This window comes from Salmo salar, chromosome 06, assembly GCF_965601325.2.
Source record: "Salmo salar chromosome 06, fSalSal1, whole genome shotgun sequence".
Classification (NCBI taxonomy): domain Eukaryota; kingdom Metazoa; phylum Chordata; class Actinopteri; order Salmoniformes; family Salmonidae; genus Salmo; species Salmo salar.
The window spans coordinates 50,275,562-50,412,065 of NC_138296.1; the positions used below are offsets into that span (position 1 = coordinate 50,275,562).

The 136,504-nt window shown below is 42.9% G+C and overlaps 8 protein-coding genes across 13 annotated transcripts; 2 read left to right on the top strand and 6 right to left on the bottom strand.

The window, feature by feature from the left end:
• Positions 1-1,838: 1,838 nt before the first annotated feature.
• On the bottom strand, positions 1,839-11,656 carry LOC106607522 (interleukin-2 receptor subunit beta). 4 transcript variants are annotated; one of them, XM_045720645.2, is made up of 11 exons: positions 11,434-11,652; positions 10,273-10,386; positions 9,887-9,968; positions 9,513-9,633; positions 9,324-9,396; positions 8,949-9,042; positions 8,500-8,633; positions 6,139-6,295; positions 5,773-5,875; positions 5,437-5,509; positions 1,839-2,989 (listed from the first exon to the last, which is right to left on the bottom strand). In XM_045720645.2, exons 2-11 carry the CDS (start codon positions 10,366-10,368, stop codon positions 2,291-2,293), a joined length of 1,632 nt encoding a protein of 543 aa, XP_045576601.1. In that variant the 5' UTR covers positions 10,369-10,386; positions 11,434-11,652; the 3' UTR covers positions 1,839-2,290. The 4 variants fall into 4 exon arrangements, with proteins under 4 accessions (XP_045576601.1, XP_045576602.1, XP_014060028.1 ...); XM_045720646.2 differs by having other exon boundaries at positions 9,887-9,972; XM_014204553.3 differs by lacking the exon at positions 10,273-10,386 and having other exon boundaries at positions 9,887-9,972; positions 11,434-11,656.
• Positions 11,657-17,573: 5,917 nt separating this feature from the next.
• Positions 17,574-23,968, bottom strand: LOC106607450 (SUMO-conjugating enzyme UBC9). Its single transcript, XM_014204410.3, has 7 exons — positions 23,661-23,968; positions 20,197-20,282; positions 20,017-20,100; positions 19,703-19,775; positions 18,851-18,960; positions 18,524-18,603; positions 17,574-18,326 (listed from the first exon to the last, which is right to left on the bottom strand). The coding sequence occupies exons 2-7, from the start codon at positions 20,260-20,262 to the stop codon at positions 18,263-18,265; spliced, it is 477 nt and encodes a 158-aa protein (XP_014059885.1). The 5' UTR covers positions 20,263-20,282; positions 23,661-23,968; the 3' UTR covers positions 17,574-18,262.
• An 8,198-nt stretch (positions 23,969-32,166) lies between these two features.
• LOC145879855 (uncharacterized) lies at positions 32,167-39,775 on the bottom strand. The gene has a single exon (XM_082976706.1). The coding sequence runs from the start codon at positions 39,740-39,742 to the stop codon at positions 35,843-35,845; it is 3,900 nt and encodes a 1,299-aa protein (XP_082832832.1). The 5' UTR covers positions 39,743-39,775; the 3' UTR covers positions 32,167-35,842.
• Positions 39,776-40,180: 405 nt separating this feature from the next.
• Positions 40,181-43,204, bottom strand: LOC106607449 (uncharacterized). Its single transcript, XM_014204409.3, has 3 exons — positions 43,028-43,204; positions 41,044-41,513; positions 40,181-40,884 (listed from the first exon to the last, which is right to left on the bottom strand). The coding sequence occupies exons 2-3, from the start codon at positions 41,488-41,490 to the stop codon at positions 40,456-40,458; spliced, it is 876 nt and encodes a 291-aa protein (XP_014059884.2). The 5' UTR covers positions 41,491-41,513; positions 43,028-43,204; the 3' UTR covers positions 40,181-40,455.
• Positions 43,205-45,913: 2,709 nt separating this feature from the next.
• LOC106607448 (mitochondrial dynamics protein MID51) lies at positions 45,914-61,843 on the top strand. Of its 2 annotated transcripts, none has more exons than XM_014204406.3 (6): positions 45,914-46,019; positions 49,825-50,127; positions 50,286-50,467; positions 50,683-50,863; positions 53,771-54,033; positions 54,233-61,843. In XM_014204406.3, exons 3-6 carry the CDS (start codon positions 50,321-50,323, stop codon positions 55,058-55,060), a joined length of 1,419 nt encoding a protein of 472 aa, XP_014059881.1. In that variant the 5' UTR covers positions 45,914-46,019; positions 49,825-50,127; positions 50,286-50,320; the 3' UTR covers positions 55,061-61,843. The 2 variants fall into 2 exon arrangements, with proteins under 2 accessions (XP_014059881.1, XP_082832833.1); XM_082976707.1 differs by having other exon boundaries at positions 50,316-50,467.
• Positions 61,318-67,637, bottom strand: LOC106607447 (cathepsin D). Its single transcript, XM_014204401.3, has 9 exons — positions 67,405-67,637; positions 66,843-67,011; positions 66,346-66,469; positions 64,535-64,653; positions 64,101-64,300; positions 63,217-63,339; positions 62,751-62,895; positions 62,432-62,530; positions 61,318-62,198 (listed from the first exon to the last, which is right to left on the bottom strand). The coding sequence occupies exons 1-9, from the start codon at positions 67,470-67,472 to the stop codon at positions 62,037-62,039; spliced, it is 1,209 nt and encodes a 402-aa protein (XP_014059876.1). The 5' UTR covers positions 67,473-67,637; the 3' UTR covers positions 61,318-62,036.
• Positions 67,638-85,224: 17,587 nt separating this feature from the next.
• On the top strand, positions 85,225-88,245 carry LOC106607446 (cyclic AMP-dependent transcription factor ATF-4). 2 transcript variants are annotated; one of them, XM_014204400.3, is made up of 3 exons: positions 85,225-85,405; positions 86,196-86,606; positions 86,920-88,245. In XM_014204400.3, the coding sequence occupies exons 2-3, from the start codon at positions 86,312-86,314 to the stop codon at positions 87,858-87,860; spliced, it is 1,236 nt and encodes a 411-aa protein (XP_014059875.1). In that variant the 5' UTR covers positions 85,225-85,405; positions 86,196-86,311; the 3' UTR covers positions 87,861-88,245. The 2 variants fall into 2 exon arrangements, with proteins under 2 accessions (XP_014059875.1, XP_045576603.1); XM_045720647.2 differs by having other exon boundaries at positions 86,923-88,245.
• Positions 88,246-105,720: 17,475 nt separating this feature from the next.
• Positions 105,721-118,983, bottom strand: LOC106607445 (GTPase IMAP family member 8). The gene is made up of 3 exons (XM_014204399.3): positions 117,409-118,983; positions 116,460-117,044; positions 105,721-109,281 (listed from the first exon to the last, which is right to left on the bottom strand). Exons 1-3 carry the CDS (start codon positions 118,205-118,207, stop codon positions 109,205-109,207), a joined length of 1,461 nt encoding a protein of 486 aa, XP_014059874.1. The 5' UTR covers positions 118,208-118,983; the 3' UTR covers positions 105,721-109,204.
• Positions 118,984-136,504: the final 17,521 nt, after the last annotated feature.

The following is a 136,504-nucleotide window of genomic DNA, read 5'->3' on the forward strand; positions in this document are numbered from 1 at the left end:
GGAGTTGCAGCGATGGGACCAGTCTGTTACTACCATTTGGATATCACGAAATTGGGGAGAAAAGGGGGGTACCCCCCAAAAATTAAAGCAGGTGAAAAGGGTAACTCGAATATCCAAATTGAACCTAGCTAATTTCCAATACATATGACATTGTTTGACTACAGAGACAGCAAAACAGTACTTCAATTCTATGATACTCCCCTTACTTAACATACTGCTGTTACATCCTCAGAAAGCATGAGCTGTTGAGTTCAGAAAATCTTGTGCAATAAACCGATGCATGTCTGGTATTCAAGATCCTAAATGGCCTGACCCCCACCCCCCTCCCCCCACTTAGCACTTTTGTCAAAGACAAAAGCCTTGGCAGCAGATCCACAAGGTTTGCCATGAGAAGTGACTGTATAATTCCCTTAATCAAGGAAAAACACCTTTATTCAAACTGCTTTCTCTGTGCAGCACCTATCTCACCTTCACAAAATACATAAAGACATGTCTAAAGGACAATCAGACTTGTGAACATCATTGTTAACATGGAAAGCGGCAGTACATTGCTATCTGTTGTTTCTTTATATTTTTTATTTAACCTTTATTTAACTAGGCAAGTCAGTTAAGAACAAATTCATATTTACAACGACAGCCTACAAAAATATATATTTTGTCTGTAGCTTGCTTGTTGCTTTTATATATTTTGTTCTGTTTCTTTTTGTGCTATTGCTCTGTCTGTCTGTCTGTGTGCTAAGTGTTGCTTGTCATATGTTGCTCTGCATGTTCTCACTGCTCTTTGTTTGTCTGTATTGTTATTATAGTTGTTTTTAATAACCTGCCCAGGTACTGCAAGTACTGAAAATTAGCCGGCTGGCTAAAACCGGCACTTTTACTGAAACGCTGATTAATGTGCATTGTCCCTGTAAAAATAATCTCAGTAAAGTAAAAGTCTGTATATAATGCCAGGCATGATGAGAAAGTATATGAGAAACATCACATTTTGTATGGCTTTTATTTGAAGTCCACCACACCATCTGGAATGAATGGGAAATAAAGTGGATCTTTGGAACACGATCCACATTTGTCCCTGGTTATCCCTATTGCCTCAAATAGAAGTGCTTCCATATGCTCCCTCCCTCTAATTTAGGCTAGTCTGTATCTTGGTTACGATTACAGTGTCGTCGAAACTTTCCTCCGGGCTCTGTTTCTAATCCACACAAATAAAGAGGACAGACACGCTCGACTTGGCCCTACATCCTCAGATTCCAGGGTGGACCCGTTCCAAGACAAATTCTACAGAAAAAAAGGTAGTAAGCCAAATTCACAGTGACCTTCTGCTTTCGAGATTCATGTGGGAGTCTTTAGTTAGACTTTCAGTAGTCTTGTATCTCTATTAATTGAATCACTTGATACCACCTCTTGTCTTATCATTTCTCTTTGAATACACTCATTCTTCTTAGCTATAGAGAAGTTGTAGCATAATACACGGGAGTATGAAAACTCTTTGTGAGCAGCTGAAAAGGTCAGGGAATCCCACTGTGGATTTACCAGCAGTGTGAACTCTTCGAAGATGTCATACCATATAGCAGACAAGAGTGTGCAAGGCGGGATTGAATGTGTCGCTGTCTATCAATGTGTCACTGTCTGTAATCTTTAACTTCTCTCGACCTGTGTGTACCTACGTTGTAAACTTTCATTCTTAGGCTAGGTTGTAACAACCTCATGATGGGTATAGGGAAAATTTGAGTATCATGTAGTAGCCTAAACTTATTGATGTTACATTGAACTGGGTGAATGCAGTTACTGCTAACATGACCCCATTTTCTCCAAAACACAATACATTAGAGGCAGGATACTTGTCCACATGATTAAGCATGTATTTAATGTACCAAAAATGCCTAACTCATTTTCGACCAAATTAGCTGTTACTGCCTTTTTGCTTTGTACCTAAGCCCACAAACATAGGAAGTTTAAGGCTGACCCACTTCTCTTCTGCCAGAGGTTTTATTCAGGTCTTCATACAAACAAGCTGTCAGTGAGCACATTTAAAGACAAAAACAACTAGCAGCACTAACTATCTGAGATAAAGTAACAACGCATTGGCAAACCAGCTGCCTCAATAGTAATACAAGTAATATACAAAATGTATATAAAATACAAATAAGCTACATGGTATTTTATCATGTAAAATACCATGCCAAAAAAATATTTTGTACCTGCATTATCTGAGCCTTGTGTCATAGTTTGCACGAAGAATAAGTTCAACAGCTTAACTAAAATGTAAATTGATTAAAAAATGGATTGTTCAAATAGACTTGTTGCTGTGGGTATTCTGCAGCTCATTAATGGTCAAATAGCCGCTACAACTGGGTTCCACTGTCATTGAGGAGGATCTGCCTAGAGCAGCCTCTACTGGCCAGGCATTGTAACTGCTGCTAGGCTCCATGGCAGAGTTAGACTCAGGATTATGAAGGGGGAGTTGAGGGAGACTCAGGGGATGGTGAGGGCCTGGAGGGATCCCAGCAGGCAGGGAGACTGGTAGGACAAGAGGGGGTGAATGATGGTCAACTGGAGCCACATCCCTTTCCTTCTTACCCTTTCCTTCCTCCTCCACCTGGGCCTTCCTCTCTATGCTCTCCATGCCGAACCCAGAGTCTGGGCTCTGGGGCTCCCTCTGCAGCTGACCGAGAAGTTCCAAGAGCTCATAGGAGGAGCATGTGGTGGTGGCGTAGAGAGAGCTGTGCTCCCCCTGGTAGGTGAAGTAGACGGGACAAGACTCGATGCGGAGGCCGCTGGGGTAGAAGTAGCCGATGTTGGAGAAGCAGGAGGACTGGCCGCGGTGTTGGGTGTTGGGGTCAGAGTGTAGGAGGAAGGCCGCGCTGGTGGAGCTGGTGGAGTCGGTGATGTCCCAGACTTCTGTTCCAGACACCTCCACAGGGGAGATGTCCTCGCCGAGCTGGGCGGTGATGAAGCACTTTGGAGCAAACAAGGGGCTCAGCCATTTCTGCATGGGGAGGGCCAGAGACACACATGTACAGTGTCAGTTATTGGTGAAATTTAAAGTTATGCTGACACTTAGGCAAAATGACAAAGATAAATATTTTACTGCATCTACACTGGCAAGTATCAAGTTTTGAAAGATACTGCAAGATCAGTGTGTGTCTGTGTGCTTGTTTGTAAGTCTAAAATGAGTGCATACGTGAGTTTATTGGTGTGTTAATGTGTAACGTGTGGTAGAGAGAGCGTGTCTATGTCTGCATCTAACTGTTACTGCAAGAAATTCAAACCAACAGAGAAACCACATCAAGGAGCCTATGCTCATGACTAATGTTTTCTTTGGGTTTTTACTGTGGCTGGGCACTTTCCTTTTACTGGCAACTAAAGAGACTGTTCCCAACTTGTAACGCCCTGACCATAGAGAGGGTTTTTTGTTCTCTATTTTTGGTTAGGCCAGGGTGTGACATGGGTGGGCGTTCTATGTTCCGTTTTCTATGTTGGTGTATTACTTTGTTTCGGCCGTGTATGGCTCTCAATCAGGAACAGCTGTAGATCGTTGTTGCTGATTGAGAGTCATACATAGGCAGCCTGTTTTTCCTTTGGGGTTTGTGGGTGAATGTTTTCTGTTTAGTTTTACAACCTGACAGAACTGTTGCTGGTTGTTTTTGGTTTATTTTGTAAGTGTTCATTTAGTCCATTAAAGTCTTTCAAGATGAACACATCCTCCGATGCACCTTGGTCTCATTTTGATGACGGCCGTTACAGATTCACCCACCATAAACGGACCAAGCAGCGTGAGAGGAAGGAGCAGAAGGTTCAGGATTCCTGGACGTGGGAGGAATTACTGGACGGAAAGGGACCATGGAGTCAAGCTGGGGAATATCGCCGCCCGAAAGAGGAGCTGGAGGCAGCGAAAGCTGAGAGGCGGTGGTATGAGGCAAGGGAGCGCAACAGGCACGAGAGGCAGCCCCAAAAAACTTTTGGGGGGGGCACACGGGAAGTGTGGCTGAGCCAGGATGGAATTCTGGGCCAACTTCCCGTGCTTACAGGAGGCAGCATAGTACTGGTCAGGCACCGTGTTATGCGGTAAAGCGCACAGTGTCCCCAGTACGCGTTGATAGCCCGGAGCGCTACATGCCAGCCCCCCGCAAGTGCCATGCGAGAGTGGGCATCGAGCCAGGACGGATTGTGCCAGCTCAGCGCGTCTGGTCTCCAGTGCGCCGTTTCGGTCCAGGCTATCCTGCGCCGGCTCTGCGCACTGTGTCTCCAGGGCGCTGGGAGGGCTCAGTTCGTCCTATGCCTGCGCTCCGCCCGTGCCGGGCTAGAGTGGCCATTCAGCCTGGAGTAGGGGTGTCAAGCCTACACACCAGAACTTCAGTGCTCCCCCACAGCCCGGTCTATCCTGTGCCTCCTCCTCGGACCAGGCCTCCAGTGGGTCTCCCCATCCTGGTCTATCCTGTGCCTCCTCGTCGGACCAGGCCTCCAGTGGGTCTCCCCATCCTGGTCTATCCTGTGCCTCCTCCTCGGACCAGGCCTCCAGTGGGTCTTCCCAGTCCGGAGCAGCCAGAGCCGCCCGCCAGTCCGGAGCCGCCAGAGCCGCCCGCCAGTCCGGAGCCACCGGAGTCGCCCGCCTGTCCGGAGCCGCCGGAGCCGCCCGCCTGTCCGGAGCCGCCGGAGTCGCCCGCCAGCCGGACGCAGCCGGAGTCGCCCGCCAGCCGGGCGCAGCCGGAGTCGCCACCTAAGTGGGCCAAGCCGATGGTGGAGCGGGGCCCACGTCCCGCACCAGAGCCACCGCCGTAAGGAAGGCCCACCCAGACCCTCCCCTTTAGAGTCAGGTTTTGCGGCCGGAGTCCGCACCTTTGGGGGGGGGGGTACTGTAACGCCCTGGCCAGAGAGGGTTTTTTGTTCTCTATTTTTGGTTAGGCCAGGGTGTGACATGGGTGGGCGTTCTATGTTCCGTTTTCTATGTTGGTGTATTACTTTGTTTCGGCCGTGTATGGCTCTCAATCAGGAACAGCTGTAGATCGTTGTGGCTGATTGAGAGTCATACAAAGGCAGCCTGTTTTTCCTTTGGGGTTTGTGGGTGAATGTTTTCTGTTTAGTTTTACAACCTGACAGAACTGTTGCTGGTCGTTTTTGGTTTATTTTGTAAGTGTTCATTTAGTCCATTAAAGTCTTTCAAGATGAACACATCCTCCGCTGCACCTTGGTCTCATTTTGACGACGGCAGTTACACAACTGTAAGTATCAAATGTAAGTAAGTAGTAAGTAAAGTTAAATAAGGATAGAAATGCGGACATTTCCACTCAACCAGGTTCAAGAATATTATATTAGGCTGTTCACTAGATTTTCATATCAAGAAAACATTCACGCTAGTGAATAAAGCCACATACACAGAATTTTATTGGTTCAACAGTTTAAGTTTAGCAGGAAGTTGGAGTATTTTCCAGGTACCTGAAAGTTTCCACCATGGACAGAGTTAAGTGGCTGGAAGTACTTGGCGGGGTCAGGCACATACTGGTGTTTCCTGTAGAGCACCAAAACAACATGGATTTTAATAAACCATCTTGGGTCTGTCCCAGAATTAACTTGACACTACATACCCAAACAGACCTAAGGTCCTGACAGCAAATTCTGCTTCATATTGGATTATGCAACCAATGATAAAAATCAAGCCCCGTCATCAACATGGCACAAGACCAAATTAACTCACTGAGACAAAGGTTGTGGGTCTCACTCCTGATCTGACCCAGCAATACGCATATAAATCCACCTTTACGCATAACTCACCTATTGTTAATATGTGTTTTGTAGAAGACTAGCAACATGACAACGATGAGAATGAAAAACACACCACTCAACACCAGCCACAAAGTCAGGTCCGGGGACTCCACTGAAACACAGAACGGAAGCACGGTTGGAATATATGTCTCGGAAATGCATCTGGATGCATTTAACACTGGTCGTTAACACAATTTTGTAGACAAGCAAATGAGTTTTATTCCTGTATGGGCCGCATGAACTTCACTATGCACCGACTGTCAGTTTCTCTGGATAGGATAGAGTCTTCTGCATGACCGAACATATAGTAGATGTAATGTTTAAGTTTGTGGCATGGCATGGCATCAAACGTAGCAAAGGTTGGTAAGACCTCACCCTCTGATGTCCAGGAGGCAGTGGGGCTCCACTCACTCCAGTGGCTAGAGGCGGGTTGGGTCGGCTTGACTCTCACCCTGATGTGATGAATCCCACTCTCCTCCACACCCAGCTCCATCCACGGTTCCTGCTTTGGTCTGGTCAAATTGTTGACCTCCTGACAGAGACAGACAGGTAGACAAAAATAAGCATAATCACTGCAAAGCTAGAAGACTGTCTCAAACTATTCAGGCTGAAATCCTGATTTGAGATGAGTGTGTGTAACTCAAATCGTACTACACAGGCTCTGACGCTCATCGGATGTGGCAGGGCTTGCAAACCATTACAGACTACAAAGGGAAGCACGGTCGAGAGCTGCCCAGTGACACGAGTCTACCAGACGAGCTAAACTACTTCTATGCTCGCTTCGAGGCAAATAACACTGAAACATGCATGAGAGCACCAGCTGTTCCGGAAGAATGTGTGATCACGCTCTCCGCAGCCGATGTGAGTAAGACCTTTAAACAGGTCAACATTCACAAGGCCGCAGGGCCAGACGGATTACCAGGACGTGTACTGCGAGCATGCGCTGACAAACTGGCAAGTGTCTTCACTGACATTTTCAACCTCTCCCTGTCTGAGTCTGTAATACCAACATGTTTTAAGTAGACCACCATAGTGCCTGTGTCCAAGAACACTGAGGTAACCTGTCTAAATGACTACCGACCGTAGCACTCATGTCTGTAGCCATGAAGTGCTTTGAAAGGCTGGTCATGGCTCACATCAACACCATCATCCCAGAAAACCTATACCCACATTAATTTGCATACCGCCCCAACAGATCCACAGAAGACGCAATCTCCATTGCACTCCACACTGCCCTTTCCCACCTGGACAAAAGGAACACCTATGTGAGAATGCTATTCATTGACTAAGGCTCAGTGTTCAACACCATAGTGCCCTCAAAGCTCATCAATAAGCTAAGGAACCTGGGACTAAACACCTCTCTCTGCAACTGGATCCTGGACTTCCTGACGGGCCGCCCCCAGGTGGTGAGGGTAGGTAAAAACACATCCACCACGCTGATCCTCAACACAGAGGCCCCTCAGGGGTGTGTGCTCAGTGCCCTCCTGTACTCCCTGTTCACTCATGACTGCACGGCCAGGCAGACCAAAACCATCATTAAATTTGCCGATGAAACAACAGTGGTAGGCCTGATCACCGACAACGACGAGACAGCCTATAGGGAGGAGGTCAGAGAAATGGCCGTGTGGTGCCAGGACAACAACCTCTCCCTCAACGTGATCAAGACAAAGGAGATCATTGTGGACTACAGGAAAAAGAGGACCGAGCATGCCCCCATTGTCATCGACAGGGCTGCAGTGGAGCAGGTTGAGAGCTTCAAGTTCCTTGGTGTCCATATCACCAATAAACGAACATGGTCCAAGCACACCAAGACAGTCGTGAAGAGGGCATGACAAAACCTATTCACCCTCAGGAGACTGAAAAGATTTGGCATGGGTCCTCAGATCCTCAAAAGGTTCTACAGCTGCACCATCGAGAGCATCCAGACTGGTTGCATCACTCCCTGCTATGGCAACTGCTCGGCCTCCGACCGCAAGACACTACAGAGGGTAGTGCGAACAGCCCAGTACATTACTGGGGCCTAGCTTCCTGCCATCCAGGACCTCTATACCAGGCGGTGTCAGAGGAAGGCCCTAACAATTGTCAAAGACTCCAGCCCCCCTAGTCATAGACTGTTCTCTCGGCTACTGCACAGCAAGCAGTACCGGAGTGCCAAGTCTAGGTCCAAGAGGCTTCTAAACAGCTTCTACCCCCAAGCCATAAGACTCCTGAACATCTAGTCAAATGGCTACCCAGACTACTTGCACCCCCCCCCCCCCCCTCTTTACACCACTGCTAGTCTCTGTTGTCATCAATGCATAGTCAGTTTAATAACTCTACCTACATGTACATACTACCTCATTTAACCGGTGCCCCGGCACATTGACTCTGCATCGGTGCCCCCTGTATATAGTCTCGCTGTTGTTATTTTACTGCTGCTCTTTAATTACTTGTTACTTTTATCTCTTATTCTTATCCGTATTTTTTTAAACTGCATTGTTGGTAAGTAAGCATTTCACTGTAAGGTCTACACCTGTTGTATTCGGCGCATGTGACTAATAACATTTGATTTTGATCATGCTTTGATGTCTACGGAAGTGAAGAATCAGCCAAAAATCACAGCTAAATACTCAGGCACCGGCATTATGCATGACTACCCACTAATCAGATTCACTATACCTCATTCAGCAGGAATACTGCATGTTCAGCCAATACCACACTTTCACACCCACCCACACAATGGTTTGTCTCACTCACCCCCCATAGCTGGTCTTCCCTCTTCACCTTCACCTGGAACTCGTATGCAAAGATCTTCTTAGACAGCGGACTACCAGCACTCCAGGTGGCATTAATCCCATTGATGACCGGGATACCAGGAGGATGCATCTTAACTGTGAGGAAACAGAGGGAGATGTCACAGTCATCTAATACCATGAAGTGGAAATATAGAGGAGGCGGTTTGGTGAACCAAGATCAGGTGATGAGTAACCTTGTCTGAGACCTGAAGACTTAATAATATTGTCATTTAGCAGATGCTTTCCAAAGCAATGTTTACATTGATAGTGGTACATACATTCAGTATTGAATATGGCCCATGCAAGAATCAAATTCTCAAATGAACCAGTGAAGAAGAACAGCTATTTAGTGAGAGGCTACTCTCGCAGGTACACTAGACAAAAGAGATCACTGAAAAAGTAGACACTCACTGTGCTTGATAGGTGTGTAATTTATGAGGTTTTTCGCCTCAGACCCATCACACTCCACCTTAATTCTGGGGAGGTTCTCGTTTGAACTGAAATACTGTAGAGAAACACAGTCAGAAAACAGATTGCATGTTTAATAAAGTAAGAACTCTTTGCATCTGTTCTACATTCATGGAGAATAATTCTAAGGATTCTAACTTTAATTCTCATTTTCACAAGTAGTTTTTATAAAATAAATTTCACATGATATATTTAGTTCACTTTTGAAAAATACAATAGGAATCAATATATATTGAAAACAATGAAAATGATATGTAAAATAACATATATATGGAGAATAACATACTGTATATAATTCTGATATCAGGAAAAACTTACATGGCCCTTAAAGACAAAACTGCAGCCTCCTAAAGAATGACCTTCCAAGGGTTTGAGATCGCAACTACTATGGCTATACAAAACAAAATAAATAAAATATTACACAAGGATGCATTTATACCTCAAAACACAATGCAGTCATTTTCTGTATTGCAGTAGTAATAAAGACAGACAAAAAATATTCCTTACAAAAAATTGTTTTCATAGTCTTCTCTTGTACCGAGGAGCTGGCAGGCCACATCTGGATCTATTCCCGAGCTGTTCCACACACAGGTGATGTTGTTGATGTAGTCATTCACACAAAACAGTCCTTGGAGGGAAAGACAGCAAAGACAAACCAAAAAGATTATTACTGTATAGTAACACTTATCATTTTAAAATCCACAAACTCACCAACCTCACAAATCTGACTTACATTTTATTTTAATATTTTTTCTTTTTTGGGGGGGGGGGGATAAATTCAATCAATAAATCGTGTTTCTCCACAAGGTGCAAGTACTGTTTGTTTTTCACAGATCTTATCTGAATGAGTAGGCTGAGAGTAACATGAAGTCACTAGTTACCTTGGTTGTTGTGAGTGAAGCCTGGTGGGACAGAGAGCAGGAACAGCAGGTGAAGCATGGACCACATCATTACCACCCCTGTCTAACTGGAAAACAAAAGATGACATAGATGAAGAAAAGAAGATGAAGAAACTATCACTTACAGAGTCTTGGCCATTACCACCACTGTTTAAATGTAAAACAAAGATGATGAAAACTTAAGATGAAGAGGCTGTTATAACAAAGCACTGGAACACCAGAAACATTTAGACAGTAAAACTCCTGAGTAACAGTTGCATAGAACAGCAGCAGACACGATACTGATAAGGGACATCCTGAATTGATTATATACGACATGAAAATCTTTCCGTCACAAGCCCAATACCATTATTACCCACTGTCATCACCTTTGACTGCAGTACATGAAGAGTTTTGGTAGGCACTTTGTCACGGTTGTCGTAGGAAGGAGCGGACCAAAGTGCAGGATGTGTGTCGTTCCACATTTTATTTTCACTGTGAAACTATGCAATACATACACAATAAACTGAACGAACAAAAACAACAAACTGTGACGCAGAGTAGAAACATACACTAACTCAAAACCAAGGTGGGAAAAACATCTACTTAAGTATGATCTCCAATTAGAGACATCGATGACCAGCTGCCTCTAATTGGAGATCATCCCAAACAAAACCCAACATAGAAATACAAGACTAGAACATGACAACATAGATAAACTAAACTAGAAAACCCCCCGTCACGCCCTGACCTACACTACCATAGAAAATAACAGCTTTCTATGGTCAGGACGTGACACACTTAAAGGCAGCAGCAGAAACTCCTCTAGAATCGATATCGATAAAGAATACACATTCATCCAGAGACTGCTGAATACTGCATGACTTAATGTTGAACTCTCAATGAGAACCTTTTGTACCCTTGTCTCCCCTTAATAGGCAGATGTTCAAGTTCGTTTGCACCAATAGACAGCTAAAAAACTAGACAGTCTAAACACTATCCTCTTGAGTGCTTGTTGGACAGATTCACCAGGTTGGCCTAAATGTAAAAAACATACATACATACATACATACATACATACATACATACATACATACATACATACATACATACATACATACATACATACATACATACATACATACATACATACATACAGTATGATGAATTGTCACATACACCGGATAGGTGCAGTGAAATGTGTTGTTTTACAGAGTCAGCCATAGTAATACTAAGCAAATTAGGGTTAAGTGTTTGCACAATGGCACGTCAACAGATTTTGTACCTTGTTGGCTCGGGTATTCAAACCAGCAACCTTCGTTGTGGCTCAACCCTAACTGCTAGGCTACCTGCCGTCCTAAGGGTTAGTTTTAAATGACTACATTCGATGATGCAGCTGACACCTAGATGATAACAAGAACAATACAGGGATACATACTCAATGATAACTTGGCTTTTTTTATATAAAATGTAAATCTAAGTTGAATCTTACAGAAAGTAAGTGCTAATGCACATGTAAACAAATAGGTATTCAACCTCTTCAGACTTACCCTCTTAGTCAGGGTCGACGTGTCAGCACAGTCCTCATTCTGTTCTCCTACTTTCTTTGCTCTGTTTTGACTATTTGACTTGTGTAGATGCTTTCTCCTCTCTGTCTCCTTAGCCTCAGGTAGGTTTCTTTCTGTCTGTCTCTCCCTTTGTGACTGTCTCTCTCTCTCTGCCTCTAGCGCTCTCTCAATCTGACTTTCTGTCTATCATTCTCTCCTGCTCCTTAACGCTATCGCTCTCTTTCTCTCTCTCTCCCTCCCTCCCTCCCTCTCGATTGAAGTGCCCAATGACATTTCATGGTGACACACGTAACCACAACCTCTCGCTAAGGCTGACATTTGCCTGTGTCTTGCAGGAAGCCACACAAAACACTGATGATTAAAAAAAGTATAATTACCATTCTCTACAACAGTGTTTATCAACCTTGGTCCTGGGGACCCAAAGGGTTGCCCATTTTTGTTTTTGCCCTAGCAGTCACACACCTGATTCAAATTAAAGGCGTGATGATGAGTTGATTAGTTAAATTAAGTACAATAGTGCTTGGTCCAAAACAAGGATGTGGTAGCCCTTCCTAGTACCAGGATTGAGAAACACTTATCTACAACACATACAATACAAGCAAAGCCATTAGGCCCCTGAGCCCCTTTATGTGTTAAGGTATAAATAGTGAATACACCGCATCCTGTTCCAGTCGAACACCAGTAAAGTAGGCTAGAACAGAGACGCACGTTTACACTGACATTGCGTTGGAGAGGCAGTTGCAGCGCGTTCTGCGCATTCTGTGTGCATACTGTTGGATTGCATTTATCAAATGTATGCCTCAAACTGTATGCGTAGACGGCAAAACAGAAATGGTAGCAGAAGGTGAATGTTGAACTTTTGTTGCACACGTAACCAGATGATGCTGTGTACCATTTTGCACAATGACACTGTCAGTGTGATCAAGGCATAAGGTGAATACACTACATTTAGACGTGTTAAAATAAATAATGGTTTTCCAATATACTGTATATCACTCATGAAAGCAAGTTAGGTCATAAAAATGTTTCAATCAAGTAATAAATGGATATTGGAGTGAAAAGATCCTTGTGAAAGTCAATAAAATGCAGAAGTAGAAATGGCAATAGAAAGATGAACTGAGTTAGTATGACAAAGCAAAGGTCATCGGACGCTCATTTTGTAGCCATGGAAAGACAGGCCTTTTTCTCATAGAAGGAGTATTGGTTTGTCTATGGTGTCATGCAGAAGGTCCTGGCAGGCACCTTGTCACGACTTCCACCGAAGTTGGTGCCTCTCCTTGTTCGGGCGGCGTTCGGCAGTCGTCGTCACCGGCTTTCTAGCTGCCACCGATCCACGTTTATTTTTCCATTTGTTATGTCTTGATTGTACACACCTGGTTCCCATTACGTTATTATTATTTCCCTATTTAACCCTCTGGTTCTCATTATGTTTTGTGCGTGATTGTTTCCTGGTTTTGTGTTAGTCTTTTGTGTTAGGGTCTGTTATCCCTGTGTGGATTTATTTGGCTGATTATTTTTCAGAGTAAAGTATGTTATTTTACTCAGTTCTGTGTCCTGCACCTGACTCCGTCCTCACCTCTGCACAACTGACACTTGACACACCTGACAGTGTCAGATCTCCAGCATGATACCCATTTCCTCCATTGTTGGATTTCTTTCACATACTTACATATTATGCGACTTACAAAACAACATAAGCAATAGGTAGATTGCTATTTTATGTCACACAGTTGCATGAAATGCTTTGTATCAATCAATGTACTGGAATGAATTTGTATTGAAAATGAAAATCATCCCTTCATCATAGAAACCAATCGAAACCTCTACTTGTCACAACATTACAAAATGCATGCTGTTGTAGATGCTCAGCACATTGAGATGAGCAGGTCCTGTGAAGTGTATCTGCACATCTTAACTCATGCTTTATCTTTTGGTACAGGAGGGCATTGTGAAACACTCTTTATGTGAACGGTGAGGAACAAAGCATTCAATAAACAAAGTGAAGTTCAGGCTTGTGTCGCAACAACTGCCTGTTTGTTCACAGAATGCGAGTGAATGCATTGGTTTGGCCATGATGGCACTTTGACACCATCAGACATATGGGCTCTAGCTGAGTACTTTTCACTCTGCAGCATGGGTTAGGGAGGTTTGCAGAAGAGTGGCGGGGGTGGGGTACGTGACACATACGAAACTTGTTGTATTGTCAGAGTCCGCTTTGTGGCGGGAAGTTGGTGCGAGGCCTCAGTGTTATGTGTAGTTTGTGTACAGAGGCAATAAGAAAAACAATCTCCATCTGTAGATCACAGGGGGGACAGGGGCTGTGGTGTGTAAAGGGAGGAGGTGAGAACAATGTTTTGTAAAGAGAAGGTGTACTAATCATATCACAACACCTCTGAAGTTTGATAACTATAGGGCTTTTTGAGATCTTGCTCAAAAAGTTGGGTGTGAAGGTGCAACGTGTCCTTTTTCAGACTGTTGTCCGCCCGGTAAAATGAAGCACCTCATGCAAACTAATATTACCTCACGAAGGCGATGGTGTTCTCCGTTTTGCTCCTGGGCGCCCACAATATAATGGAAGAAAATATGGAAGTAGTTTAATACCCCCCAAAAAAGGTTCAATATGGGCAAGAAAATATATGTAATAATTTCCTGTTCTTCTTATATCTCTCAGATATAGGACAGACACTTTACTTACTTTTGATTTATTTTTCAACTATGAATCTGTGAATCAATGCATTTCTATGGGCTAATAGCAGTAAAGCCAAATTCAATGTTTGATAAAATAATTTTTTTAAATCGATAAAAAGATACCTAAAGGGGTCATAAAATTCTAAATCAAATAGCTAAATTATCATTGGTATGACCATCTTAAAACAATTCCATATGTTAGCTTAGTGGAACGTTTTTTGTAATTACTCTAAGTGGGGCCCGGATTCTATCATTCTAATCAGATTGAAATCATATCCTAAGCTCCACAATGAGTCATTTGGTGTTCAAACATTTCATTTTAGAAATGATATAATTGTTTGACTAATTGGTTTCTATTCTTAGAATAGAGTGAAAAGTCACAGCTGGTCTAAAGCTTTTAATTCAAGGCCACATAATGAAAGTGCTTGTGACACCCACACCCAAATTTGCTGAAAATAAGATACACTATATATACATACACAAAAGTATGTAGACACCTTTCAAATTAGTGGATTCGGCTATTTCAGCCACACCTGTTGCTGACAGGTGTAAAAAATCAAGCACACAGCCATGCAATCTCCATAGTTAAACATTGACAGTAGAATAGCCTTACTGAAGAGCTCAGTGACTTTCAACGTGGCACCGTCATAGGATGCCACCTTTCCAACAAGTCAGTTTGTAAAATGTCTGCCCTGCTAGAGCTGCTCCGGTCAACTGTAAGTGTTGTTATTGTGAAGTGGAAACGTCTAGGCGCAACAACGGCTCAGCCGCGAAGTGGTAGTGTTACGTGGAGTGGTACAGGGGAACCCAAGAGCAGACTCAGACATGGAGACTGGGATGAAGTAACCAAGGTTTTTAATGGAACACAGGAGGAAGATGGAGTGCAGGTCAGGGGAAGCTCGGGCGGGTTGCTGGAAACCAGGTGCAGAGGCCGAGGCTGGAGCGAGAGGGGTTGAGACAGGGTAAGCAGGTCTGGAGGGGAATCCAAGGGAGTAATAGAGTGGGGAATCCAGGACAGAGTAGCAGGATGACGAGACGTGGGGCTGGAGACAGGGACCAGAGTCAGAGCGGGCAGAACTGTTGCGGAGAGGAAAACAGCGTTTAGAGGTCAGGAGATGGGTTGTTTTTGTACTTTTGAGAGTTTGTGACAATGTTTGTGTGTATGCTTGTGCGTGTGTCTGAATGTGAGGGTTTGTAAAAGTTTTGCATGTAGATATATGTGTTAAAAGAGATGTGAATAATGTGGAGGGTGCATGGGCGCTGCGGTGAGGGTGTGAAATGGCCACTGCACCATGGCCTCATTTAGACTCCTTGTTCTCCCATTGCCTTTAGCGCCTTGTTCAACTTCTGGTTCACAATGTTTCTTTCTGTCCATTTCACTATGGAAGAAGAAATAAAATGAGGAAGAATGAAAACGGGGTTTGAGTATAAGTGGATGTAGCAAGGATAGAGCTAGTTGTCATATCATTGGTAGTAGTAATCAAATAAGTGGTGTTTATTATTAGCTTATTATCAAGCTATTATCTAGCTTATTATCAAAGCATATTATGAATAATGTAACACTATTTGTATTCATAGTACTACTAGGAGTGGTAGTAGTAGTGGTAGTAATAGTTGCTGATATAGCAATAAGTGGCATTAGCAGCAGGTCACCCACCCATGTCATCAGTCCTGCGGCCATACCAACGCTGGGCGTCTGTAGGAGGGGCGGACAAGGGGTGACCGATGTAGGAGTATTTTATCAGGGACTTCCACACCAGAGGAGCTCCTGGGAAGAATAGAATAGTTACATGGACAGGAAAAGAAAAGAACATGAGCATTAGACAGAGGAACAGTACTCCTTGACTGTATATGTCACTGCCTGTGCTGATAATTCACTTATCATACTGAATCAGGGATGCCCAACAATGACCTGGTGCAACACTGACCTGGAAAGATGTTGGTGTGCAGACAGTGTCCCAGGCTGTGGTAGGAGCAATGGGGAGGGACAAAGGCTGACCCTTTCTCAGTATAGTGAGGCAGCACGAGAGGAGGAACCTCCGGGCATGCTAAAACTCTCACCTCCAGCACACACACACTCACAGACACACACAGTTGCAAAAACAAAAATATAAGTCTCCAGCTTCAGCAATTTTTTAATTGTGTGCATAGGTTATGGTGGAATACCACGTTTTGGGATATAAACTGAATTATACCATCCCTCTCCAACGCTACTGACCTGCGGCTCGTCTCCAACTGTTGTCTCCGGCTGGCCAGTGAAGGTCATTGCCTTGACTAACAAACAAGAGGCAACGAGGATTCTAGGTCATGTAAGGAGAGAACAGAACTAAAGAATGCACTGCCTGACCACAAGTGTTCTTGTTGTTGGTAGAGTCCTGAATGTTTCCCATGTCAACATTCACTGTCCAGTGTTCCATCAAAAGATGCAGCATTATAAGCTCCTTCATAATAAATCTAATGATGCACAAACATTTGGGCAACCATGAGCCATAACAAATCAACATATGCTAATGTTTAAATAGAGATAATACACTTTTCTCGATTTATAGTAACTGTTTGACAGAGTATTGGCTTTCAATGGGACTATTAGGCACGGAAAAAGTTAGTGTGAACCTAACAGAGAATTATACGGTGCTGCCCTCCCGCGAATAAGATTACTTTTGCAGTTGACAAGTGCGTCTACTTTCAAAATCGCTAATTTTCAGAACACTGGGACGCTGAAGGTCTATGCCTATTTATTATTTTACACAAGTGTCCGCATTAGCGTTCAAATTAAATATTATTTTTCAAATATAATCTTACCCTCATTAGGACATAGCCTAAACCAAACCTCAAGCTGAACCAAACCGGAAAAATGTGACAACCTTATTTTCCTGACATGAATTCGTTGTAGCTGGGTCAGTTGGGCTACAATAACCATCGTTGGCACGTTTAATTATCACATGTAAGGTGCATTGCATAGAATGTCCGTAAGTGAGAAATTACATTTGTTATTATTTTGTGGGAAAAGTACAACCTAAATATACTTGCATCTGTGCTTCGATTCAGAGCCTGTCACTGTGTATTTTTGCGATCCTGTAGCTAATCTTACCTCATATTATTTTTTTCTCAACCCCACGCATCGTCCAATCAGCGTGAAGAGTAACACATTAACTGGATAATGACATCATAGTTATCATAGAAGGTAGTCGCGTGAAGGGGGCTCTGATACAGTGTAGAGCGCATTACCTGACATTTGAACTCCATATTCAGAGCTAAAGATCATTCAGTTATCCAATATAACGCCACCACAGTTAAATAAAGTCTATACCTTAATCCCCCATAAAAGGTCAAACAAAACCTACCCTACTAAATACTCATACCGTGTACATTTACCACACAGAGAATAACAAATTCAACTATCAGCAAAGAAAGTAAAAGGAGAAAGGACACCGTTTAGTATTTTCCATTAACTTTATTTCACAATTCTTACATTATAATGTGTTTATTACTTTTAATACCACACACATATCAACTTGCTAAAACAATAGAAAAGAACATAAGATCCATATGGACCTACATATTTATATTATGTACATACACTCAAGTCTTTGGAGGTAAACCTCTTCAGCTCTCTATGCAGCACACTCTCAGCTCTGACATCCATCTTATTAAAGAGGCATCCCAATAAAAATCTACAATTAAATTCAATGTGACCAGACATTCAGAAAAATAAGGCTCACTTAACTTACGGGGGTAATTTATTTAAGTACAGATTCAGTTACAAAATGATGTATCAGACACTGCAATTTGAAATTATTTGTTATTAAACCTTATGACTATTTGATAAGACTAAATATAAGGCAAAGTAGCGTCCTGATTTATAGATCACAAATCCAAATGCAATCTTATTAAATTATAAGAAAGCGTTTTAAACATGTTTTAGAAGGCAACAACAACAAAATGTGGACAAATTATTTTTTTGTTTTAAAATGGCTCTCATGTAGGCTACATGATACTTTTTTCATGTAAAGAAGAACGTTTCAAATTGTAGATTGATCATTGGATTGGTCCTCTAAGTGCTGCTTGCTGTTCAGTACCCAGGTGTTGTATCAGGCTTCTCAGGCAGATATTCAGCTGAGCTTTATGTGGGGGCAAACTTCTTGGCCTGCGCCCTCACCCTCTTCTCATAGTCCATTCTGTTCTGACTAAAAGAGGCAACAAAGGGGGATTAATCCACTATGAAATTGAGTATCACCCAACAAGGCTATTATTTTCGATTTAGCGAAGTGAGATTGTGTATGTTTGCAAGTGTCTTAAACCACACTAAGAGCCCCTTTACCTATATCAATTATACAGTAGAACATTCAAAAATATAAAAAAGTATCTCTCAACTGAAACTTACCAGTAAATTGTGTAGGCTTCTGCTTGTGCTGGGTCTTGGATGTTGGGTTCATTGAGAAGCTCTTGGATACCCAACAGGATCTGTGAACACAAAACAGATGAAGTCAGCTTTTAGAATGGATTGAAATACAAAACAATGCAGATCAGAAAACAATCACTCGACCAGAGAGTACCATGCTTTGATCCACATAAAAAAAATACAGTAATTTGATACCCGTTGAGCCAATGTCGTGCATTCCTCCAAACCGGTGAAAGCACTGATGCCTCTCCCACTCTTTATGTGTGTGTGTGTGTGTGTGTGTGTGTGTGTGTGTGTGTGTGTGTGTGCCTGTTTGATGGTGATGGCTGGCCTCCAGTCCTTCTCCTCCTCCAGAATGGAAAGACACACCGTGCCAGATGGGTAGACATTGGGGTGGAAAATGGGTGGCTCAAACTTGCCTGAGAGGATATAGAATAGATGATTAAAAAGCATTTCTGTTGACTTCCTTATCATCGATATCAAAAATGACTAGGAACAAAACACTGCACATAAGGGGTGTTAAAATGTTAATTAAATTGGAATTGTTAAAGTTAAGAAAAAATCCTTAACCGTTTTGTTTTTCACAAAATTAAAATCAAAGTGCAGTAATCACAAAACAACCAATTATAGGTCCTGATCGTCCTCATATAGGGGATTAAAGAAATATTATAGAACTACCTAATGCAACAATGGTGTAACAATTTACGCTACTTTATTAACCAATGACTGTATATACAGTATGAGAGTAGCAGCTCAAGCAGGCAGAGGCGAGGGGCCATGCGATATGAGTGACAAGGGGAACAGGAAGGGGAGAGGGATAGCAACCAAGTCAACTCGCGCTGGTAAACTAAGTTATTGCTAGTTATTTATCATCTGATTACATAGTACCCATCTTGAGCTAACGTTAGCTTGGCTAATTAAGACTACATAACTGTGCTTTCTCCTCTTCAACTTAAGAAGCAGCCTACCTGCTGGCTCTTGGTGCTGTAGCCTGCTCTTCTCATTTAACTTTAGTTCTGTCATTTTAATTTCATCTTAATTGATTAGCCTAGATATCTCTTAATAACTTGCCACGTGGAGGCTCTAGCTCTATTACTATAGCCTAATGCTGGTTTGATGACTTGTGAATGGTCGATAACAACAAGCTGCAGGTTTACTCACATTTTGGCGGCGAGGAAGGATAGTCATCTTTGAACAGCATTCGGAGTTTGTATTGGCCTCCCTCCCACAGCGTCTTAGAGAATTGAAGAACATAGTTATTACATCCATTAATTGTTCCAGCTCACGAGGGAGTGCCTACACACTATATAAAATAGTTTTAAATGAGAACACATCAGTTTGCATTTGTACTTGTGTTGGCCATTTTTTTATGTTACTTTAAGAAACACTGATATCTGTTTACTCATTCTGACAGACTGGTAGTGGATGTTGGGTCTTGTTAGAATAAAAACGACAGAAAGTAAAAGTTGACATACCCCCTTCTTCCCTGGAATGGCACATTCCCAGTTCATGAGATTCATAGTACCATCAGGATTTTTGGTAGGCACAGCGACAAAACCCTGAGAGAGGGAGGGAATAAGGTTTGAGGAACAAGCTTGCCTTCTACAAATCATCAGAACAAGTTTATTTTCATTGTTTGTATGGTAGCTCCTCACAAATGGGTGGTCTTTCCTCCATGCTTTGCGCTCCTGTGACAGTCTGCTAAGAGCGATACCAGACATGTCTACTCATTAACACAGTCCTGTGGGAAGACATAAAAACACTTAATTAACATGGCTAGATAGCAGAACCACTAGAGAACAAGGATATGTAGCTAACTAACATTTTTATTAGAAATGTCCATGATATATACTGCTCAAAAAAATAAAGGGAACACTTAAACAACACAATGTAACTCCAAGTCAATCACACTTCTGTGAAATCAAACTGTCCACTTAGGAAGCAACACTGATTGTCAATAAATTTCACATGCTGTTGTGCAAATGGAATAGACAACAGGTGGAAATTATAGGCAATTAGCAAAAGGGACCAAAACATCAGCCAGGAAGCATAGGAACTGAGAAATGGTGTGTGGTTACCACCTGCAGAACCACTCCTTTATTGGGGGTGGTTCTGCAGGTGGTAACCACAGACCATTTCTCAGTTCCTATGCTTCCTGGCTGATATTTTGGTCCCTTTTGAATGCTGGCGGTGCTTTCACTCTAGTGGTAGCATGAGACGGAGTCTACAACCCACACAAGTGGCTCAGGTAGTGCAGCTCATCCAGGATGGCACATCAATGCGAGCTGTGGCAAGAAGGTTTGCTGTGTCTGTCAGCGTAGTGTCCAGAGCATGAAGGCGCTACCAGGAGACAGGCCAGTACATCAGGAGACGTGGAGGAGGCCGTAGGAGGGCAACAACCCAGCAGCAGGACCGCTACCTCCGCCTTTGTGCAAGGAGGAGCAGGAGGAGCACTGCCAGAGCCCTGCAAAATGACCTCCAGCAGGCCACAAATGTGCATGTGTCTGCTCAAACGGTCAGAAACAGACTCCATGAGGGTGGTATGAGGGCCCGACGTCCACAGGTGGGGGTTGTGCTTACAGCCCAACACCGTGCAGGACGTTTGACATTTGCCAGAACACCAAGATTGGCAAATCCGCCACTGGCGCCCTGTGCTCTTCACAGAGGAAAGCAGGTTCACACTGAGCACATGTGACAGACGTGACAGTCTGGAGACGCCGTGGAGAACGTTCTGCTGCCTGCAACATCCTCCAGCATGACCAGTTTGGCGGTGGGTCAGTCATGGTGTGGGGAGGCATTTCTTTGGGGGGCCGCACAGCCCTCCATGTACTCGCCAGAGGTAGCCTGACTGCCATTAGGTACCGAGATGAGATCCTCAGACCCCTTGTGAGACCATATGCTGGTGCGGTTGGCCCTGGGTTCCTCCTAATGCAAGACAATGCTAGACCTCATGTGGCTGGAGTGTGTCAGCAGTTCCTGCAAGAGGAAGGCATTGATGCTATGGACTGGCCCACCCGTTCCCCAGACCTGAATCCAATTGAGCACATCTGGGACAACATGTCTCGCTCCATCCACCAACGCCACGTTGCACCACAGACTGTTCAGGAGTTGGCGGATGCTTTAGTCCAGGTCTGGGAGGAGATCCCTCAGGAGACCATCCGCCACCTCATCAGGAGCATGCCCAGGCGTTGTAGGGAGGTCATACAGGCACGTGGAGGCCACAAACACTACTGAGCCTCATTTTGACTTGTTTTAAGGACATTACATCAAAGTTGGATCAGCCTGTAGTGTGGTTTTCCACTTTAATTTTCAGTGTGACTCCAAATCCAGACCTCCATGGGTTGATAAATTGGATTTCCATTGATTATTTTTGTGTGATTTTGTCAGCATATTCAACTATGTAAAGAAAAAAGTATTTAATAAGATTATTTCATTCATTCAGATCTAGGATGTGTTATTTTAGTGTTCCCTTTATTTTTTTGAGCAGTGTACTATAGTTGGATTAAGGGTTGGGGAGTAACTGATAACATGTAATCAGTTACATGTAAAATGATTACAAAAAACCCTCACTGTAATCAGCTACATTACAAGCCAAAAATATTGTAATCAGATTACAGATATTTTAAAAAACTAGATGGATTACTTTTAAATTCAGAAAGGATGTTCGCGAAAAAATATATTACGACTCCTTTATTTTCTCAATGACATTCAATTCAGTTCAAGTTTGTTCCACCTGAACGAGTCTGACCACAAGTCAGAGACCACTATGATGACACACCAAATGTGTTTGATGGATACTTTGTCTTCTAATATCTCTTGAGGGGAGCGTAATCCAAAAGAAACAAAGTAATCAGATTACATCACTGAGTCTGGGTAATCCAAAAGTTACATTACTGATTACAATTTGGGACAGGAAACTATTGCCCTGCCCAGCAGGTAGCCTAGTGGTTAAGAGCCTTGGAACAGTAACCAAAAGGTTGCTGGTTCTAATCCCTGAGCCAACTAGGCAAAAAATATTTTGACGTGCTGCCCTTGAGCAAGGCACTTAACACCAATTTCTTGTGTAAATCGCTCTGGATAAGAGCGTCTGAAAATGACAAAAATCTAAGTGTAAAATGTTGACTTGCCATATTACTCATGAAAAATTCTTATGACATGAAGTTAACTTGAAAGCTAATTAACCTCTTCACTAGCTAGCTATAAAGATTTAACCTCATTAATTTTGGATAGCAATGATGTGGATGGTGCATTGGTCATATACCACAAACCCCTGAGGTGCCTTATTGCTATTATAAACTGGTTACCAACGTAATTAGACCACTAAATAGTCATTTGTCATACCTATTGTATACAGTCTGATATATCGCGTCTTTCAGCCAATCAACATTCAGGGCTTGAACCACCCAGTTTATAACTACATTTATACAATGACATTGTTGAATACTCGTTTCTGATTGGTTTGAATGTTATTCTAGAGCGTGCAATATTTCCCTAAATTGCATGGTAGAATTAAATGGCTATGAGTTAACTTCTGAAAGCAAAAGTCGAATTGAAAACATTATTGGCATTGTTGAATTCGATTTTCATATCAGCAAGCTAGGACTAATGGTTAGGTTAGCTAAACTACAAATCTGTGATTACCAAGGCAACTACTGTAGCTATGTAGTAGATTTGCTATCTACTTCAGTGGTGTTGAACACATTTCTACCTGCGAATGAACACATTTCTAGCAGCTAATGTGTTAATTTATAGCCATGGTATAAAAGGGTTTCAACTAGGTGCTCTATGTGTTTTCTGGAAAATAATGCAACTCAGTGGAAGGTTACTTCCATTCCGCAACAAACATTCCACGTTGTTCATTATTTTCCATAGTACACAACGTTAGCCCCTAGTGATTATCCCTTACATATGGCTCTGGTTATTGATATTGCCCGTAGCTAGCTAGCTACGGGCAATATCAATAACCAGAGCCATATGTAAGGCTAGCTACCCAGCTAGCAGTCTAATTAGCAACAAATCATCAAACTAGCCAAGCAACATACATCCACCCACCTGTAAGCCTAGTTAGCTAATACATTGAAGTTCGTTTACAAGTCATTGGTTACTAGTAGTTGCTTACCTTATAATTCAATTGATACTGGCTAGATGGCGTTCGCTTGTTGGTGTTTGTCAACGCTAACGTTAGCTAGCTAAAAACAATGAGCTGGGTCGTCTATTGTTTTTACTATCAAAACTAGCTAAAGCTGCTTAGTAATGACGATACTTTCGTGCTAATAATTCGACCAAGTTAGTTCCCCTGACATAAATCAACTGATTGAAAGATTTCCTTATCTGTTACCGCATATCTGAATACCTGAACGACAGCATTCAGCTAGTTTGCTCGCTAAAGTCAAGAAAGAGGACCTAAATTTGTTTATCTCGACATAACCGACAGGCACTTCGGAGGGCACCTTTCATGGTCTTTCTTTTCGGCCATCTTTGGTGTGGCGTCGTGTTTGGCTTCATGTGGTGTTCGACAATTTTTTTTGTTGATATATTATATATCGGAGCTTTTTATCAATTAAAGATCACTTTGAGTCAAAATGCAAGCCGAGGTCTACAGCGCAGATAAAAAAACGAATAAACATTACTTAAACGTAAGCCAATGCAACGTTAACCAATTAAAAACAGTTCTGTAGCAATGAGGTTTGTGCAGTAGGCTATATGCCTAATACATTATCACAGCGTATTGGCTATGCTTGAATTGCCCTGCCAATGTTGTTCTTATCAGACCGTTTGGGTATATGATCACACTGATAATTGATCATTTGTTGTATTACATGTGAGGCACTAAGTGCCTAAGTGAGCATAACAATTGCCTTTTTTTTCTGGACTGATGGCCATCATCCGATTCACCATCCCTCCGCCCCTCTGCTGAGAAAAGGCGACATTCTTCCAGCTGATGGCGAAACACAAGTCACATTTTTGCCTCATTCACCAATTAATGTTGTTACTCCGATGACCAGAGAAAGTGAAATATTCCTAGATATTAAAAAATACACTTTATAGGACACATCACCGCGCTCTATACTCTTCTGTAAACTGGTAATCTCTGTATACCCGTCGCAAGACCCATGCTTATTTATAAAAACCCTCTTAGGCCTCACTCCCTCCTGTCTGAGATATCTCCTGCAGCCTTCATCCTCCACATACAACACCTGTTCTGCCAGTCACATTCTGTTAAAGGTCTCCAAAGCACACACATCCCTGGGGCACTTATGTTTTCAGTTCGTTGCAGCTAGCGACTCGAATGAGCTGCAACCAAGACTCAAACTGGACATTTTTATCTCAATCTCTTCATTCAAAGACTCAATCATGGACACTTACTGACAGTTGTAGCTGCTTTGCGTGATGTGTTGTTGTCTCTACCTTCTTGCCCTTTGTGCTGTTGTCTGTGCCCAATAATGTTTGTACCCTGTTTTGTGCTGCTACCATGTTGTGCTGCTGCCATGTTGTGTTGATACCATGTTGTTGTCATGTTGTGTTGCTGCCATGCTATGTTGTTGTCATAGGTCTCTCTTTATGTAGTGTTATGTTGGCTCTCTTGTCATGACGTGTGTTTTGTCCTGTATTTTTTATTTAATTTATTTGTATATTTAATCCCACCACCCGTCTCTGCAGGAGGCCTTTTGAAAGGCCGCCATTGTAAATAAGACCTTTTTCTTAACTGACTTGCCTAGTTAAATAAAAATAATATCCATTGCTTGTGTTTCTTGGCCCAATCAAGTGTCTTCTTCTTATTGTGTCCTTTAGTAGTGGTTTCTTTCCAGTGATTCGACCATGAAGGCCTGATTCACGCAGTCTCCTCTGAACAGTTGATGTTGAGATGTGTCTGTTACTTGAACACTGAAGCATTTATTTGGGCTGCAATTTCTGAGGCTGGTAACTAATAAACGTATCCTCTGCAGCAGAGGTAACCCTGGGTCTTCCTTTCTTGTGGCGGCCCTCATGAGAGCCAGTTTCATCATCGCGCTTGATGGTTTTTGCGACTGCACTTTAACAAACTTGACAGACCATGTCTTAAAGTAATGATGGACTGTCGTTTCTCTTTGCTTATTTGAGCTGTTCTTGCCATAATATGGACTTGGTCTTTTACCAAATAGGGCTATCTTCTGTATACCACCCCTACCTTGTCACAACACAACTGATTGGCTCAAACGCATTAAGGAAAACGTTTCTACAAATTAACCTTTAATAAGGCATACCTGTTAATTGAAATGCATTCCAGGTGACTACCTCATGAAGCTGGTTGACAGAATGCCAAGAGTGTGCAAAGCTGTCATCGAGGCAAAGGGTGGCTACTTTGAAGAATCTAAAATATATTTTGATTTGTTTAACACTTTTTTGGTTACTACATAATTCCATATGTGTTATTTCATAGTTTTAATGTCTTCACTATTATTCTACAATGTAGAAAATAGTAAAAATAAAGGGAAGAATGTAGACAATTAGCATGGCAAAATGTACTCCAAGTAGTAATCCTTCCGGAAGACCAGTCAATCTGTGGGTTGTGTAGCTTCAACCATGGATGGCCCAGAACCAGAGGTGGGTGAGAACAGTCGATTATATGGAAACTGATCTTTTCCTGGTGATTACCAGAGAGATGCAGGATAACAGGAACAGTTCTCTCCAAAACACGGAAGAGTAGTTTTCCATTGAGAGCGTTGGCTTCCAGAGGTGAATCGAGCAAAACAATGTCCAGGCCCAACTGCTTAACAACCCCTCGGTCTAGAAAACTCTCGTCGGCGCCCGAATCGACGAGAGCAGGCAGAGGAAAAGCCTGGCTCTGCCACACAAGGTTGGCCTCAAGCAGGGGTCTGGGAGATGATGGGCAGGCGATTTGGCTCAACAGTATATCCCCCACTACTGCTGAGCCCTCTCTTTTACTGGACACAGGGTACAAGTGGAGACCTGGTGACCAACCTGCCCACAATACAGACAGCTCCTAGTACTGATACGCCCCTGCTTCTCCTCTGGAGCTAGACGGGTCCGGCCGAGCTGCATGGGTTCATGATTGGGATCTGCCTGGTGATGTGATGCAGTCGGAGAAATTGAGCAAGGCACAGAAGCAGACGTCATGGGACATGCAACCCTACCTCCCCTCTCCCTCCGACGCTCACGGAGACGGTTGTCAATGAGGATAGTGAGAGAAATTAGTTTGTCAAGTCCATCAGGCTCCTCTCTGGTCACCAACTCGTCCTTGAGGGTCTCAGTAAGTGTGATCCGGAATGCTCCCTGAAGGGCCTGGTCATTCCAGCCGCTCTCTGTGGCGAGGGTGTGGAACTCACATGCCATCTCAGCCACACTCTGAGAACCTTGACGAAGGGACAGAAGTCATTTGGCAGCATCCTTTCCACAGACCGGGTGGTCGAAGACCTTCCTTAGCTCATCTGTGAATCCACTGTAGGAGAAGCAGGTAGATGACTGTCTCTCCATAACCGCAGTGGCCCAGGAGAGCACTGCTCCCCGAAGGCAGCCAATCCCCCCCAAAAATTGGCTCGTTCACTAGCATAAGAGTAGGGCTGTTGCTCAAACACTAGTGAACATTGTACAAGAAAGGCTCTGCAAACCACAAGATTGCCATCATAGAGCTCAGGAGTCGGAACAAAAGGCTCCCGGGGAGGAGAAGAGGAACTGGAGACAGGTTGTGAATGCTGGACGGAGGTTCAGATCTGTAGGTCAGACAGGCTCTGTGAAAACTCCTTGATGTTCTCCAGCAGGGTTTCAGGGCTTAGTCATGTTGATCAAGAAGAGTGCCTTGCCCCACAAGAATTCGGTGAAGAGTAGTAGAATCTGCTGGGTTCATTTCTTGGCCAGGTCGTACTGTTACGCGGAGTGAAAACAGGGGAACCCAAGAGCGGACTCAGATGCGGAAGCAGGGATGAATGAACCAAAATGTTTATTGTACACAGAGAGATGTGGAGTGCAGAACCGGGGTAGCTCAGATGAGTTACAGAAAACCAGAAGTGTAGAGTGAGGTTGGAGTTGACTGAGTTGAACAGGGTAAACAGGTCCTGAGGGGAATCCAAGGCAGTGGTGGGGAGTGAAGTCCAGAGCAAGGTGGTTGGATGGTGAGCTGTAGTACAGGAGCCAGAGACGGCGCGATAATGAGCAGAGATTATGATCTGGCAGAGTGGAAGTGACAGGAATGAGTTTATGTAGAGGTCTTGATTTATGGGACGATTTGCAACTGGTTGGGATCTGCTCTGACTCCAGCACACCTGTCTCCAACCACACAATCACACCAAGAGAGAGAGCGAGAGAGACTACAGGGGGAGAATTGCAGGTTAAGACGCCACCGGATGAACACCAGAGGGCGTAGTGGGAGCAAATGTGACAGTAACATGCTGATTGCTCTGCTGTTTGAACCATTAAAGGGTGCTCTGCTATTCTTTGGTAGTGGAATGACCTTTACTCCCTCCATGTCTGAGGGCACACATCGTTTTCTAGGCTTAAATTGGAGATGTGGCAAACAGGAGTCACAATATATTCCACTACCAACCTCAGCAATTTACCATCCACGTTGTCGGTAACATGTGGTATTGTCTTTATTTATTTATTTATTTTATTTTATTTCACCTTTATTTAACCAGGTAGGCAAGTTGAGAACAACTTCTCATTTACAATTGCAACCTGGCCAAGATAAAGCAAAGCAGTTCGACACATACAACAAAACAGAGTTACACATGGAGTAAAACAAACATACAGTCAATAATACAGTAGAAAAATAAGTCTATATACAATGTGAGCAAATGAGGTGAGATAAGGGAGGTAAAGGCAAAAAAAGGCCATGGTGGCAAAGTAAATACAATATAGCAAGTAAAACACTGGAATGGTAGATTTGTAGTGGAAGAAAGTGCAAAGTAGAAATATAAATAATGGGGTGCAAGGGAGCAAAATAAATAACAGTAGGGGAAGAGGTAGTTGTTTAGGCTAAATTATAGATGGGCTATATTTATAGATAGCAAAAAAAATTTACCTCTTCCTCACCCACTTTGTGGAACTCAAAACTACAGTGCTTGTATTTCATTATTTCGGCCATTATGCATGAATATGAAGGCCCAGCATTTGCTGTTTGCATGTCATACCTAAGTTTGCTAATCTTGTCAACAAAGAAGTTATTAAAGTGGTTGGAAATATCAAAGGGTTTTGTTATGAACAAGCCATTTGCCTCAATGAAGGATGGAGCCGAGTTTTCTTTTTTGCCTAGAATTTAATTTGAAGTACTCCAGAGCTTTTTACTATAATTCTTTATATCATTTATCTTTCTTCCATAGTATAGTTTTTTCTTCTTTTTGTTTAGTTTAGTTAAGTGATTTCTCAATTTACTGTATGTTTACCAGTCTGCTGTCTTGTCAGACTTATTTTCTATTCCCTTTGCCTCATCCCTCTCAGCCATACAGTTTTTCAATGTATCATCTATCCATGGGGATTTGGCAGTTCTAACAGTCAGTTTCTGATGCATGCCTATCAGTAACTGGAAGAAGCAGTTTCATAAATGCTTCAAGTGCAGCGTCCGAATGTTCCTCATTACACAAATCAGACCAACAAATATTATTCACATCTTTGACATAGGAATCATTGCGAAACCTCTTGTATGAACATTTATACACAATTTTAGGTCCAGTCTTTGGAACTTTGGTCATAGAAGTAGTGTAGATCTATCAGTGGGGAGTACAGTATCAACAAACAACCAAACTCCAGGGTGTTAGGAAAAATCAGTTTGCTCTTATTGATACCCTATTACCAGTGGTGTAAAGTACTTAAGTAAAAATACTTTAAAGTACTACTTAAGTCGTTTTTTTAGGTAACAGTACTTTACTTTACTATTTGTATTTTTGACAAGTTTTACTTTTACTCCACTACATTCCTAAAGAAGATAATGTACTTTTTACTCCATACATTTTCCCTGACACCCAAAAGTACTTGTTACATTTTCTATGCTTAGCAGGACAGGAAAATGATCCAATTCACTCACTTATCAAGATAACATCACTGGTCAAATCAAATCAAATGTTATTTGTCACATGTGCCGAATACAACAGGTATTACAGTGAAATACTTACTTACAAGCCCTTAACCTCTTTGGACAAGCCCTTAACCAACAGTGCAGTTTTAAGAAAAATAAGTGTTAAGTAAAAAATAGATAAGTAAAAAATGTCAAATAAAAGTAACAAGTAAAGAGCAGCAGTAAAATAGCAATAGCGTGGCTATATACAATGGGTACCGGTACAGAGTCAATGTGCGGGGACAACAGTTAGTCGAGGTAATTGAGGTAATATGTACTTGTAGGTAGAGTTAAAGTGACTATGCATAGATAATAAACAGAGAGTAGCAGCAGCGTAAAAGGGGGGGGGGGGCAATGCAATAGTCTGGATAGCCATTTAATTAGCTGTTCAGGAGTCTTATGGCTTGGGGGTAGAAGCTGTTAACAAGCCTTTTGGACCTAGACTTGGCGCTCTGGTACTGCTTGCCGTGTGGCAGCAGAGAGAACAGTCCATGACTAGGGTGGCTGGAGTCTTTGACAATTTTTAGGGCCTTCCTCTGACACTGCCTGGTATGAGGTCCTGGATGGCAGGAAGCTAGGCCCCAGTGATGTACTGGGCCGTTCACACTACCCTCTGTAGTGCCTTGCGGTCGGAGGCCGAGCAGTTGCCATACCAGGCAGTGATACAACCAGTCAGGATGCTCTCAATGGTGCAGATATAGAACTTTTTGAGGATCTAAAGACCCATGCCAAATCTTTTCAGTCTCTTGAGGGAGAATAGGCTTTGTCATGCCCTCTTCACAACTTTCTTGGTGTGTTTGGACCATGATAGTTTGTTGGTTATGTGGACACCAAGGATTTAAAGCTCTCAACCTGCTCCACAACAGCCCTGTCGATGAGAATGTGAGCATGATCGATCCTCCTTTTCCTGTAGTCCACAATCATCTCCTTTGTCTTGATCATGATGAGGGAGAGGTTGTTGTCCTGGCACCACACGGCCAGGTCTCTGACCTCCTCCCTATAGGCTGTCTCATCGCTGTCGGTGATCGTCGGCAAACTTAATGATGGTGTTGGAGTCGTGCCTGGCCATGCAGTCATGAGTGAACAGGGAGTACAGGAGGGGACTGAGCACGTCTGCATGTCAGCCCTGCTGCCTCTGATCTGGAGGACTCACTAAACACAAAGGCTTTGTTTGTAAATGATGTCTGTGTGTTGTAGTGTGCCCCTGGCAATCTGTAAAAGATCTGACTGATGTGCTTATTATAAGCAATTTGGAGAAAAATAAAAAAAACTTTTACTTTTGATACTTACTCAATTAGTATTTTTCTGGGTGACTCGCTTTTACTTGAGTCATTTTTTGTTAAGGTATCTTTACTTTTACTCAAGTATGATAATTGGGTGCCTTTTCCACCACTACCTACTACAACTCTTGTTCAACTGTACAGTATGTAGTTAGACCAGGAATGTGTTGAGCAATGGATATGTGCCATTGAGCATGATCATGCCATCATCCGATGTACCCATGTGAGAGATAGATACACTGTGTCCTGTTCTCTCTGTGTGTTTCCTTGTGCCCATCCTGCCTTGGTCAAAGTCTGCAGAGAGGCGATGTTGTGCTGCCTGCCCTGTGGGAGATAGTGTCAGCTGTGGGAACGTGTGCTTTGTCATGGGGTTCTGATTACATGCTCAATGCCTGGCTTGTGCGTTGCTCATCGACTGGACAATTGAAAGAAATGACAAACCTGATCCCTGGCCTATTTGTTCAATTCTATTTGATAAACTCCTGCTTATTTAACAACTTGAGGAATTTTTGTGATTTGCTGATTTCCGAGGCCTTTACCTCGACTAACCCTTTGATTAGCAATTAACTTAAATGTTATCTCAGTGTTTAAGTTCATTAAGTCTACAAACCTGCACACAATCTTTCAAAAGTGCAAGACTACTCTCTCTGTGTTTCGGGTGTCACGAGAAACTTCTGTGTTGTTGTGAAGTCGTTGCTTCGCTTGTGATCTTGTGCATTTTCAGGCAAAAGTATTTTGCCTCAAAGTGTAAGGTTCTGTGTTTATTTTCTTAGTCAACCTTGTGTTTTGTTTTGTTGTGTTCTGGAACGTAGCCCTGTTTCTTTGTGTTTTTGAACATAGCCCTGTCTTTCATTTTTGTTCATTGTTTTCACCTGTGTTAGTTACTCACCTGGTCTCATCAGCTCCTTATTTAGTTCAGTTCATACTGTTTGTGCCTTTGTGAGGTATTGTTCGTTTTGACTCTACTAAGCTTTTTCCTAGCTTGTTTGTGAGAACCAGTTATAGCCTTCAGTCCTAGTTTTGATTCACCTGCCTGTTTGTCTACCTGTGTATGACCATTGCCTGCCTGTGACCACGATTCCTGCCTTCTGCAATGGCGAAATAAACACCTGCTGCGCTCTGCGTGTGAATCTACATCTTTTTCTCCCTGAGTATTCATTACACAGAGAGACTCTTGGTGATGGAAGAGATTTAGGAGAGTGTTGTTTTGGGAGATCCGCTTGTTACAAACCATTTCTACTGCTGTTTTTCTATTTAGGCCATACTTAAACATTCCAGGAGTAAGAATAAGGCAAAAATATGATCCAGCAACAATTTAATTTGAATGTTAAAAATACCAAAGTACAAGAGATTTACATTGTTTGATGGCAGATGAAGACAGCATTTATTAATGCCTTGGTAATATAGGAAACAATTGAAAGGATCATACATATAAAACAAACAATTCACCTCATAATAAATATTTGAAAATTCACACAATTATGGTATTCTCAAGTGTTTTTATAATCATACGCCAAACATGAATTTTCTTAAATACGGTAGAGAAGTGTCCACTTGACCAATGTGTTATGTTAGCAAATATCTTCTCTCACTTGTTTAGACAGTTGACATGCCTGTGAACAGTAATTATTTTGTGTGAATTGAACCAAGTTATTCCTCATTTAAACAGATATTTTGTAACAAGGATAGAGAATGATTAAGGGTTTTACATAGAAGGATTTTACAGACAGACCGATGTTTCTACATGTAACAAAATCTTGCTTTGGAAAAAAAATATTATTTGGTACAATTGGCTTGTCTATACAGTACCAGTGAAAAGTTTGGACACACCTACTCATTCAAGGGTTTTTAATTTTACTATTTTCTACATCGTAGAATAATAGTGATGACAAACTATGTAATAACCAAAAAAGTGTTAAACAAATGAAAATATATTTTGATTTCAAAGTAGCCACCTTTTGCCTTGATGACAGCTTTGCACACTCTTGGCATTCTCTCAACCAGCTTCACCTGGAATGCTTTTCTAAACAGTCTTGAAGGAGTTCCCACATGTGCTGAGCACTTGTTGGCTGCTTTTCCTTACCTCTGCAGTCCAACTGATCCCAAACCATCTCAATTGGGTTGAGGTTGGGTGATTGTTGAGGCCAGGTCATCTAATGCAGCATTCCATCACTCTCCTTCTTGATCAAATAGCCCTTACACAGTCTGGAGGTGTGTTGGGTCATTGTCCTGTTGAAAAACAAATTATCGTCCCACTAAGCGCAAACCAGATGGGATGGCGTATTGCTGCATAATGCTGTGATAGCCATGCTGGTTAAGTGTGCCTTGAATTCTAAATACATCACAGACAGTGTTACCAGCAAAGCACCCCCACAACTCCTCCTCTATGCTTCACGGTGGGAACCACACATGCAGAGGTCATTCGTTCACCAACTATGCGTCTCACAAAGACACGGTGATTGGAACCAAAAATCTCCAATTTGGACTCATCAGACCAAGGACAGATTTCCACCGGTGTAATGTCCATTGCTTGTGTTTCTTGGCCCAAGCAAGTCTCTTCTTCTTATTGGTGTCCTTTAGTAGTAGTTTCTTTGCAGCAATTCAACCATGAAGGCCTGGTTCACACATTCTCTTCTGAACAGTTGATGTTGAGATGTGTCTGTTACTTGAACACTGAAGCATTTATCTGGGATGAAATTTCTGAGGCTTGTAACTCTAATGAACTTGTCCTCTGCAGCAGAGGTAACTCTATCATGACACAAGGTGAGACCCAGATGCAGACACAGGAGGCAGATGGTTGGAGTCTTACAATATTATTTAATCCAATACGGTAAGGCAAGAGAATGGTTGTGGACAGGCAAAAGGGTCAAAACCAGTTCAGAGTCCAAAAGGTACCGAAGGGCAGGCAGAATCAAGGGCAGGCAGAATCAAGGGCAGGCAGGAAAAACATGCTGGTTGACTTGACTAACATACAAGACGAACTGGCACAGAGAGACAGGAAACACAGGTATAAATACACTGGGGAAAATAAGCGACACCTGGAGGGGGTGGAGTCAATCACAGGAACAGGTGAAACAGATCAGGGAGTGACAAACTCTGGGTCTTAATTTCCTGTGGCAGTCCTCATGAGAGCCAGTTTCATCATAGCGCTTGATGGTTTTTGCGACTGCACTTGAAGAAACTTTCAAATTTCTTCAAATGTTCCTTATTGACTGACCTTCATGTCTTAAAGTAATGATGGAATGTCGTTTTTCTTTGCTTATTTGAGCTGTTCTTACCATAATATGGACTTGGTCTTTTACCAAATAGGGCTATCTTCTGTATACCACTCCTATCTTGTCACAACACAACTGATTGTCTCAAATGCATTAAGAAGGAAAGAAATTCCACAAATGTACTTTTAACAAGGCACACCTGTTACATCCTCCGCTTCACCCTGGTTTCATTACTACGACGGCCATTACAGAATCACCCACCAAGAAACGGACCAAGCAACGGAGGAAGGAGAAGCACCAGGAGAGGGGCAGTATGGACTCGTGGAGATGGGAGGAACTACTGGACGGTAAAGGACCATGGGCTCAAGCTGGGGAGTATCGCCGCCCGCAGTGGGAGATCGAGGCGGCGATAGCTGAGAGGCGCTGGTATGAGGCAAGGGAGCGCAACAGGCACGAGAGGCAGCCCGTGCACAGTGTGGCAGAGTCAGGTTGGAGACCTGCTTACAGGAGGCAGCGCAGTACTGGTCAGGCACCGTGTTATACAGTAAAGCGCACGGTGTCCCCAGTACGCGTTTATAGCCCGGAACGCTACATGCCAGCCCCCCGCAAGTGCCATGCGAGAGTGGGCATCGAGGCAGGTCGGAATGTGCCAGCTCAGCGCATCTGGTCTCCGGTGCGCTGTCTCGGTCCAGGCTATCCTGCACCGGTGCTGCGTACTGTGTCTCTGGGGTGCTGGGAGGGCTCAGTTCGGCCTATGCCTGCGCTTCGCCCGTGCCGGGCAAAGGTGGACATTCAGCCTGGAGTTTGGGTGGCAAGCCTACGCACCAGAACTCCAGTGCTCCCCCACAGCCCGGTTTATCCTGTGCCTCCTCCTCGGACCAGGCCTCCAGTGGGTCTCTCCAGCCTGGTCTATCCTGTGCCTCCTCCCAGGACCAGGCCTCCTGTGGGTCTCCCCAGCCTAGTGAGTCCTGTGCCTGCGCCCGGCCGGAGTCCGCACCTTTGGGGGGGCACTGTAACGCCCTGGCCATAGAGAGGGTTTTTTTGTTATCTATTTTGGTTAGGCCAGGGTGTTACATGGGTGGGCGTTCTATGTTTATTTTTCTATGTTGGTTTGTTTCTTTGGTTGGCCGTGTGTGGCTCCCAATCAGGAACAGCTGTAGTTCGTTGTTGCTGATTGGGAGTCATACATAGGCAGCCTGTTTTTCCTTTAGGGTTTGTGGATGATTGTTTTCTGTGTAGAGTTAATCCTGACAGGACTGTTTTGCTGTCGTCTTTTGTTTATTTTTGTAGTGTTCTCTTTTTCAATTAAATTTCAAGATGAACACACATCCTCCGCTGCACCTTGGTTTCATTACTACGACGGCCGTTACACACGTTTGGTTACTACATGATTCCATATGTGTTATTTCATAGTTTTAATGTCTTCACTATTATTCTACAATGTAGAAAATAGTAAAAATAAAGAAAAACCGTTGAATGAGTAGGTGTGTCCAAACTTTTGACTGGTACTGTATATGATAGGAAATACCTCCTATTTGTTGCCCTTCCTCATCTACACAATCAGCACATTTTCAACACACAATCACTGCTCTCTCATAACTGCAACTCATCTCTTGTTCCTAATGTTATAGTATACTTTCAGAGTTTTATAGATATGTTGTCTCGCTTTCTATGCATCCCTTACGACATTCAATGAAAGAGCTGACAGTTAGGGGAACTTTTTCATCAGTCTTTGAGTAACTAATGGGTTAGGGATATTTCAAGGCATGTATTTCCTGGCCTTCATACGGGGTATAATATGTAGGTCTCTGATGTCATTATGCTGAAGCAGCCAACACAAATAGCGCTCTGTGCCCATGCCCCACCCACTGGTGAGTAGAGGAATGACCTGCCGCATGTTGATGTACCACTTGTAGGATTCCTCTGGGACAGCATGATGTCTGAGGGCTTCTTGCACCATCTCGGGGTTGGAGTGACGCTCCCCAAGACCCAGAGTCTCTCCCAATCCCAAGAGGAGGTCTGATGCTTTTGCCTTGCGTCTGCCAGAGCCCTCCACATATGCTTGGTAGAAAGCCACTCCCAGGTGGTCCATCTCTGTCAGCCAAACAGCGCCTCCGTACTTCTCAATCAAAACCTTTTCTCCTTTGCGGGTTAACTTCCTGCCAAACTGAGGCTGGTCATCCTGTACCCACTCCAAGCAGTCTGGCGAGGGCATCATAGGGATGGCCTTGTCCAGAGTGACTCTTGGGAGAGCGGTTCCTCCTTCCAACTTCACCAGTAAGTCCTGGACATGTGAAAGGGTCCCAGCAGAGTTCAGGATGATGTTGGAGTGTTTTTTCAGCATTGCATTGGTGAGATGAGCCACGTATCCCTCAGCTATGTGCATGGCAGTATCCATGTCGCCCAGGAGCTCACACTCAACATGGTAGAACTGGTTAAGATGTGTGGCATCTGGATCTTCTCCCCGAAAACTTGGCGATATATAGTATGCCCCCGACAAGTTATCTTGGAATCGCAAGAAATACTCCAGCACAAATTGCATGGAGTCAGCCAAGTACACATCCTGCCCCAGCAAATTGACGTAAACGGGCTCGGAGTCTGATCCCAGGCCCATCGGAGAGGAGATTGTGTCAGTGGTGAGAGGAGTCAGGGCGTACGCGTACTGACAGGTGTTGTTGAAGTACTCCACTGTGCTGTGGAAGAGAGTATTTTGAATCTGAAAGAGATTGCGGTACCACTGGCTCTTGATGGCTAACATGGAGTGGCTCTGTGGGTCCTCCCAGGAACGAGGAGGCCTGCAAAGTGTGATTTTGGTGTGGATTTCCTTTAGAGATTCAGGGCTGGCGGGAGGGCCATCGGCAGATGAGACATACCCAGGGTAGCTTTGGAAGTACTCTGGGAACACCTCAGCAGGCTTGTCACCACGTGGAGGGACCAGAGGTATCAGCTTGACATGGGCATAATCAATCTCAAAGCCCTCAAAGATGAGTGCAACACCTCGAGCATGCATTCCTTCCTCCAGCAGTCCAGCTACCTTACGAGTGGCCAGGATCAGTGATGTGTAATCAGTCTCTTCCAGACAGAAAATGTTGCTTGACAGTGGTTTACGTGGCACTAGAACTGTGAGTCCAGGTGTATTAGGGTAGGGAGTGAGGAAAGCCACATGATCACTGTCCTCCCATACCCGCCACTGTTGCTCCTCCCCACGGACGATACGGCAGAACAGTCCATTGTGGGAGGGATTTCCTAAGAAGTCATAACACGATGGTGCATTAGGCGTTGGCAGCTTGTCCCGAATCTTGGCCTGAACCTGGTCTAGATCTGCATCTTCCCAGCGTGGGCCACTCTTTGAGCTGCAGTAACCTGGGTCATAGGGCTGAAATTCCTCCTCCCCGGTCAGATGGGGGCACCAGTTGGTTTCCAGGCCATGAAGTGGTAGCACTCGGATATGGGCCGGGGTCTCGGGATGTGGGTTAAATACTAGGGCGCAACGCTGTACCCCCAGTCGTTCGCATAGCAGGTTTGAAACAGCCCGTGCTCCTTGTAACAGTTCTAAGAAATCTGGTACAGCCAACTGAAAGATGCTGCTCGGTCCACTCAGAGTCTTTTGGGTAAGGATGGTGGCACCTGGTGTCCAAGGGTTTGAGTGTAGGTGAGCAACTAGTTTGTCAGTCTCCCAGATCACATTGGAATAACTCTTCATGGGTCTCAGGACTTCGACACGTGCGATGCCACCAACCATGGATGCTACAAACAACACCCCAGCATTGGTTTCAACAACAGCATCGCCTTTGGCGTCTACAGCAATGATTCCAGCACAGCTGCCCTTCAAGTTCTCAGTCATGACTTCTCGACATGCTGCCCTAAGGCTGTAGCCTTTATGATGGTAGAGACTGGCTACTTTTTGTGCAACTGTGTGCCTTAGAAACACATCTCCATCACCAGAGCAGGTTACTGCAAGCTTGTCATCAGCAAATATACCTGCTCCCACTACTGCTGTGTCCCCAACTCGACCCTTCCATTTTCCCACCAACCCACCTGTGGACGTTGCAGCAGCTAACCTACACCATCGATCCAAAGCAACAGCTCCCACTGTCTGTGGGTGGTTGTTCTTGGAGGCATTGCCAGCACTGAGTTTTGCTATCAGCTCTCTGCGACGGACATCAGTTTGGAAGTACTCCGCCTTCATAGGCTTCTCACTCTCTTCTAAGCCTTGCAAAAACTCTTCTGCACCTTCCCCTACTAAGAGTGAGTGTGCACTCTTCTCCATGACCTGTCTTGCTGCTTTCACTGGGTTCTTCACACTCTGCACACAAGCCACGGACCCAGAGTTCATCCCATTTCCATCTACTATGGTCGCCTCCATCTCATTTTTCCCATCTTTGTTGAAAACCGATCCCTTCCCGGCGTTGAACAGAAAACAGTCCTCAAGAGCTTGCACACTCTGTTGCACTGCGTCAAGACTACTGCCTCCTTGTTGTAGCACTTGTGCTCCGAGGGTCAGGGCTGTCTGCAGAGCAAATTCAATGACGTCTACCACCTTTGTATTTAGCATCATCTCCTCCCCAGCTCCACCATGGATCACCAGAGTAAAGTCTGGACTCATGTTGGAGGCAGAGTCAGAGGGAAGTGTTGACTTGGACATTGTCTTGCCTTGTTTTTGGCCTGCTGGACTGATACTTTTGCGAATTTCTCCTTGGGTGGATCCATTCCTTCTTCCTACTTGTCCTTCTTGCAGCAGACACTCCATTGCTCCCATTTGTCCGGCTACGGCATATCTGACAGCGAGAAGCATCACCAGCTTCAGGTTTACTTTCAGGCTATCTTGAAGCTTCTCCAACACTGTGGCAAATGTGCCTTTCCCATTGAGCACCATACGGACCCGGTCTCTCCTCCCCAAGTAGGTTACAGCCAGTTGGTCTTTAGCGTACACATTCCCTACAGCAAGCTCCACTCCCTCCATTAAATCCTTGCCAGTAAGGTAAACGGAGGGGCACGCAAAGGGGTCAAGAAACTTCTTGAGAGGGTTGTCTGGAGACATGGACCAGCGTAGGGCTGCGAGGTGAGGGCCCACACCATGTCCACTTTTAGTGGCTTTGATCAGGTTCTTGTGCTCCAGGAAAGCCACATGGAACAGACGGAGCAGTTCCTTCGTGTATCGAGGATTGTTATCTGGTCCGATGCAGGATTCCAAAGCACTAATGAGCTGGCAGGATTGCATGGTGAGGGAGTATGTCGGATCGCAGCGGCCATGCTTGTAGTGACGCATATGGGTAGGGGTTACAAGAATGTGGCTGGCAGCAGATTCCCCAAGAGTCTGCCTTAGGGAGAGCTGCAAGGAAAAGTTGATCCAGGCATCGTACAGGCCCCTGTGACCCCGGAGGGTAGCAAAGACATCTGGGTAAGAGGGAACCTCAAACGTGATTATGGGATTAATTGCTTTAGGGGAGGACTTTGGGGGGTCTGTTTTAGTTATACCCTGTAGTGGGAATGCTAGGGGGCTTGGGGAGGAGGAATCAGCCTTGTTAAGATAGGTTGACCCATTGCTTCCTGTGTTGGCCTGAACTAGGTCCACATTAAGAGACTCAGAGAGATACCACACAGTATCAGCCACTAACCCAGCCACCATTCCATCCAGTGCACTGTGCTCGAACACCATCCCTGCTGTGCTGTCTTTGAATACCACCAGGTTCACCACCTGTAGAAAAAGTATAGAAAAATCATTTTTATTTTACTTGTGATACTTGGGATGTTTGCTTGTGATGTTGAGCTAAAGAGGAACCTATGTTTTCAAGTCTTGTGTCAGTGAGATAATAAACTGAAGTTTTTTGGGTGCAATTATGTATGGCTGATGTGCAGTAAATATCCACTTATAATTTGATTCAATATAGAAAAATTGATGCACTTCCATTATCTAGCGTATATTTTTGTCAACACATAAAATCATGTTCCAGGTTTTAAATGATATGTATAATTTAAGACCATATCCTAATCCGGTAACCCGATGAATCCAGTTGATTCACTACAGCACCACTGTACTGTACTGTATTGAAAGGACAGACGCTGAGAGACAAGAAGCAAGTACAGGGAGCGAATATTTAATGAATAAACAGACAGGAAACAAAACACGAACAGTGTCGACAAGGCACACATAACGACATTAATACTGACTCAGGAAAGAAACAGAGGAAGTGATAGATATAGGGGAGGTAATTAATAACGTGATGGAGTCCAGGTGAGTCCGATGAAGCGCAGATGCGCATACCGATGGTGACAGGTGTGCGTAATGATGAGCAGCCTGGCGGCCTCGAGCACCAGAGAGGGGGAGCGGAAACAGACGTGACACTGTATTGTAGTAGTTGTCATCCACAATTACAGAACCACAAACATCCCATACTGTACCTTGTCATAGTATCTCAGACAGGGCCCATCTCCTCCTCCCAGTCTGACAGCGTTGAGGGTGTCTGCCAGATCAGCTGGTGGATTGCAGTCTTCCAGGGAGAGAGCCACCACAGCACTCTCCATCAACCCCAGTGAGGCGGCCGCTGCCCCAGCTGCTCTAAGGATCTCCTCCCTCACTGCACTCCAGGCTTGCCGCTGCAGGGCAGAGAGGCCGCAGATGGCAGAGGGCTCATTGTTCTTGGCAGCTCTTTGTTGGCTCATCACATGAGCCACTTGGCTGTAGATGTCAGGGAACGGTAAAGGGAACATAGGCCCGCCTGGGCTGAGAAGCTGCAGTATGTTGACTGAAAATACCTCTCCAGCACAGATTACGATGGCATGGAGGCAGTCTGGGTATACCTGTAATACAAATAGCACATTAAGAATTAGGAGATAATCACATTAGATGAAAATAAGACAAGGGAGTATGATGAACTGTTATCATTATCATCAGAGATGGTGTATGAAAACACAAAACAACATTGAGTCAAAGTACTCTATTTTTTTCCTAAAGCTTACTTTAATCTCATCTTGGGTCTGCCCAGGAATGCGGCTGGCAGCAAACACCTCTGATTGCTGTGTGCGCTCAGTTTGCCCCTCGCCCTCTACCAGCGAAGGCTCACTATACATCTTGGCCACAGCCCAGAGCAGAGCGGCAGCCCTCTCAAGTTGGGCACACTCCTTCTTGGCTCTGGAGGGGGGCAGGACAGCGGGGATGGCTGTCGAGGTGGGCAGTGGGTCAGTGCATGAGAGCAGCCGGCTCTTGAATTGCTCTGTCACCCAGTTCTCTCGGCCAGAGGCGGCAGCCGCTAAGCCGTTTTGGGCCTCCTGCAGGACCTCCCTCTGTTGGCTAAGGGTGTTTTTGAATTGAAGGTATAGCTCGGGGCTCAGGGTGAGCTGGAGCACACGGCTTGCCTCTTGTAAGGTGACATCTAGCGCTGGAATAGGGTAATCGAGAAGTGCCATCCTGTCCTGTTGATAGCGGGAATCTAATGCAATGAGAGAGCGAGGATGCACAATCAATTGAGTTACTGTAAAGACACTCAGGTAATTTGCCCCAATATTCCCTCTCAACCATAGTATGCAAAAACGTGACATATTAACCTGCATGAGTAGTAAAGGCTGTAATTCAATCAGGCTATTCATATTATCTAGGAGAAGAGCTCATGAGATACACAGGGGACTCTTTATGGATTCAGTTGGCTGATGTGAATACAATACCTCCTGTAAGGTCAATGTATCCTTCGGAGATACATTGTGACTTCTCCTTTATCACACTGTGTGTGAGAGTGGCTGCTCTACATTACCCTCATCCCTTAATAATAAGAATAGCATGGTGTTTGTATTGCCAGTTGTCATGGGAATATGTCTCATGCTGCATGACCCTGTTGGGGTAATTAGATTTGTGCTGATTCGCCTAGTTAGTCTCTCTTTACAATGCTGCCTGTTTTTCATTCTTCTAAGCCCAATTCAAGTTCAGCTATGCCTCTGACCTTCTGATTACCAGGAAGTTAATAATTATTATAACTAAATTATGTTACAATCGATAGGTTTTATGTAATACCACCTTCATAAATGGTATAGGTAATATATAAGTTCCGAAATAAACTGTAAGATTAAACTGTAGGATTTAAGTACCAAATTGTAATATTTACCATAAAAAAAACTAATAACACAGTTGTGTCACTTTTGTGAAAATGGAGTTTCATTAAAACCAGTTATCAGCAAACTAAACCAGCTTATTAGATGTCAAAATCATGTCACAAAATACATTTTTGGTTATTTAGAATTTTTTCTCTTGTACTTTGAAATGAAATGTTTAAAATTTACTTTTGAATGTAATAGCAGCTCTCTTCAAGAGATCTGTTTACAATCTCAGGGCAACACAACCGCAACACAACCAAAATATAGGGTGTGTAAGGGTTACAATGTGTAAGTTCCTCAAATGTGATTGTGACAACCCCACTGACAACCAATGCTATTATATTTTACATGCCTAAAATACATGTAAAATAACAACACAGCTATTATATATATTTTTTAATCCCTCTGCCTAAGACAACTTTTTGTCATCAACGTTGCTAAGATCAATTGCAATGATTTAGACTAGAAATAGGAGAGTAAATCATTTAAGTTGACATACATTGTCAGGGATATGTCCTGAAGTCCATACACCTCTCAACAGTATTAGCAAGGAGGCTGCCCTCCACTAAAGAATGTATCATACCACTATGACTCATTCAAGCGTGACTAACTTTAAAACATGCATTTCAAGATAGACCAGCATACACATCTGGCTCAGCTTCGTAAGTGAAAAACAATGCAAATTGTAGGTACACAAAATATCACTATGATCAACAACACAAGCATTCACAGATACATGGCTCTTACATTACAGTCTGTAATTACACATTAGTAGATAAAGTTGTGTTATTCCTACAGCCATTGTTTGTATGTGTATAAGCTCATAAAATGTCATTCATAAAAGTAGAAACTAGTTTACCTCAATACCGAATACACTTCAAGATATGCACGCTCCGTAAGATGCAGCGATAGTCAGTGAACAGCAAGTTTTGTTGTACCACACAAACAAGGGATGGCTATAATATGTACCTAGTGATTCCAATTAAGGAATTCCATTTCCTGTCTCTCAATAGACACTGGGTGAATCTGAGGCAGCCTCTCACTGCAAATACTCTCCTTAATGGAATGGCCAATGTCAATGTTCAACAAACGTTGGAACTCTTTTTAAAGTTTTTCAGGTACATCATTAGTTTCATGCTCTATTTCACCCAGTCATTGACAGACAGTTTTCCACATGACCTTTTAACCCCTGTGACTGAACATTAAATGCACTAACTGGTTTCGAAAATGTCTCCTGGTACATGACTCCTGGTCTCCATAATTAGATTTGTAGCTACACTAGAATTAGAGGCACAAGGCTGAATTAGTAATGACTGTCTCTCGCAATGGCTTATGCCATCTCCAGTTACAATAGTCTTAACGATTTAACACAATTTAGACCATATTCGAAAACACTTTTACAAATATCACTGCTGCCAGTGCCTTGGTTCCTTGTGAAGTTCAGTTAGGTAGACTAACATTATCTGACTCACAAACATCATCCTTATGGCCATAGGGCAAAATGTAATATGAGAATTCTGTGGTTTATTTTTTAATACTGACCACCATACATTCAATCATGTGACGTAACTACACAAGTATTTCCTTGGTATTATTGATTATGATCAATAGTATCCAGTTCTGAAATATTGGAATAGCTCAGTGAATATTTTAGTTATCTTATCCCGAGGGCTCCAGAGTGGCGCAGCGGTCTAAGGCACTGCATCTCAGTGCTAGAGGTGTCACTACAGACCCTGGTTTGATTCCAGGCTGTATCACAACCGACCATGATTGGGAGTCCCATTGGGCGGCACACAATTGGCCCATCGTCGTTAGGGTTTGGCCGGGGTAGGCTGTCATTGTAAGTAAGAATTTGTTCTTAACTGACTTGCCTAGTTAAATAGAAATCCCTATTTCAGTAAATTAGCAAATTGCCAAAAAATTTCCATACCTCCAGTCAAAGTGTCAAAGATGTGTGATGAGCCTCCTGAGGTTTCACACCTATATTTATACTCTGATGCATGTTTTTTCTTATTGTGTACATAGTAAAACCCATGCCTTGTTTCCCTTTCCCCCTTAGTGGGAACTGTTCTTAACATATGGGTCTGGCCAATGTAGTTTCACTTTCAAAACTGGTGCTTTTCCCAAAACTCACTGACCACAACTACCCGAAGCCCCCTGAACTCAGCTGCCCGAAACCCCCCTGACCTCTGACCTCAGTTGCCCGAGACTCCCTGACCGAAGTAGGCCTCACCAGCCTTAGACAGACACACCTTAGACAGAACTGTGCTGTACATTTTTATTGTAAATCAAATATAATTCTTAGCCATTTTTAAAACCTTTTTTTTACTTTAGACATATAGTATTCAACATTACTCCTTTTGTCAGTCTTTCTATTTGGAGTTGTGCTCTTCACAAAGGCACCTAGCCAAAACGTGGGGCATTGGCTTCTGTTTCTGTTTGTTTCTGATTTTTTGAAAGAATATAATTAATTGTAAGCCTTTGGATAAGATTGCTGACACCGCAGATTATTGGGCCTCATTTTCACTTAAGGGTAATTTAGCAGACAAAGTACTCAGACATTCTTAATGGAGACAAACAGTATGTGATTGTTTGCGAGCTGCTTAGGTAAGCTAGTTGTGAGATTTCACCACTTAATGGCGTTTGGTTCCCCAATCCCAGAAACAACTTTGATTAGTTATGTGTAATTCCTAAATAGCTGTTTCTACAATTACACAACAATAAGAATGTAGATATTTATGATAACAATAAAAACAACATTTTATATTGTGTTATTAGTTATATTATTTGATATTGAATACTGCACTGTTGGGTAGGGCAAGGGCAAGTTAAGCATTTCAGTGTACTTGGGCATGTGACAAATAAAACTTGAAACCACAAGCAACATGGTGCCCAGCCCGTATAGGCATATAAGACATGATATCAAGTGTCACGTATGTGTGCACAAATCACAAAACAAAATGTTACATTAAACAAATGGAATGCATTTAACACTTAAATGCATAATTAGCAATCATAACAAAGTACAGTTTTCACCTTGTCTCTCTACACAAACAATACACTTCTCCTTCTCTACCCCAGGAAAATAAATTGGGCAATTTGTGAAGAGCCTGTGTTCATCCTGTAGTCGAACACTTCATGAGTGAGCACCAACAATTTTACCAAATATAACATGTCTCAAGTCATCATACAGAGGGCAATTAAACACAAGATGGGCTTCACTTTCTATTAACCCAAGATCACATAATACACACATTTTTCTTCTTCGGGTACTCTGTTGAATCTACCCATCTCTGGTGCCAGAGGGATTGTGCCGTATTTTAGCTGCTCACAAACTGACCAATACATATTAATATGAGTTGGTTTTATTATATGTGTTACATTTATCCTAGTCATGTCCTTGTAATCAGTGATAATGCTAGAGGTAACAAAACAATTTCCCAAGTTGGGATCAATAAAGTAATACTCCACTCTCCTCTAGCCTACTCTGGTCTACTCTACTCATATAGTCCTATTATTATTTTGGCTTATGATCTTATTCACATATGTTTCTTATACGACTTCTTTATAAAAATGCTTTATTCCATCATAGAAATGTGTAGGTTTGTAGGCTAAATAAGATTGAGTGCTGTAATCGCTCTGGATAAGAGCGTCTGCTAAATGACGTAAATGTAAAAATGTAAATGTAATGTCACATTTCTCAACCATAAAAATACTTCAAACCGGATGTAGTAACTCCAGTGCAAAAATAAGTAGCCAATACTTTCCTGTTTGTCATTCTGACCCCGGCATGAGGGGGAACTGTGTTTGTTGTACTTTTAAGGATAAATCTTTGAAATACTTTCTCAAACGTAAGTTCAGCGTTCTCTCTTGACAATGTAAAATGTTGTTCTGTCAATATACTATATTTTTATTAAATTGATTGTGAGTATCAATTCCTCAATGTGTAAGGTCAGCGACGTTCAGCTTTGTTCCCTTTGATTGGCTAATAGTTAAAAAAAAAAAGCAGTTAAGGTTAGTTAGTACTACTGTAAAAAGCTAACGTGATTTTTTTTTTTTTCAATTTTATGTTTACTATTAGCCAATCAAAGGGAATAATGCCTATGCTACTGGTTTTGCTATTCTAGTAACGTTATCTAGCTAATTGTTAGCTAATTTATCGTACTGTCTATACGGATAACGGGGCAAAAGCAACTAACGTTGGCTAGTTAAATTGTTAACATGTGTTCTGCTGGGCGAGTGCTATCGTAAACTAGATAGCTAGCTAATGTTAGATGAAAGGGGTTAGCTAGTTAGTTCAGTATCTTTGGTGTATTTTATGTGTTGCTCTGGTCTGACACGGCTGCACATAGCTGACTAAACTCATCTCACGACCTCAAGTTGAGTTTAATCGGCTGGGCTGCATGCAGACTAGACAGGCGTAACATAGCTAATGTTAGCTAGTTTGCAAATTAACTTGACGACTTGCTGCTAGCTAGTAGTACCAATAATCGGTATAACGACCACCGAATCTACAGCAGCAAATGACCAGTTTCATCTCTTACCTCATCATTCACAATGGTTATCTAGCTAAATTTGCCCAATGCTATCAAATTTTATTGGTCACACATACATGGTTAGCAGATGTTATTGCGAGTGTAGCGAAATGCTTATGATTCTAGACCCGACAGTGCAGCAGTATCTAACAGTTAACGTTCATATCTAACAATTCCACAACAAAACTTAACACACACAATCTAGTAAAGGAATGGGATGAGAATAAAAATATATAAACTATATGGATGAGCTGTGATAGAGCGGCTAAGATGCAATAGATAGTAAAGAATAGATGGTGAAAGATGCAGTATATACATATGAGATGAGTAATGCGAGATATGTAGACATTATTAAAGTGGCATTATTAAAGTGATTAGTGTTCCATTTCTTAAAGTGGCCAATGATATCAAGTCTGTAGGTAGGCACCACTGTGCTAGTGGTGGCTGTTTATCAACTGATGGCCTTGAGATAAAAGCTGTTTTTCAGTCTCTCTGTCCCAGCTTTGATGCACCTGTACTGACCTCGCCTTCTGGATGATAGCTGGGTGAACAGGTAGTGGCTCGGGTGGTTATTTTCCTTGATTATCTTTTTTTGCCTTCCTGTGACATTGGGTGTTGTAGATGTCCTGGAGGGCAAGTAGTTTGCCCCCGGTGATGCATTGTGCAGACCGCACCACCCTCTGGCAAGCTCTGCAGTTGTGGGCGGTGCAGTTGCCGTACCAGACGGTGATACAGCCAGACAGGATGCTCTCAATTGTGCACCTGTAAAAGTTAAGGGTTTTCGGTGACAAGCCAAAAACAATGTCAGCCTCCTGAGGTTGAAGAGGCGTTGTTGCCTTCTTCACCACACTGGGTGCATGGACCATTTCAGTTTGTTGGTTATATGTACACCGAGGAACTTAAAACGTTCCACCTCCACCTTAATGATGAGTTTGGAGGGTACTGTGGTGTTAAATGCTGAGCTGTATTCAATTAACAGCATTCTTACATAGGTATTCTTCTTGTCCAGATGGGATAGGGCGATGTGATGGCGATTGCATCGTCTGTGGACCTATTGGGGCGGTAAGCAAATTTGAGTGGGTCTTGGGTAACAGGTAGGGTGGAGGTGATATGATCCTTGACTAACCTCTCAAAGCACTTCATGATGACAGAAGTGAGTGCTATGGGGTGATAGTCTTTTCAGTTACCTTAGCTTTCTTGGGAACAGGAACAATGGTGGCCATCTTGAAGCATGTGGGGACAGTAGACTGGGGTAGGGATTGATTGAATATGTCCATAAACACACCAGCCAGCTGGTCTGCGCATACTTTGAGGACGCGGCTAGGGATGCCGTCTGGCGAGGGTTAACACATTTAAATGTTTTACTCACGTCGGTCACGGAGAAGGAGAGCCCACAGTCTTTGGTAGCAGGCTGTGTCGGTGGCACTGTATTGTCCTCAAAGCACGCAAAGAAGTTGTTTTAATTTGTCTGGGAGCAAGACGTCGACGTCTGCGTCTGGTTTTCTTTTTGTAGTCAGTGATTATCTTTAGACCCTGCCACATACGTCTCATGTTTGTGCCGTTGAATTGCGACTCCACTTTGTCTCTATATTAACGCTTTGCTTGTTTGATTGCCTTACGGAGGAAATAACTACACTGTTTGTATTCGGTCATATTTCCAGTTGCCTTGCCATGATTAAATGCGGTGGTACGCGCTTTCAGTTTTGCGAGAATGCTGCCATCAATCCACAGTTTCTGGTTAGGGAAGGTTTTATTAGTCACAGTGGGTACAACATCTTCTATACACTTCCTTATAAACTTGCTCACCGAGTCAGCGTATACCTCAATGTTGTTGCCTGAGGCTACCCGGAACATATCCCAGTCCACGTGATCGAAGCAATCTTGAAGCGTGGAATCCGATTGGTCAGACCAGTGTTGGATAGACCTAAGCATGGGCGCTTCCTGTTTTAGTTTTTGCCTATAGGAGGGGAGCAACAAGATGGAGTCATGGTCAGATTTGCCAAAATGAAGGCGGGGGAGGGCCTTGTATGCATCGCGGAAGTTAGAGTAGCAGTTGTCGAGTGTGTAACATATTCGTGTACTGCAATCAATATGCTGATAGAATTTAGGTAGCCTTGTTCTCTGATTAGCTTTGTTAAAATCCCCAGCTACAATAAATGCAACCTCGGGATACATGGTTTCCAGTTTACGTGAAGTTCCTTGATGGACATCTTGGTATCCGCTTGCGGGGGGATATGCACACGGCTGTGACGATAACCGAGGAGAGTTCCCTTGGGAGATAATACGGTCGGCATTTGATTGTGAGGAATTCTAGGTTAGGTGAACAAAAGGACTTGAGTTCTTGTATGTTGTTACAATTACACCATGAGTCGTTAATCATGAAACATACACCCCGCCCTTCTTACCAGAGAGCTATTTGCTTCTGTTGGCGCTTTGCACTGAAAATCCCGTTGGCTGTACGGACTCCGACAGCAAGTCCCCAGCTAGCCATGTCTCCGTGAAACCGAGTATGTTACAATCCCTGATATCTCTTTGGAATACAACTCTTGCCCTAAGTTCGTCTACTTTGTTAACTAGGGACTGAACATTAGTGAATAATATACTCGGAAGCGGTGGGTGGTGTGCACGCATCCAAAGCCTCACTAGAAGACTGCTCCGGCTCCCTCTCCTCTGACAGCATTGTTTTGGGTCGGCCTCTGGAATCAGTTGAAATGCCCAGGGAGGTGCAGTCAAAGGATCCGCTTTGGGAAAGTCATATTCCTAGTCGTAGTGCTGGTAAGTCTATCCAATAGTTCTTCCCGGCTGTATGTAGTAACACTTGAAGTTTTCTGGGCTAACAATGTAAGAAATGATACATAAAAAAACGAAATACTGCACAGTTTCCTAAGGACTTGAAGCGAAGCTGTCATCTCTATCGGCGCCATCTTGCCACCAAGTAGTTGAAGTTACTGTTCAGGATTAGTATAGCCTAACTTGGTCCATGTTGTCCCTCTGCTTCACTAGTGGCAGATGCCTAGGCGACAGTGTTCGAAAATCAAAGCGAATACTACCCTTGCATAATGATGATGACCTATTCTATTGAAATAAATAAATGTCCTACTGTCTCTATCTCTCCTCACAGGAGTCCTCCCCTCTCCATGTGCATCCCTAATGGGCGGCTGGTCTCGTATTGTGGTGCTGGATCTGTACCGAGCACTGCTCCGTGCAGGGCGCCACCTTCACTACACAGACCGCAACTGCTACCAGCGCGCCGTGGCCGGGGAGTTCCGCCGCTGCCAGGCCCTGACCGTGCCGAGTGACAAGGAGGACGCACTGAAGAAGGGCCAGTTCTTCCTCAGCAGTAGACTGGGGGGGCTAATGTAGGTGGGGGTCAACCATCCAACCACACCTTTAGCAAGACGTGCTTGTGTCAGACTACTAACAGGTAAACTATTCAGATACTTAACTGACCACCTATCCTATCGCTTTCATAAGTTAATAATACATATTTTAAAATAAAAGTTACACAGTCCTTGAGTTATGGTAATAGAACGCAAGACTCTTCACTTCTGAGTAAGTTCTTTCTTTGTTCTTCTCTCATAGTTTTCCCCTTCTAACTCTACATTCACAAAGGCAGAATGGCGGGAGTGAACGGTGACCGTAAAGGAAAGAAGGATGACAACGGGATGGGCACGGCCGTTGACTTTTTGCTCTCTAATGCCAAGCTTGTGCTTGGGGTCGGAGGAGCTGCCATGCTTGGCATTGCAACACTAGCAGTCAAAAGAGTAAGTGGGACATTCTCTAAGCAATTATTTTCTTGTAAATGTTATTATGTACGTTATTTGTCCCCAGTTGTAGGCTAAATGGGATCACGTCTCACTATTTGGCATCTGATTTCTACATCAGTAATTTTACTGTTTTTAACCACGAGTGGAAGACATGTCCATTTTATGAAACATTCTAATGGACAATAAAGCTTTTCAATTCAATCTCCTTTCAGATGTATGACCGTGCCATAAGTGCTCCGACCAGCCCTACTAAGATGGAACCATCAGGGAAAAGGAGCTGGGAGGAGCCCAGCTGGATGGGCTCGTCACAACGGGTACTTAACCATGATATGAAGTCAACAGTGAGCAGGTCACTGCAGACTCTACCCACCTCCTCCAACTCCTTTGAACCAGGTAAGGTACGCTAATGTATTTAGGGTGTCACACACAATAATGTTATTCCGCATTACAACAATCAACATTGCTCATATAACAGTTACAATCGTGCCGTTAGCTCACCCCACAGTGTGAAACGTTGCCGATGGCGCTACCAAATTGGTACTTTTTCAGTGGTGCGACTGGTTAGTACATTGTCAAGCAGGATGGTTATGTGTGTTGGCAAGGCAGAGGATGTGAGATCAAGTACCGGTAAGGATTGGTGAGCGAGGAATCTATACTGCTAAGCAGCACAGGGACGCCTGTTACACTCACACTTGCTCACACTCGTACACATTGCCTATCTGTGTTCAGAGAGGCCTGAACGCTAACACTTGGGATTGATGTAGTAGCAGGTGGTCACAGTGGGTTAGTAGTGTGTTTTCAGATGGTTTGACCTCATCTCTGTGCAGTGTTTTCTAATCCTTGGCTGTGTCTATTGATGACAGGATGGCTGATGGCAGGATGGCTGTACTTCCTGTATTGTGGGTGACGCTACTGACTCTCAGTGCTTGTTGTAGGAAGCTATAGGGTCGTTCCATTTGATTTCAATCAGTTTTTGACCGCACCTCTTTTGATTTGAACTGAACTTTCCATACATATTTGGCCATGGTTGAAGTGATCAGAAAATTACTTTTTGGACCTGAATACTAAAACATGCAGGAGAGGTGCTCGAAGTTGACCCATATTTACATACCATACCATGAGACGTCCATGTATTCATCACTTGAAAAGATTAACGGTTAAGTTTGATATAATTTAAAAGCTTGAAAACAGGGTTGCCAAACTATATTATACATTTCAGAAAAAATATTTAATTAATCTAAAAACATGTAAACTCAGATTTATTTAAAATGTTTCATATGTTGACGCTTAGACCCTAATGTATGTCATCTCAGGTGTACTGTATGTGTTGTGCCTGCCATTGGTTGAGACACAGCACACTCTTGAATACTGGGTGGGTGTCATTTTAATCATAGAAATATAATTTATAGAATGGACCCATCCCTTCAGACAGCTGCAATTTAGCTGTTACACCTTTGAAATTAATTGAATTGAAATTTGACGTTCCAATTACTACCGCAAAGATGGCCACCGGTCCACCCACCGTCGAACGTCAATTTAAATGGAATGTCTATTCTATTATCTATATTTGTGATTTCAATAGGTTTCCTATGGAAGATTGCCATTGTCATTTTAAGACAACTGATATTCCCATTCAAGTCAATATTTTCTGTGTGGACCTCTGTTAGCAGTTGATGTTACTCTTCAATAACACAGACCCCAAAGCAAATCAGGGGGAGGAAAATGGGTTTATTCTTATTCAAAGAGGACAAATTATGCAGGGAGGTAGATGGTAGATGTTCATGCTCCCCTGTCCTCAGTGATTCTCCACAGAACAAAGGGACAGGATGTCATTTTTTTAACCCAGCCCTAGCGTGTGGTTGACCAATTACAATTCCTTGCGATAAAACTGGCCAAATAACAAGTATTCAGGTTGGACCAATGAGAACGTGCCACACGTAGCTATAAGTTCAGAACTGACATTCCTAACAGATGTTGAACTGAAAGCCAATATTTCCATTGATAATTCCCTATTGACCGTTAATACTCTATTGACTTTCAGTAATTTTGACCTCTCGTCCTCTGCGTTGTGTATTTATCTTCGACATATTCATACACCTCCAATCATCTTTGTGGTTCAATTGGAAAGTTGAAATGTCAATGTCATTCCCATTTTAGTGCATTCATCAGCCAAAACATTACACCCACTCTGTATTCAAGTGCATGCTGTGTCTCAACCGATGGTGGTCTCAACATAAACCTCAGATGTAAAATAGGATCGAAGCTACAACATATGTGAAAATCTGAGTTCACACATTTTTCGATAATTGACGTTAAAGGTAAAAAAAATAAATTATTTCCTTTTTTGTTTTAAAGAAATGACCAAATAGTTTGACAATCCTATTTGTAAGCTTTTAAATGATATCAAACTGAGCCATTTTATCTTTTCAAGAGATAAAGACATACAGTGGATGTCCCATGGTATGGTGGGGTATGCAACATGAATCACATTTTGGGCACCTCTCTCTTGAATGTTTTGCCATTCAGGTCCAAAAATGTCCTTTCTGACCACTTCTACCCTTGGGCAAACATGTATGGAAAGTTATGTTCAAATTAAAAGGGGTGAAGTCAAAGCTATTGAAATTGAATGGAACGACCCTATAGTTTTGTTAGTAGAAGCCCCACTAATAGACTGATGGCTAGTTTCTATTGAACTCCATTCGATTTTTTTTTTTATGAAGTAAAAAAAAAAAATACCTCAGTCTTTTGGATGGTTCTCTTATGCCGGGTGTACACTACACAACTTACACAACTTTCAAAATCCTAACATTGCTGACTGAGCCTCTCACATTTAACGACTGTCTTTCGTGTCGTTTCTTTGTCTTCCCAACATATTGGTGCTCACACTAAACAATGTGGCACAAACCGGGGGGGGGGGGGGGGGGGTCACGCACTACAAGATTCTCAATACGGTCTGATCTCAACTAAAAACATTGTGTAGTGTATGCCCGGCTTTAGTAGTAGGCTACTCTCTGTAGGAGAGGAAAGCAGCCTCTCTCATGTTACTTGTTAGTTGGGTTTGATTTCCTGTCGTCACCCAATATCCTTCTTACTTTTGTTCTTATTTACCTCCCATGCCCTTTCAACATATTTGATTTATTTATTTCATTATTAAAGTGTCTGGCATCATCAGAATGTCCAGCCCACATGGGCTTATATACACTGTATATGCCGATATTATTATTATTATTATTATTATTATTATTTTACCCATACCTGCACATTCCTAACCTCTGCCTGTCATGGCTGTATCCCCCTCAGACTGCATGCGGAGGGCGACGGGGCGGGGACGTAGCGCTGCAGGGGAGACCGACCTCCTCCGGGCCAGGATGCGCCTCTCCTTACAGGAGAAACTGTGGGAGTTCTACCAGGAGCAAGTGGCCATCCCCGCTGAGGAGCAGGCCACAGCCCGCCGGGCTGCCCTGGACATCTGCGCTGAGCTGAGGATCTTCCTGCACGGCAAGCTGCCAGACATGCCCCTCCGAGAGATGTACCTCAGCGGCAGTCTCTACGATGACCTGCAGGTAATAAGAGGGTAGGAGTAGGACAATTGTATTATCCCTCCGGGTGATAAAGGATAAAGATCTCACTTCACAGGCTTAGGAGTGTTGTGACCACAAACAATGCTTTTTATCTCCGTGCCTGTCTCTGGGTTTGAAATGTTGTGGTTTACAAGAATAAAATTATTTGCTCTCTCTGTCTTTCTCTCCCACTCTTTCTCAGGTGGTGACAGCGGATCACGCTCAGCTCATGGTCCCTCTGACCCTGGAGAAGAACCTGTGGTCGTCAGTGCCCGGTGAGGACACCATTATGAATGTTCCGGGCTTCTGGCTGATTCGCAGGGAGAACCTGGAATACTTCCCCCGAGGCAGCAGCTACTGGGACCGCTGCATGGTAGGAGGCTACCTCTCCCCCAAGTCTGTCCTGGAGGTGTTCGAGAAGCTGGTGGCGGGCTCCATCAACTGGCCGGCCATCGGCAGCGTTCTGGACTACGTGATCCGGCCAGTGGTTCCCTCGGAGACGCTCACCCTGGAGATCCAGTACAAGACGGACCGCCATCTTTATGTGGACTTCCTGCCTTTGCTGGTGATGGACGACGGCACCTCGCTGATCGCCAAACCACACAGGCTGGCCGCCGAGCGCCACGAAAACCTTTGGCGGCAGAGCTTCCGCGTGGCGGAGACTGCGCGCCTGCGGGCGCTGGACCAGGAGGACGGTGGCTGCCGCTGCGCCTGCCTCAAGGTGACTAAAGCTGTGTGCAAGCTGAACCCCGCCCTGGCGCACCTGTCGGCCAGTCAGCTCACCAGCGCCATACTGCTGCTCAGCGAGAAGGAGGGCGACTGGACCCAGGAGGCGCTGGCTGACCGCTTCCTGCAGTTGCTCCGCTCGCTAGTGGGACACCTAGAGGCCGGGAGGCTCCCCTGTGCACTGATCCCCAAGGTCAACCTGTTCTGTGAGCTGACGCCAATGGAAGTGGATGAGCTAGGATATACCCTCTACTGTTCCCTCTCTGACCCAGAGGGACTCCTAAAGACTCCTCATTCTGACTGAGTCTGGTCATGGGTTCTAGGGTTTAGGACAGATGGTATATAATTCTAACTAAGATTCCATACTGCAGAAAAGGATATGTAATTCATATGTGCTTCACACATGGACCATGTCCCCTGTGACCACGTTGCTGTGTGATTGATTCAACATCACGTCTCTGGAGTCACTGTTTCATCAATCAATATGTTTCTCTTGTACTTTTTTTATTTGCGTAATTATGTTTGTGATAAAGTAGAAATGCAAAATCAACCACTTTTTAGTATGGGGGTTTAACAACATTTCTTTGACATGCAAGCCATATCTGCTAAATTCAAATGCAGGATCATCCAAATACCAGTTAAACCTCAGATGATGAAACCAGTCTCTTCATAATGGTGCACGTAAGCCGTTTATAAATAGTACTGTTCAGAGGGGTATACTACAAAGCATGATCAAGAGTTAGCCAGCCAACTTGCCTAGATATCCTAAAATTACTTTTAAAAAATGTAGAAAGATAGTCTTCAAATGGGCTTGGTCTAAGTTAAGCTTTCTTAATGAACCAAAAAAAATCGACAGTTATTTCTGGTTGTTTATCAAAGTTGAACCTGCTTCGTAGTATACCCCTTGGGTTAGGACTCAGTGTTTGCTGAACTGGGGATTGCATCATTGGCTAATATTATGTTACCATAATATTATGTAACCAATTTGGAATGAATGGTGTCGGGAAAAAAATTATAATTAATAAATATAATATATATGGGAATGGAAATTGGGGTCTATTTGAAAGATATTTTGTTAGCTCCATCCTCAGATTGCAGGTCTTTCAAACGGTGAGATTATGATGGGTAACATTAGTCTAATGCTAGTTAATAACATGTCTGAACAGGGGCATGAAAGATCTCAGTCAAATGAACAAGCCTCAATAATCGGCTCTAGCATTATTGGTCTCTACATACACTACCGGTCAAAAGCTTTAGAACACCTACTCATTCAAGGGTTTATCTTTTATTTTTACTATTTTCTACGTTTTAGAATATTAGTGACGACCTCAAAACTATGAAATAGCACATATGGAATCATGTAGTAACCAAAAAATTGTTAAACAAATCAAAATGTATTTTGTATTTGAGATTCTTCAAATAGCTACCCTTTGCCTTGATGACAGCTTTGCACGCTCTTGGCATTCTCTCAACCAGCTTCACCTGGGATGCTTTTCCAACAGTCTTGAAAAAGTTCCTACATATGCTGAGCACTTGTTGGCTGATTTTCCTTCACTCTGCGGTCCGACTCATCCCAAACCATCTCAATTGGGTTGAGGTGATTGTGGAGGCCAGGTCATCTGATGCAGCACTCCATCACTCTCCTTCTTGGTAAAATAACCCTTAAACACCCTGGAGGTGTGTTGGGTCATTGTTCTGTTGAAAAACAAATGATAGTCCCACTAAGCCCAAACCAGATGGGATGGCGTATCGCTGCAGAATGCTGTGGTAGCCACACTGGTTAATTGTGCCTTGATTTCTAAATAAATCACAGACATTGTCAACAGCAAAGCACCCCCACACCATAACACCTCCTCCTCCATGCTTTACGGTGGGAAATACACATGCGGAGATTATCCGTTCACCCACACCCCGTCTCACAAAGACACGGCGGTTGGAACCAAAAATCTCCAATTTGGACTCCAGACCAAAGGACAAATTTCCACCGGTCTAATGTCCATTGCTCGTGTTTCTTGGCCCAGGCCAGTCTCTTCTTCTTATTGGTGTCCTTTAGTAGTGGTTTCTTTGCAGCAATTTGACCACGAAGAACTGATTTCACAGTCTCCTCTGAACAGTTGATGTTGAGGTGTGCCTGTTACTTGAACTCTGATTTTATTTGGGCTGCAATTTCTGAGGCTGATAACTCTAATGAACTTATCCTCTTCAGCAGAGTTAACTGGGTCTTCCTTTCTTGGAATTTCTTGGAATTTTCCTTATTGACTGACCTTCATGTCTTAAACTAATGGACTGTAATTTATTTTTGCTTATTTGAGCTATTCTTGCCATAATATGGGCTTGGTTTTTTACCAAGTAGGGCTATCTTCTGTATACCACCTCTACCTTGTCACAACACAACTGATTGGCTCAAACGCATTAAGAAATAAATAAATTCCACAAATTAACTTTTAATCAAGAGTGTGCAAAGCTGTCATCAAGGCAAATGGTGGCTATTTGAAGAATCTGAACTATATAAAATCTATTTTGATTTGGTGTAACACTTTTTTTTGGTTACTGCATGATTCCATGTGTTATTTCATAGTTTTGATGTCTTCACTAATATTCTACAATGTAGAAAATAGCAAAAATAAAGAAAAACCCTTGAATGAGTAGACGTTATAAAACGTTTGACCGTTAGTGTATATAGCTTACTATTTAGCTGAGACTTGGAGGCAGGGTGCTTATTACACTCTGACATGAGATGCCAGTTCAGATGGACAGATAGTTTGGTGACACCGTCAGTACTGCCACCCCTAACAAGGTAAATTGTCTTAAGCACTGTTGTGGTCCACGAGAAAACAAGACCAGTGAGTGGGACATGGCAGAGGTTGTTCTTCTACTGCAGGGCACTTATAGTACTGTAGAATGGTATCGGAAAATTTTCGCTGTAGCCAACTGTTCTCGTCATGCATGGCAAGGCTAGAAGAGTTGCTTACACTGCATACAGTATGGGACCAGGTAACACTTAAAGTAGGCTACCACTGTGTAAATGGATAGAATGTAATATTGACTATGTGAGCCGCCCCTAAAGCAAATAAATGATTGTGGTACGACTGAAATCTTGACATTCTTGAGTTAAAAAAGAACATGTTCCCCCACTTTTTTTTATCTTTTTTTTGGCGAGTTCTTGAAGTGAGTTATTTTTTTTTTTCAATTCAACTTGCAGTTATATTTCTGAAATTGTAGCAAACTTTGCAAGGGTGGAGGCTGCTGAGGGGAGGACGGCTCAATAATGGCCGGAATGGAGTGAATGGTATCAAACACATTAAGCAGCCTCCACTGGTGGAAGCATCCTCTAAGGCCTATTGTATAAATCACGTAGAGGTTTCTATCTTCGTGGGATTTAAATTGCGGATGATTTGTGTGTTTTCTAGGAGTCCTCCCACAAAGTTGTTGAATGAAAGAAGGTTGAGAAATAAGAATATATACTTTCATGTTAGGTAGGTTTGCTGTTTGCATGAGTAAGAATACCAATGTAGAAAGTTAACCATACATTGAGTTATTGTTATACACCATCTTTGTACTGTAAGATGAAATGCTTGACCTATATGTTAATTCATAGGTCTTTGTTAGGTAAAAGTGGTTGTTGCATACCTTGTATGAAAAATCTGCCATGACTTTCTCCTACTCATAACACAAAATGGTTGGTGTGCATTTGCAAATTAAACTTTGTGATAGTTGGGATGTTATAAGCTGAGAGGAAATTTATCAAAAACAGTGCGCCTCTTTGTCGGTCGCTGTGAAAAAATTATTTGTTTCCAGTTGCACATACTTTGGCTTTCTGGTCTGATCTTGCTTCAGTGGCCCCTACTGGTATAAGGTAACTCTTGCTCAGTCATGATACAGTGTCTTCAGAAAGCAATCATACCTCTTGACTTCTTCCACATTTTGTTGTGTTACAGCCTCAATTCAAAATGTATTAAATATATATTTTTCTCACCCATCTACAGACAATACCCCATAAATGAGAAAGTGAAAACATGTTTTTAGAATGGTTTTGCAAATGTATTAAATGAAATACAGAAATATATAATTTATGTACGATTCACACCCCTTAGTCAATACATCTTAGAATCTCTTGGCAGCGATTACAGCTGTGTCTTTCTAGGTAAGTCTAAGCGCTTTGCACAACAGGATTGAACATTTATCTGCACTTTTGTTTTTTTTATTCTTCAAGCTCTGTCAAGTTGGTTGTTAATTTTAGCTAGACAGCCATTTTCAAGTCTTGCCATAGATCTTCAAGCCGATTTATAAGTCAACTGTAACTAGGCCACTCAGGAACATTCAATGTCGTCTTTTTGGCCTTGTTTTTTAGGTTATTGTTCTGCTGAAAGGTGAATTTGTCTCCTAGTGTCTGTTGGAAAGCAGACTGAACCAGGTTTTCCTCTAGGATTTTGCCTTTGCTTAGGTCTATTGTTTCTTTTTTTGAATCCAAAAAAACTCCCTAGGCCTTGCCGATGACAAGCAGACCCATAACATGATGCAGCCACCGCCATGCTTGAATATATGAAGAGTGGTACTCTATGTGCTGCTTGATTTGCCCCAAATATAACGCTTTGTATTCAGGATATAAAGTTGATTTCTTTGCCAAAGTTCTTGCAGTTTTGATTCAGTGCCTTATTGCAAACAGAATGCATGTTCTGGAATATTTTTATTCTGTACAAGCTTTCTTCTTTTCACTCTGTCATTTAGGTTAGTATTGTGGAGTAACTACAATGTTGTTGATCCATCCTCAGTTTTCTCCTATCGCAGCCTTTAAACTCTGTAACTGTTTTAAATACACCATTGATAAACCATCCAAAGTGTAATTAATAACTTTCACCATGCTCAAAGGGCTATTCAATGTCTGCTTTTTTTTTTACTCATCTACCAATAGATGCCTTTCTTTGCGAGGCATTGGAAAACATCCCTGGTCTTTGGGGTTGAATCTGTGTTTGAAATTCACAATTATCTGCAAGGGACCTTGCAGATAATTGTGTGTGGATTACAGAGATGAGGTAGTCGTTCAAAAATCATGTTAAACACTTCTGCATAGAGTCCATGCAACTTATGTGACTTTTTACTCAAATTTATTTAGGCTTCCCATGACTGAGTTGAATACTTATTGACTCAAGACATTTCAACTTTTCATCTGTGGAAAAAGTCTAGGGTTGTGAATACTTTCTGAAGACACTGTATGTGTGGCTCATTTCTCAAAGAGCTACTTTGGCCGAGGACGCGTGGGCTATATTCCAATATCCACTTCATCATACCACTTATTTGGAATGCATGCCCAACCCTATACATTGCTTCATTCTTAGTGGTATGTTAGTGTGGATATTGGAACAAAGGTGTGTTCGGTTTAGAGACATTTCCCTTATTTATGATAGTTCCATTAACTTTACACTTAGACACAAGGTATTTTTGGGGTATTCATCTTGGTGCTCACTGTGTGCATTTAAGGACTCTGGTAAACCCACATTGAAAGACAGCCAGGGTTCAACTCGGTCAACACCAGATTATGTTCAGCAGACAGGGATTTAAACCAGGTCAGGTGGCAGCTATAACCATCCCATGCCAAGATGTCCAATCACAAGCGTTCAAGATTGTTATGCAAATATGCATCATTATCACTTTGCTCATCTGTGATAGAAAAAAATCTATCTTCCCAATTACCACAATATTGGCTCACACAGGTAGTCTTCTAGGAGTGGAGGGTGTGCTTTGGTACAGTAGTGCATTATACAACAAAATCTGTGTAGAGATGAGTATTTGACTATTTATTGTACTTTTGTAACCAGAAAGTGTTTTGCAATGCTACCACCACAACCACAGTGTTCTGAAGTGCTTTATTCTGGATGTACTGAATTCATGGGACTTACTATAAATAGAGGATGTGTGTGTGCAGATTTGTCTTTGTTTGCAGACCTGACTTCAACTATAATTTCTGTGCTGTTGGAGTCATTTTGCCATGCAAGTTTGTTACATCTTATGAAGCCCAAAGTAGACAACTACATCTACCTTGTGGATTTCAGCCTAGTGACGATATGCTTGCAGGCAATGTATGTTTTTATGACGGTTTTCTATTTAATTTTAGCTCTGGAACTGAATGGTACACAGCACTTTGTATTCTCTGATAAATGTTGCAGCAGATGTTTGTAATTTAAAATAAGTAAATCATTTCAAATCATGAGGCTTGTAGGGAAAATAATCTTTGGGTAGGATACAGCAGCAGGTGAAGCAACAGGTAGCTAGCTGGCTGCTGGCAAAGATGGAAATTAGTAAATGTTCAACTAATTGGCAAGTAAAATTGTGTCTAGATTTTGAAACCAGCTAGTAAATCTGGCCTACTAACTCAGTTGACCAGTGCTTAAAATCCTTAATTTTAAATCCCTACACCTGTAATAGGGAAAGGGGTGGGGTTGTGACATTTGGTTGGGTCAATTTCCTTCCCTGTACTTAACACATTTGTACAGCTTCTTTAAGGGCACTTACCCTTAGTTTGTCTGCCGAAGCATACGCAAAAAAAAAATTAGATGCAGTTCATTCTGGAAAAAGATTGATTTTTATTTAATAAATGCACTTATTTCAAATCGGTTAGAATCACCTGATCCTGTAATGCATTACTTTTTAGGCTATAACAGAAGCATTGTGGTCTTGGTCAACATACAAGAGTAAATGTACACATGACATTGTTTCACAACCCTTGATAGTATTACTGGACCCTGGTACATAGTTAAATTCACTGGACATCAGTTTTGTTAAATCAATGATATGCATGCCATCTTCTGCTTCATCTACAAAGGAAATGTATTTTGAGTAAAGACGTGCATTCAGTAATCTGCTTTCCAAAAACAAAGTGGTTGCATTGTCAGAAAGGAGATAGTGTATCTTTGCAGCAATGTTGCATCACTTTATCTTCATACAAAACACCAAGCTGAACTGCCTACAGCAGCTCATATCAGTCTCGTTCTGCAACTATTTATTAATCATTCACCCAACTCACATTAACACTTATTGGTCTTAAAATAACATTTTTAACCCCCCCCCCCCAAAAAAAAAGGGCCCACAAGAAGCAAAACAGACAAGGAACAAAGCAAAGGTACCCCTTTGGAGTTCGTTCATTTTGGTGGTGTGCTTTTCCTCCTAATTCAGCATGATCTGTGAGGATTTGATAGGTACTAGCTCCACCTTGGTTTCATAAGCCCACTATATTGCTTATACTCAAATCTCCACAAGTGGCTAGGGGCTGTTTTTTCTCCCTTCTACTTTGCGGGGGCGAACCCCATGCGGTCTGCGTCCCTGTCAAACACGCTGTAGTAGCGTCCAATGAACACATCTCCCAGGATCCACAGCGGTCCAGCCGGAGGAGGGATGTCCATTGCCATGAAGCCTGACAGACAGATTTTTAGACCCATCTGGGACTCCTGCAGCACATAGGGGAGAAGCTTTGAATGATTTGTCACTTCAACCCATCTACAGGTATGTCCACAAAATGAAATAGATAATACATTTTCTAGATGTAATAAAATGCATCTCTATGCATGCGAACTGTGATTAACTGTTTAATTCATGCTGATTGATGCCAAATTTCTGACTATTTTCTCTGGCAGGCAGGCAGGCCGGCCACAGTGAACACTGATCAGAAGGTGTAATTTACCTTCAGGATATAGTCATCTCCAGTCAAGTTGAACATCTTCCCTCCCAGGTTGAATGCGATGACAGGGAGAGATGGAACCTTCTTACAGTCAATCCAATACTGAGAGGAAGTGAAAGTAAGTTAAAAAATAATTGCATGTACTTCACAAATCAAAACTTAACTTCTGTCAGTATAATACAAATAAACAACTGAGGTTACAAGAAAATAGAGCCTTACCAAGCATGATTGAAATCTTTTGTTGACCATTCAGGAGAACTAAAACAAGAGGTTGGAACTGACAGAACAGGTAGACATTTAGTCTACAGACTCCTCTACCTACCTCTCCCATCAGTAGAGGCAAGGCTCCGATGGCCTTGTGCAGCACCCTGACCTCCTCTGCAGGGCCGATGATGAGGGATGTTCCCGTGTCAACAATCGCCTGGCAACCGGCCTTGCACAGCGTTAGCTGGTTGCCCACTTCCACACTGCAGAGCACCAATTAGCTGCGATCACTCACGACTATATTATCTTTATAACTTCTGTGTGCGATTTTATAAATCGGTTCAAGGACATGCATCTGGTGTAATAGAAGCAATTATTGTTACCATGATTGTCTTTGATTATTTACATTTTATTTACATGAAGATTGCTATTTTTCTATTCACTATAATGGGGACCCTGCTTTATGGAAACGGCATGCAGTACTCCGTCAGCCTTGAACTTCATGGCTTCAATGAGATGGCAGTTCTCCTCTTGAATGGATATTATAATAGAGCCTCTGTGTAGATGAGAACCAAGTTGCTTACTTGCTCATCTCGATCTGCCAATAGGCCTTGCGTGTGACGTTGACATAGTGCAGGTCTCCAGTGTAGTACAGTGGGTCCGTGCCTCCCAGCATCAGCTCTCCTCCTACAGCAGCCAATGGATCTCTAAGGAACAGGATATCAAAGGGGTTACAAGGTATTAGTTCATTGGATAAATCTACTAGTGCACTGGAAGAGGGTCTTGATCGTCAATCTAATATCAGATGAGAAAATGTATTGCCTCAACCCCATTGAAGCTAGTGACGACAAGAATACAAGGTTGTACAAGTTATGAAAAATGAATTGAATTACCCTGTGGTTTATGTTCATAGACTTTACCCACAAAAAGGAAGCCATTTTAAAGCTGCACACATGCAACTTTTTGGGTGACCCAACCAAATTCACATGTAAACGTGAGTTATAGATCTGTCATTCTCATTGCAAGCAAGTCTAAGCAGTAGATATGTTCTATGTGCACTATTTCTATGCTTCCATTAAGTTGTTGTTGCATCTTACTTTCAGTTTTGTACACCATTAGGCAGCTGAAAATATAATATTTTTGGTAAAATGGAAAATATAGTTTGACATCGGTTTAGATGGTACAATGATTCTCTACACTGACGTGCTTGTTGTCACAAACTGAAATTAGGTTAACTATTTCACTTCCTTGTTTCTGAGGAAATATGACAGCAAATGTAGTTAAAGAATTTCAGGATAACAGTTCAAATATCCCAGTTCAAATACAAGAAACTCCTTTCAGTTGACCTCCACCAACAGTGAACAGGACAAAAGTTTTAAAACAAATCACAAGTCAACAAACCACACATTGACCTAGGGCCCTCAGTAAGAATGTATTCAAAAAGGTAAAATCCCTAAAACCAACCAACCTGCTAATATAGAAGGAAAATATGTTCTGAGGCAACAGCTTGGCAGCCATGGCAGTGTCAAACACAGGGGTTATATTGTTGACAGATATGGTAGGGTAGCCCATGCCCAGTACCCCGTCAAAGCGTGCCACTGCAAACGTGATGCCAGGTTGCTTTACAGCCTCACCAAACTGTTGACCAGTGACCTGCATACCAGCCAACTGAGAGAGGGATGGAATGAAGAACAGGAAGTGTGATGTACAAAGCAGACTTCTTGAACACTAAAACAGTGAGGTTTACAGACAATACACAGTAAGGAATGGTATGCAGACTATGCTCCACATTCAATCACTTAAAATGGACAGTGGTAAAATTACACAAAAATGCTGTGGATTTGCCCACTTAAATTAGAGGAATGCAAATGAACAATGGACAGCACAGAACAGTTCACTTACAGAGACAGTGTCCCCACTGATGAACCCAGACAAGCTTCCTCTGCCATACTGGATGGAGAACTTGGTGCCATTCTGAACGTATGTGCTCGACTTCTTGGAGTTATAACGATGGTGGAGCCCTAAGCAGAGGTGTAGATAAAGGTCACACCTTTCTCAGATTGTTTTGTATGAAAAGGAATGCCATTTATCCAAACAGGTCCTTCATGATGCATTAAAAAGATGAATATGACTTCCAATGCCAAAGCATGGCTGAGCAAACAAGGTATTTGCAACTTTAGCTTCTGCACCCATCTCATGATTATATGATAGGAGACTCAGCAGGTAGTAAAACCATGTTATTATTAGTGAAGTGCATAGCCACGGGAAGTAGTTTGGGGGTGGGGGTGCTGCATCGACAGGATGCAAAAAACCCGTGCTGTAGACATCTATATTGTCTGCTAATACAGGACTAGTGAAGGCCCAGTGCACTAGTGTGACATTTTTTTTCAAGTAAATGTATTTGTATTTCAATGTTCACAAGCATTTGTAACATGAGTCCGATAATTATCTGTACAAAACAGTTAATCTGATAAAATGGCACTGACAGAGATGGCAGCATAGCGGCTAGCTCTTAGGAAACTTTGCAGTATTTGTTATTTATGTACTATTTTTTACATTATTAGCTTAGGAAATCTTTTGTGTCATTACATACAGCCGGGAAGAACTATTGGATATTAGAGCGGCGGTAACTCACCAGAACTACCAGCATTACAACCAGGAATACTACTTCCCTGGATTATATCCTTTGTTCACTTTCCCCAGAGAAATTGAACTTATTCCAGAGGCCCGACCCAAAACATCGCTGGCGGAGGAGAGGCACTTGAGACGGCGCACACACCACCCACGGCTTACAAGTATATTACTCGCTAATGTTCAGTCTTTGGATAACAAAGTTGATGAGCTTAGAGCAAGGATTTCTCTCCAGAGAGACATCAGGGCCTGTAACATACTTTGTTTCACTGAAACATGTCTCTCTCGGGATACTCTGTCAGAGTCGATAAAGCCAGCAGGATTCTCACTACGTCGCGCAGACAGGAATAAATATCTCTCCGGGAAGCAGAAGGGCGGAGGGGTGTTTCGTGATTAACGACTCATTGTGTAATTCTAGGAACATACAGGAACTCAAGTCCTTTTGTTCACCCGACCTAGAGTACCTCAATTAAATGCTGACCATAATATCTCCTAAGAGAACTATCCTCCGTCATTGCCACGGCTGTTTTACATCCCATCTCAAGCCATTACCTCAACAGCCATCAAATAACTTCCCTGGACTTTATGCAAACCACATATCCTGAAGCTGCATTTATTGTAGCTGGGGATTTTAACCAAGTAAATGCTGCCGAAGTTCTATCAACATATCTACTGTACTACTCGTGCTGCTAAGACTCTCGACCATTGCTATTCAAACTTCCGGAATTCTTACAAGGCCCTCCCCCGCCATCTTTTCTGCAAATCTGACCACGACTCCATCTTGCTCCTCCCGTCCTATAGGCATAAACTCAAACAGGAAGTACTCGTGCTTCGAACTATTCAATGCTGGTCTGACTAAATCGGAATCCACGCTTCAAGATTGCTTTGGCCGACGTGTTATACTCACGTCGGCCACGGAGAAGGAGAGCCCTCAGTCCTTGGTAATTTGTTTATTTAAATTGACTGATTTCCTTATATGAACTAACTCAGTAACATCGTTAATTGCTGCATTTTTCCCCCCAGCACCCCTACTTCCTGCGGCTATGGTGAAGTGCAGTGAATGCAATAATAGACTGACTCACAACACGCGACATCCAGGAAGGAGCAGTGAATGGAGGGCACCCACAGGTTGGAGGAGCCAGTGTCAAACAGCACAGTAAAATCCTGGGGTGGTGTGCCTATGCTGATCACCCCATAGTACTGAGCCTGTAGAGAGATTTGATACAAACAACATTCATATGATAAATACATATTCCTAAGTCTATACTACAGTTCTCTTCTCCTCACTCATAGGGAGAGAGATTCTGAATGTGCAAGCTTTATTCAACCAAACATACATACATACATACATACATACATACATACATACATACATACATACATACATACATACATACATACATACATACATACATGATCTTCAATCTGGGCCATGATTAGAAGATTGGCCATGTTATGAAGGGTTGGAACAAAAGCCTGCACACCCAACTCCTGGAGAACCCTGGCTTTATTTATTATTGCTTCAGTCAGCCTAGAACAAACTAGAGTTAACCCAGGCCTAGTGACAATATCCACTTACATCCATGAAGTTGGTGAGTCTCTCAACTGGCACTTTCGGGCTCGGAGCGTTTATTGGTACGTTAGCTCCTGCACCACAACCGGTCTTGGCCATGTCCTGGAGTTGTTCAAAACTCATCCCATTGTCACTCATCAGGCGGCGCATACTGCGCGTCTTGTGGAGGGGAATTCTAAGGGCAAATATGTATGATAAGGAAAGATACCGTTTTTGTCGTAATTTGTTTAACGAATAATGCAGAACTCGTGCGCTCTACTTCCTGTTTTATACAAGTGTTCTACTGATGACCCCATTCATGTACGAGCAGCTTGGTTCTTTTTTTTAATGTACAATCTATGTTAACCTCAATGCAAACTAGATGTCATGGACATGCTAGCGTTATGGAAACGTTCTACGTGTGCAACAAAATCTGAACCACATGTGCCTAAACAAACATGCATGTAATAATAATTGCATAATGTCAGGAAATTAAACTACCCCAGAGATAGCCTATTCTCACAGGATGGCGTAAGAGTAATTCCTTAAGTTATTCAAAAATGTCCCAAACAGTAGACAAATATTTTACCTTATAATAGCAGAGCTGTGCGCTATCAACAGCGCGATGGTTATATACAATATTTTAAGACACTTCATATTCTGTCTTTGATAAACCAACTGGATAGTAAGTTATTTTACTTTAGGCAAGAATCTAGGACGTCCAAACCGTCTGTCCACAGAAGACCCGAGCACTATCAAATCTACGCACTAAACCCAGTTATATCCGTATGTCTTTCGGTGATTTCCGTAAACACTCGGTTTTCTTCACTCGGCCCAACCCTGATTGGAGAGAGCACAAAAATTAGACGGTTTTATTGGCTAGTAAAGTGTCCATCCTTTTAAATTGGTCCAGTGCAATCGGGGTACTTTGGACGTCCGGAGTGGACGTGTTTTTGTTTTATACTGCACAGTTGATTCAAATTATAAAAGCTTGGGGGGATCCCCGATAGCACCGACCATTTTAAATCACACCAACTGAACCGTGTGGCTCAGTTGGTAGCGCATGGTGTTTGCAAGGCCAGGGTTGTGGGTTCGATTCCCACGGGGGACCAGTACGGAAAGAAAATGTAGGAAATGTATGCTTTCACTACTGTAAGTCGCTCTGGATAAGAGTGTCTGCTAAATGACTCAAATGTAAATGTAAAATGACAAGTCGTTGTCTCAGGGTCACGAGATACACGGAGAAGGATCTGATTGCGGCCCGCAATTCTGGGCGTTGCTGCATCTGCAAGAACCCCTCTTAAAGACCGACTGCCTTTAAAAAGCAACGCATCACTTTTAAAACAGCCTATCAGGCATCGATATGAGTCATAAAAAGTTATTATAGTGTCAAAATTTACTACAAAGTGTAAATATAATAATTTTGGTCATAAAGTCAGTCTCGTCTAAAACGGAGTTTCGAACATCCGTTTGACACAACGGGTAAATTAAGGTTGGGTTTTGATTTGAAGATGTCCATTTTCCCACTAACATTATAATAATTTGTCATTTAATTTGTATGTAATAAATTAAACAAAAAAAATGAATAAAAACAATCCAAAACAGAACACAGGCAATGATCAAATATCGCCAGATCCGGAGAACATGAAAACAGAATTAGCAGAGGTCCCTTGAAAGCTTTTCTGAAAAGCAAGGTCTTGAGCTGTGCCTTAAAACCTCTATGGGCTAGGCGGGACGAATTCGTCCCACCTACGTAACAGCCACTTGAAGCCTGTGGCGCGATTTTCAAAACCTTAAAAATCCTATTACTTCAATTTCTCAAACATATGACTATTTTACAGCTATTTAAAGACAAGACTCTCGTTAATCTAACCACACTGTCCGATTTCAAAAAGGCTTTACAACGAAAGCAAAACATTAGATTATGTCAGCAGAGTACCAAGCCAGAAATAATCAGACACCCATTTTTCAAGCTAGCATATAATGTCACCAAAACCCAGAAGACAGCTAAATGCAGCACTCACCTTTGATGATATTCATCAGATGACAACCCTAGGACATTATGTTATACAATACATGCATGTTTTGTTCAATCAAGTTCATATTTATATCAAAAACCAGCTTTTTACATTAGCATGTGACGTTCAGAACTAGCAAACTTCCGGGGAATTCGCTAACATTTTACTAAATTACTCACGATAAACGTTCACAAAAAGCATAACAATTATTTTAAGAATTATAGATACAGACCTCCTCTATGCACTCGATATGTCCGATTTTAAAATTGCTTTTTGGTGAAAGCACATTTTGCAATATTCTAAGTACATAGCCCAGGCATCACAGGCTAGCTATTTAGACACCCGGCAAGTTTAGCACTCACCATAATCATATTTACTATTATAAAAGTTTGATTACCTTTTGTTGTCTTCGTCAGAATGCACTCCCAGGACTGCTACTTCAATAACAAATGTTGGTTTGGTCCAAAATAATCCATCGTTATATCCGAATAGCGGCGTTTTGTTCGTGCGTTCCAGACACTATCCGAAATGGTAAAGAAGGGTCGTGCGCATGGCGCAATTCGTGACAAAAAAAATCTAAATATTCCATTACCGTACTTCGAAGCATGTCAACCGCTGTTTAAAATCAATTTTTACGCCATTTTTCTCGTAGAAAAGCGATAATATTCCGACAGGGAATCTCCTTTTCGGCAAACAGAGGAAAAAAATCACAAAGGCGGGGGCGGTCGGGTCACGCACCTAAGCCCAGAGTCCCTTGATCGGCCACTTGAGAAAGGCGATAATGTGTTTCAGCCTGGGGCTGAGATGACGACATTCTGTTTTTTCCCGGGCTCTGAGCGCCTATGGACGACGTAGGAAGTGTCACGTTAGAGCAGAGATCCTTAGTAAAAGATAGAGATGGAAAAGAAGTTCAAGAAATGGTCAGACAGGCCACTTCCTGTAAAGGAATCTCTCAGGTTTTGACCTGCCATTTGAGTTCTGTTATACTCACAGACACCATTCAAACAGTTTTAGAAACTTTAGGGTGTTTTCTATCCATATGTAATAAGTATATGCATATTCTAGTTACTGGGTAGGAGTGGTAACCAGATTAAATCGGGTATGTTTTTTATCCAGCCGTGTCAATACTGCCCCCTAGCCCTAACAGGAGGACAGAGATTCTTCAGCCCTAATAGTGTCTGTAAGTGTGTGCCACAGCCGTGGAGCAGCGCAACTGAAAACCATCACCCATAGTTTTTAGTCTGCTGCAGGGAGGCGAACCTGGAGTAGCGAAGGGTGCGTCAGGGGCAGGAGTGCAGAATGAGATCAGACAGGTACTTGGGTTCAGAGTTGTGGATAGCTTGGTAGGTGTGAACCAGGATTTTCTAGTCGATGCGTGGGGAGCCAGTGGAGGTTGAGGAGCACTGGAATGATGTGCTTGTGGTGGAGCTGTGGGTGAGGACACGTGGAGCAAAGTTTTGGACATATTGTAGCCAGTTTAGGCAGTTGGTAGATGCGCCAACAAAAAGGGCATTACAATAGTCCAGACGGGATGAAATAAAGTCGTAGATGAGTTGCTCAGCTGCAGTTTTAAAAATTTATTTCACCTTTATTTAACCAGGTAGGCCAGTTGAGAATCAGTTCTCATTTACAACTGCGACCTGGACCGAGGTAAAGACAGTTTCAGGTTGGATATTCAACGGATATTCGTCTGTAGTCTTCCTTATGTCAACCAACAGCAGTTAGGGACCGTCAACATAGTGACAAATCTATTTTTTCAAATTTCAATAGCTATTTAACCATTACTCCTAAAACTTTCAAAACTGGTTCTAGCTAACCCGATGGCATAGACACACATTGCACACATTTATTTTTTGTCGATTTACATCTCGCACTATTTTAAATTATTTATTTACATTTTTGAATTTCAATAGCTCATTGGTCATGTGACCTACTGGACTCAAACAAGGTTCAGAATGTCCACTGACTACCCTTCTATATTGCATACGCTTTAGTTTGTCCATTTTCATCTCACACGTTTTTACATTAATTTTTCTAAATTTAAAATGTAAATAGCTCCTTGGTCATGTGACCTAATGACTTCAAACAATGTTCAGAGTGTCCACTGACTACCCTGCTATATTGCACACCCTTTAGTTTGTCCATTTTCATCTCACAAGATCTTACATGAATTTTTCTAAATGTAACATTTCAATAGCTCCTTGGTCATGTGACCTAATGACTTCAAACAAGGTTCAGAATGTCCACTGACTACCCTTCTATATTGCACACTCTTTAGTTTGTCCATTTTCATCTCACAAGATTTTACATGAATTTTTCTAAATGTAAAATTTCAATAGCTCCTTGGTCATGTGACCTACTAACCTCAAACAAGGTTCAGAATGTCGACTGACTATACCTTCATATCGCACATTCTGATGTTTGTCTACTTTCATATCATGCTATTGGACTTAAATCTGTAAGCTTTGCAGGCATTCATTTCACATGGGTGTTAAAACATTTTTTGAAGTTAACAAATGTTCCAGCCTCGCAATAACTATCTTTCACAGGACACTGAAAAGATCTGCAAATGGCTGTATGTGGTATGGATCAAGGACAGGAGAGGTGTTTGAACAGAGGTGCTTAAAGGAAGGCGCACAGGTAGGCCTCATGAAAAACAATGTTTCATATGCTCTTTTTAATCACAGTAATAGGCAGTGATTTGTCTGTCAGAGTGAGCTTGATAAGGTGAAAGAATCCTTTTCATAGCATCACTTTCATATACTGTACATTAAGACAAATCCTTCTACATTGAGTATTAGAACGCAGTTTACATAACCTGACAATGACTTGATATTTGAGTGCATTCACAACAAGCCACCTGCAGACAACTTACAAAATGCAATAGTGCATTTGAGGGTTCTTTTCTCTGATGAAGATAGTTATTTGATGCATGGCCTACTATTTCTAACTGGAAAAATAAATTCCTACGTCTTTTGTGAGTAAAATCCATTTTTCCTAAATTGATTTAGGTACATTTTTGTAAAGAGGTATGAGGGTTGTGATATGGGTCATTTCATAGTAAAATAATTTAAGGGATCAATACATTTCTATATTGCTTCCCCAGTATCTGCATGAACCATCAGGCCAAGTGTTTTTGGTTGACCCTGCTGGACAGAAAGAGGAGGAATCGGAACAGGCTGCATTCAAATTCAGGTCTTAGTTATTATTCCATTGTACTGGATCTAATACATATTAGCATTTTACCTACATTCATAAGTGTAATCATTTTTTATGACATACTGTGAAAAACTCTCTTGGCTGCTGGCTCTGTCACTTTCAGACATGCGCAGAGCAGACTGAAAGGGGAAGGGTAGCTCTTGACTTGAATCTCAGGGGTTCTCTGTAAAGAGAGAGTGATCCAAAAGGCACAGACACACCCCTTGACTTTCAATTGGCACCGTTGACCTGTATGTACAGTGGGGGGGAAAAGTATTTGATCCCCTGCTGATTTTGTACGTTTGCCCACTGATAAAGAAAGGATCAGTCTATAATTTTAATGGTAGGTTTATTTGAACAGTGAGCGACAGAATAACAACAAAAATATCCAGAAAAAGGCATGTCAAAAATGTTATAAATTGATTTGCATTTTAATGAGGGAAATAAGTATTTGACCCCCCCTCAATCAGAAAGATTTCTGGCTCCCAGGTGTCTTTTATACAGGTAACAAGCTGAGATTAGGAGCACACTCTTAAAGGGAGTGCTCCTAACCGCAGCTTGTTACCTGTAAAAAAGACACATGTCCACAGAAGAAATCAATCAATCAGATTCCAAACTCTCCACCATGGCCAAGACCAAAGAGCTCTCCAAAGATGTCAGGGACAAGATTTTAGACCTACACAAGGCTGGAATGGGCTACAAGACCATCGCCAAGCAGCTTGGTGAGAAGGTGACAACAGTTGGTGCGATTATTCGCAAATGGAAGAAACACAAAAGAACTGTCAATATCCCTCGGCCTGGGGCTCCATGCAAGATCTCACCTCGTGGGGTTGCAATGATCATGAGAACGGTGAGGAATCAGCCCAGAACTACACGGGAGGATCTTGTCAATGATCTCAAGGCAGCTGGGACCATAGTCACCAAGAAAACAATTGGTAACACACTACGCCGTGAAGGACTGAAATCCTGCAGCGCCCGCAAGGTCCCCCTGCTCAAGAAAGCACATATACATGCCCATCTGAAGTTTGCCAATGAACATCTGAATGATTCAGAGGACAACTGGTTAAAGTGTTGTGGTCAGATGAGACCAAAATGGAGCTCTTTGGCATCAACTCAACTCGCCGTGTTTGGAGGAGGAGGAATGCTGCCTATGACCCCAAGAATACCATCCCCACCGTCAAACATGGAGGTGGAAACATTATGCTTTGGGGGTGTTTTTCTGCTAAGGGGACAGGACAACTTCACCGCATCATTTGACGGGGCCATGTACCGTCAAATCTTGGGTGAGAACCTCCTTCCCTCAGCCAGGGCATTGAAAATGGGTCGTGGATGGGTATTCCAGCATGACAATGACCCAAAACACATGGCCAAGGCAACAAAGGAGTGGCTCAAGAAGAAGCACATTAAGGTCCTGGAGTGGCCTAGCCAGTCTCCAGACCTTGATCCCATAGAAAATCTGTGGAGGGAGCTGGAGGTTCGAGTTGTCAAACGTCAGCCTCAAAACCTTAATGACTTGGAGAAGATCTGGAAAGAGGAGTGGGACAAAATCCCTCCTGAGATGTGTGCAAACCTGATGGCCTACTACAAGAAACATCTGACCTCTGTGATTGCCAACAAGGGTTTTACCACCAAGTACTAAGTCATGTTTTGCAGAGGGGTTAAATACTTATTTCCCTCATTAAAATGCAAATCATTTTATAAAATTTTTGACATGCGTTTTTCTGGATTATTTTGTTGTTATTCTGTCTCTCACTGTTCAATAAACCTACCATTAAAATTATAGACTGATCATTTCGTTGTAAGTGGGCAAACGTACAAAATCAGCAGGGGATCAAATACTTTTTTCCCCCCACTGTATTCTCTCCTGATTGGCTCTGTGGTGCACAGTCTGGCAGTCTGACTAAAGTGCCAGAGGTATGAGGAGAGACATCCTCCTTTGTATTTATGGGAACAAATATTTCCTAGCACTTTGGATCCTATTCTTGGACAGTTAGAAGACACAATGCATCAATGCAACAAAAAAAATTAATAATTACTGTCCATGAGTAACCTCAACCTTGTGGGTCTGTGGGTGTTTGGGCCAATAAAGTGCCAACTCAATTCTACCAGAGACGAGTCTCTCATGCCCCTATGAAAGGGGACACATGGCAATAGTTTTTCATCTAAACCAGCCCTTTTTTACTGGAGTACACTAACCCCTAATTGGGTCTCTTTTCTTGACACATAGTAGCAGTTTACCAGATAAGAAGTCAAGAAGATCAAAAAGTAGATTGTTATAAGGGTGTATTACATCCTGTGCTGGCCCCATTGTCATATCCGTTCTGGATTCTGAGTGGTACCATCATAGCTGAAAAATGCCTCTATGTATGTGTATACATTTTCCGCAAAGACAAAACTGCCAAAGGGGGTGGAGTTGCAATCTACTGCAGAGTTCTGTCATGCTATCCAGGTCTGTGCCCAAACAGTTCGAGCTTCTACTTTTAAAAATCTTTCCAGAAATAAGTCTCTCACTGTTGCCGCTTGTTACAGACCCCCCTCAGCCCTCAGCTGCACCCTGGACACCATATGTGAATTAATTGCCCCCCATTTATCTTCAGAGTTTTACTGTTAGCTGACCTAAACTGGGATAACACACTGGCCGTCCTACAATCTAAGCTAGATGACCTCAATCTCACCCAAATTATTATGGAACCCACCAGGTACAACCCCAAATCCATGAAATCGGGCCCCCTCATAGATATCATCCTGACCAACCTGTCCTCTAAATACACTTCTGATGTCTTCAACCAGGATCTCAGCGATCACTGCCTCAATGCCTGCGTCCGTAATGGGTCTGCGGTCAAACGACCACCCCTCATCACAGTCAAACGCTCCCTAAAACACTTCAGCGAGTAGGCCTTTCTAATCGACCTGGTCCGGGTATCCTGGAAAGATATTGACCTCAGTCCGTCAGTAGAGGATGCCTGGTTATTCTTTAAAAGTGATTTCCTCACCATCTTAAATAAGCATGCCCCATTCAAAAAATGTAGAACCAGGAACAGATGTAGCCCTTGGTTCACTCCAGACCTGACTGCCCTTGACCAGCACAAAAACATCCTGTGGCGTACTGCATTAACAACGAATAGCCCCCGCGATATGCAACTTTTCAGGGAAGTTAGGAACTTATCGGCAGACTCAACAGCCTTGGTTTCTCAAATGACTGCCTCGCCTGGTTCACCAACTACTTCTCAGATAGAGTTCATTGTGTCAAATAGGAGGGCTTGTTGTCTGGACCTCTGGCAGTCTCTATGGGGGTGCCACAGGGTTCAATTCTCGGGTTGACTCTTTTCTCTGTATACATCAATGATGTCGCTCTTGCTGCTGGTGATTCTCTGATCCACTTCTACGCAGACGACACCATTCTGTATACTTCTGGCCTTTCTTTGGACACTGTGTTAACTAACCATACAACTCTCCTTCTGTGGCCTCCAACTGCTCTTAAATGCAAGTAAAACTAAATGCATGCTCTTCAACCGATCACTGCCCGCACCTGCCCGCCCGCCTAGCATCACTACTCTGGACGGTTCTGACTTAGAATATGTGGACAACTACAAATATCTAGGTGTCTGGCTAGACTGTAAACTCTCCTTCCAGACTCATATTAAGCATCTCCAATCAAAATTTGTATCTAGAAATGGCTTCCTATTTCGCAACAAAGCATCCTTCACTCATGCTGCCAAACATACCCTTGTAAAACTGACTATCCTACCGATCCTTGACAAAATAGCCTCCAACACTAGTCAGCAAATTGGATGCAATCTATCACAGTGCCACCCGTTTCGTCACCAAAGCCCCACATGCTACCCATCACTGCGACCTGTATGCTCTCGTTGGCTGGCCCTCACTTCATATTCGTCGCCAAACCCACTGGCTCCAGGTCATCTATAAGTCCTTGCTAGGTAAAGCCCCGCCTTATCTCAGCTCACTGGTCACCATAGCAGCACCCACCCGTAGCACGCGCTCCAGCAGGTATATCTCACTGGTCACCCCCAAAGCCAATTCCTGGTTTGGCCGCCTTTCCTTCCAGTTCTATGCTGCCAATGACTGGAACGAATTGCAAAAATCACTGAAGCTGGAGACTCATATCTCCCTCACTATCTTTAAGCATCAGCTATCAGAGCAGCTTACATATCATTGCACCTGTACATAGCCCATCTGTAAATAGCCCATCCAACTACCTCATCCCCATATTGTTATTTATTTTATTGATATTTTTTATATTTTTTTGCTCCTTTGCACCCCAGGTCGCAGTTGTAAATTAGAACTTGTTCTCAACTGGCTTACCTGATTGAATAAAGGTGAAATAAAAAATTAAAGAAATAAAAAAATACTGTATGTGGGAATGTCTTATGTCCGTTCTACATGAAGTGTTGGTACATGGAATATTCCTCAACTGCATATATCATAAATTGCTATTGCAAATAGAAGTATTATGTTCAACAACTGACATTTTCAGATATTATTTTGACAAACACACTTTGGTGCTTACAATTCATTCTCTATTGTCATAGATTTTGGTGGACACTGTCATCTGTGATCTTTGACATGCCTTTCTTTAAGCACGCACTGATGAAACTGTCACTTAATATTTTTTTCTTAAAGTCTACAAACGCTCTACATTTATTCACTATGTGATAGGGTTGGATCCTATATGCTACTTTTATTATTGTCCTGTAAATGGTTCAGTGCCTATAATTTAGGCTGTCTGTAGAATGGGGCATAAAGGAAATTACCTCTACTACTAAATTACTACTAGATTATAGTGATAAGGAAAACAGGACACGAATTTGGATGGTGTTTTCATTTGCCTATAACTAATCATAATTCCATTATGTTTACATAAAAAAGAGAATACTTCAAAATGAGAAGATCCTGCCATGGAAAAGACGACTTGGTGGACATAAAGTGGAAAGGTGTCACGACTCCCGCCGAAGTCGGTTCCTCTCCTTGTTCGGGTGAGGTTCGGCGGTCGATGTCACTGGTCTTCTAGCCATCGCCGCTCCACCTTTCATTTCCCATTTGTTTTGTCTTGTTTTCCCGCACACCTGGTTTACATCCCCTCATTACTCTAAGTGTATATTATCCTCTGTTCCCCCCATGTCTGTGTGTGGTATTGCTCGTTTCGTTACGTGTGTGACGCTTCAGGCTGGTTTTGCGCCGGGTATTATTGTAACCCGTGGTTTTGGTATTTGTTACCTATCACTTTTTACCTTGGGCCGGAGTATGTTGACGCAGTTGCGTCCGGCTGTTTTCCTCTGCCTGATTAAAGTGTGCCTGTTCACTCATCTCTGCTCTCCTGCACCTGACTTCCTTCGACCAGTTGCGCACACACTGACAAAAGGAGGGGAAATAACTCATCGCCAGAAGCTCTGGACTGTGAATGCGCACTGGAGGCCTAGTGCGTGGAGCCGGTACAGGTGGCACCGGACTGGTGACACGCACTTCAGGGCGAGTGCGAGGAGCAGGCACAGGACATACCGAATTGGGGAGGCGCACTGGAGGCCAGATGCGTGAAGCCGACACAGGTTTCACCAGACCGGTAACCGGATCTTCTGGTCAAATGTTGAGCAGACAACATCTCTCTTATCTCTCTCTCTCTCCCCCAACTTCTCCATTGCCTCCCTGACAGTCTCTGGCTCTAAGCCGCCAGCACCATGTGCCCCCCCCCCCCAAAAAATCTTGGGGTTTCTGTGGCCGTGGTGTGATGACACGCTCCTCCAGAGTTTGCCATTCGGGCTCTGGCACTCTCCTCGGCTCGACCGGCCACCCCCCCCCAAAAAAACTTGGTTGTCCTTGGGCTTTCTGTGGCCGCGAACCCTGGCGTCATCGCTGTCCTCCATTATTACCTTCCGTCTGGCGCCAAGGAAGGGTTTCGCATCCACCCATCACTTCTTCCCATGTCCAAAACTCCTTTACCTGGTGAACACGCTGCTTGGTCCTGGTTTGGTGGGATATTCTGTCACGTTCTTGAAAATGATCGGACCAAGGCGCAGCGTGAGTATAGTTCCACATATTTATTTAAGTGAAACTAACAAAACAAAATAACAAAACTTACAAAGCCCGTGAGGACATAGTGCCCAAACACACTAGCAATCAATCAATATCCCACAAAACACAGGTGTGTTTTAGCTACCTAAATATGATCCCCAATCAGAGGCAACAATAAACAGCTGCCTCTAATTGGGAACCATATTAGCACCAACATAGAAATAGACATACTAGATCACCCCCTAGTCACGCTCTGACCTACTACACCATAGAAAACCAAGGGCTCTCTATGGTCAGGGCGTGACACAACCTTTCCGTTACTGGCCCAAAGCTCTGACACCACAACAGTCTATATGCCGTTTAACTGCACATAATCATGACTTTGTGATTTGTGTCTCAGCTAAGTCTAACAGGAAGAAGTCAATCTGTTTACCAAATCTAGACTCAGCCAGCATTACCCCAGTCTATGGCCCACTCAGAGCCCCTGGACAAGAGACAGAACCCAGGCTTCCCAGGCCTCTCCTCAAGCTATAGCAATGTGATGGATACCCAGGTGAGTCAACAACACTCTCTTCTCGTGTTGCATTACATCTAGGTTCTTCTAATCAGTTTTCCTGTCAGAACCAGCATAGAAGATGCACTCACTGCTGTGCAGAGGCCGGGGCCTCTTCCTCTTTTCCCCTCTCATTCTTCCCTTTCTAGTCTGGCTCACTGTGTTTTGCAGTTAATGTTACAATTGTTGTTGCTAAATGATTGATGAACTGTTTTGACAGACCTCCAATCAAGACTGGCTCCCTAACAGACTATCAGAGCCCCCGTTTGAACCCCCCTCCTCCCAAGACCTATGGCACTCTTCTAAGGCCCTCTCCATCTGCAGGTGGGGACTATGACAATGTTGATAGATCTAAACTTGGAATGACTGAGAAGGTAAACCAAGAGAACCACTGAATAAGCCAGCATATAGTGTATACAGTAAGATAGGTTGAATAAAACAAATCAACCCACTACTCTTCGCTGTGGTTTAACACAGGCCTTCGACGTGTATAGCAAAAATAAGCCTTCCCTTCCTCCTCTCCCATGGCCTGTGAGACCCCTCGATCCCCCATGATGTTCCGTTCATCTTCAGCCTCTTCAGAGTATGTGAGAAAGCTACCAGAAATGCACCTACTACAACCTTAGGTGAGAGAGAGTACTTCATATTCATTGCAAAGAAGAAAAGACATCAACGTTCACTGTTTTATCAGTGTAACTTTACTTTCTGTCAATAAGATATCTTTGTATTGGTATAGGATTCCATAGAACGAAAGCATAGTCAGTCCCCTCGCCCTGTTCGACCCCCAGCTCCACCCAAATCTGAACCCCTTTCCTTGTATGGGGGCTATGATGTCAATAGATCCCAGATTCCGACGGTAAGCACCACTCAATATCAGCATCACTCAAGTTACTTTTTAGGCCCTTATATATCAATTCACAACTAACATCGCTTCTGGGATTTTACATGTTCAATAGCCCTCAAACACAGACAATGAGAGGTTGCCTCACCCTTCACGGCCCCACCATGGTCGGGAGGGCCCCCCTCCCACACCCTGTCTCGTTCCCCCTCAGGGATTGGCCACACAACTCCAACCCCTGCTGCAGGTGAGAGCCGTACATGCCCCTGTCTCCAAATGCTCACGACTATACATACACACATGGTGCCGTTCAAAGGATATAGTACAACATTTATTTATTGTGATATGCTTTCATTGCTTTCATCTGAGGTGAAACAGATACTGTATGTGTGTGACAGAGACAGGGAAGTGTTCACAGTGAAATATAGCTACCTCTATTTATGTTCCTTCCTGCCTGAAACTCAAAAAGTCCCCTTATGGTTATTAAATGTACTTGTGTCTTGTTGATTTGCTGTTTTTGTTCACATGTGAAAACATGTTTTTGGGACACTTCACATGTGCAAGTGAAATTTCACGTGAAATCATTTGCAAACATGTTTTTGGAACATTTCACGAGACCATGTTTTCACATGTCACGTGTTTAGTTTCATGTTAATACATGTTGTTTTTGTGGAAGGACCACCAGGCGGCAGCCTGGTCCCATGGATAGTAGCCCAGCCCGGCATGTGAGTAAAGGTGATCAAAGGCAGTTAAGCACAGCTGACTGTACTAATCACCTATTTTTTCCCCTACAAGAGAGAGGAGAGAACCGGCAGTCTGGAGAAAAAAAAAAGGTGATTGATTCTCCAAAAGAGAGGATTTACCTGACGAAAGGGAGAAGAAGAGGACAAACTACCTCTTGGGAATGGCAACCACCGATCCGCACCACCACCCGAAAGGAGCTCTCCAAAGGATAGTTGAGGCGGTGACACACCCGTGATTTATGTTATAGTTCAAAGTTACTCACCTGGTGTTCCTTATCCCTGTAAAGAAGATTTGTGTTCTCCTTGTGAGATCCTTGATTGTGTGGGATTGTTTGAGAATAAAAAAATACCTCAATAGAGAACTTTGTTCAATGTAAGTAAACCTGCTCCCGACTCGTTTATTCCACCTTTCCGCTTTAGAGCAACCGAAAATTACTTGGTCCACTCACACTTTACATGTTGTCACATTAACTTAGCTTAAACACGTGATCAGGTGAAATTCATGTGGTTTATCTGTAATGGGGTGAGGACCATGTTAGGATGTTTGTAAAATGTTCTCAAGACATTTGTTTACCAGTCGTCAGGACGTCACATGATGGTCCCAGATGATCCCAAACCATTATAATAAAGTAATGATTTGGTGGTTTTAAAGTAAGTGGTACGCTGTTCAGCTGAAACATGACCCCACCTGGGATTTGAAGTCACAACCTCTGGATTTGTGGTGCACTGATCTTTCTGCTGCACCACAAAGTATTTAGCATTGCCCTTCACATTCATTACCTACAATAAGTCTCTGCACTTAGCAAAAGAGTGCCTTCTGCACTGCTATTTTAGTCATCAGTTAATCTGACTTCTCAACAATTTGAGATTTTACTGTTGTCTAATGCTGGTGGGGCATATTATTGTGTTTTAATGTTACTCTGAAATCACTATCATAAATATAATAGTTTTTATTGAGTGTATTATACAAAGATGAGATTTACTTTGAAATCCAAAATGTAGTAATGCAGGTGAAACCAGTTATCTACACAGACGTGGTGGAGTAGCAGAAAGATTGGAATGCCGTGAACCAAGTGGTTGCGAGTTCAAATCCCAGGTGAGGACATGCTGAATAATAATTACATAAAAATATAAAAATGCATGCCCTCACTACTGTAAGTTGCTCTGGATAAAAGTGACTACTAATTGTCTAAAATGTAAATTAACATACACAATGTGTGTCGAAGAATTAAATTCTATGTTATCATGACTCATTTTGATTTTCACAAAAATGAGATTTTACCACATGAAATCGATTAATTATTGCAATAATGAGACTAGTCAGCCAACAGTCTTGACTATTGGGCCGAGCAGCCTCCCCTTTACAGAGCATGCTGTTTCTTATATAGCTGATACCAAGAATGCTTAGTCATGGCTGGTTCCACCCCTCCCATATAGATCCACCCCTCCATATAGATTGGGGGGCACCATAAGCTACTTTGGGTTCATCTCCTGTGGTCATCTGCATGGGGGCTGTTGTTTTAACTCCCAACCCAGCTTAGTTTCCCAGATGCCAGGTTAATTAGGAATACTGAGTCCTTTGTTCTGTTCCTCCAGGCTATCTCTGACACCCACCACATCTTATCTATGGAATACCAGCTGTAGGTGTTCAGGCTGATGGATTTGTATTGTAATGATTGGGGGAATTTTGATTCCTTCTTTAGTACTGATGTATGTAGTATGTCCAATTCTCAGTGCCTAAGCCAAAACCAGGCTTCACATGAGGTTTTCCCTCTTTCTGTTGCTGTTCACCTGCGTTATTAGATTATCAATCATTTCAATTTGATCTAAAAACCTATTTGTACCTATTTTTGTTTTTCATCAGGAATTTGAAAATCTAATGAGATGGATGAAGACAGTGGGATGTGAGTTAAACATTATTACCACAGATGTACAGTACCAGTCAAAAGTTAGGACACACCTACTCATTTCAGGGTTTTTCTTTACTTTTACTATTTTCTACTTTGTAGAATAATAGTGAAGACATCACAACTATGAAATGACACATATGGAATCATGTAATAACCAAAAAAAAAGTGTTAAACAAATCAAAATATATTCTATTTTAGATTCTTCAAGATTCTTCAAACCCTTTTACTTGATGACAGCTTTGCACACTCTTGGCATTCTCTCAACCAGCTTCATGAGGTAGTCACCTGGAATGCATTTCACTTAACAGGTGTGCCTTCAAAAAAGTACATTTGTGGAATTTCTTTCTTTCTTATTGCGTTTGAGCCAATCAGTTGTGTTGTGACAAGGTAGGGATGGTATACATAAGATTGCCCTATTTGGTAAAAGAATAAGTCCATATTATGGCAAGAATATCTCAAATAAGCGAAGAGAAACGACAGTCCATCATTACTTTAAGACATGAAGGTTAGTCATTTGAAAGTTTCTTCAAGTGCAGTCGCAAAAACCAACAAGCCCTATGATGAGGACCGCCACAGGAAAGGAAGACCCAGAGTTACCTCTGCTGCAGAGGATAAGTTCGTTACAGATACCACCCTCAGAAATTGCAGCCCAAATAAATGCTTTACATAGTTCAAGTAACAGACACATCTCAACATCAACTGTTCAGAGGAGAATGCGTGAATCAGGCCTTCATGGTCGAATTGCTGCAAAGAAACCACTGATAAAGGACACCAATAAGAAAAAGAGACGCCACCCCATCTGGTTTGCACTTAGTGGGACTATCATTTGTTTTTCAACAGGACAATGACCCAAAACACCCCCAGGCTGTGTAAGGGCTATTTGAGCAAAAACGAGAGTGATGGAGTGCTGCATCAGATGAACTGGCCTGCACAATCACCCGACCTCAACCCAATTGAGATGGTTTGGGATGAGTTGGACCACAGAGTGAAGGAAAAGCAGACAAAAAGTGCTCAGCATATGTGGGACCTCCAATCAATCAAATGTATTTATGAAGACATTTTTACATCAGCAGATGTCACAAAGTGCTATACACATACCCAGCCTAAAACCAGAAACAGCAAGCAACGCAGATGTAGAAACATGGAAAAGACTCATAGGAAAAGACTCATGGGAAAACATGCAAAAGAAAACCAAAACCATGGCTATCGCAGGGGGCACTACAGGCACCATGGGAGGGGCGGTGGCCGTTGTGGGCATCGTCCTCACCCACATGACCATGGGTTCCTCCTGCATAGCCACAACAATTGGGCGGGCATGGTGGCGTCGGGTAATGGGATAGGCATCAAAGCGGCCATGGGCAACAACAAAATCAACTCTGTGGACAGGAAGAGGCTGGAGGAGGTGGTGCAGAAGTACAAAGCCGAGATAGCAGACGTGGAGTTGTGTCTTTGTTTCATCCACAGTGGGATGGCTGAGCTGAGGCGGTACGACTTCCACGGGCTCCATCATGCTGATCCTGAGGCCCTGCGGATAGCCAGGGTGCTGGAGGCAGTGCATCCTGGGTGTAATAAGTCCCAACAGTTGGGCATGAAGTCTGAGATGATCCTAAAGGGTTTACCAGAGACATGGACCTGTATTATACTGACAAGGGCGACCAGAGGCTGAAAAGGGCTCTGACACTAAGTTTGCAACCAGGATTCGTGGTGTGACCCAAGAGCTACAGGAGGAGCTCAATGAACTGCACCAAGTGTGGCAGACTTTCTCTCTAGAAGCCAGTAGATTTTGAGTTGTGTGTGTGCCGTCGTTAATGCAGTAAAGGTCTGGCAATGTTTTGGACACATACAAGATATTGTTTTTTGGGGGGGGAGGCCGAAGGGAGGTGCTCATTTTTTAAGTGGGTTGCCCTATTGAAGCCTACATGAAGCCAGCCTTTGCTGACAAGTTGCTGAAATGTCAGCCCCCGTGAACAGCCTTGGTTATCAGTGCAAACTTGCAGTGCTAATATTTGGGAGTCTCAGCCATGTACATAGGCTGACAGTACGTGACTTTCAGATTGCAGTTCTGAATAGGACAAAGGCAAAGCAGCGATACTGCTCTGTGTCAGCTGTTTGGGCAGCCTTGGTGCTTTCTGTATCCATATATCCATGAACTTTGAAATGTCTGAATCCTCTCGACTAATGTGATTTGTGGATTCAAATAAAGTATTTAAAATGTACGAGTATGAATGTGAAATGTTTTACTATGCAGTGTGTACTGCTGAGAATATCCACAGGACATTTTATCTATATCCTATTTGTGAATTATCTGAATATTAAAAAGGACATGCAATAAACTTTATTGAAAAGTTGTTTGCTCACATAAATTATGTGATTAGTATAAGACATCACAGGATGATTTCTAAAACTGGCCCCTGTTAACCCCCAATGTGTGGAATGATACGGTTTCCACTAGCTTCAATAGCCACAAAGTCAGATTCCACAGGAAAAAAATTGCTTTGGTCTTAATTTAAATGTAGGGGTTAGGCATAAGGTTAGCAGTGTGGTTAGGGTTAATATCACATTTTAAGAAGAGAATTTGTAGAAATGGGTGGGGTTTATGACTTTGTGGCTATAGAAGCTAGTGAGGACCTGTGGAAGAGTTTCCTAGGTCTGCATCAGCGATGTATATAAACCCTTAATTGCATATGTATTGGCCATTTAGAGGCTTTGAAGCCACTGGTCGGACATATTGGCTCTCCCCAGTAGGCGCAGTCCTCCAAAGGAATGAATGGAATTATATTTCATTTAAATGTTTCAAGGACAAAATTACATGTATTTAAGTATTTGTTGCGGTAGTGGGGACAGTAACATCAATAACCTCAAAGAATCTGACTGAGGAAAGTGTTATGTATTTTTTCACTTTATATATTTATCTCACATAATATAATTTCAAAGTATGCATTAAGGTGTCTGTAATAGTATAAACGTGACAAAAAATGAATGTAGACATTAATAAATGCTTTTCTATAACTTCCTAAATATGTTTTACAATAGGGGGGGCAAGATGGAAGCACGGTGGCTTCAACACAAAGCCTCCCAAATGTAATCTAGTGTGTATATATACATCATTGGTCTTTTTGCAAGTTGTATATTACGCTGCGCCCTCAGCATGCGCCATTTACAACCAGCACCCAACAACATCCAAGTGACACCGCTTTCTTGGGCGAAATGGCAGTTTAACGGCTCGCGGCGGTCCTAGCAGCAGCAAATCCAACAGTGCATCAATCCTGTGCACTGCTTCAACTTCACATTTGTCAAAATGACGTAAGTATATATTTGTAGGCAAGTGGCTAGCTAACGTGAATCTGTGACAGGTCAATGACGACAATGAGCTCTAACCTCAATTTGTGAAGCTATTAACCTGCTTATGTTGTGTAGCGAAGTATTTTTACAAATGCATATAGTATATCTTGCCATTCGCCAGACAAATCCTTGGAATGACATTGGATACAGACATCACGAGTCAGATCAGAGAATGTTACATTGTATCTCTTTCGGGCAAAATGGTCAGTGAGCTGTTAACACATTGTCACCAAATTGGTATATATATATATATATAAAAAAAAATGGGTGAACGATTTTATTCCAGGAATGCCAACGTGGAACAAAATGGTTCGTGTTCTTTTTCGAACAAAATGGCGATATAATAAGTGTTTATTAAGGCGGGAGGGTGAACACAAGCGTGGCTGTTAGGGAGGCAGAAGCAGCCAGCTCATTCACACTTCCGTCACAGATAGAACAATGTTTAGTTATACAAATCTTTGCTTCCATTCTCACAATGGTTGCTGTGGAAACTGACTGACCTCATTTGGCGCAGTGTTGTGCACACAACGCATTACAGATATAAACATAAGTTCAGACTTACATATTTTTGCCACCCAATTAAAAATGTGCGCAGACAAATATTACATTACTCAATCACAACATAACGACTGACCATGACATAATATAGAATCAACATAAAGGAGAAAAAGCAATTTCTTTAGCCTACATTATGAGCTACGGTTTACATTATTACATGAACTCACCATGTCTTCTCCTATCTCTTTCCCAGGTCCCTTGTGGAAACCCTTAGCACTGCTGTAGTTGACAGCATAAAAGAAACGCTCGACCTCTTACTGCAGTACCTACCGTCTCAGATCCTAGTGACTGTACTACAACAACAGAGCTATGACCATGATGAGATCACAGTTTGGCCTGGACGATATGGAGGCCCTACTCAAGGGGCCTTCCTCTCTCATGGCTGACCCCATGGGGTCGCTGCTCCACCATGAAGTTACCTTGCTAGAGGGGGGGGCTTCACCCCTCTCGTCATCTTCTCCAATTCTCCTTCTTTCCCCTCCTCCCTCTCTGCCTTCGCTGCTCCTCCAGGAAGAGAAGACTGAGGCAGACTTGCTGTCCTTCCCTTGGCTATCTGCTGATGAGCTAGGCCACACCCATCACATTGGTGCAGATAATGGGAAAGGTGAGGACCATCACATCCTAAGTCCTCCACACGTATGTTCATACTGGTCGACAATGTGTCGAAATCCATAGCAATTTATATTTTATTCCCATGATCTGTTTTTTTGCAGTATAGAAAAGGTAATAGGTTTTCAAATCCAATTTTATGTCACATGTGCCGAATACAACAGATGTAGACCTTACAGTGAAATGCTTTTATCACAAATATAAAAACTTAGACTTCCACTTTGACATTTATGATCACCACTTGTAATGCGAATATTTGTATTTTCATATTACTTTAGCTATTAACCCGCTTTCTTTATCCTCCACAGAAGACGCCTTTTCTGGCATGGACTGGATGGCTAAGAGGGTCGACCTGAGTGAGTTTGACCTGGACTCCCTTATATGTTCCTGCAGCCCAGACGGTTCCCCCAGCTCCCATGAAGACCTCATTACTTCCTTTGAGTGTCCTATGGTGCTGGACTCACTCCCCCTCCCTACTCCCACGGATCTCCCCATCACCACAGATCCACTCCTCCCCCCGACCATCTCACAGCCCCAGGAAGACCCTCAGGAGGAGGTCCATTCACCTCCTCCCTGCGTCCCCGATGCCCAGGAGGAGCTGGTGATCAAATTGGAGCCCCAGTCCCCAGCCCCCTCTCTTCCTCCATCTCCCACCTTCACCTTAGAGCTGGGCAGTGAGGTGGATGCCTCGGCGAGTGTCAGCGAGAAGCTGCTTCACCTGGAGGTTCCCCAGCCAGTCCCCAGCATCGTGCTGTCTCTCTCCCCGACCCGCATCGTTGTCCTCCTGGCCCCTAAATCCGAGGTTGGTGTGACAACCACCACTGTCACCATCCCAGAGATCCTCTCCTCTGACAGTGACAGCAGCTTAAGCTCCTCCGGTCAGCTCAACTGGCCCTCCATCACCACAACTCAGTCAAGGTTCCAAAACAGGAGAAAACCGTACCCAACAACCCCTAAGTCTAGACCACAACATCCAGACCAGCCATCTCCCACCACCACATCCACTGGAGGACCCCCGAAGGAGAAGAAGCTCAAGAAAATGGCGCAGAACAAGACGGCGGCCACACGCTACCGCCAGAAGAAGAAGACTGAGCAGGAGGCCCTGAGCGCGGAGTGCGACAAGCTGGAGCAAAGAAACCACAAGCTGGCGGAGAAAGCAGACTCCATCGCCAATGGGATCCAGTATCTCAAGGAACTCATGGAGGAGGTGTGGCAAGCGAAGAGCAAGAAGGGACTCAGTGACCTCTAACCCTAGTGTAACCCACCAAGTATCCTACTATCTATAATGCTTTTTAAATGCATGTATTGAGACTCCCAAAGCCCAAGTTCTATTGACCTTCCTGCCTGTCTCCTCCTTTGAGTTTAAAGAGACTGTTCTTGTAGCTTGAGTTTCACGTAGTCCCTGATCTCTTGTATGAAAACCTTAAGTATTTTCTTAACAGTATATTGACTTGTGTAATTAGTCTGATCTTCTGTAGTATTTGTCATTGCTTATTCTTATCAAGACATGTCTATCTGTAGAAGCATGTAGTCTTAAATAGGTTTTGAATCCTATTATTCATGTATTTTTACTGTAGTCTGAATTGTATCTAATTGTAAATCTTTCATTATCTATTAAAGTAAGATCCATTTGGTTTTGTGTAATTCATTTAGCAAACTCTGGGAGTATACAGTATGATCATAATACAGTCGTGGCCAAAAGTTTTGAGAATGACACAAATATAAATGTTCAAAGTCTGCTGCCTCAGTTTGTATGATGGCAATTTGCATATACTCCAGAATGTTATGAAGAGTGAGCAGATGAATTGCAAAGTCCCTCTTTGCCATGCAAATTAACTGAATCCCCCAAAAACATTTCCACTGCATTTCAGTCCTGCCACAAAAGGTCCAGCTGACATGTCAGTGATTCTCTCGTTAACACAGGTGTGAGTGTTGACGATGACAAGGCTGGAGATCACTGTCATGCTGATTGAGTTCGAATAACAGACTGGAAGCTTCAAAAGGAAGGTGGTGCTTAGATTCATTGTTCTTCCTCTGTCAACCATGGTTACCTACATTCACATTTTAGTCATTTAGCAGATGCTCTTATCCAGAGCAACTTACAGTAGTGAATAAATACATTTCATACATTTCTTTTTTTCCATACTTTCCATACTGGTCCCCCATGGGAATCGAACCCACAACCCTGGCGTTGCAAACACCATGCTCTGCCAACTGAGCCACACGGGACCTGCAAGGAAACATGTGCCGTCATCATTGCTTTGCACAAAAAGGGCTTCACAGGCAAGGATATTGCTGCCAGTAAGATTGCACCTAAATCAACCATTTATCGGATCATCAAGAACTTCAAGGAGAGTGGTTCAATTATTGTGAAGAAGGCTTCAGGGTGCCCAAGAAAGTCCAGCAAGTGCCAGGACTGTCTCCTAAAGTTCATTCAGCTATGGGATCGGGGCACCACCAGTACAGAGCTTGCTCAGGAATGGCAGCAGGCAGGTGTGAGTGCATCTACACGCACAGTGAGGCGAAGACTTTTGGAGGATGGCCTGGTGTCAAGAAGGGCAGCAAAGAAGCCACATCTCTCCAGGAAAAACATCAGGGACAGAGTAATATTCTGCAAAAGGTACAGGGATGGGACTACTGGGGTAAAGTCATTTTCTCTGATGAATCCCCTTTCCGATTGTTTGGGGCATCTGGAAAAAAGCTTGTCCGGAGAAGACAAGGTGATCGCTACCATCAGTCCTGTGTCATGCCAACAGTAAAGCATCCTGAGACCATTCATGTGTGGGGTTGCTTCTCAGCCAAGGGAGTGGGCTTACTCACAATTTTGCCTAAGAACACAGCCGTAAATAAAGAATGGTACTAATACATCCTCCGAGAGCAACTTCTCCCAACCATCCAGCAACAGTTTGGTGACAAACAATGCCTTTTCCAGCATGTTGGAGCACCTTGCCATAAGGCAAAAGTGATAACTAAGTGGCTCAGGGAACAAAACATTGATATTTTGGGTCCATGGCCAGGAAACTCCCCAGACCTTAATCCCATTGAGAACTTGTGGTCAATCCTCAAGAGGCGTGTGGACAAACAAAAACCCACAAATTCTGACAAACTCCAAGCATTGATTATGCAAGAATGGGCTACCATCAGTCAGGATGTGGCCCAGAAGTTAATTGACAGCATGCCAGGGCGGATTGCAGAGGTCTTGGGAAAAGAAGGGTCAACACTGCAAATATTGATTCTTTGCATCAACTTCATGTAATTGTCAATAAAAGCCTTTGACACTTATGAAACGCTTGTAATTATACTTCAGTATTCCATAGTAACATCTGACAAAATATCTAAAGACACTGAAGCAGCAAACTTTGTGTCATTCTCAAAATGTTTGGCAATGACTGTACAGTGAAGACAAAGTATATTATTGGGACCAATTTTGCCATTTTACTACATCTCAAATAAGTATTGAGATTTCCAAATAGTTATTTCAAAATAGGGTCCTCAGCCTCATTTAGCTAATACCGGTGTGAATGTGTTCAGAAGTGTGGAGGCCAGTTGTTTGAATATAGCCCAGATTTGACCTGCTCCAGTGCCCTGAGCCATACGAAAACCGGTTCCATGGAGGAACATTATCAGTATGTTCTGGCTCAACATAAATCCATTTACCCAGATAAGGGTCAGGTTTAACAATTGCACCATATCCCCTATATAGTTAATTTACTTCATTTCAGTTCATTGTGGGATACTACAGGAACCGGGATACATCCATGTTCCAACTAATTTAATATTTTCTGATCATCCTGTGTTGGACACAGTTTAAAGCTACCTCACTGACCTGCTCTCTACAGTATATTGTGTGTGATAGACAGAGACAGTGTGTTTGTGTGCTGACCTAGCACTGCTTAAATAATGGAGGTTGACCACAATGACACTGCCCTGTATTCAACCTAAAACTGGGACTAGGGTTCTCGCACACTTTTTTTGCTTTGGGGCTTTTGTCCAGATAGAGAATTTCCCCCTGGCTATTTGGGATTGTGCCAAACCTTAAGTGGTGATGAGGCACAATGCATGGCTCTCTGAAACCATTCACAAGCTCCCTAAAGATGCTGTGTATTCAGTGAGAAGCACAAGCAGTTGTGTAGGACAATTAAACCTAATTTACCACAACTTATGCTAACTCTTGATGTTACAACTGGTCTGTCTGATAGCTAACTTTTAATTCCAACCCTTATGTTGCATAATTTAATAATGGATAATAACCCTCACCGCAAAGCAGGAAGTCTCCTGGCTCCAGGAGTGTCATGTGATTGTCTTTCTTGGGAATCTCATGCGAAATCCATCGTGGACATGTTACTGACCAATCTTGGCCAATCCGTTCTTGACCCTTGACTGAGACAGTAGGCTTTAACAAGCTGTGGGTTCTGTTGATTCCTCAGTTGCGGTTGGTGTCAGCAACACTTGAAGTTTATGTTCAGTTCACAGACATCTTTTAAATATGGGAAGACATGCAACATATAGACCAACAAAATATATTTGGATGGTATTTGAAAGGTATTGCAAAAAACAATGAATGTTTGTTAAACACAGTTCAGTGGAATAAGCTCTTCATTTGTTTTTTCTTCTAAGTTTTCCTTATTTAACACTGTGAAGGATAGAAAAGTAAAGTATTTCCTTGATTAGCCCCTTGGATCCCTGTTATAATTTTTTTAAATTAGATTGAATAGGAATGGTCTTAAAACTGTCCCTTAAGGCGCTCTTGTGTTTATGTTGCTTAACTGCAATGTAATAAGGGATGTTGTGTGACAGCATTGCTGTGTATTACTGGAATGCAACATTCTTTTTTTTATATGGCACTCTGGACACTTCTATTGCTTTACTGACTGTTTCATCTAATAGTATATTGCAGTACACATACTCAAAAAACTTGCACATTCATATTTAAATGTTCAATTGCACTCAATGAAATTTGTGGGAACAACATGTATACCTATATTGAATCATTTTATACTGTAGGCCTAAAAGTAGCCAACAAGTACTCAGCATATGTGGGAACTCCTTTGAGACTCTTGGAAAAGTATTCCAAATGAAGCTGGTTGAGAGAATGCCAAGAGTGTACAAAGCTGTCATCAAGGCAAAGGGTGGCTACTTTAAAGAATCTCAAATAACATGCATTTTTATTTTGTAACGATTGTCGTCTGGAAAGGACCAAAACGCAGCGGGTTGTATACTCATCTTCTTTTAATAGGAGAAAGAAGGAAAACCAAACAAACACATATACAAAAATGATGAATGACGAAATACAGTCTTGTCAGGCATAGACAGCTAAACAAGCACAACCTCCCACAAATCACAAACACACCCTAATATATAGGACTCTCAATCAAAGGCAACTAGACAACCCCTGCCTCCAATTGAGAGTCCACACCCCAATTAACTAAACATAGAAACAGACTAACTAGAAATAACATAGAAATAGAGTAACATAGAGCAGTGACCAAAAAACCCGGAAATAATAAATCAAACACCCTACTACATAAACCATCACCCCGAAACACATAAACAAAATACCCTCTGCCACGTCCTGACCAAACTACAATAGCAAATAATATTTATACTGGTCAGGACGTGACAGATTTGTTTAACACTTTTGGTTACTACATGATTCCATATGTGTTATTTCATAGTTTTGATGTCTTCACTGTAATTCAACAATGTAGAAAAACCCTTGAATGAGTAGGTGTGTCCAATCTTTTGACTGGGACTAATATATATTGTGGCAAACCTCTTCAAAGTTAGGAGCGTTTGTCACAAATTAAGTGGGAAACTGTCACCAAAGTCAGCCTAGAATGAAAGTTCTTTCGAACATGACAGTACCTGTGTGTTTGTTTCGCTGTCCTGGTCCACCCAGGCCGCAGGTAAGGTCAAGGATAGCAGGGTTCGGTACACAAATCTGGTTCTCGGTAGGTCCAGGTCTAAACGCCAACAGGTAAGTCCAAAACAGTCCAGCTCGTACACGGTAAATCCAGCCAATGTAGATTGTCTCTTTCTCTATGGTTCATAGATCCTTCCCACCCTCTCTCTCTCTTCCTGGTTTTTCTTGACTTTTTATCAGTGGGTCGGCTCCACTTCTGAGGGTTCCCCTTGCTTCTGGGAATTGTAGTTTTGGCAGTCGGACATTTTGTGATCTGTAGTTCTGATCGGGGTGGACATTTTAGTGATCGGGCAGAGCCCGTTTATTAGTTCTGCCCTCACATATCTGCCATTTATCACTCGACCCCCTTCTTTGCCACAATATATATATATATATATATATATATATATATATATATATATATATATATATATATATATATATATATATATATACAGTTGAAGTTGGAAGTTTACATACACTTTGGTTGTAGTCATTATAACTTGTTTTACTACCACTCCACAAATTTCTTGTTAACAAACTATAGTTTTGGCAAGTCGGTTAGGACATCTACTTTGTGCATGACACAAGTAATTTTTACAACAATTTTTTACAGACAGATTATTTCACTTATAATTCACTGTATCACAATTCCAGCGGGTCAGAAGTTCACATACACTAAGTTGACTGGGCCTTTAAACAGCTTGGAAAATTCCAGAAAATTATGTCATGGCTTTAGAAGCTTCTGATAGGCTAATTGACATCATTTTTGTCAATTGGAGGTGTACCTGTGGATGTATTTCAAGGCCTACCTTGAAACTGAGTGCCTCTTTGATGGACATCATGGGAAAATCAAAAGAAATCAGCCAAGACCTCAGATTTTTTTTTTTTAGACCTCTACAAGTCTGGTTCATCCTTGGGAGCGATTTCCAAACACCTGAAGGTACCACGTTCATCTGTACAAACAATAGTACGCAAGTATAAACACCATGGGACCATGCAGCTGTCATACCGCTCAGGAAGGAGACGCGTTCTGTCTCCTAGAGATGAACATACTTTGATGCAAAAAGTGCAAATCAATCCCAGAACAACAGCAAAGGACCTTGTTAAGGTGCTGGAGGAAACAGGTACAAAAGTATCTATATCCACAGTAAAACGAGTCCTATATCGACATAACCTGAAAGACCGCTCAGCAAGGAAGAAGCCACTCCTCCAAAACCGCCATAAAAAAGCCAGACTATGGTTTGCAACTGCACATGGAGACAAAGATTGTACTTTTTGGAGAAATGTCCTCTGGTCTGATGAAACAAAAAGAGAACTGTTTGGCCATAATGACCATCGTTATGTTTGGAGAAAAAAGGGGGAGGCTTGCAAGCAGAAGAACACCATCCCAACTGTGAAGCACGGTGGTGGCAATATCATGTTGTGGGGGTGCTTTGCTGCAGGTGGGACTGGTGCACTTCACAAAATAGATAGAAAATTATGTGGATATATTGAAGCAACATCTCAAGACATCAGTCAGGAAGTTAAAGCTTGGTCGCAAATGGGTCTTCCAAATGGACAATGACCCGAAGCATACTTCCAAAGTTGTGGCAAAATGGCTGAACTGACCTAAGACAGGGAATTTTTACTAGGATTTAATATCAGGAATTGTGAAAAGTTTAAATGTATTTGGAGTTTAAATGTATTTGGCTAAGGTGTATGTAATCTTCCGACTTCAACTGTATATAAATAAAATGTATTTCCTGAGATTTCTTATGTAATACCCTTGTTTGAACTAGGTATTGAGTTTATTCTTGTTAAAACCAAGTATTGAGTTTATTTGTTATAATTAATTGCCATTATATTTAAAAGATGATTGAATTGCTCCTAAACTGTAATGTTGTTAATGCATTATGCTTGTTGAATAAATATTTATTTAATGTATAAGTGAATAGTTTGGTTTACTTTGAAGTTTAAGTTTTGACCAATAAGGTTGCTTGTTAAGCTGTGGCCAATGGGAGTTGACCTGGTTAACGGGAGGCCTGGGAAAAAAGGGAGGGAAAAGAGACGTTGATAAAATAATTGACGTTTTACATTAGGACCGTTGGTGAAGAAAAATTATAAAAGAAAGCGACAAAACTAGAACAAAACCCATACCTACTAAGACATGAAGGGAAATACCAATTTTATTTGATAAAAGAGTCCTTATAATTTTGTTAGGACTTAGTAAAGACTGAAGCTACGTCTCATCGTGGAGGTATTTGCCAGCCTTGAGGTTAGCCTAGCATCGTGTGACACCGGGAGATAATTGCTTGGGAAGCTTAACTAGTTCATGTTCCCATGGGATATCGGTTACGGCTAAGGAGTACTGTCTGCATGGGTAGCTGTGCTTGCCTTGGACTTTGTGAGGAAACCTGCATGGAACTGCCATACTTCGCTGAGGGAATATCTACTAAGTAGTGAGTAACCACAACATGAGGTGCTTCTGGATATTGTTGGGTGTCATTTTCTTTTTAGCTCCAACACGTGCCAACTGTTTATTTAAGCAAACTTGAAATAATTTAGACACGGGTTGTGCACGACTCATTGGGGTTTATATATTTTTATTTCCTTCGATGTTGTGTCTGAAAATGTATTAATACACATATTGAACCTTATGTATGTTGCCTTGGTGGAGTCATTGATTGTTTCAATTTAATTTAATGCATGGGATAGTTTATCCTGATTCAATAACAGAAACCTATAATCATTTCATCTGAAGTTAATACCCTATTGTCATAACCCTAGATAGTTTACAATAGGAATTCTTATTGGAGATGTCCTTCTCACCTAACATCCCATACTGTTGAGATACTCTACATAAGTTTAATATTGTGAGAGTCATATTCGAGCCTGGTGAGAGGGTTACACTTATATCTCCTAAATATAGGACAAACACTTCAAAACCTTGTTTCTTATGATACATTTTTTTTACTGTATTTCTTGCCGTTTATGAATGTGTTATTCAGTGTTTCTCTGGGCTATAGTAGTAAAGGACAAGTTCTATATTTTATAAACAAAAAATGTATATATTTTTTACCTAAAAGGGTCTTAATATTCTAAATGAAATAGCTAAACCGTCCATAGAGGCACCTATAAAATAGGTGCCTCTATTTGAGTAATTACGGTTGTCATGTGAATTGTATATGCTTTCCAATTGGTCTGTTTGAATGAATTGTTCGAGTGTTCTGATTGGTGGCAGAAGTGGCTCAGCAGAAAGCACCCCCACCTGTTCCTACAAAATTGTGGTTTATTTCCTGGAGTGGCAGAAGGGAAAGAGTTGTTGCTGTTTCACACTAGACCGAGGGTAACTTGCTAACGGCCATCACGGAGGACATCTTCTATATAGTCTCTGTGTTAGCTGTAAGCATCTGGAGTACACTTGTTTGGCTGTGTAGACTTGCAGGCAGCCAGCCAGTGAGGTTATTCTTGTGTTTTGTATGTATTGCTACATTTAAGGGGCTTACCTATTTATTGCATGTGCACTTTAGTCTGAAGACCTTTTGATATTTAATCCTTATTGAATACAGGGTGTGCTTTGCTGTGTTTTACACTATGATCTGGTTTGTGTTGTTTTCCACCAGTTTGCTGTGCATACCAGCCGTGGTTGTCCTTAACCAGCTCCTCTGCCTTCTCCCGCAGCTCCTGAACCTGTGTCTTCACTGTATTGTCATCCCTACTCTGCTGTGTGTTATGATCCAGGCCATGGTATATGTTACCACACCTCTCCACCAGCCACTGAAGGGGCTCCCCAGCTGTGCTGAACTCATCCACAAATGTTCCTTCTGGTAGCTTGTCAACCCCAGTGAAGAGCACCATGGTGGACCTCCAGGCCCATCCTCCTAGATGACCCATCTGCTTCTCTGCAGCCTTCCTGTGGCCCTCTGAATGGCTGTGACACGGAGACCCCCAAAAGAAGTGTGTGGGGCCCTGGGGGGCAGAGTGTGGCACTGACACACAGTCCCTCCTCGCTCGCCTGCTCTGGTGGTGGGGCCCCGGTGGCATTATTCGCTGAGTCATGGGGTGTAATCCAGGGTGGGTGATCTGCCTTCTGCAGACTTCCCCGTGGCCAACAGTGCTGTGGACAGTCTCTAGGATGGTATTCCCTGAAGTTCTATTCTCAGCTCCTGCCCCCCAGCAACCAGAGCCGGTGTCAACATCATCACATCACAACACCACAGCCACTGCTAGCTAGCCACCTTTACCAACTAGCAGCACTGTAGAAACTAAATACATTACAACGGAACGATTTGATTAGTGTAACGTTAGCTAGCTACATAGTTGTCTTTGTATCAAAGATAAAGGTAAACGCAGCCACTGCTAGCTAGCCAACTCTACCAGCTAGCGGTACTGTATCATTTTAGTCAATAAGATTTTTGCAACGTAAGCTTTCCAGTTGTGTAGCCCACCTGTGTAGCTAGCAGGACTGACTTTGTGTTAGCTAGCCAATGTTTAATTACTTCTGCGTTATGAAAGGAACTAGACACAGACATGAATGATCCATTGGTAGTTTGTTGTAACCAAGTATTGGTGCTAACCGTGTGTTATTGGATGCTAGCATGCCAGTTAGCTACGGCGTCATAGGACACGGTGCACTGGGTGGGCATCATGGAAGAATACTGTACCAAGTTATCTTGCTGAATAAACTAAGTCTGAGCCTATTCCTGGAAACATTGAACCACTGTAGTTTACATTAATTATAATTTCTAAGTGGAAGTTGGAAAAGTTATATTTGAGTGTTCAGTGAATGGTTAGTGAGGGAGGCCCTGCTCTCTCGCTTCCCCAGTTGTTTAGTTAATTTTCATTCCAATCTCCTTTGCATTAGCGTAGCCTCTCCTGTAGCCTGTCAACTATGTGTCTGTCTATCCCTGTTCTCTCCTCTCTGCACAGGCCACACAAACGCTTCACACTTCGTGGCCGCTGCCACTCTAACCTGGTGGTCCCAGCGCGCACAACCCACGTGGAGTTCCAGGTCTCCGGCAGCCTCTGGAACTGCCGGTCTGCGGCCAACAAGGCAGAGTTCATCTCAGCCTATGCTACCCTCCAGTCCCTCGACTTCTTGGCGCTGACGGAAACATGGATTACCACAGAAAACACTGCTACTCCTACTGCTCTCTCCTCGTCTGACCACGTGTTCTCGCATACCACGAGAGCATCTGGTCAGCGGGGTGGTGGCACTGGAATCCTCATCTCTCCCAAGTGGACATTCTCTCTTTCTCCCCTGACCCATCTGTCTGACCCATCTGTCTATCTCCTCCTTTGAATTCCATGCTGTCACAGTCACTAGCCCATTCAAGCTTAACATCCTTATCATTTATCGCCCACCAGGTTCCCTTGGAGAGTTCATCAATGAGCTTGACGCCTTGATAAGTTCCTTTCCTGAGGATGGCTCACCCCTCATAATTCTGGGTGACTTTAACCTCCCTATGTCTACCTTTGACTCATTTCTCTCTGCCTCCTTCTCACTCCTCTCCTCTTTTGGCCTCACCCTCACTGTCTCCCCTACTCACAAGGCAGGCAATACACTTGACCTCATCTTTACTAGATAATGTTCTTCTACTAATCTCACTGCAACTCCCCTCCAAGTCTCTGACCACTACCTTGTATCCTTTTCCCTCTCGCTCTCTTCCAACACTACTCACTCTGCCCCTACTCAGATGGTATTGCGCCGTAGCAACCTTCGCTCTCTCTCTCCTGCTACTCTCTCGTCTTCCATCCTATCATTGCTTCCCTCTGCTCCAACCTTCTCCAACTAATCTCCTGATTCTGCCTCCTCAACCCTCCTCTCCTCCCTTTCTGCATCCTTTGACTCTCTGTCCCCTATCCTCCCGGCCGGCTCGGTCCTCCCTTCCTGCTCCGTGGCTTGACGACTCATTGCGAGCTCACAGAACAGGGCTCCGGGCAGCCGAGCGGAAATGGAGGAAAACTAGCCTCCCTGTGGACCTGGCATCTTTTCACTCCCTCCTCTCCACATTTTCTTCCTCTGTTTCTGCTGCTAAAGCCACTTTCTACCACTCTAAATTCCAAGCATCTGCCTCTAACCCTAAGAAGCTCTTTGCCACCTTCTCCTCCCTCCTGAATCCCCCCCCCCCCCCTCCCTCTCTGCGGATGACTTTGTCAACCATTTTGAAAAGGTTGACAACATCCGATCCTCGTTTGTTAAGTCAAATGACACCGCTGGTCCTGCTCACATTGCCCTACCCTATGCTTTGACCTCTTTCTCCCCTCTATCTCCAGATGAAATCTTGCGACTTGTGACGGCCGGCCTCCCAACAACCTGCCCGCTTGACCCTATCCCCTCCTCTCTTCTCCAGACTATTTCCGGAGACCTTCTCCCTTACCTCACCTTGCTCATCAACTCATCCTTGACCGCTGGCTACGTCCCTTCCGTCTTCAAGAGAGCGAGAGTTGCACCCCTTCTCAAAAAACCAACACTCGATCCCTCCGATGTCAACAACTACAGACCAGTATCCCTTCTTTCTTTCCTCTCAAACTCTTGAGCGTGCCGTCCTTGGCCAGCTATCTTGATATCGCTCTCAGAATGACCTTGATCCAAATCAGTCAGGTTTCAAGACTGGTCATTCAACTCTTCTCTGTGTCACGGAGGCTCTCCGCACTGCTAAAGCTAACTCTCTCTCCTCTGCTCTCATCCTTCTAGACCTATCTGCTGCCATTGATACTGTGAACCATCAGATCCTCCTCTCCACCCACTCCGAGTTGGGCATCTCCGGCGCGGCTCACTCTTGGATTGCGTCCTACCTGACAGGTCGCTCCTACCAGGTGGCGTGGCGAGAATCCGTCTCTGCGAGAATCCGTCTCTGCACCACGTGCTCTCTCAGTTCTAGGCCCTCTCCTATTCTCGCTATACACCAAGTCACTTGGCTCTGTCATATCCTCACATGGTCTCTCCTACCATTGCTACGCAGACGACACACAACTAATCTTCTCCTTTCCCCCTTCTGATAACCAGGTGGCAAATCGCATCTCTGCATGTCTGGCAGACATATCAGTGTGGATGACGGATCACCACCTCAAGCTGAACCTCGGCAAGACGGAGCTGCTCTTCCTCCCGGGGAAGGACTGCCTGTTCCATGATCTCGCCGTCATGGTTGACAACTCCATTCTGTCCTCCTCCCAGAGTGCTAAGATCCTTGGCGTGACCCTGGACAACACCCTGTCGTTCTCCGCTAACATCTAGGCAGTGACCCGATCCTGTAGGTTCATGCTCTACAACATTCGCAGAGTACGACCCTGCCTCACACAGGAAGCGGCGCAGGTCCTAATCCAGGCACTTGTCATCTCCCGTCTGGATTACTGCAACTCGCTGTTGGCGGGGCTCCCTGCCTGCGCCATTAAACCCCTACAACTCATCCAGAACGCCGCAGCCCATCTGGTGTTCAACCTTCCCAAGTTCTCTCACGTCACCCCGCTCCTCCGCACACTCCACTGGCTTCCAGTTGAAGCTCGCATTTGCTACAAGGTCATGGTGCTTGCCTACGGAGCTGTGAGGGGAACGGCACCTCCGTACCTTCAGGCTCTGATCAGGCCCTACGCCCAAAGAAGGGCACTGCGTTCATCCACATCTGGCCTGCTGGCCCCCCTACCTCTGCGGAAGCACAGTTCCCGCTCAGCACAGTCAAAACTGTTTGCTGCTCTGGCACCCCAATGGTGGAACAAGCTCCCTCACGACGCCAGGACAGCGGAGTCAATCACCACCTTCCGGAGACACCTGAAACCCCACCTCTTTAAGGAATACCTGGGATAGGATTAAGTAATCCTTCTAACCCCCCCCCCCCCCCAAAAAAAAGATATGGATGTACTATTGTAAAGTGGTTGTTCCACTGGATATCATAAGGTGAATGCACCAATTTGTAAGTTGCTCTGGATAAGAGCGTCTGCTAAAAGACGTAAATGTAAATACCAGGAGATGGGTTCTCTTGACGGAGACAACGCCAACAACCTCTGACTGCTGTTTTGACTCTTCCTTTGTGCTCTCCACAGCAGGAAGTTAGTCAGGTAAAAGGGACAGTTTCCTGTTTTTAGTTTATATGCTGTGATAAAGTTGACAGCAGATGCTGGGATTATGCAAGAAGGAGTGCGTATGGATACCTGACATTCAGAAACGAAACTCAATTACTGTTACCAGATTCAGAGCCAGAGAAGAATGTAGCCATTTTGACTAGAGGCCGACCGATTAATCGGGAGGGCCGATTTTTATTTTTATTTATTTTTTATTTTTATTTTTTTTCTCCAAGTTTTCATAACAATCGGTATTTTTGGCCGCCGATTAAAAAAAAAAAATATATATATAATATTTACAAAAAAAACATCTTTATTTAACTAGGCAAGTCAGATTAAGAACACATTCTTATTTTCAATGACGGCCTAGGAACGGGGGATAACTACCTTGTTCAGGGGGGATTTGTTCTTGCAACCTTCCGGTTACTAATCCAACGCACGAGGAGCCTGCATGACAGGCTGACTACCTGTTATGCGATGGCAGCAAGAAGCCAAGGTAAGTTGCTAGCTAGCATTAAACTTATCTTATAAAAAAACTAGCAATCTTAACATAATCATTAGTTAACTACACATGGTTAATGATATTACTAGTTTATCTAACGTGTCCTGCGTTGCATATAATCGATGTGGTGCCTGTTAATTTATCATTGAATCACAGCCTATTTCGCCAAACGGGTGTTGATTTAACAAGCGCATTTGCAAAAAAAGCACTGTCGTTGCACCAATGTACCTAACCATAAACATCAATGCCTTTCCTTAAAATCAATAAACAAGTATATATTTTTAAACCTGCATATTTAGATAATATTGCCTATTAACATGAAATTGTCACATCTCTAGCGTTCATTGCACGCAGAGTCAGGGTATATGCAACAATTTGGGCCGCCTGGCTCGTTGCGAACTAATTTGCCAGAATTTTACGTAATTATGACATAACATTGACATAACATAACTCGTAAGCATTCATTCAGACAGCACTTCCATGTATTTTGCCAGCAGCTCTTCACTGTGTTTAAAGTTGTTTATGACTTCAAACTGTGTGGGTATAATTTGTGGAACGTTCCAACAGGAATCTATTCCAAAAACTTCGTAAAAAACAATGCATACAAAGCTGTATAGCAGCAGAATAAGATACCGGGTAGTGAGTGGTCTATTTCTTTGCTTTTTTCACTCATCACGTTTATTCCGAAAAATGTCTGTCCTCACTCTGGTTTCCTATGGACAAACATTAAGAATAAGCTACGTGGTGAGTTGATGCCTATTCGGCAGCTAGTTAGCTAGGTTTGTATGCGTTGCTACTTTGTATGCGTTGTTGGTTGGCAATCTTTTACTTTACGTTTTTTGGAACAGATTCCTGTTGGAACGTTCCACAAATTATACCCACTCCTTCAAGCCTATCAACTCCCAAGATTAGGCTGGTGTAACCAATGTGAAATGGCTAGCTAGTTAGCGGGGTGCGCGCTAATAGCGTTTAAAACGACCCTCGCTCTGAGACTTGGAGTAGTTGTTTCCCCTTCCTCTACATGGGTAACGCTGCTTCGAGGGTGGCTGTTGTCGATGTGTTCCTGGTTCGAGCCTAGGTAGGAGCGAGGAGAGGGACGGAAGCTATACTGTTACACTGGCAATACTAAAGTGCCTATAAGAACATCCAATAGTCAAAGGTATATGAAATACAAATAGTATAGAGAGAAATAGTCCTATAATAACTACAACCTAAAACTTACCTGGGAATATTGAAGGAACCACCAGCTTTCATATGTTCCCATGTTCTGAGCAAGGAACTTAAACCTTAGCTTTTTTACATGGCACATATTGCACTTTTACTTTCTTCTCCAACACTTTGTTTTGCATTATTTAAACCAAATTGAACATGTTTCATTATTTATTTGAGGCTAAATTGATTTTATTGATGTATTATATTAAGTTAAAATAAGTGTTCATTCAGTATTGTTGTAATTGTCATTATTATAAATTTTAAAAATCCGCCGATGCATCGGCTTGTTTGGGCCCCCAATAATCGGTATCGGCGTTGAAAAATCATAATCGGTCGACCTCTAATTTTGACTCTAGCCTCTTGTTTTCTTTCTTTCTCACTACCCACCTTTCTTCTACTCCCAGTCCTTCAGGGGATAGTCTGTTAGACTGTGTGAACAGAGAGAGAGCTCCACAAGATGCTGGCAGTCCTCTTCTTGGCTCTCATTCTATCGCAAAACATTTTACTCTATCCCATCTGACTCCCCACTCTTGCTCTCCCTTCCTCTTTATTACTCCCTCTCTAATGGTCTTTCCCTCACATTCCCATATCTCGTCATATTCAGCCTTAAAGAGAACAGGTTCTACACAGTGCAGACAGGAAGTCAACGCAGTGCAGCACATCTCTGGAAAGGGACTTATTATTCAGATGAAGCATATTAGGGAGCTACTCCCACACAGAAAATAACATGTTGCTGAAGATGGTGGGGACTGGACTGAAGTTACAATGGATTTCTGTTGTTAGTACTGGTATATTTGACAGATTCTTCATTGAGCATGCAATAGTCCAATTACTAGGCCTAATCTATGTCCTGGAAACATGAGTGAAGGATGCTTTGTTGCGAAATCGGAAGCCGATTCTAGATTTAATTTTGGATTGGAGATGCTTAGTGTGAGCCTGGAAGGGGAGTTTACAGTCTAACCAGACACCTAGGTATTTGTAGTTGTCCACATATTCTGCGTCAGAACCGTCCAGAGTAGTGATGCTAGACAGGTGGGCAGCGATCGGTTGAAGAGCATGTATTTAGTTTTACTTGCATTTAAGAGCAGTTGGAGGCCACGGAAGGAGAGTTGTATGGTTAGTTAACAGTGTCCAAAGAAGGGCCAGAAGTATACAGAATGGTGTCGTCTGCGTAGAGGTGGATCAGAGAATCACCAGCAGCGAGATCGTTGATGTATACAGAGAAAAGAGTCGGCCCGAGAATTGAACCCTGTGGCACCCCCATAGAGTTTGCCAGAGGTCCGGACAACAGGCCCTCTGATTTGACACACTCTGTCTGAGAAGTAGTTGGTGAACCAGGCGAGGCAGTCATTTGAGAAACCAAGGCTGTTGAGTCTGCCGATAAGAATGCGGTGATTGACAGAGTCGAGAGCCTTGGCCAGGTCGACGAATACGGCTGCACAGTATTGTCTTTTATCGATGGCGGTTATGATATTGTTTGGGACCTTGAGCGTGGCTGAAGTGCACCCGTGACCAGCTCGGAAACCAGATTGCAGAGTGGAGAAGGTACTGTGGGATTCGAAATGGTCGGTGATCTGTTTGTTAACTTGGCTTTCTAAGACCTTAGAAAGGCAGGGTAGGATAGATATAGGTCTAACAGTTTGGGTCTAGAGTGTCAGCTTTCCAATCTTTGGGGATCTCAGACGATACGAAAGAGAGGTTGAACAGGCTAGTAATAGGGGTTGCAACAATTGCGGCGGATAATTTCAGGAAGAGAAGGTCCAGATTGTCTAGCCCAGCTGATTTGTAGTGGTCCAGATTTTGCAGCTCTTTCAGAACATCAGCTATCTGGATTTGGGTGAAGGAGAAATGGGGGAGGCTTGGGCAAGTTGCTGTGTGGGGTGCAGAGCTGTTGACCGGGGTAGGGGTAACCAGGTGGAAAGCTTGGCCAGCCGTAGAAAAATGCTTATTGAAATTCTCAGTTATCGTGATTTATCGGTGGTAAGTGTTTCCTAGCCTCAGTGCAGTGGTCAGTTGGGAGGAGGTGCTCTTATTCTCCATCGACTTTAGTGTCCCAAAACTTTTTGGAATTAGTGCTGCGGGATGCAAATTTCTGTTTGAAAAAGCAAGCCTTTGCTTTCTTAACTGCCTGTGTATGTTGGTTCCTAACTTCCCTGAGAAGTTGCATATCACGGGGGCTATTCGATGTTAATGCAGTACGCCACAGGATGTTTTTGTGCTGGTCAAGGGCAGTCAGGTGAACCAAGGGCTATATCTGTTCCTGGTTCTACATTTTTTTGAATGGGGCATGCTTATTTAAGATGGTGAGGAAAGCACTTTTAAAGAATAACCAGGCATCCTCTACTGATGGCATGATGTCAATATCCTTCTAGGATACCCGAGCCAGGTCAATTAGAAAGGCCTACTCGCTGAAGTGTTTTAGGGAGCGTTTGACAGTGATGATGGGTGGTCGTTTGACCGTGGACCCATTACGGACGCAGGCATTGAGGCAGTGATCACTGAGATCCTGGTTGAAGACAGCAGAGGTGTATTTAGAGGTCCGGTTGAGATCTATGAGGGTGCCCGTGTTTACGGATTTGGGGTTGTACCTGGTAGATTCCACCGCGTTGGTGAAAATGGATCAAATGATTAGGGTGAGCATGTGGGCTACTAACAGCTTACTACACAGCATACACTTATGTATACTGTAGCTAAGAAATAGTATACTATCTCCCTTGCATATTACATCGTTTATGCTGCAGCATTCAATACATTTTTGGACTCACCTTGTGAAGGTGCCACGGCGGTCCTTTGCGGGCAAATTTTGTCATCAAACTTTGTCATCAAAGTCTGGCATTCTCTGGATTTATGGTGGGAACTCGGGGGGGGGGACACAGCCACTCCATTGAATAGCAGGCTAACGTTAGTGGTTGCTTTGCAATGCTTGTAGTTAGCCACTGATTCCTTCCAAACGACTCATAGTTTAATTTGCGATATCCAACTTGTTGTGTAATCTTTGTCCAATGAGCACTGATATGTTTTATCTATAATTTCTCTTCATTATTTCTCTTCATATGACAAGGATTAAAAATTATTTGCCAGTAGATTGTTGACTTGATTCATGATGATGACTGCTAGCTAAGATGTTGATGTGATCAGGCCAATCAAAGCTACATATAACGTGATTTGACGTCATTTTATCAGTGGCCAATGACCTTGAGCCTTCGTGGAAGGGCACTTGCAATATAACTCTATGGCAGGACCCAAAGGGCTGACATTTTGGATGTCAACCCTTACTAAGGACTTCAACTTGGCGATGACTTACTGTCCCCATGAGTGACAGAACATGGAGCCAATCATGGCGCAATGCTCCTATTTTCTGCTGGCTCACCTCACCACCACAGAAAGCACTGAGCTAGGCTGAAACACCTGCATTTTGGACCTGCCTTCCTCAAGAAAACAAAAAAGAGACCATGTGTTTATGCAGCTTTATTAATGAATTATATGTATTTTTTACATTGTTTGCAAACTGATATGTAACATGTATTAATGCCAAAATAACATGCAAAACTGGGAAGCCCCCCCAAAAAAATTATTTAGATATATTGCCACATATTTCAGTGCAATTAAACATCAAGTAACATGTGTATGTATTTTTAAGTATGTGTTCTGCAATGCACTACTATATAAAACATTCAGTAAAGCATTAGAAGTGTCAGAGTTGCGATATTCCAAATGAAAAAGTTAATGTTACATTTCAATAATACACGGCAGTGCTGTCTCACAGAACATCCATTACTACAATCCAGTTAAGTATTGTTCTGACGACACAAACCAAAGTCCGGTAAAATGATTAGATTGATGTGATTATTTTAAGAGTGCCTTTTATCTTTAGGATGCCCAGAACACATGCATTTCTAAGACAATGTATTCACAATGCATAGTTGCATTTGTAATTACCATAACTCCTTGAGGGAAACAATGACAACTGGGTCGTTCTTGAATTGCTGTGACATTTGGGGATTTTGGAAACGTCCATTCTCCAGATATTATTTAAATGTATTTGGGTACATCTTCCCATTTCAAATCAACTATTATGGCAGCTTAATGACTTTAAATAATTTCTACCATTATGATAGAATTGTGGCACCAGTAGGAGTAGTAACACCAATGACACATTTTAGGTAAATTAGGGTAAGTCTTTAACACTTTAAAAATAATTTACTAAAGTGATATGATGAATAATTTTGCTCACAATGTAATTGTCCTTCATTTACATTTCAATTGAGGTGACCACATCAGTTGAGGCAACCCCATAGCACAGTCATAGTAAGTATGCCACATTATATGCAATACAGCCAACATGTATGCAAGTATATTTGGAGGTTGAGTTGCTAATTGTTTACATAAAAATGTAACTTGAATGTTGGCTGTATGGTATATATGAGGGAGGTGTGCCCCTTCCTGTCAAATGAGGTCATTAATGGAGAAAAAAATCAGCAAGTAAAAATATGGTCACACATATTGAGGTACTATGCCCTTATTAGTACCACATTGAGACAGTTTCTTGTGTAACTTGCTATTTATTAACAATAACTATTTATTATAGCTTATAATGAGGTTAAGGATTGACTAGTAATATTTGCCTTATAATGTTTGAATAACAAATCACTTAATTAAGCCATATGGCTAATAACACAAAGGCCTTAAGCTACTTATTTACATACTTAGCCACTAATTTCTAGTGTATAATATGTGTTCCTTCAAATAGTGTTACCCTTGTTTGAATTGTTGTTACTAATTGGCCCAAGGCTGCATCATTCGTGGGGGGACATGTTTACTGTTACCTTGTATAGCTTTGTAATGAGATCAGCTTTAATATTGCAGATAGTGTAATTATCTGCATCATTTCCAATCCCCCATATATTTTTATTATATACATTATTTTCCTTCTTTTAATAGCTTTTGTTTGTTTGTTTTCATTGAACTATACAATCTATTTTGTCTACTTTCTAGCATTCAAAATAATAGATATCTCTTAATGCCCAAATTATGTCACTACGACTCTATACTGGGTCAATGTGCTTGCCCTAAGTATTGCATGCAGTATAAAGGACTTGCATTATGTTTTATCATTGATAAACATTTCAATATAAACAAAAACATGAATGATGTGCAATTATTTGTCCTTTAAAGTGTTTTTCATGGTTGCAAATGCCACAGAAATTCAAGATTGACCGAACTACTTTGAATACATGTACAGTGCCTTCAGAAAATCGTCACACCTGTCATGATGTTGGCCTCTTTGAGTACAGGGAGGACAGTTGACCCCCTCCCCCCCCTTTGCACCATCCCCCAACCTACCTTCCCCCACCCAGTCCCTGTGTGAAGGAGTGGTAAAATTCCAGGAGAGTCTCTGGCCACATGGCCCATAGAGAGACACAGGAAATTCTTCCAACTCACAGAATTGGGGAGCCAAGCGACATTTGTGTTCTGGAGAAGGTATGGAAGACTGGTGAAGAATCCAGCTACGAACTGGTCCGCTTGGTACAATTTTGTGATACTCAGAAGAGACAATATAGCCATATTACCATAAAACGGTTTATATAATAGCCTCAGCCTTGAGACTTGCATTCACATGGTTGTATAGAATGTATTAATAAGGATAAAGCTATTTGTAATACATTGAGATGCTATGTACTGATGTTAATGTGATAGAATTATATTTCTGTACCAAGCTTAACTCAGTCATCGGCACGCCCCCAGGGACACAGACAGGACCAGGCATCATTTGACAAGCCTGTTCTATGGTCACTATAAAACACACCCTGATTTACATTTCTAACAGACCCGGCCTCCACTCCATTGCGAGTTGGCCAATAGGTTTGACCATCCAAGTACTCTACTGAAAGTGAACTATACCACGTGGTTAACTTTTAGACTATTGATACCAACAGAATAAGAACAAGTCTTTGATATTAATTATTAGTCTGCAGCTAAGTAAATTATATCATTGAACGCGAAGACCAACGAAACACCCATTCTATGACGACATTAATGAATGTCGCTTTGAAAGATCCATTCTAACAGAGAGAGAGAGAGAGAGAGAGAGAGAGAGAGAGAGAGAGAGAGAGAGAGAACGCGGACAAAACTCTCCAACCGAACGACGCTCCAACAAGGATCCCGACGACACACTGAGCGTAAATATATATTGATTGCAATTGTTCCCGAATGAGTGAGCGTTCAATTGTCAATTGTTAATATTAATGAACTCTGTACCTTCTCAGCTGCCCTTTATGACCCATTGTTCAACAAGACACCAGCCATGCCTGTTTTAGCCCACTAGGGCACATTACTCTACCAATTCTTTGTGATGATAATTACTGTTTGTATACTTTCTGTGAATTAATTAGTTTAGTAAATAAATGATTTTAAGACAATTGATGTATGGATGACTCTTAGTAAAGACTGGGTTCGTGCAGATACAACAATTTACGACGTTTGGAATGAGACTGGACGCGAGGTAAAATACACCATTTAAACCAGAAGATAATCGGCCTATACTATAATAGAATATAATATATGATGTTATAATATAGGAAAGTTATATTAGGAAAATTATAACTTTGTAATCTGAATATTTTCCTTGGTGCCCCGATCTCCTAGTTAATTACAATTAAACGATTAATCCGTTTAATCGCGTGATAATAATTACAGGGAGTTAATTGATAAACATGTCTTCAGTTTAATGGTACCCCAAAGACACGACACACCCCTTGACTTTTTCCATTTAAAAAGTCATGTTGTGTGAATACTTTCTGAAGGCATTGTATGTGTTCTTTCATTTCCAGTGTAATTCTACACCAGGTCACTTTAAAATGTGAATGTTTTGGCTTGGTGTGCGGGATCGTGTCCACCTTACAGTGTAATGTGCTCTTGGCTACTCTCTCCGTTGTCACTACTGGAGCTGGCATCCTCTGCCACAGTCCTCTTCAGGGCTGTTGTTCTCAGATGACTCAGGGCTTTCTTCATCCACTGTCAAACACAAAAGATCCCAATGATCTCAAAACTTATCCTCGGGGGGTGGGGGGGTATAGAATGTTAAAATAATTTGTTAAAATATTGAATTTGGCCTTTAGTACTAAGCCCATAGAAACACATTGAATAACACATTCGTGAATGGCAAAAAAGACTAGCAAAAAATAAATCATAAGGAATTGAAGTGTCATTTTTAAGAAACCTCAGGAAATATGTTTGTTTTTTCAACATATTTACCCCTTTATTTTTGTTGGCACAAAACTACCTCCATACCTCCAATTGTTTGTATGGGTTACCTTCAGACGAGTCCCGTGACACTTGTGGGGGTTGTAGAGCAAAACGGAGAACACCATCAGGTTTACAAGAGTCTCTCCCTTCCATACAGTGGTCATAATAGTTAGGCCAAACCGTTCGGATGCCACAGACATTTATGTGAGAAGACCGATTTTTTTGGGATGTCTCATGGTCTGACAAACACCGCTGTAGCTTGGTAACCTTCCACCGCAGATGTGGGAGGCCGACATAGGCAGATGCGGTGGATTGAGACACATCCCTTGCAAAAACGGATATTTCTATCTTAAACTGGCAGATTTTGATGGGATTTTTTATATGGGTGTGTCAATAGGCTCTTAAGGATTTTAAAGGGCAACTATGCCACTTTTCAATCTCATATTCATTACCTCCAGCAGTGTCTACATATAGTGCTTTCGGAAAGTTTTTCAGACCCCTTGACTTTTTCCACATTTTGTTACATTACAGCCTTATTCTGAAATTGATTAAATAAATAAAAATCCTTGGCAATCTAAACACAGTAAGATGGCGCCGACATATATGGCAGCTCTGCTTCTAGCTCCAAAGCAACTTTGCAGTATTTTTATGTGTGTTACTTCATACATTATTAGCCCAGAAAAGGTTTTGTGTTATTACATACAGCCGGAAATAACTTTTGGATATCAGAGCAGCGGTAACTCACCAGCATTACGACCAGGAATACGATTTCCCGAATTGGATCCTTTGTTCATACCCCCCAGGACAATTGAACTTTTTCCAGAGGCTGCTCCAAAACACCGCCGGTGGAGAAGAGGTATTCAGAGTGGAATTCTAGTCCGACTCAGGAGGCGTGCACACCATCTACCGAGTATATTACTTGCTAATGTTCAGTCTCTGGATAATTAAGTAGACGAGCTAAGGGTGAGGGTATCCTTCGGGATATACTGTCCCTGTCCATTCAGCCATCTGGGTTCTCAGTGCATCGCGCAGGCAGGAATAAAGAAGAAAGGAGGGGGCGTATGTTTCATGATTAACCACTCATGATGCGATTGTGATAACATACAGAAACTCAAGTTCTTTGGTTCACCCGACCTAGAATACCTCAATCAAATGCTGGCCGTATTACCTCCCAAGGGAATTATCTTGGGAGTCACAGCCGTGTATGTTCCTCCTCAAGCCGATACCACAACGGCCCTCAAAGAACTACACTGGACTTTATGCAACCTGGAAATCACAAATCCTTTGGCCGCATTTATTGTAGCTGGAGATTTTAGCAAAGCAAATTTGAGGAAAACGCTAACGAAGTTCTAGCAACACATTGAAGGTAGTACATTGGACCAAAACATTGGACCACTGCTACTCACCTTTTCGAAATGCCTAAAAGGCGCTTCCCTGCCCTCCCTTAGGCAAATCTGATTACGACTCCATTTTTCTCCTACCTTCCTATAGGGAGAAACTCAAACAGGAGGTACCCGTGCTAAGGTCTATTAAATGCTGGTCTGACCAATCGGAATCCATGCTTCAAGATTGTTTTGATCAGTCGGACTGGGACATGGCTAGCCTCTGAGAATTACATCGATGAATAGACGGAAAAGGTGACTGAGTTCATCAGGAAGTGTATAGGAGATGTTGTACCCACTGTGACTAATAAAACCTACCCAAACCAGATGGCAGCATTCGCACAAAACTGAAAGCGCAAACCACAGCATTTAACCATGGCAAGTTGACTGGGAATACGGCCGAATACAAATAGTGTAGTTATTCCCTCAGTAAGGCAATCAAACAGGCAAAACATCAGTACAGAGACAAAGTGGAGTCCCAATTCAATGGCTCAGACACAAGACGTAGGTGCATGGTCTACAGACAATCACGGACAACAAAGGGAAAACAAGCCACGTCGCGGAATCTGAAGTCTAAACACTTTCTTCACCCGCTTTGAGGACAACACAGTTTCACCGACGTGGCCCGCTACCAAGGACTTTGGGCTCTCCTTCTCCGTGGCTGACGTGACTAAGACATTTAGGCGTGTTAACCCTCGCAAGGCTGCCGGCACAGACGTCATCCCTAGCCACGTCCTCATAGCATGCACAGACCAGCTGGCTGGAGTATTAACGGACATATTCCTGTCCCAGTTCCTACTTGCTTAAAGATGTCCACCATTGATGCTCTACCCAAGAAAGCAAAGGGAACTGAACAAAATGACTATCATCCTGTAGCACTCAATTCTGTCATCATAAAGTGCTTTGAGAGGCTAGTCAAGGATCAAATCACCTCTACCTTACCTGACACCCTAGACCCTCTTCAATTTTCTTACCCCCCCCAATAGATACACAGACGATGCAATCGCCATCGCACTGCACACTGCCCTATCCCATCTGGACAAGAGGAATACCTAGGTAAGAATGCTGTTCATTGACTATAGCTCAGCATATAGTCAATGAACAGCATAGTACCCTCCAACCTCATCATTAAGCTTGGGGCCCTGGGTCTGAAACCCCGCCCTGTGCAACTGGGTCCTGGACTTCCTGTCAGATGACCCTCAGGTGGTGAAGGTAGGAAACAACACCTCCACTTCGCTGATCCTCAACACAGGGGCCCCACATGGGTGCGTGCTCATCCCCCTCCTGTTCTCCCTGTTTACCCATGACTGCGTGGCTATGCACGCCTCCAACTCCATCATCAAGTTTGCAGATGACACAACAGTAGTAGGCCTGATTACCAACAATGACGACACAGCCTAAAGGGAGGAGGTGAGGGCCCTGGGAGAGTGGTGCCAGAAAAATAAGCCGAACTGAGCAATTGGGTGGGGGGGAGGGGGCTTGGTCAGGGAAGGGACCAAGAATTCGATAGTCACTCTGATAGAGCTCCAGAGTTCCTCTGTGAAGATGGGAGAACCTTCCAGAAGGACAACCATCTGTGCAGCACTCCACCAATCAGGTAGAGTGGCCAGACAGAAGCCACTCCTCAGTAAAAGGCCGCTTGGAGTTTGCCAAATGGCACCTGAAGGACTCTGTCTCTGGTCTGATGAAACCAAGATTGAACTCTTTGGCCTGAATACAAAGCATCACGTCTGGAGGAAACCTGGCACCATCCCTACGGTGAAGCATGGTGGTGGAAGCATGGTGGTGGCAGCATCATGCTGTGGGAATGTTTTTCAGCAGCAGGGACTGGGAGACTAGTCAGGATCGAGGCAAAGATGAACGGAGCATATGACAAAGATTCTTGATGAAAACCTGCTCCAGAGCACTCAGGACTTCAGACTGGGGTGAAGGTTCACCTAACAACAGGACAACGACCCTAAGCACACAACCTAGACAACGCAGGAATGGCTTCGGGACAAGTCTGATTTTCTTTGAGTGGCTCAGCCAGAGCCCGGAATTGAACCCGATCGAACATCTCTGGAGAGACCTGGAAATAGCTGTGCAGCGACGCTCCCCATTCAACCTGACAGAGCTTTAGAGGATCTGCAGAGAAGAATGGGAGAAACTCCCCAGATACAGGTGTGCCAAGCTTGTAGTGTCATACCCAAGAATACTTGAGGCTGTAATCACTGCCAAAGGTGCTTCAACAAAGCACTGAGTAAAGGGTCTGAATACTTATGTAAATGTGATATTTCAGTTTTTTTGTTTTATACATTTGCAAACATTTCTAAAACCTGAATTTGCTTTGTCATTATGGGGTATTGTGTGTAGATTGATGAAGGAAAAAAAATATTTAATCCATTTTAGAATAAGGCCGTAACGTAACAAAATGTGGAAAACGTCAAGCGGCCTGAAAACTTTCCGAATGCACTGTATAACAGAAAAATGCTTGACAAAAACAATCATAACAACATACACTACTGTTCAAATGTTTGGGGTCACTTAGAAAATTCCTTGTTTTTGAAAGATAAGCACATTTTGTGTCGATTAAAATAACATCAAATTGATCAGAAATACAGTGTAGACATTGTTAATGTTGTAACTGACTATTGTAGCTGGAAACGGCAGATTTTTTATGGAATATCTACATTGGCGTACATAGGCCCACCATCAGCAACCATCACTTATGTGTTCTAATGGCGCATTGTGTTAGCTAATCCAAGTTTATCATTTTAAAAGGCCAATTGATCATTAGAAAACCCTTTTGCAATTATGTTAGCACAGCGGAAAACTGTTGACCTGATTAAAGAAGCAATAAAACTGGCCTTCTTTAGACTAGTATCTGGAGCATCAGCATTTGTGGGTTCGATTACAGGCTCAAAATGGTCAGAAACAAAGGACTTTCGTCTGAAACTCGTCAGTCTATTCTTGTTCTGAGAAATTAAGGCTATTCCATGCGAGAAATTGCCAAGAAACTGAAGATCTCGTACAACGCTGTGTACTACTCCCTTCACAGAACAGAGCAAACTGGCTCTAACCAGAATAGAAAGAGGAGTGGGAAGCCCTGGTGCACAACTGAGCAAGAGGACAAGAACATTAGAGTGTCTCCCGCAAAACAACAGTCTCAACGTCAACAGTGAACAGGTATCTCTGGGATGCTGGCCTTCTAGGCAGAGTTCCTCTGTCCAATGTCTGTGTTCTTTTGCCCATCTTATTATTTTATTTTTATTGGCCAGTCAGAGATATGGCTTTTTCTTTGCAACTCTGCCTAGAAGGCCAGCAGCCTCTTCACTGTTGACGTTGAGACTGGTGTTTTGCAGGTACTATTTAATGAAGCTGCCAGTTGAGGACTTGTGAGGTGTCTGTTTCTCAAACTAGACACTCTAATGTACTTGTCCTCTTGCTCAGTTGTGCACCAAGGCCTCCCACGCCTCTTTCTATTCTGGTTAGAGCCAGTTTGCTCTGTTCTGTGAAGGGAGTAGTACAGTCGTGGCCAAAAGTTTTGAGAATGACACAAATATACATTTTCACAAAGTCTGCTGCCTCAGTTTGTATGATGGCAATTTGCATATACTCCAGAATGTTATGAAGAGTGATCAGATGAATTGCAATTAATTGCAAAGTCCCTATTTGCCATGAAAATTAACTGAATCCCCCAAAAACCTTTCCACTGCATTTCAGCCCTGCCACAAAAGGACCAGCTGACATCATGTCAGTGATTCTCTCGTTAACACAGGTGTGAGTGTTGACGAGGACAAGGCTGGAGATCACTCTGTGATGCTGATTGAGTTCGAATAACAGACTGGAAGCTTCAAAAGTAGGGTGGTGCTTGACAACCATGGTTACATGCAAGGAAACACGTATCGTCATCATTGCTTTGCACAAAAAGGGATTCACAGGCAAGGATATTGCTGCCAGTAAGATTGCACCTAAATCAACCATTTATCTGATCATCAATAACTTCAAGGAGAGCGGTTCAATTGTTGTGAAGAAGGCTTCAGGGCACCCAAGAAAGTTGTGCCAGGACCGTCTCCTAAAGTTGATTCAGCTGCGGGATCGGGGCACCACCAGTACAGAGCTTGCTCAGGAATAGCAGCAGGCAGGTGTGAGGCGAAGACTTTTGGAGGATGGCCTGGTGTTAAGAATGGCAGCAAAGAAGCCACTTCTCTCCAGGAAAAACATCAGGGACAGACTGGTATTCTGAAAAAGGTACAGGGATTGGACTGCTGAGGACTGGGGTAAAATCATTTTCTCTGATGAATCCCCTTTCCGATTGTTTGGGGCATCCGGAAAAAAGTTTGCCCGGAGAAGACAAGGTGAGCGCTACCATCAGTCCTGTGTCATGCCAACAATAAAGCATCCTGAGACCATTCATGTGTGGGGTGCTTCTCAGCCAAGGGAGTGGGCTCACTCACAATTTTGCCAAAGAACACAGCCATGAATAAAGAATGGTACCAATACATCCTCCGAGAGCAACTTCTCCCAACCATCCAGGAACAGTTTGGTGACAAACAATGCTTTTTCCAGCATGTTGGAGCACCTTGCCATAAGGCAAAAGTGATAACTAAGTGGCTCGGGGAACAAAACATCGATATTTTGGCTCCATGGCCAGGAAACTCCCCAGACCTTAATCCCATTGAGAACTTGTGGTCAATCCTCAAGAGGCAGGTGGACAAACAAAAACCCACAAATTCTGACAAACTCCAAGCATTGATTATGCAAGAATGGGCTGCCATCAGTCAGGATGTGGCCCAGAAGTTAATTGACAGCATGCCAGGGCGGATTGCAGAGGTCTTGAAAAAGAAGGGTCAACACTGCAAATATTGACTTTTTGCATCAACTTCATGTAATTGTCAATAAAAGCATTTGACACTTGCTTGTAATTATACTTCAGTATTCCATAGTAACTAAATATCTAAAGACACTGAAGCAGCAATCTTTGTGGAAATTAATATTTGGCCCTGACTGTACACTGCGTTGTACGAGATCTTCAGTTTCTTGGCAATTTCTCACATGGCCTTCATTTCTCAGAACAAGAATAGACTGATGAGTTTCAGACGAAAGTTCTTTGTTTCTGCCCATTTTGAGCATATAATCGAACCCACAATTGCTGACACTCCAGATTGTCAACCTGTCTAAAGAAGTCCAGTTTTATTGCTTCTTTAATTAGGACAACAGTTTTATGCTGTGCTAACATAATTACAAAAGCGTTTTCTCATGATAAATTGGCCTTTTAAAATGATAAACTTGGATTAGCTAACACAATGTGCCATTGGAACACATGAGTGAAGGTTGCTGATAATGGGCATCTGTACGTTTCCAGGTACCATAGTCATTTACAACATTAACCATGCCTACACTGTATTTCTGATCAATTTGATGTTATTTGAATGGATAAAAAAACGTGCTTTTCTTTAAAAAATAAGGACATTTCTAAGCGACCCCAAACTGTTGAACGGTAGTGTACATGAATTTCATCCAGAAGTGAATTAATGACAGCAGGGAAAGAAGATAGCGGTTCAGTATCATCTACCGTATACTCACTCTGTATTGGCAAGAAGGCCTCATCACCGTTCTCTCTGATCATTTCCTCTATTTTGTCCAGCAGATCTGAGATGTTTCTTGTGTCCTTCCCTGGCATCTTGCTGTCCACCACGTGATAATAGTTTCCACAGTATTCCAACAACCTGTGGAGCTCCCGCCCTCCCCTCTGAATGTGCTCCTCGACCGGTGTTCGGCCCAGCCAATCCCCGCAGCTGAACAGCACCATGGTGTGGAGACACGCCCTATCACCAAACAGGCCCTCCAGGTGGGCCTCCAGGGTCCGCCTCTTGCGTGAAGTGAGGGTGGAGATGATGGGCAGCACCAGGAGAAGGGTGTGGGGGCCAGGCCGGAGGAGGGTAGCCCCTCGCTTTGACTCCTGTCTGACGTGTTTCGGGGTGCGTCTTATGGAGAACCAGTCCCAGCCAGGCGTGTCAACAATGGTGACCCTGCGTCCGGCCACCTCGGCCTGCCTCCTAAGGCTCTGCGCCGTCTCTGTCCCCGACTCAAAGTCCCGACGGCCCAGGATGGTGTTCCCTACAGAACTTTTTCCCACTCCTTTCCAGCCCAGCAAGAGGACCCTCAGCTCTGTGAGAGACAGGGAGAGATAGAAAGCTTTATAACGTGTATGTTATTTATTTAAACCTTTATGAACTTTTATGAACTATTATGCCAAGTATACAAAACTCTTAGAAAAGCAGGTTATATTTAAAAAGGTTCTTCAGGTGTCCCCATGGGAGAACCCTGTTAACCGGTGTTATTAAATTAACCGTTGTTAAAAACCCTTTTAGGTCCCAGGTAGAACCCTTTAGGGGTTCCATGTAGAACCCTTTCCACAGAGGGTTCTACATGGAATCCAAAAGGGTTCTTCAAATGGTTCTCCCGTGGGGATAGCTGGAGAACCCTTTTGAAACCCTTTCTTCTAAGAGTGAAGGCAATAAGAGCTGGTCACCTCTGGGAGGGCCTCCGACCATCCGCAGCCTCTGCCTCTCCCTCTCCTCCCGCTCCTCTCTCATCCGCCTCTCTTCCACCGCCTTCCTTGCCTGCTCTTCCTCTAGCAGAATCAGTTCGTTTACTGCAAAATACCAGCCATGGTTTTCCTTAACCTGCTCCTCTACCTTCTCCAGCAGCTCCTGAACTTGTGTGTTTACCGTGTTGTCATCCCCACTCTGCTGTGTGTTACTATCCAGGCCATGGTATCTGTTACCACACCTCTCCACCAGCCACTGAAGGGGCTCCCTAGCTGCAATGAACTCCTCTACGAATGTCCCCTCAGGTAGCTGGTCAACCCCAGTGAAGAGCACCATGGTGGACCTCCAGGCCCCTCCTCCTAGATGACCCAGCTGCTTCTCTGCAGCCTTCCTGTGGCCCTCTGTGAAGGGCTGTGACACGGGGACCACCACCAGGAGCGCGTGGGGCCCTGGGGGACAGAGGGTGGCACCGACACATGGTCCCTCCTTGCTAGCCCGCTCTGGCGGGACCCCGGTGGTATCATCCGCTGAGTCATGGGGTATAATCCAGCCTGGGGTGTCGACCACGGTGATACGCCTCCTGCAGACCCCCCCGTGGCCAACGGTGCTGTGGATAGTCTCTGTCCCAGTCTGGAAGACCTCCTCACCTAGGATGGCATTCCCTGTGGTGCTCTTCCCAGCTCCTGGTCCCCCCAGCAACAGAAGCCTACGCTCCGGGAGATGACAGAAGGGTTCAACTGCCGGAGATGACAACGACTGGCAGATGTTTGGACTCTCCATTTGAGCTCCCCAAGGCGGAAAGGTAGTGAGCAAAAGATAATTTCCTGTTTTAATGTCTATGCTGTCAGATGGCCAGAGAAGAGAGAGCTATAACTGACAGTAGCTTCTGTTGGGATTGTCCATGGAAGAGTGCAGATTAATATCTGTAGCGAAACATAGAGGAGCAGAGCTACAGAACTAAACTCACCTACCGGTACCAAATTCAGAGCCAGTGGAGAATGTAGCCATTTTGTCTCTAGCCTCTTGTTTTCTTTCTCACCCCTCCACCTCCATGCTTTTTCCCTCCTGCTCCTTCAAGGGATACCAGTAGTCTGTCATATGGTGTATCCTGACCGGTCCACAAAATGCTGGCAGTCAAAAAGGTTTCCTCTTCTATTCTCTCTCCGTATCATTCTCACTCTCATTCAATCGCAGAACATTTCACTCTATCCCACCCCACTCTCTCTCTCGCTCTCTCGCTCTCTTTCACTCACTGTTTCCCCATTCTCTCTTTGTCTCTCCTTCTCTCTGTTCCTCCCCTTTTCTTTCTCCCTTTCTCTCTGTAGGTCTTTCTGTCTTGCCCCTTCTTCCCTGGAACTACGTTTTTTCTCTTTTTTTATTTATCTTCTCAAGAGCGAAGATTGCGCAGACAGGAAGTCAACACCATGCAGCTTCGGGGAAATGACTGGTCATATTGAGGTGAAGCAAACCAGCACGACATACTGCTACAGACAGAGACAAAGTGAGGAGCAGCGCTGGAGAGAAGTTACGGTGGTTACAGCTGTGGGAAGAATGCCCCCAATGCTGCACTCTATTTATAATACAGACATTGGAGGAACACGTGTGAGAGAGGGAGAATGAGGGAGGAGGGAGAGAGATGATGATCATATTGAAATAGGGTATTTACAAAAAAGACAACATTTGAAATGCAGACCAGAAATGTGTGGTTTATGTACAGTTGAAGTGTGAAGTTTACATACACTTAGGTTTGAGTCATTAAAACTCGTTTTTCAACCACCACAAATTTCTTGTTAACAAACTATAGTTTTGGCAAGTCAGTTAGGACATCTACTTTGTGCATGACACAAGTAATTTCTCCAACAATTGTTTACAGACAAATTATTTCACTTATAATTCACTGCATCACAATTCCAGTGGGTCAGAAGTTCACATACACTAAGTTGACTGGGCTTTAAAACAGCTTGGAAAATTCCAGAAAATTATGTCATGGCTTTAGAAGCTTCTGATAGGCTAAATTACATAATTTGAGTCAATTGGAGGTGTACCTGTGGATGTATTTCAAGGCCTACCTTTCAACTCAGTGCAAATTTGCTTGACATCATGAGAAAATCAAAAGAAATCAGCCAAGACTTCAGAATATTTTTTTTTAGACCTCCACAAGTCTGGTTCATCCTTGGGAGCAATTTCCAAACGCCTGAAAGTACCACGTTCATCTGTACAAACAATAGTACGCAAGTATAAACACCATGGGACCACGCAGCTGTCATACCGCTCAGGAAGGAGACGCGTTCTGTCTCCTAGAGATGAACGTACTTTGATGCAAAAAGTGCAAATCAATCCCAGAACAACAGCAAAGGACCTTGTGAAGATACTGGAGGAAACAGGTACAAAAGTATCTATATCCACAGTAAAACAAGTCCTATATTGACATAACCCGAAAGAACGCTCAGCAAGGAAGAAGCCACTCCTCCAAAACCGCGATAAAAAAGCCAGACTACGGTTTGCAACTACACATGGAGACAAAGATCGTACTATTTGGAGAAATGTCCTCTGGTCTGATCAAACAAAAATGGAACTGTTTGGCCATAATGACCATCGTTATGTTTGGAGGAAAAAGGGGGAGGCTTGCAAGCCGAAGAACACCATCCCAGCCGTGAAGCATGGGGGTGGCAGCATCATGTTGTGGGGGTGCTTTGCTGCAGGAGGGACTGGTGCACTTCACAAAATAGATGGCATCACGCGGATGGAAAATTATGTGGATAAATTGAAGCAACATCTCAAGACATCAGTCAGGAAGTTAAAGCTTGATCGCAAATGGGTCTTCCAAATGGACAAAACTCAGTTTCACAATTCCTGATATTTAATCCGCGTAAAAAATCCCTGTCTTAGATTAGTTAAGATCACCACTTTATTTTAAGAATGTGAAATGTCAGAATAATAGTAGAGAGAATGATTTATTTCAGCTTTTATTTCTTTCATCACTTCCCAGTGGGTCAGAAGTTTACATTCACTCAATTAGTATTTGGTAGCATTGCCTTTAAATTATTTAACTTGGTTCAAACTTTTCGGGTAGCCTTCCACAAGCTTCCCACAATAAGTTGGGTGAATTTTGGCCCATTCCTCCTGACAGAGCTGGTGTAACTGAGTCAGGTTTCTAGGGCTCCTTGCTCGCACATGCTTTTTCAGTTCTGCCCACACATTTTCTATAGGATTGAGGTCAGGGCTTTGTGATAGCCACTCCAATACCTTGACTTGTTGTCCTTAAGCCATTTTGGCACAACTTTGGAAGTATGCTTGGGGTCATTGTCCATTTGGAAGACCCATTTGCGACCAAGCTTTAACTTCCTGACTGATGTCTTGAGATGTTGCTTCAATTTATCCACATAATTTTCCATCCTCATGATGCCATCTATTTTGTGAAGCGCACCAGTCCCTCCTGCAGCAAAGCAGTGGTGGTTCTAGACCATTTCAACTGGGGAGGCCAGGCTGGGGACAGTTGTACTATTAGAGCGGCCAGTTGCATTAGACGTTATTGTTTTCATATCGTTTTCTTCACTGCATTGCAGGCATTAGCAGGCAAAAGACCATGTTCATAATCATTCAACAATTTATTTGCATTTTCATTATAATTTTCATTTGCATTACATATTCAGTATCAGTACTGTATTCTCCGGTTTTTGTGTTTTTTTGCAAAAAGATCAGCAAATTAATCTAGACGCAAGGCCTTTGCCCTCCTTGACTCAATACTTAATACACCTAAATTGCTTAATCTGTCATCTGACATTGTGGACCTGAGATACGTTTTCACCAGCTTTAGTGCAGAAAAACTCAGTTCACAAGAAGCAGTACTAACAGGGATTGAAATAGCTATCTTGCACAGTTTAAAGAGCTCAAAGCAAACCTCTTTATAAGGCTTAATGAATAATGCCAGCTCTACTACACTGCAGGGTCTCTGCATGCCACTCTGTATTTTCCTTTCTAAAATTCTTCTGAACTGATCTAGTTCATGCCCCAAGTCCTCAATATTTGATTCATACATTCTAGCAAATGGAAACAGGGACTTCTCTTTGAGAAACACATCACTTGTAGGGTTTAGAGTTTGGATGCCATTCATTATGTCACAGTTTTTGCTAGGGAACCTTCTGTTAAGCTCATTGAGCATATGATCTAAATCAGGGTAGAAAAGGGTTGTACGAAAACTGCCTTTTTCATGTTCTGAATCTGACCTCTGACCCACTGTACTGAGTACACCGTCTCCATTAAATTGAGAGCTTTGCTTTTTTGGTCGTTTTGCAGGGGGGTGTATTGCAGTATCACATTGCTCAGCTGTGTTCTACACTTCATTCCATAGGTCATCAAAAAATGACTCATCCCTGTAGTCATTCAAAGTTTGAACTAAGGCTTCAACTAAATCAACAGCCTTTGACAGGTCAAGTGATGAAGACTGTAGCACATCTGATAGAAATGTTGCTTCTCCAAACACTTTATGGAGTGTAGTAACAAGTCACATAATGAATTGTAAATCTATCTGTGCAAGCAGACCTCGTGCCTCAACAGATCTGTCACCATTGTGTTCTTGGACTATGTCTTGCAGGACTCACTTGATGGCAGGTAATCTATCCATAATAGTATGTAGAGCAATATATTGACATGCCCAGCGAGTGTCACTTAGTCTCTGAAGCTTTCTAGGTGCACCTGGGTACATCTCTTTTTGTATGCTAAGCCATTTTTGATGCACATATGACCCAGATGTGAAGACGTAAAGTCTTTCTAGTAAGGAGAAGAACTGTCCTACATCAGGGACAGCTTTGACTGTATCCACTAAAACTAAGTTTAGACAGTGTGCACTGCAGTGGATGTAAAAGGCATGCTTTGCTTGTTCTTTAATGCGTGCCTGGACGCCTGAATGCTTGCCACTCATAACGGAAGCACCGTCATATGCTTGGCCTACTAGGTTGTTTTTGTATTCAAGACCATGACTTTCTAATATGTGTATTATTTTGTCAGTAAGCCCTGCTGCATCTAGTCGATCAGCCGATTCAAAGTGGAGAAAGCTCTCATGGACAGCTCCTCTGAAATAGTACATGAGTACTAGAGATATCTGCTCCTTTTTTTTAACATCTTTTGTTTCGTCTGCCATTATGCTAAAGACCTCACTGTCTTTCACTTCTTGTATCATTTTTGTTCGAACCATGTCTGCCAAACAACTCAGAACCTCATTCTGAATCCCTTTGCTTGTATATTTTGCATTATGAATGGAAGTCAACTTTTTTTCACAGTTGTGTCATGCTTAGCTATTGTTTCTAGGATTGCCATGAAGTTCCCTTTATTATCTGACTCTGCAGACTCATTGTCTCCTCTTTGTGCAATGTTTGTGTGGCTGTAAGTCGTAGTACTTCTCCTATTGTTTTAATATAGTCCCGATTTTCTTGAACCTGTTTGTTGTGTTCCTTGTTTAGGGCATTTACCAGTGTTGCATTACTTCTTACAGCTTTCTGATAGTCTCTCCATGTAATCATTGCTTGTTTGTGCCGCTCAGACCTTGCATGAATTGCAAATCCCCCCTCTTTGTAAGTTGCCTTCTTCCAGTTGTTAAAACCCAATTGTGAATGAAATACAGTCTCTGAGACTTTGGGAGGGCTAAAATGCCTGCAGGCGTAACAAAACACAGAGTCTGATTTTTTTGAATATTCAAGCCATGCCATATGGTACCAGGCTGCCTGGAAGCTCCTCCTCCGGTCCCCTATCAGAGTTCTTGGGTATATGTTCATCATTGGCTGCACCGGTGGTTCCTCCCGGGATTTGCTGATATCTGCCAAAGAAAAAAATATATAATTAAAAGTATTTATTTGGGTAATTTTAGATATACCATTGCCATCAGGCAACTTCTGAAATACATCTGATATCTATATCACAAGCCCAATAGCATGTTAAATAAGAATTAATTTCAATCACAAACCAACTCATTTCTATACACCATATAAACTGACTAATTGCACTGCTTTACAAGTAACCACAGATTTATTCAACATCACAAACCTGATGGTCCACTGCTTGTGGACGCACGAGGCTCCTCTGTTGGTGTCTCAGCCTCAGCCTCAGTCTCTCCATCTGTCTCACTTTCCTGCTCTACTATGCCTTCACTCTCAGTCTCTCCAATGGACAAGTCTTCCTTCTTTCTCTCTGCAGGCTCTCTGCTCTCTCTTGCTCTCTCCACATCTGAACCATCTGGCTCTGTCTCACTGATGTCCTTCTTTCTCTTCATTTTGGTGAAAACTAAAGAGCAAAGGCAATGGGGAACACGCTTATTAATTAATTTACTTAAAATAACTGACTAGCTAGGTAACTACCCTTTATGTCTAACCGTTTTACGTTACAATGCGTTTACAGAGTGTGGTTTAAGTAAAAAAACTCAGCAACATGAGTTTGTTGATCATATATTTTATCCTTTTCATACTGCCACAAAGTAACAAACAGCCAGGTTAAGATTAGCTGATCTAACGTTACACTTCTGTAATGCATTTAATACAAATACAACATATTAACAATTTTACTCACCTCTATATTTCCTTCTTTGTGCTTGAACTATAATATTCGTGCGGAATTTCTTACAACTTATGTATAGAAAAAAAACTTGCAGATGCATGTGGTCAGTGTTGCCAACTAATTTTCAGGGTAAGTTGCTAGAGGCAGGTTGATTTGTTGCTAAAAGTTGCTAAATGACGTTGTGATGTCGTTGCGTGATAATGTAAAACTGCATCATTACGTAGAATACACAATGTTACTCAAATTGACTGGCCATCTCAGCAAAAAATATGATTTGACATTTGTTCAGGTACAGACTTCCACTCTTTTCTGTACTTCTGGCTGTACGATGTTGATTGATGTTGTGCGTTCTGTTCAAGATCAAACATTCGTGACCAACTATATTCATTGGGTTTGGCTCGTCAAACTCGTACTGCTGCAGTCAGCCAACAATGATTTGCAATTTGCTGGAATTGCTGCTGGTCTGCTGCTGCCTGTGCACGAGCTGAGCGCCTGCTGTTGACGTCACTCACAATGCACTTTTGCAGCCAGGCATGTGTGTTGTGATTCAGTGTGTGACAGAGAAAATCATCTTTGTGTCAGAGGGAAAATGCGTGCATTTTAGCGTTTGAGCCACTTTTCAAAAGTTGCTAAAAGTTCCAAATACATTTTTAAAAGTAGCTACATTTGTTGCTAGGTGCTGTTTGAAAAACAAAATTGCCAGGGTCGTCTGAAAAGTTGCTAAATCTAGCAACAAAATTGCAAAGTTGGCATCATTGCATGTGGTACGATACTGTTGTGTTCCGCCTGAAGCCATCCCTCTAGAAAATGTGTGGGTTAAATTAGTGTTCCGCGTTGCCACTAATAACGGATTAAAAAAAGAACGATAACTAATTTTGCTATGTAAGGGGGTCCAAAATTGTTGTCACAGGGGCACTGCCCCCCCCCCCCCCAGAACCGCTAGTGCAGCAAAGCACCCCCACAACGTGATGCTGCCACCCCTGTGATTCACGGCTGGGATGGTGTTCTTCGGCTTGCAAGCTTCCTCCTTTTTCCTCCAAACATAACAATGGTCATTATGGCCAACAGTTCTATTTTTGTTTGATCAGACCAGAGGACATTTCTCCAAATAGTACAATCTTTGTCCCAATGTGCAGTTGCAAACCGTAGTCTGGCTTTTTTATCGCGGTTTTGGAGGAGTGGCTTCTTCCTTGCTGAGCTGCCTTTCAGGTTATGTCGATATACTGTAGGACTCGTTTTACTGTGGATATAGATAATTTTGTACCTGTTTCCTCCGGCATCTTCACAAGGTCCTTTGCTGTTGTTCTGGGATTGATTTGCACTTTTCGCATCAAAGTATGTTCATCTCTAGGAGACAGAATGCGTCTCCTTCCTGAGCGGTATGATGGCTGCGTGGTCCCATGGTGTTTACTTGTGAACTATTGTTTGTACAGATGAACGTGGTACCTTCAGGCATTTGGAAATTGCTCCCAAGGATGAACCAGACTTGTCAAGGTCTACAATTGTTTTCTGGGGTCTTGGCTGATTTCTTAAAATTTTCCCATGATGTCAAGCAAAGAGGCATTGAGTTTGAAGGTAGGCCTTGAAATACATCCACGGGTACACCTCCAATTGACTCAAATTATACCAATTAGCCTATCAGATGCTTCTAAAGCCATGACATCATTTTCTGGAATTTTCCAAGCTGTTTAAAGGCACAGTCAACTTAGTGTATGTAAATGTCTGACCCACTGGAATTGTGATGCAGTGAATTATAAGTGAAATAATCTGTCTGTAAACAATTGTTGAAGAAATGACTTGTGTCATGCACAAAGTAGATGTCCTAACCGACTTGCCAAAACTATAGTTTGTTAACTAGGGTAGGTGGGACGAAATCGTCCCGCACTATTCAACAGCCAGTGACACATCAGAGCGCCAAATTTAAAACCACAAAATGTCATAATTCAAAGTTCTCAAACATAGGACTATTTTACACCATTTGAAAGATAAGACTCTCGTTAATCTAACCACATTGTCCGATTTCAAAAAGGCTTTACAGCGAAAGCAAAACATTAGATTATGTTAGGAGAGTACATAGCCAGAAATAACCACAGCCATTTTTCAAGCAAGCATATATGTCACAAAAACCAAAAACACAGCTAAATGCAGCACTAACCTTTAATGATCTTCATCAGATGACACTCCTAGGACATTATGTTATACAATATGTAACAGTGTAGGTTCCGTCCCTCTCTTCGCCCCAACCTGGGCTCAAACCAGGGACCCTTGCACACATCAACAACTGACACCCCACGAAGCATCGTTACCCATCGCGCCACAAAAGCCGCGGCCCTTGCAACGCAAGGGGAACAACCACTTCAGGTCTCAGAGCGAGTGACGTCACTGATTGAAACATTATTAGCGCGCACGACCGCTAACTAACTAGCCCCAACACTCACCCCCCTTTTGACCTCCTTTTCCGCAGCAACCAATGATCCGGGTCACGGCACCAATGTAACAGTGTAGGTTCCGTCCCTCTCTTTGCCCCAACCTGGGCTCGAACCAGGGACCCTTGCACACATCAACAACTGACACCCCATGAAGCATCGTTACCCATCGCGCCACAAAAGCCATGGCCCTTGCAACGCAAGGGGAACAACCACTTCAGGTCTCAGAGCGAGTGACATCACTGATTGAAATGCTATTAGCGCGCACCACCGCTAACTAACTAGCCATTTCACATCGGTTACAAATACATGCATGTTTTGTTCAATCAAGTTCATATTTATATCAAAAACCAGCTTTTTACATTAGCATGTGATTTTCAGAACTAGCAACTAGCATACTTCCGGTGAATTGACTTAATTACTCACGATTAACGTTCACAAAATACATAACAATTATTTTAAGAATTATAGATAGAGAACTCCTTTATGCAATTGCGGTGTCAGATTTTAAAATAGCTTTTCGGCGAAAGCATATTTTGCAATATTCTGAGTAGATATCACGGCTAGCTAATTTGACACCCACCAAGTTTGGCCCTCACCAAACTCCAATTTACTATTAGAAAAATTGGATTACCTTTGCTGTTCTTTGTCAGAATGCACTCCCAGGACTTCTACTTCAACAACAAATGTTGTTTTGGTTCCAAATAATCCATAGTTATATCCAAATAGTTCCGTTTTGTTCGTGCGTTGAGGTCACTATTTGAAGGGTGACGCGCGAGCGCATTTCGTGACAAAAATATATTCCATTACCGTACTTCGAAGCATGTCAAACGCTGTTTAAAATCAATTTTTAATAATATTCCATAATATTCCAACCGGGCGACATTATATTCATTCAACGACTGAAAGAACAAAATGGAGAATTCACATGAATGCGCATCTCCAGTGTCACTGTCCCCAGGCAGGCCAGTAACAAACTCCGCTGCTGTACTTAGCCCAGAGTCTGCAGACATCTCATTCCACTTTCTGGCGCCTTCTGAGAGCCAATGGAAGCCTTAGAAAATGTCACGTTACAGCACAGATGCTGTATTTTCGATAGAGAGGCTACAGAAGGACAATAAATTGTCAGACAGGGCGCTTCCTGTATGGAATCTTCTCAGGTTTTGGCCTGCAATATGAGTTCTGCTATACTCACAGACACCATTCAAACAGTTTTAGAAACTTTAGAGTGTTTTCTATCCAAATCTACTAATTATATGCATATTCTTGTTTCTGGGCAGGAGTAGTAACCAGATTAAATCGGGTACGTTTTTTATCCGGCCATGCAAATACTGCCCCCTAGCCCCAACAGGTTAACAAGAAATTTGTGGAGTGGTGGAAAAACAAGTTTTAATGACTCCAACATAAGTGTATGTAAACTTCCGACTTCAACTGCATATATTCTTATTCCATTCCTTTACTTAGATTATTGTGTATTAGGTAGGGGTGGAATTGTTAGTTTACTTGTTAGCTATTGCTGCACTGTCGGAACTAGATATACAAGCATTTCAATACGCTCACAATAACATTTGCCTACCATGTGTATGTGACCAATAACATTTGATTTGATTTGATTTTAAAAATGCATCTAGGAAGGCAAGCGCGAGAGACACTGTAGAGCGAGAGCACGTCAAGCAACCACTAGAGCAGGTGTGGACAAACCTTTTGGCTCAAGGGCCACATAGCGTTTTTGAGGGGTAAAGATTGCCAGCGTAGTTAGCCTGCTTATAATCAAATCAAATAAAACTTTGTTTGTCACATGCGCCGAATACAACAAGTGTAGACCTTACCGTGAAATGCTTACTTACAAGCTCTTAAACCACAGTGCATTTCAAGAACAGTTAAGAAAATATTTACCAAATAAACTAAAGTAAAAAGTAACATAATAAAATAACAATACCGAGGCTATAAACGGGGTACCGGTACTGAGTCAGTGTGCGGGGGTACAGGTTAGTTGAGGTAATTTGTGCATGTACTGTAGGTAGGGGTGAAGTGACTATGCATAGGTAATAAACAGCGAGTAGCAGCTGTGTACAAAACAAAAGGGTGTCAATGTAAATAGTCTGGTGGCCATTTCATTAATTGTTCAGCAGTCTTATGGCTTGTGGGTAGAAGCTGTTAAGGAGCCTTTGGTCCTAGACTTGGCGCTCCGGTACCGCTTGCTGTGTGGTAGCAGAGAAAACAGTCTATGACTTGGGTGACTGGAGTCTCTGATGATTTTATGGGCTTTCCTCTGACACCGCCTATTATATAGGTCCTGGATGGCAGGAAGCTTGGCCCCAGTGATGTACTGGGCCATAAGCACTACCATCTTGAGCGCCTTATGCCGAGCAGTTGCCATACCAGGTGGTGATGCAAACGGTCAGGATGCTCTCGATGGTTCAGCTGTATAACTTTTTGAGGATCTGGGGACCCATGCCAAATCTTTTCAGTCTCCGGAGGGGGGGAAAGGTTTTGTCGTGCCCTCTTCACGACTGTCTTGGTGTGTTTGGAGCTACATCTCATGCTTGCTTGAAAAAGGATGATTGAGATTATATTCCTTAAAAACGGCAACACTTTCTTGGCATATCAGCCTTGTGTCCAATATTAGTAAAAAAGTATTTTGCTCTCCATTGTTCTTTAAACACACAACATTCAGAGTCCACTTTTCTCATTTTCGCAGCACTCATTTTTCAAGTCAAAAGTCGTCAAGTAATGAAGTGGCTATGATGACTGAGCGCATTCTGAATCTGACTGTAGGCCCAAATACAGAGCACGCTGCCAGGCTACAGCGCCATTGGAGGTTGTTTGTTTATCATGGAATGAGTAATTTTAGGCCAAAAATTGTAACTCAAGTATAATAATCTTTAATACATTCAAAAAATGTCTCGCGGGCCGGATTGAAGTGCCCGGCGGGCCGAATACGGCCGGCGGCTGTACTTTGACCCCCCTTGCACTAGAGCGAGCGGCTACCTCTGCAGGCCAAAACAAGCACAACACCCCTTGAGTTTAAATAATAATAAATACAAATAAATCATCATTACAAAATGTCAAAGATTAGGGTACCATAGCTTTAACTCACACTAATGCACCTCTTCCCCATTCATTGGGGAGACTCTCTCCATGCAGACACAGACAGATTTTGGTTGTGGCATTTTTTGTGGCTATTTGGCTTGTTTGCGTTGGCACCTTTCAACATCCCTCATTATCACGTGTATACACGTGACCACTCACTTACGCTACTGATTACTGACTAAACACACACCATTAATTGTATTTACTTTACTTTTCAGTTAATAAATATATTTTGTTATTCTTTATCTCCACGTTGTCTCCCTTTTTGTTGCGGTTTCGAGCCGGTTCGTGACAAAACCATGCACAACAATAGTAGTCTAATGCCTCTGACTTTATCAAAAATTTGCCCATAATGGTATATAAATGCATCATAATACCAACCTCTTTTGACCTGGGTTAATTTATTTAATGTCTGTGGCATGAGCTAGAATATATATATTTTTTTTTTACATTTTCATTTTATTATTTGTTTTAAATAGACGGCTCTGTATAGCATCTACGTGACTTCACGCACTCAAGAAGGCTCATCCAACTGTAACCGATGTGAAATGGCTAGTTAGTTAGCGGTGGTGCGCGCTAATAGCGTTTCAATCGGTGACGTCACTCGCTCTGAGACCTGAAGTGGTTGTTCCCCTTGCGTTGCAAGGGCCACGCTTTTGTGGCGCGATGGGTAACGATGCTTCGTGGGTGTCAGTTGTTGATGTGTACAAGGGTCCCTGGTTCGAGCCCAGGTTGGGGCGAAGAGAGGGACGGAACCTACACTGTTACACAACCACCCGACGGATTCTATGACGAGCCTCATGAAATTGCCTTTGTAACCGATAGGAAGTGGCTAGCTAGTTAGCGGTGTGCGCTAGTAGCATTTAAAGTAGTTTCCCTTGCTCTGCAATGATTGGGACTTTTGTGGAGTGATAGGCAACGATGCTTCGAGGCTAACTGTTGTGGATGTGTGCAGAGTCCCTGGTTCAAGCCCAGGTTGGGGCGAGGAGAGGGACAGAAGCAAAACTTCTACAACTCCCTACGGAAGGAAATATAATGACGAGATACCTATGTTTCCACTCTAACAATGGGATTCGTTGAACACAGAACGGCTGGCTGTCAAGCTCCCGCCCATTCCTCCCTTTGTATTGGTGGATACATCTCGTTATTGCAATACTTTTTAAAATATTGGATGTTGACATCAACCGCCTGGAGAGAGATGCAAGGCTACTAGCTTCATGTCATGAAATGCATAGCCGATATAAAGTGTTTTGTCTCAAAGTTGCCAGGATGTCACATGTCCTTCACTCGTAACAACCTATGCATTACGAAACTTATATTTGATCAAATAAACCTCAAACTATTGCATTTATGTTGAACAAATTCGACACTCTCTCATTGATTTCCATACATAAAGCCTTGCTTGGTGAGCGAAATAAACGAAACAACGCCACCTGCTGGAGAAGACAGATTTCTTTTGCCCAGTTAACCCCCGTTTCGCCTCTTCCTCTCATGTTGCTACAAATGCTATATCGGTCCGCAAATACAGCACTGTTAAAGGCCCAGTGAAACATTTTTTTCTTTCCTATTTTTTTTTTTTTAAATCATATTTTTCTGGGGGTGATGCAGCACCCTGAGCGTCTCTACTTCCCGCAGCTATGCGTGAAGGTAATTCGCAGTGGCCACTGCAAACAACTAAGCAGAAGCTGCTCTTCTTCTTCTTCTTCTTCGTCTTCTTCTTCGGTTTTTATATGGTGGTTGGCAACCAACTTCAATGTGCATTACCGCCACCAACTGGACTGGAGTGTGGACCAAAGACAGGGAAGGTCTAAATCCTACCCATTATTCTCATCTCCTTAAGGAAACAAAAGTAAAGGGGAATGAGTAGGGGGATTTTCTTGCCAAGCAGGCTCTCAAACATCCTAGTGTTGAAATGGAATTCTCAATCAGTAAAGCAGAAAGCAAGGGGTTAATAAAAGAGTGGTTAAAAACAAATGGCAAGAGTTGTGGAACAGGGAGGGAAAGGGAAGACACCTGTAGAAGACCCAGGAAAAGGTGGGGGCAATGAGTTCCTTAGGTCGAGAAAGAAGGGAGCAAAGTGTAATCACAAGGCTGAGGCTGGGACACGCAAGGCTCAACAGTACATTAAAATTGGTAGTGATCACTGTCAGGAGGAGATAAAGACAGTGGAACGTGTTATTCAGTTCCAGCAATATGGGAGGGAAAGGAAGAGATTGTTATCAGATTTAAGAAGTAATTGTGTTGAAGAGCCAAGCGTATAAGTGAATTGCTGAGAAAATCTTCAGGGGATGTAGTATTTCATTGTGTATTTCGTTTCCTTAATAAATCCTCTTGGGGCTAGGTGGGACGCTAGCGTGCCACCCGTGGTGCACTCCATCAACAGCAGGTGCATTTCAAGAGCGGCAAATTTGAATCCAAATAAATGTCAAAATTCAAATTTTTCAAAAATACAACTATGTTACACCATTTGAAAGATAAACATCTCCTTAATCTAACCACGTTTTACGATTTCAAAAAGGTTTTACGGCGAAAGCATAAATTTAGAGTATGTTAGGACAGTACATTTACAAGAGTTGTGTGTAATGTTTTGTCAAGTCAAAGACAGGGTCACCAAAACCATAAAACCAGCTAAAATGATGCACTAACCTTTTACAATCTCCATCAGATGACACTCCTAGGACATTATGTTAGACAATGCATGCATTTTTAGTTCTATCAAGTTCATATTTATATCCAAAAACAGCGTTTTACTATGGCATTGATGTTGAGGAAATCGTTTCCCTCCAATAACCGGCAGTCAAGTCAGCGTCAGAAATTAAATAATTAAAATTAGAAAACATTGGTAAAATATTATATTGTCATTTAAAGAATTATAGATTTACATCTCTTGAACGCAATCAACTTGCCAGATTTAAAAATAACCTTACTGGGAAATCACACTTTGCAATAATCTGAGCACTGCGCCCAGAAAAATACGCGTTGCGATACAGACTAGACGTCATGTTGGGGAGATCTAAAATCGAAAATACTATGTAAATAATCCATTACCTTTGATTCTCTTCATCAGATGTCACTTCCAGGTATCACAGGTCCATAACGAATGTAGTTTTGTTCAAAAAAGCTCATCATTTATGTCCAAAAATCTCCGTCTCGTTAGCACATGATGTAAGCCAGCCGGACTTCTCGTCATGAACGAGGGGAAAAAATATATTTCCGTTCGTTCAAACATGTCAAACGTTGTATAGCATAAATCATTAGGGCCTTTTTTAACCAGAACATGAATAATATTCAAGGTGGACGAATGCATACTCTTTTATAACGTATTGGAACGAGGGTACCCAACATGAACTAGCGCGCCAGGTGTCTAATGGGACATCACCGTTCCATGGCTCTTGTTCGGTCAGATCTCCCTCCAGAAGACTCAAAACACTTTGTAAAGGCTGGTGACATCTAGTGGAAGCAATAGGAAGTGCCAAAATATTCCTAAACCCCTGTGTTTTTCAATGGGATAGGTTTAAAGTCAATACAACACATCAGGTATCCACTTCCTGTCAGAAAATGTCTCAGGGTTTTGCCTGCCAAATGAGTTCTGTTATACTCACAGACACCATTCAAACAGTTTTGGAAACTTTAGAGTGTTTTCTATCCATATATAATAAGTATATGCATATTCTAGTTACTGGGTAGGATTAGTAACCAGATTAAATCGGGTACATTTTTTTTATCCAGACGTGCAAATGCTGCCCCCTAGACCCAACAGGTTTTAAAGAGATGAGAATAATGGGTAGAATTTAGACCTTCCCTGTCTCTGGTCCACACTCCAGTCCAGTTGGTAGCAGCAATGCACATTGAAGTTGGTTGAATAGATCATGCTTCCATGATTAGTTAGTGGCTACCACCTGGCAAGTGATCTAGCTAGCTACATTTCAGTATTCGCTATCCTCCTAAATGCAGTGGTCAGTGAATAAACCTATTTGAAGAGTTAAAAATATTTGTTGAACCCCCCACCCCGTTTTGCCCTCAGAACATCCTCAATTCGTCATGGCATGTACTCTACAAGGTGTCAAAGTGTTCCACAGGGATGCTGACCCATGTTGACTCCAATGCTTCCCACAGTTGTCAGGTTACTGGATGTCTATTGAGTGGTGGATCATTCTTGATACACACGGGAAATTGTTGAGTGTGAAAAACCCAGCAGTGTTGCAGTTCTTGACACAAACCGGTGCGCCTGGCACCTACTACTATACCCCGTTCAAAAGCACTTAAATCGTTTGTCTTGCACATTCACCCTCTGAATGGCACACATACACAATCCATGTTTCAATTGTCTCAAGGATTAAAACTCCTTCTTTAACCTGTCTCCTCCCCTTCATCTACACTGATTGAAGTGGATTTAACAAGTGACATCAATAAGGGATCATAGGATTCACTTTGTCACAACTGTCGTCATGGAGAGAAGAAGTGGACCAAAATGCAGCAGAGTTAGTGTTCAGCGTCATTTAATTCAAAAAAAGATCACTGGAACACTACAAAACAAGAAAATACCGACAGCTCAACAGTGCTGACAGCATAACACACTGAACAGAAACAATTACCCACAACCCCAAAGAAAAACACACACTCCTATATAGGACTCCCAATCAAAGGCAACTCAACACACCTGCCTTCAATTGGGAGTCCTAATCACCAACAACCATTCACACACACAAAAACCCTGCCACATCCTGACCAAAACTAATCCAATTGCTCCCTCTGTTGGTCAGGATGTGACAGTACCCCCCCTCAAGGTGCAGACCCCGTAATGCACCTTACAAAAAGAAAACACAACAAAAAATCCCCAATACCCCAACAAAACCAATAAACAATAACCCCTAAACAATAAGGGAGGGAAGGGAGGGTGGCTGACGTCAACGACGGCACTGTGCTACACCCTCCCTCCCCAACCCACCTATCCTGGAGGTGGCTCAGGTGCGGGACGTAAACCTTGCTCCACCTTCGGCGTCGTCCACTTTGGTGGCGCCGATAGCTGCGCCGGGCAGATGGGCCACTCGAGCTGACCCTGGCAGACGGACCACTCGGGTTGGACCGGAGGACAGACGGGCCACTCGGGCTGGGCCGGAGGACAGGCGGGCCACTCGGGCTGGGCCGGAGGACAGGCGGGCCACTCGGGCTGGGCCGGAGGACAGGCGGGCCACTCGGGCTGGGCCGGAGGACAGGCGGGCCGCTCTGGTAGACCCGGAGGGCAGGCGGGCCGCTCTGGTAGACCCGGAGGGCAGGCGGGCCGCTCTGGTAGACCCGGAGGGCAGGCGGGCCGCTCTGGTAGACCCATCAGTCATAATGTCTCAGATGACAAGCGAACTGACATACATACTCATTACGTTATCAAGCATATTTCCAACTGGTTTTATTACCAAAATATGGTTCCTTTCCCCATTTGTTTGATGTTCCCAGACTCTCTATATTTAACAGGACAGCAGTCCTTCAGTAGGGTCAGTAAGAGAGGGGAAGGGAGAAAGGTATTTATGGGGGGGGGTCATAAACCTTACCCACAGGCCAACGTCATGTCAACACAGAGATGAGTAATGATAGTCACTTTACTCAAAAATAATCCTCCAACAAGGAGAAGGAAAATCCAGAATCACATAGAGACAACTGACAACAATAAACACGCACAAAACCATGATGGCTCCAGAGGGTTAAATAGGGAAATAACTCAAACGAAATGGGAACCTGGTGTGTACGGTACAGACAAAACAAATGGAAAAAGAAATGTAGATCGGTGGAGGCTAGAAAGCCGGTGACGTCGACCGCCGAACGAACAAGGAGAGGCACCAACTACGGCGGATTTAAGGAGAGGCACCAACTACAGGATTTAAGTCCTCTTTGAAATTGATAGGGAAACATGGTAGTGGAGTCTGTAATGGCTGTATGGTAGAGGAAACAGTTGAGCATGTATTATTATTTTATGAAATGTATGATGTAGAAAGGGAGAGGTTGTTTGACACGGTCAGATAGGTTGGATGGGGATTGGGTGGTATTTTGGGTGGGGGTGATGGGAGTAGTGAGGTTTGTATGAAATTATTTTATTAGAAATTAAGGGTTAGTTAAGAGAATATAGCGCTATAGAAAAGTTGTGACTGGCCTCACACTCCAGTACAGTATGTGGCAATGTATGCACCTGTCAGTTGGTTGCAAACCGTCAATAAAAACTTAAAGAAAAAGAAGACCCGGAAGTGGGTGGTTTCAGGGTGGGTGAAAACAGAGTTTGGTGTTGTGGAATCGCTGAGGGTCTTGTGGTCTTGTGATAATTGTTTGTGTTTCTGCTGGTCAGAGGGAAAAGGCGCTCCACGGTAAACGAATGATGGCAAGAAACGTGAATTGTTTTGCTCTCAAGAAAAGGGTGCCGTTGAAAGGAGTAATTATACTGGGGTAGCAGTAAATGTAAAAGTTGACCAACTGAAGGGGAAGATTCCCAGTGTTTGTGTTGCTTGTAATTTTGTGCGACACAGACAGGGTGGCGTGAGTGGTGAAACAGAAGAGCCATTGTTTGTTCTTTTGAGTTTTGATGTTGAGTTTTTGCCGTACAAAGTGATATTAGGTTATCGTGTATGAAATTTTGTGCCGAATACATTACGCTGTTACAGGTGGCCAGCTTATGGGCATGTGGCAGCAGTGTGTAGGAGGGAGGTTTGTAGATGTGAGAAGTGTGCAGAAGTGCATGAGACAAAGGAATGTGTAGCATTGGGGAAGGTAGTGGTATGTGTTAATTCTAGGGGTGCCCATCGGGCTGGGGATCAGAAATGTCCCATGTGAGAGAGGAAGGTTGAGGTTTCCAGGGTTAGAGTAGTGCATAAGTTGTAATATGCTGAGGCAGTGAAGAAAGTAGAGGAAGATGGGTCATGGGGGAGGGTTCCTGAGAGGAGTGGTGTGAGTACTACCAGTACAGAGGGATAGGCCAACAAGTGATATATGTTTCAGTAAGATTGGATTTTTTTTGCATTTATAGCCGTGG

Bases quoted from the DNA above. Each gene is read 5' to 3' on its own strand.
- LOC106607450 (XM_014204410.3), bottom strand. From the start codon at position 20,262: ATGTCTGGTATCGCTCTTAGCAGACTGTCACAGGAGCGCAAAGCATGG. The intron at 19,776-20,016 runs GTATGTCAACTT...CAATTCTCTAAG, and splicing joins CCATTCCAGGGAAGAAGGGG to ACGCTGTGGGAGGGAGGCCA. The intron at 18,961-19,702 runs GTGAGTAAACCT...ATATCCTCTCAG, and splicing joins TCCTTCCTCGCCGCCAAAAT to GCAAGTTTGAGCCACCCATT.
- LOC106607522 (XM_045720645.2), bottom strand. From the start codon at position 10,368: ATGTGGAACGACACACATCCTGCACTTTGGTCCGCTCCTTCCTACGAC. The intron at 9,634-9,886 runs GTAACTAGTGAC...TTTCCCTCCAAG, and splicing joins CTTCACTCACAACAACCAAG to GACTGTTTTGTGTGAATGAC. The intron at 6,296-8,499 runs GTGAGTGAGACA...TGTCTCTGTCAG, and splicing joins GGGAAGACCAGCTATGGGGG to GAGGTCAACAATTTGACCAG.
- LOC106607447 (XM_014204401.3), bottom strand. From the start codon at position 67,472: ATGAAGTGTCTTAAAATATTGTATATAACCATCGCGCTGTTGATAGCG. The intron at 67,012-67,404 runs GTAAAATATTTG...ATTTGCCCTTAG, and splicing joins CACAGCTCTGCTATTATAAG to AATTCCCCTCCACAAGACGC. The intron at 62,531-62,750 runs GTAGGTAGAGGA...ACTTCCTCTCAG, and splicing joins TGCCTCTACTGATGGGAGAG to TATTGGATTGACTGTAAGAA.
- LOC106607445 (XM_014204399.3), bottom strand. From the start codon at position 118,207: ATGGAGAGTCCAAACATCTGCCAGTCGTTGTCATCTCCGGCAGTTGAA. The intron at 117,045-117,408 runs GTGACCAGCTCT...TGTCTCTCACAG, and splicing joins GGTCGGAGGCCCTCCCAGAG to AGCTGAGGGTCCTCTTGCTG. The intron at 109,282-116,459 runs GTGAGTATACGG...TGTGTTTGACAG, and splicing joins GGCCTTCTTGCCAATACAGA to TGGATGAAGAAAGCCCTGAG.
- LOC145879855 (XM_082976706.1), bottom strand. From the start codon at position 39,742: ATGGTGTTCGAGCACAGTGCACTGGATGGAATGGTGGCTGGGTTAGTG.
- LOC106607446 (XM_014204400.3), top strand. From the start codon at position 86,312: ATGACCATGATGAGATCACAGTTTGGCCTGGACGATATGGAGGCCCTA. The intron at 86,607-86,919 runs GTGAGGACCATC...TATCCTCCACAG, and splicing joins TGGTGCAGATAATGGGAAAG to AAGACGCCTTTTCTGGCATG.
- LOC106607449 (XM_014204409.3), bottom strand. From the start codon at position 41,490: ATGGCACTTCTCGATTACCCTATTCCAGCGCTAGATGTCACCTTACAA. The intron at 40,885-41,043 runs GTAAGCTTTAGG...TTTGTATTACAG, and splicing joins AGACCCAAGATGAGATTAAA to GTATACCCAGACTGCCTCCA.
- LOC106607448 (XM_014204406.3), top strand. From the start codon at position 50,321: ATGGCGGGAGTGAACGGTGACCGTAAAGGAAAGAAGGATGACAACGGG. The intron at 50,468-50,682 runs GTAAGTGGGACA...ATCTCCTTTCAG, and splicing joins CAACACTAGCAGTCAAAAGA to ATGTATGACCGTGCCATAAG. The intron at 54,034-54,232 runs GTAATAAGAGGG...ACTCTTTCTCAG, and splicing joins GTCTCTACGATGACCTGCAG to GTGGTGACAGCGGATCACGC.